The 134,701-nt window shown below is 33.0% G+C and overlaps 2 protein-coding genes and 1 long non-coding RNA gene across 10 annotated transcripts; 1 reads left to right on the top strand and 2 right to left on the bottom strand.

Moving 5' to 3' along the window:
• The first annotated feature begins 54,999 nt into the window (after positions 1 to 54,999).
• Positions 55,000 to 98,164, top strand: LOC126715608 (CBL-interacting serine/threonine-protein kinase 6-like). Of its 5 annotated transcripts, none has more exons than XM_050416303.1 (3): positions 55,004 to 55,222; positions 55,313 to 56,538; positions 97,824 to 98,164. In XM_050416303.1, exons 2-3 carry the CDS (start codon positions 55,354 to 55,356, stop codon positions 97,941 to 97,943), a joined length of 1,305 nt encoding a protein of 434 aa, XP_050272260.1. In that variant the 5' UTR covers positions 55,004 to 55,222; positions 55,313 to 55,353; the 3' UTR covers positions 97,944 to 98,164. The 5 variants fall into 5 exon arrangements, with proteins under 5 accessions (XP_050272263.1, XP_050272260.1, XP_050272262.1 ...); XM_050416305.1 differs by lacking the exon at positions 97,824 to 98,164 and adding an exon at positions 74,968 to 75,924 and having other exon boundaries at positions 55,313 to 55,914; XM_050416306.1 differs by lacking the exons at positions 55,313 to 56,538; positions 97,824 to 98,164 and adding an exon at positions 74,364 to 75,924 and having other exon boundaries at positions 55,000 to 55,222.
• Positions 56,670 to 75,989, bottom strand: LOC126715611 (uncharacterized). The gene is made up of 2 exons (XR_007651885.1): positions 75,914 to 75,989; positions 56,670 to 56,878 (listed from the first exon to the last, which is right to left on the bottom strand). It is a non-coding gene; the product is annotated as an uncharacterized LOC126715611 (long non-coding RNA).
• A 13,253-nt stretch (positions 98,165 to 111,417) lies between the features above and the next one.
• Positions 111,418 to 128,806, bottom strand: LOC126715607 (AP2/ERF and B3 domain-containing transcription factor At1g50680-like). Of its 4 annotated transcripts, none has more exons than XM_050416299.1 (5): positions 128,644 to 128,806; positions 127,044 to 128,532; positions 126,725 to 126,864; positions 126,491 to 126,554; positions 111,418 to 112,693 (listed from the first exon to the last, which is right to left on the bottom strand). In XM_050416299.1, the coding sequence occupies exon 5, from the start codon at positions 112,684 to 112,686 to the stop codon at positions 111,658 to 111,660; it is 1,029 nt and encodes a 342-aa protein (XP_050272256.1). In that variant the 5' UTR covers positions 112,687 to 112,693; positions 126,491 to 126,554; positions 126,725 to 126,864; positions 127,044 to 128,532; positions 128,644 to 128,806; the 3' UTR covers positions 111,418 to 111,657. The 4 variants fall into 4 exon arrangements, with proteins under 4 accessions (XP_050272256.1, XP_050272258.1, XP_050272255.1 ...); XM_050416301.1 differs by having other exon boundaries at positions 127,224 to 128,532; XM_050416298.1 differs by having other exon boundaries at positions 126,725 to 127,298; positions 127,521 to 128,532.
• Positions 128,807 to 134,701: the final 5,895 nt, after the last annotated feature.

Below are 134,701 nucleotides of genomic sequence, written 5' to 3'. Positions count from 1 at the left end.
ATGTTTAAGTAGAGACAAAACTAAAGGACAATACAGTAAAAATACAACTATAACTCCCACTAAAACATTACCTAAAAAATAAGGTCATTCTCCTGTTAATTTTCAAATTGTTTTATCTACTTATAAATTAGATTATCAAAATAAAAATATATATAAAAAATAAAAACACGTTTTTTTTTTTTTTTTTTGCTACAAAATAAACGTGTAATATTTCTTCATTTTTTGAAACTAGTCTCATGACACTCCTGATCGTATTAGTAGTTCTAAATACATAATATTAATGAGAAAAAGTGTAAAACTCAAATTGAAATGAATGAAAAATTATGACACTATCACTTGCGCAAAACGCACATGTGATGAGACTAATTTTATTTTTGCTAATTTATGCAATACTCTTCACCATACAAATAACTATAAATACTTCATTAATTCAATTAAAAACTGTAATTGGCATATCTTTTGGTGTATGTGTTGTCCAATCAACTTTAATGAGGCACTATCTATCATATTCTCTCTCAGAACAACTAGTTTTAGGGTTTATTTGGTTTGGCTGAAAAATGATAATGGAAAAATGTGTGTGAATTAATAGAATTTTCTTCTATTCGGTTCACATGGAGAAGAAAGAAAGTGACTGGTTGGTGTTTCCGTCCAAACCCGCAAAAATTGCTCCTCAAAATGGGGAGAAAAGTGAGAGAGTGGAAAAAATTGATATTTTAATTTCTACTGCTTCTCCAACTTTGTTTTAAACCACATAGCAGTGATAGCACCATTCCTCTACCATTTTGTGATCAACTTTTGGATATATAATTCGAACACTGCTCTAATCTAGAATGTGATCGAACATTAAACTTTGTCAATATTTGGCATCTCATAATCTATATGTTGCCTGCTCGCCCAATATTACTTCTCATTGTACCAGACTCAATCACTGAAACCTCAAACAATTCTTTTTAATTTACAACCATGAATAAATTCTGATACCAAAGCCTCGCATCGTTGTTGTTGAAAACTAAGATCAGAATGGCACAGCAGAATGCGTACAAGCAACCTTTACATGTCAAAATCCAATTGTCAATTATGTGGCATATGTAATACTAGAAATTGATTAATGTTTAGAGTCTTCTGGAGATCATAATTAATCTATTGAATAATGTTTATTACAGTTTTCTGGAGATCATAATATATTACTCTATTCAATAATTCCTAGGGCTTGTTAATTAATTCAGGGTCTGCATCTTCAACATCGATTGATGAGCTGGTTAGTGGATGTATTTATCATCTTGAACTTTCATTTTTCGTTACTGGTCATTATTTGTTGATAGTGTTGAATTTCAGTGGCTATTGTGAATCTGATAGCTTATCTTCAACAAGAAGATAAGGTACATACGGAATTTTCTGTCATATTTTTTCTTCATCCACTAGTCACTTGGACAATATTTGACCATGTAATTTTCAAAAAGTATTTTCCGTAAAAATGTCTCATTTTCCTATATATGTTTGATAGCAGCCTTAAATAAATTGAAAAATAACATCCTAACTTATCTTATTTAGCTTTCTGTGAAATAGAGTTGTTTTACAAAAACATTTAGTGTAAAATAATCTCTAAAAATAAGCTATATTTTTTATGTTGGTCAAAAATAGTTTTCTTTTGACTCATTTTTTCTAATGCTACTAAGTATTAAAAAATACAAAAAACCATCTCTATACAATGTTTTCAATCGAAACAATCAAACTGTAACGAGAATATAATACGTACGAAAGGTCAATCATGGAGTTTATAAAAATTTCTAAGTTGACTGTTGGATAGAAGTAGTAATCGTATTATTGAAGGCATGTGTGATGTTAATTATCAAATGATGACAAATCCAATAAATCTAGACTTGGGACACTTTTAAACTACTTTAGGTATACAGATGTACCAATTGAGCTTGAGATTAATTAGATGAGTAATAAATAATAAGACTAAGACTATAACATACTCCCTCCGTCCCACTTTATTTGTCCTCTATTTCATTTTGGGATGTCCCAAAATATTGTCCTGTTTCTAAAAATAAAAGTTATTAATTTACTAATATTCCTATTATACCCCTATTAATTTACTAATTCAATTTTTTGATAAATTTATTTAAGGGTACTTTTGAAAACTTATACATTTTTAAAAGATAGACAAGACAATAAATGATATTCCTTTAAAAATGTTAACTTTTCAAACAGGACAAACAAAGTGGGACGGAGGGAATAGTGTAAATCCAATAACAATCTGGAATAGTGGAGCAAGACCGTTGTCAAAGAAATGTATCATTCATTAAACAAAGAAATATTGCTTTGGATTTAATAGCAATCTGGTGGTATGGTGGGGCAAAATCGTTGTCAAAGAAATGTATCATTCATTGAACAAAAAAACATTGCAAGTCAGTGGCCAAAGAAATGTCTCATTCACCAAACAAGAAATATTTCAAGTCACTGGCCAAATCAAAGAAGCAACCAAAAACACGTATTAGTGATTAATATGTCATCAAATTGGATCGGCAAAAAAAATGTTTGCAACACTATGGCAAGACATGACTATAGTCACTAGTCATGTGCAAAAACTAGATTTGATTGTTAAACAAGACTCATGAAACACCTACTGTGACTACGGGTTTTTCATTACGGTTTTTTTTTTTTTGGCCAAAATACAAAACTTACTTTCTAAGTTTCACTACAAAAAATGCTTATTTATAGCCGCATTTTTTAGCCACGTTTACAAAAACACAGCTATTGCTAACCTATAGCTGCGTTTTTAAGAAATGTGGCTATAGGTTAAGTCTATAGCTGCATTCATAAACATGGATATAGGTCTAGCCAAATATATATATATATATATATATATATATTTTTTTTTTATAAAGGAGGACCTATAGCCGCGTTCATAAACGTGGCTATAGGTCCAGCCAAATATATATTTTTTTTTAAAAAAAGAGGGGCTATAGCCACGTATAAAAAACGCAGCTATATGCAAAGTTTATAAAATATTAAATATTACTATTTATAAAATATTTATGTATAAAATCATATTATATTATATATAATAAAAGTTGGACTTAGGCACCGTGGTTGCACCAAGTGGCGGCACCAAATTGCAAAAATTTTATTAGATATTTAAAATATATATATATATATATATATATTTATATATAAGTTTTTTTCAACTATAATTTCTAAGTAAATAAAAATTTTAATTTGATTAAAGTTGAATTACACTTGTTGTATTTCTAAGTGGATAAAAATACAACAATGTGGTGTTTAATTTGTTCTTTTCTTTAGTTTATCTTGTCTAAGGTTGCAACGTAGTGTTTAGAATTTTTGTTTAAAAAATTATATTCAATTAAAATTAGCATTAGACTTTTTGTTCATATAAAATTCTTCAATGTAGATATATAAGTATTTCTATATGGATAAAAATTCAGCAATGTAGTGTTTAATTTGTTCTTTTCTTTAGTTTATTTTGTCTAAGGTTGCAATGTGGAGTGTGTGTGTGTATATCTATTGAATAATTCATAATTAATACTCATCATACGGTTCTTTTGCGCTATTCTTCTCTTCTTTTACCTACAACATCTATTATTCTCTTCTTCTATCTACAACCTTACAAGTACGTATTTGCTTACTCTACTTTTTTTCCCATCAAATTGAATATATTTTGCGTATTTGTTTAAGTTGATTTCCTTAAATTTAATCCAATTTAGAGAATTGTTAAGGATTGTCAATTGATTTTTTCTTTTTCTTTTTTATAATGTTAGCTTGATTGTTTAGAAATTATATAAGATATATAATTTCTAACCTGAATTATAAAGTCTTAGATATAAATCATATCTTTATTGGATTTTTCATAAAAATGTAATAAAGATATGATTTATATCAAAAAATATAAATCATATTTCACGTGCATATGACCTCAAATATTAATATGATTTATTTATTAATTTGTAAAAATTAATATATACCAATAAAAATTACAATAGATAATGAACTATTTTTTATTAACGTTAATTTTTATATTAATAAGTATATATTATGATTTATTTATTGTATATTAATTATATTAATAAGTATATTAATATATATAATTATCGTACATGATTTTTAGTAAATTAATATGATTTATATTTTGATATGATTTATAAGTTGATAAATCTAATATTTCATGTGCATCGAACGTGAAATTTTTGATATAAATCACTTAGATTTTTAGATTAAATATATATATATATATATATATATATAAATTTTATTCTCCTATAATTTTTAAGTTGATGAAAATCTTAATTTGATTACAATCTAATTTCTTCATCTAATCTATCTAATCCTTATTTTTTAGTGTAGTGTGTTATAATCCAAATTCTTCATCTAATCCATCTTATCCTTATTTTTTAGTGTAGTGTGTTATAATCCAAATGATTCATCAAATCCATCTAATCCTTTTTTTTTATACGAATAGTGTATTATAAAAAAGTAGCAACTTTCTAATTTTTTTTAGTTACTGCAATGCACGTGAAAAGAAAACATTTATATAAAATAAAAATAAAAAATGACTTTTATTGGGAGGATATATACACCAGGAGGAATTGCTAATAAATTTGTTATCCACTTTTTTTTTCAAATATATATTTTTTAATTTATTTATTTTGGATAAATATCAAATTTTTGGATTAAAAAAAAAAAGCTAATAATAACATGATTTTCACGGTATAACAGAAAAAAAAAATTGTAATTAATGATAACAACTTGATTTTTATGGTCTTTGATTTTAAATAAATTCCTTCCTTTTTTGCTTATATCAACTTCATCACAACTTTCATTTGGAGAATATACACATGGGGAGGAATTGATAATACATTTTTTATCTACTTTTTTCCAAATATATATATTTTTAATTTAATTGTTTTGGATAAATATCAAATTTTTGGATTAAAAAAAGCTAATAACCTTAATTAACAACATGATTTTTATGGTATAACAGAAAATAAAAATTTGTAATTAACATTAACAACTTAATTTTTAAGGTATTGGATTTTAATTTTGAATTTTTCTTTTTTTGCTTATATCATCTTTTTCACAACTTAAAATTATTGTTTTAAATAGAAACAACTTCTTATCAACTTTTTTTTTTTTTTTTGGTTGAAGTTTAGCGTGGTTGAAATTTTGTTTAAAGTAAAATGTTACTTTGTTTTAAAAAAAATAGAGCAAAAGATTACTTTATTTTTATTATCAATTTTATTTTATTTAAAATTATTTAATTTTATTTTCATTAATTTACACATGATTCTTAATTAAACCGTGCATCGCACGGATATAATACTAGTATTTATGTACAATTACACTAGTTTAGTGGTAAGACACGCATGTAATAATATCTTGCCCAGGTTCAAACCATAGTAAAAGCTTTTTTATTACTATATCTACCTTAGATATTAAATATTAATTTGTACAAATTATATCAAGAAAGTTTCGGGTATCCTAGCGGCAAGGACACGCACATTCCCACCAATCAGCCTAGGTTCAGAGGGTATTTTAGTAATTTTTTAGGTTTTGGTCCTTATCTAGGTTTCGGGGGTATTTCGGTCATTTTTTGGGTTTAGAGGGTGTTGATTCCCATTTTCGCGACACATTTTTTTTTACAAGCCCGATTCATGTATTATGTTTTATTTTATTCTTTTAAAGCATGACCCAAGCCCATGTGATTTATTGGGAAATTGAGGAAGTGTGGTTTGGAGGGTATGGGTCGTTTCCTTTCGGACCTTTTGCATGAGCCTAGCCCATGCGTGCTACCAAGTGGGCAAGGGACACTGGTAGCACCTCAGGCTCATGGAGGAGGTCTTGTATCCAAAATTTTCACCTCAAAAGAGCTTTCATGCTCTGGGTGACTGTGCCCCTAATTTTCAGCCCATCTCCATTTTCCACACCAAAACACAGCTGATCCTAAGAAAAAGGCTGAACAGCCTAGCCCACTCAGCCACCCAAATGTAGCTATCAAAAGCCTACAATGACAAGGAAAGAATGGCTAATGGAGTCAATCACTTTATTTCCAAAATCATGTAAAAAGCAAGCCAACTCTCTTACCCAATTAAAGCAAATCTGACCATAACCTCTTTGATTGAGACCTTGGGGTTCAAAGCTTCTTCTATTGACCATAAACCAGTTACTTAGAGCACCCCAATTTCAATACAAAAGGCCCCAATCAGATTCAAAATGAGAGAGCCACGTTCTACCTATGACCTGAAACTTCAGAGCAAAAACCCATTCAGCCAGTCAATAATCTCACAATTTTAAACTTTAGGGGTGGAAATATGGGTATAGGGAAACATTTCCTCTCTTCCTCACAACCTCCCTCAATTTCCTCTTCTGTGTGACTGTGGGTCGAAGTTTCAGACCTGTTGAAACACGTTTTCCCCATAGAGCTGAAATTTGAGAGCCAAAACCCACTGAACTGGGAAACATTCTCACAATTCCGAAACTTGGGAGTGGAAGTATGGGTATAGGGGAACCTTCCCTCTCTTCCTCACGACCTCCCTCAATTTCCTCTGCTGTGTGACTGTGGGTCGAAATTTCAGACCTGTTATGTTTTTATGCTATTTCTGAACTTTTGTTGTTAGCATTTTGATTCTCTCTTGTCAAAGCACCATTAGCATTTATTTTTTATACATTGTGAATTTTGAGCTTGATTCTCCATAAACAAACACTTCTAAAGAACCCAAGGGGAGATTTGGGCCGTTTTCGCATTTTTAGCCCTTGTCACAAAACGTCCCCGTCAGAGGGCATCTTGGTCTTTTTTTAGGCTTAGGGAGTATTTTGGTCATTTTTTAGGTTTAGGGGGTATATTTTGGTCATTCTTTTTGCAGCCTTGCTTTTTTTTTTTTTTTTTTTTTAAATCACATTTTATGTGGTTGTGATTTGAAGGGTGTATCGGTCATTTTTTATTAATATATATTAATAACAGCATCATTTTAGGTTTTACTAAAATAATTTTAAAATAAATTAATCAAGAAAATATTAATATTACTATTAAATATTAAATATTACTATTTATAAAATATTTATGTAGAATTACACTAGTTTAGTGGTAAGACACACATGTGATAATATTTTGCTCAGGTTCGAACCCCACTAAAAACATTTTTAATTTTTAGTCTCCTTATAACACAAAACTATGTTGTTTTATAAAATATTAAATATTACTATTTATAAAAAACAATTATGTATAAAATATTTATGTAGAATTACACTAGTTTAGTGGTAAGACACGCATGTGATAATATTTTGCCTAGGTTCAAACCATAGTAAGAGCTGTTTTATTACTATCTCTACTTTAGATATTAAATATTAATTTGTACAAATTATGTCAAGAAAGTTCCTGGTATCCCCTAGGTTCGACCCATAGTAGGAGCTTTTTTGTTTTTTCTCTTCTTATTACCAAAACTACGTCATTTTGAGTTTGCTTTATAACCCTACTAAGCCTTGCACACCCTCTAAATCACTGCATTCTCCCTTCGCCTCTCTTCACTCTCACACCATGACCTCTTCTTTTTCTTCTTCCTTTATATTTCTTCTTCAATTTCTCTAACCTGCATTCACATTCTTTCAATTTGTTTGAGGAAGAAAACGATATGGGACTGATAGTGGAAGAGGAAAAGCGCGACGTGGTATTGGGGCCTCCATCGAATTTCTCAATGGTGGAGGATGGCATTTTCAAATCAGGCTTTCCTCAACCCAACAATTTTCCTTTCCTTAATACACTCAATCTTTGATCCATCATGTAGGTTTTTTTTTTTCTTCTCTATATCTTTGTATTTATGTATCCAATGTTGAGTTTTTAACGTTGTTTTTGAAGGGTTTGTTTGTATCATAAGAAAATTTTTAAAGACAATTTCTTTTTCTCTTTCTTTTATTTTCTTTTTTGCTTCATATTTAAGTTTTTTTTTTTTTTTTTTTTTTTTTTTTTTTTTTTTTTTTAATTCTGTTTAAAATTTTAGAATTTTCTGGAGTCTGATTGGTTGATAGGAAGTCTGACTTGTGTGATTGGAACATAGAGCAGATATTTGTGTCCAGAGCCTTACCCTGCAATTGTTTTTTTTTTTTTTTCTTCATTTAAATAGCTACTCGAGAATGATTAGGTAATTAAGCATCAAGAACAAATGCTAAAGACATAATTTTTCACAACTTTCTAAGGTGACTGAATTTTATTTGGGCTTTTCTTTGGATATTGGATGAGTTCTTGGGTTTTAAAGTACTCACTTCCTTTGTGAACTTGCTCGTAATTCTCTTTTGGAAATTACCACTGATAATAAAATTATGCCCCTTTTGAATTTTGATAGGCATCACCATAATGGGTGTTGGGAAGCAAGAATTGGAAGAGTTTTTGGTAATAAATATCTGTACCTGGGAACTTATAGTAAGTTCTAATACTCTCTCTTTTTGATAGTGAATTTGGTATGTTAATTCTTAAGTAGTAATTTTAGTCATTTCCTTACTTGTCTGTCACATCCTAACGAGCAACAACCAAAGTGTTTTTGCAACCAAAATTGTCCTCACAAAAATGGATCAAGTGTGTAATTTGTCAGCTTAAAAAAAATGGATTTCATGGCAGTTTAATATTTCATATTGAATTAAAAACTCTCCATCTCTCTCTGTCTCTCCCCTACAGTTTCTATCTTGTTTCGTTTAATCTTTCAAAAAATTTTAATGTCATGGAAACTAAAGAAATCAATTACAATTATATTTATGTTTAGACTGAACAAATGAGTTGGGCTGTTAAGTGTTAATGAGCTGGACTATCCATTTCTTGATCAAGAATGCTTCTCAACTTGTGAAGGAACTTGGTAGGCAGGTCAATCCCTGAAAGTGTATCTTCTTCCTTTTCTCGTCATATATTGACTATTAGGCTGTGTTTGGTTCATGTAAAATATTTTTCGGAAAATATTTATTTTCCGGAAATGCTATTTTCGGGAAAGGAAAATATTTTCAAGTGTTTGGTTGCATTTCAAAAAATATTTTGAAAAATATTTTTTGGTGTTTGGTTGTGTTCTTGAAAATACCATAGAAAACACATTTTCTACTTGTTGCTCACATTTTCTCAGCTGCCAAACAAATATATAATATCATTCCTCAATACAGAAACACAAAAGAAACAAAACCCAAGAAAAAAATTCATCAAATCCGGTCATATAGAAACACAAAAGAAACAAAACCCAGAAAAAAAAATTCATCAAATCCGGTCAAATTGAGAGAAGAAGGAAGAGAGAGAGGCGACTGGGTTCGATCTAGAGGCGAGATCGCGCGGCAGAGGCGAAGGCGAGATCGCGCGGCGGAGGCGAAGGCGAGATCGCGTGGCGGAGGCGAGATCGAGCGGCGTTGGAGTCGATCTTTGCTTGATCGGCGCGGTGCGATCGGCGTTGGAGTGGATCTTTGCTTGATCGGCGTTGGTGTGGCGCGGTGCGACGAGACCGATGGAGTGTGGTTTGTCGGATTGGAGCTCAGTCTATGGTCGTCGGAATAAAGCTCGTTCTGAGGAGTGATCTGGGCTCTCTCTCTCTCTCTCTCTCTCTCTCTCTCTCTCTCTGCGCGTGAGTCTGAAAATGGTTTGAAGTGAAAATTTGGACTGAAACCAATTTCCGAGTCAAACCAACTAAAACACACGGTCAACTAAAAATAACTTCTGGAAAATTTATTTTCCATGCGCAACCAAACACCTGCATTTTTTGGAAAAGCATTTCCGGAAGTGATTTGAAGCCAAAACAAACACAGCCTTAGTTGTTACTTGTTTTACTTACCTCGTTTATTTCTTTAGGCTGCAATTGATAGATGTATTATGGCATTACTCTTCCTTATTATTGCCGTTGGCATCATAGCCATCATTATTGTAAATACTTGCCATTAACAAAATTTAATTTTCTAAATACTTGATTTTGCCTTTGCCATCTGATTACAAATTGGAACCAAATCCTTGGCATCCCTTTATTATATAGATGTAGCTTCAAAATTATGGACACTAGGCCTTCTTCTTCTTCTTCTTTTGTCTTTTTTTTTTTTTTTTTTTCCAGTTTTGGCTGTGGAGTTTCTCAGGCCTCTTGTTTTTAAATGTATATAACTGTATATGGTATTGCATTACCTTGTTTTATGCTTCAAGTGGAACTTTTATAAATAAATTGATCTCAGATTGACGTTGTTTGTATAACCCTTACTTGCTTAAAAGTTGCAGAAAGATACTTTTATAATGCCAAATGTTGTAGTTAAATGTAGTGAATCTTAGTGATTTTTCGCTTACCCAAATAAAAAATAAAAGAATCTAATTTAGTATATCCTCTTAGGCTTTCTTTGGCACCAAAAGGACATGCCATATTTAATGCTTCTTTAGAGTCAGTGAAAGACGCACTGGCCTTTCTATCAATACTTTGTTAATTATGCTTTTGAAATGAAATTTTATGGTGGAATTCTTCCATGTACATGTTCATCTTCCAATATAGATACTTTGTGAGTAAATTGAATGACATACCTTTATGAAAACAAATGAAGTATTCACCTTGTTAACCAAAAAATGAGTTACTCTCTTGATGGAAAGAAAGTGATTATGTGAAACGTGTTGTGTGATTGGGTATCTGTATTTACACTCAGATTTTGTGTTTTTCACTGTTCCAGTAGTTTCTTTTTGGGTCCATACCTGGTTAGGTGTTATAACTTGACCCTGAATTTTCCCTATTATTGATAGGGTGATTTTACTTCAACACATAGGAACCATACACAACTAAGGATGATAGATTAGTTTGGTCACTTATGTAACATTTCTCTCCTGTCTTTTCATTATTGTACAATTGAAATAATAGGAAGTTCCATTTTTTTACAAATTCAGGGGAGTCAAACTAGATTAGTTTGGATTCCATGTTAATCTGTTTGACATTAATATGCTTTGTGAATTTTCCCTATTATTCTTGACTCACTAATGCATTTTCCATCTGGCTAGAAAAATTAAAAATTAAAAAAAAAAAAAAAAAAAACTATAGCCGCATTTAAAAAACGCGGCTATAGCCAAATTAAAAAAAATGGTTATAGCCGTGTTTTCAAGATGTGGTTGTAGCTGTCCCCTATAGCCGCATTTTATAAACACAGCTAAAATATGTCCTACAGCCGCATTTATAAAACATGGCTAAAGCATGTCCTATAGCCGCGTTTTTAGAAACGCGGCCATTGGTCCTAGCCTATAGCCGCATTTGTAATAATGCGACTATAAACCCCTCAGGCCTATAGTTACGGGTTTTAGGCTACGGCTAAAAAAAACACGGCTATAGACCGAATTGTCCTATAGCCACATTTTCAGGAGCTATAGCCGCGTTTTTAAAACGCGGCTATAGGTCGTTTTTTTTGTAGTGGATTTCATCATTTTTCATTTCAGTCCTCTAAGTTTGAGTTTTGTCATTTTATTAAAAACGCGACTATAGGTCATTTTTTTTGTAGTGGATTTCATCATTTTTCATTTCAGTCCTCTAAGTTTGAGTTTTGTCATTTCAGTCATCTAAGTTTCATTTATTTTTAATCAAGTCCTCCCTTAACAATCTGTTAAATGTTGCCGTTATCTACATTAAAAACGCCATTTTGTCATTTTTTAAAATTTTTAATTTATTATTTTAAGAAAAAGTTAATTTCAAAAAAAAAAAAAAAAACCCAAAAATTATACTAAGAAACAATGAACATCAATGAAGAACAAAACTGAATCCCTACCCAATACGCCAGCCCAATATTGAGAGATTGAGAAAGAGAATGGGAGATACCACAAAATCTCACCGGAATTCAATTCCAGATATCATAAACTTTCTCCCTTAAAAAACAAGGATGTTACATCTGTAAGCGACTAAATTTCTCGGTTCGAAATGAATCAAACAAGTGAAAATAGTTTCACAAATGCGAATTTGTATTGATGATTGTGTGGTACAATTCTCTGTGATTACAAAAGAGTTATCCTCTGATTCGATCTCCTTAAAAGATTTGTTGATTGGATTTGTGATGATGTGATTTTGTTCTGAACACAAGATATCCTTCAATTTGGTTGAGGGATGGATCGAAGATCTTTGGAACAGAATTACAATGAATCTCTGGCTATGAGCTTGTTAGAAATCCTTTGTTCTTCACGTTCTTTGTGTTCTTCGTGTGTTCTTCGTCTTCAAAGATTTGTGGTGGAAGTTCTCCGGGGCTTTAGAGGCTTGAATCCGTGAAGCTTCACTGATTTGTGGTTGTTTGAGGTTTCTGGAGACTTTTGAGCTTGATTCCAGTGAACTTTGAGATCTAGGCAGATAGTTTGGATGATTCTACTTCGAATGTTCTTTGTATTTGAAGATTTGTGGTGGAAGTTCTTCGAGGCTTTGGAGGCTTGAATCCGTAGAACTTCACTGATTTGTGATTTGATGATGTTTTCGGACCTTTGAGCTTGATTCCCGCAAACTTTTGGATCTAGGCAGATGGTTTGGATGATTCTGCTTCGAATGTTCTCCGATTTTGGGGTTGAAGTTCTTGAAGTTCCTGGAGGCTTCAGGGCTTGATTCCAGCAGAGCTTTTTCACTTCTGAATCCTGGTCCCCTGGATCTTGGTCCTCTGGATCTTGGTCCTCCTAAATGTCTCAGGAAGGCTTCTATTTATAGGAGTTTTGGGGTGGGTGAGCGACACGTGGCGGAGCTTGATTGGTGACACATGTCACAGCTTGATTGGTCCGCTTGAGTCATCGCTTACACATGCGAAGTTGCTTGAGTCATCGCTTACACGTGCGAGGCTGCTTGAGTCATCGCTTACACGTGCGAGGCTGCTTGAGTCATCGCTTACACGTGCGAGGCTGCTTGAGTCATCGCTTACACGTGCGCTGCTGCGTGATTGGCTCTTGCATGACACTTGGCAAATTTCTGTTGGCTTCTGAATAGTGATAGGAAAACCTAGCAGCAATACATGGTGTTCTGTAATTGGCTGTATTTTGTGGACTTGGTAATGTGATGTGTCAGCTTGTGATAGGTCGGGAATTTTCCCTCTCTACAAATGCCCCCTCGAGACTCGTTCACACACACGATCTCGGAGTGTGGTGTGGGAATGAGTTTCGAAAAATGGATTTTTGGTACTTGACTCTTTAAGTGAAGTAGTTGAAGGTAGTGGAGCTGTTGAAGGTGGTGGAGCTGTTGAAGGTGGTGGAGCTTTCAGAAGGATAAGATTAAGTTGAAGTACTTTCAGAAGAGTATTTTGGATCGTTGGCGGCGATCACAAGATGTTGAAGATGGGGAAGATGAGAGAATGGTGGCTGGATACAGCATGCAGGGTCATGGAACTAACCTCGTGTTCTTAAGAACTCCTGGTGAAGTTATTTCAGAAGATCACGCTTTGGATTACAACGAGGACAGGTGGGAAAGTGGTTGAATGCGCCTGCATAATTGTATCAGTCAAGTTAAGTTGAAGTAATTTCAGAAGCTTATGTATTCTGGGTATGCTGGTAGTGGCAACGAAGAAGATGGAGATGAAGCAAAGCAAATGAGCAAAGCATACACCACCATGGTGCTGGCCCTGTATGCTGGGACCCTTCTGGTGTAGATGTTTATGGGAAGTACAACTTTGAATATGGGACTGACTGTGTGTTGCATGGGGTCCGACAGCAAGTAATCGAATGCGCCTGTGTAATAGGACCATGCTGACGGACGTTATGTTGAAGTAATTTCAGAAGAGTATCTTCTGAAATCCTTCAAGCTTATTTTAAGTTGGAGTAATTTCAGAAAATGAGTTTTGAGGTACCAGCAACGATGACCTTTGGGTCCCATAGTAGTGGGGACATGGAATAAAGCTTTGATGACCATTTACCGGCACCAAAAGCTGAATTCTGATGAGCTGGCGCCTTGGAGGTTGTTTTAAGTGTTGGATGGACAACAATTTGTAGGATACCCCAACACTTTTTACCATCTTCATCTACTGCCTCTTGTTGGAAAAGCACAGAAAAATGAAAGATGGAACCAACTTGTGATTCTGGTCTTAGAAACCAGCCAAGTTGTTGTTTGTTCCGAACCACTGCTGCTGCTGGAAGACCAAGCAATTGGAAAGAGACTACAGGAGCCCTGAGGTTAGGAACAGGTGTGTCTGCCGGACTTGGATTTCCTGGCCAACCAAGTCCAAGGAAACATGGAACCGCAATGCAGACCTTGTTACGAGTAATTTATGGACAAAGGTGGTTGTTAAGTGGAGAAACAAAGTTTGTTTGGATCTCAAAACTGCAATGATGTTGTAAATAGGGTTTCGACCGACCCATGGGAGGGTTGATCTCAAACCGATTATGAAGCAAAATCGGTTGCTAGGTGTTGAGAATGATGAGGTCATAGTGAGAAATGGTTGTGAAAAGGAGGTTTTGAAAATCTGAAAGAGGCAAATCTTCATTTCATGATTCAGTGTTTTTTTTTTTTGGATGAGTTTTTGATGAACCCGGCCCTCCTATTTATAGTAGAGAGATGAAGAATGGTAGGTAGGTAGTTAAGAATGGTGGTTGAGAATTTTTGGTGAGAATGGTAGATGGGATCGGTAGGTGGGAACGGTAGGTGGAAATGGTAGGTGGAAATGGTAGGTGGGAATGGTAGGCACCGAACGGGAATGGTAAGTTGAAGACTGGTAGGCACCGAACGGGAATAGCAGATTGAACTAATGACCTAGTGTAATTTTAAGACACGCTTGTAAGAGTTCATTTGTACTTTGAAAGGTAAGCCTTGATGAAACCTGGAGAATAACCCTGCGGGGATCCCAATTAAATGAATGAATCTCAAATTTTGTTCTTGAGGACCTAAGTTTTGAACACTTGGAATTGAGTCATTTTTGCAATTTTGAAGTCTCAAATGATGGAACGGACTCCAAAATCGGAATGTACTCGAAAAATTGAGCAAGATAGGTCCACCTCAAAAATTTTGACATTTGGTCAACATTTGCATAAAAGTCAACCTTTTTTGGAAATTGGACGTTTGCACAATTTCTGAGCTTTAAATGAAGAAACGGGTCCCAAAATCGGAATGTACTCGAAAAATTGAGTGGGACAGGTCCGTTTTGAAAATTTTGACTTTTTGGTCAACATTTGCACAAAAGTCAACTTTTTTGGAAATTGGACGTTTGCACAATTTCTGAACTTCGAATGAAGAAACGGGTCCCAAAATCGGAATGTACTCGAAAAATTGAGTGAGACAAGTCCGTTTTGAAAATTTTGATTTTCTGGTCAAGGTCAAAAGTCTGCTTGGTCCAAGCATTTTCTCTTTCCCTTTTTTTTTTTTTTTTTTTTTAAGGCGGTTCGGATCCGGGTCAAACCGGGTCGGTCCGGGTCAAACCAGGTCAGACCGTAGTGGGTGGTGACGTCACGGATGACGTCACTGCTCTTGGACGCGTGTGGCACGTGTGGAGGATGACGTCATCCATGACGTCATCGGACTCGTGTGGCACGTGCGAACTCAGGCGGATCATTATCGGCGCGTGGGATTTGAAGGCCGCGCCGCCGAATCTTTTGGCGGCGCATGGCGGCGCGTGCTTGGACTTTTGGGCCTCAAATTTTTGGGTTTTGTTAATACAAGGCCGTTCAAGACCCCTGTATGGTCAGTTTTGTAAAATCACAGGCAGATTTTCACAGATTTGAAGGTTTAGGCCGCGGGTTGTCGCGAATCTGTGGCGGCGCATGGAGGCGGATTCGGCCGTTTCTGGGCTTGAATTTTTTTGGGTTTTGTAGATCGTGAGCCGATGGATCTAGTGGTGGTTTCTGTTTTCTGAATTGATGTCTCGATTTGCACAGATTTGAAGGATTAAACCGTGGGTCATCGCGAGTTCGTGGCCGTTCGTGGCGGTGCGTGGCGGCTCCGTTGCTGCAGATTTTTCTGGGTTTTGTACTCCAAAGTCTTTAGAAGATTCTTGTGGGTTGATTTCTTTGTGAAATCTTGTCAGAAACTTTAGAAAATCAGAATTGCTGCAGATTTTTTTCTGGGTTTTGTACACCAAAGTCCTCAGAAGATTTCTTGTGGGTTGATTTCTTTGTGAAATCTTGTCAGAAATTTTAGAAAATCAGAATTGCTGCAGATTTCTTTCTGGGTTTTGTACACCAAAGTCTTCAGAAGATTTCTGTGGGTTGATTTCTTTGTGAAATCTTGTCAGAAATTTTAGAAAATCAGAATTGCTGCAGATTTTTTTCTGGGTTTTGTACACCAAAGTCTTCAGAAGATTTCTGTGGGTTTGATTTCTTTGTGAAATCTTGTCAGAAATTTTAGAAAATCAGAATTGTGTCCTCAGCCATTGTTGGATTTGTTGCCATCTTGGTCTACATTGGCGGTGGCCGTTCTGACAACACTTGACAATCCAGGCAAAGAGTGGTTGCAGAGTAAATACTGAATGTCTCTGCTGTTCTTCAAGGAGCTGGTGAAACCGTAGAGCAAGAAGCCTCTGTGGATCCCTATATAAAGCCACTCAAGCATGCACTAACTTGTGCAAACACAATCTCCAAAAACAGAATACATAATACTCTGTATGGAGAAACCATGCACAATTTCCTTTTTATTTATTTATCTATTTATTTATTCCTTTTCTATTATTTGATGATAATGATAATAATACTAATATATTTTTTTTTTTTTATTTATTTATTTATTTATTTATTTTATTTTTTACACAGCTATCATGACGCTTTTTTTTAAAGATTCGAAGATTGGTGAAGAATCAACTTTGTTTATTTACAAGGAAAAAAATGGCAAGGATGCGAAGGCTACGACTTTGATTGTTCGTTCACCCATAATTGGAAGATTTTCAGAAAGATGGGGTCGTAACTCTTATCCTCTCAATTTACCGAAATGGTCACAGATCGTTCCTTCTGATGGCGGCTCTAACTTGGAAACAACTATCCTTCTTGCTTCACATCACAAAAATGTTGCTAGATCAAAGCCGTATAACACTTTAGGGCGAGAGATAATTGCAAAACGTGCGGATTGGGATTTTTCCTTTAGCGTGAATGGAGGGTTTTCCTACTTCCCCCTTTATTGGGATTGGCTAGAAGATGTGCTTAGTCGATGTAAACACCTCCTTGATGTAACCCACCTCTACAGTGCTGTCTTTGCTTCTTTGTTCACATATGATTATGATGAGAATCTTATGAAAGCATTTTGTGAGTGTTGGAGTCCGTCAACCAATACCCTCCATACCTCAGTTGGGGAAATTTCCATCACCCCATGGGATCTCTTCGTTCTTGGTGGACTTCCTTGCACCGGTGCATTTTATGACGAAGTGGTACCCAATGCGCAAGAGCTGGATGGAATCAATGACCAGGGACGACCTTATCTGCCGTACAGCTGTCGCTACCTATTCCTAGCGAATCATCATCTTCAAAACCGGTTGAAGAAACAAGGGAAAGTAAGTGTTCGTGACTGGATTACTTTTTGGTATAGAGGAAATAGCAAGTACCCAGCTCCTAGAAAACCAGCGAGACGGACAACCATTCCCAAGTATAGTCAGAATCCCTCAGGTGAAATAAAGGAGCATGGACCATGGCTTGATAAAGAACACGGGGTCTTTGCGGATCTTCAAGTTGAAGGTGATTTAAAGGAGGAGACCTACTTATCGGCGCTTCTTTCTTGTTGGCTGTGCATATTTGTCTTTCCAATCAAGGATCAGAACAGTATCCGTCCAGGCACTTTCAAGATTGCTAGTTCCATAGCTAATGGTCGTTCATTCGGCCTTGCTTCCCCAGTATTGGCTAGCATTTATCGTGGACTTAACACTATTTCTTCCTCTCCTACCCCGAGCAAGTCTGGAGCTAGTTTTGCCATCCACTATGTTTATGCCTGGGTAGGTCATTTCTTCCGAAGCAATCGCCTTACCCATGATAAACCATCTGACGCTTTAATGACTAAATATTCTGGTGTGGGCTATGCCTCTCTGTTCAACGAATTCTCTGCACGCAAGCACATACGAAACGCCACCAACTTTCTTTGGCACCGAACTGCTTTCAAGAAAAATTACGATCAGACTTTTATTGACAATGATCATTTATCCATTCAGAAGTTTGACTACTTTATGAGCCTTCGCTCGGGGTACTTGTCACTTCGATGTGAAGATCAACACATTGTAGAGCCATATAGTCCTCACAGATTCAGTCGGCGTTTTGGATTTCATCAAGACATTCCAGGTGATTTGAAGGAGGAGATTCATACAGGTTCTTTAAAAGACCTATGCCAATTCTACCAATCCTTCACTCGATGCAACACAGATTCTAAGATATTCATTTCAGCTTTTGCCACCGACTTTGGAAGTCGAGTCAGACATAGCTACAAACAATGGTGGGAAAGGGTTTGTGGAGATGATTTTACCAAAGGAACAGATCTTCTTGCTGACATTGCCTCCTTCCCTGTTAAGTTAGTAACATCTAACAAACCTCAGAAGGGGAAGAGGGAACTACAAGACCCATACATTCCACAGCCTTTGTCAAAGTTTGCACGACGTCGTCTTGAAGATGTTAATCATTCAAAGGACTCATCTCAACATAACAAAGTCACTTGCAGTCAAGGCACCAAAGGTCCATTTGTTGTACCAGTTAGGGATGCCAGTAAAATTTCTGAAGAGGAGGTGTGTAATGACCCAGGCTCCAATTGGAGACATTCGAAGAGTCCAATGGAGGGTGTTGACGCAGAGAATTCTATTAATCATGTGCATCTTCTTGCAAACAGTGAGTCTTCTATTTCCAAGCCATCTGCGAAGAGTTCAGATCTCAGGAGGTGTAAGTTCGCTGATGTTGGTACGTCGTCCAAACTTCCAATTGAGACAGAAAGGGCACCTCTCCCATCCCTGCAACCGACTATACCTCTGGAAGTCTCTGTGTTTCAAGCCAAGGCGCATATTTCTTCCGTGCGTAGGAAAGGGGCTTCTATGCTAGGAGATGTTCTTCTAAATAGGCTTTCGAATCTTTCTGTAGACACCATCCTCCCACAAGCTGAAATACATGAAATTTATAGTGAGGTTGAAAGTTTTGGAGTGGACCCTCAACACTTGCGTGAGAATGTTGACAAATATTGTGAGGGTATCGCAGACTATTTGAAGATGAAGGAATCTCTGAACGAACGACCAAGTCCTGTTATCTTAACTCAACGCCAGAATGAAGTTGAATTCCTCCTTTCTGAAGCATCGCAGAAGAAGGCATCTTTGAAGACCGAACTTGATGCTGTTAGATTGAGGATGGTTGACCTGAAAACCGAGCTCATCCAACTAGAGCAATCGCTTTCTCAAATTGAGACTCATCAAGTTGAACAAGACAATGTTGTGCAAGACTTAGAAGAACAACTTGAAGAAGTCAAATCTGCCCCCGTTCTTGAAGACCAGGATATGGAGGCTTTAGAGAAGATACGAGTCCTTCTGGAAGATAATCGTTCTAGCTTGAAAGATTTGAAATGGATGTCATAATTTCTTTCATTTTAATTTCCTTCATACATGTCATCATGCTTTCCTCTTGTACTATTTTCCTTTTGTCAATCAATAAAGGAGACTTTATTATCTGTTCCTTCATTTTTATTTTTTTATTTTTTTTTTAGTGCGTGACTGAACTCAGCAAAAGATACTAAGTTGCCTACGTACCCTAGAGAGGGATCAAGTCATCACGTAGTTCAAAAGATTTTTTTTTTTTTTGTTTTTTTTTTTCTTTTCAATAATTTTTTTTTAGTGCGTGACTGAACTCAGCAAAAGATACTAAGTTGCCTACGTACCCCGAAGAGGGATCAAGTCATCACGTAGTTCAAAAGATTTTTTTTTTTTGTTTATTTATTTATTTATTTTTTGTTTTTTTGTTTTTTTTTTTTTTTTTTTTTTTTGCAAAAAGGGGGCGCAGTGTGTAAAAGTGGGTATCACCACTGATCGAACCCGAGATGGCCTCAAGGGTGACACGGGCGTCCAACCGCTACGCCACACTCGCAATTGTTGACATGGAGTGAGATTAATTTCTCCTTATTGGTACGCTTTGAAGGGTAATGGGAAGACATCATGTACTCTTGCAGCGCTACAGTGGGTAGTTTAAGCTCTTACCGAGGAGCAATTCTTGATTTTCAAGTGTAGAAGTGTTTAAGGAACTTCCCATTGATGGGGCCGATCCTTATGCCATCATCATTGTCGATCAACTTGTGAGCTCCAATGGTGTTTGCCCCCTGCTTGAGAGTTGGAAGTACATTACAAGCAACGGTCACATGGTTTAACCCAACAACTTCATTGAAGTTTAGATCAATCTTGTTTTCTTTGGCAAGCTTCATGATTTGTTCTTTGAAGACGAAGCATTTTTGTATTGGGTGGCCAATGATGCGATGATATTTGCAGTAGTTAGGGTCATCAACTTTCCCCATGTCTTCTGGTCGCCTGCATTCTGGCAATTCAATTAGCTTCAATTGCAATAGTTGTTCTAAGATGTTTGGCACATCTTCATCGGGGAACGGATATACTTTTTGCTCACGTTCCTTAAAGGTCAGGCGACGCACTTCATTCTTTTGCCACCCTTCAAATTGTTCTTCATTTGCCTTTGCTCCTCTTCTTGGAACCTTGATTTCGGCAGTGCTAACAACCATTGGGTCTTTGAGGCTGACTTTTGCATTTCTATCATTCCTCCTTACTTCCCTTCTGTTTTCCTCAGGTATGGGAGGGTTTGTACTTCCGCGGCTAGCAATGCTCAACTCCATGTCATGGGCACGAGTTGCTAACTCTTCAAATGTTCGGGGCTTTATCCCTTGAAGGATGTAAAGAAGTCCCCAATGCATGCCTTGGATACACATCTCTATAGCAGATATTTCAGTAAGTCTATCTTTGCAATCTAGACTCAAAGAACGCCACCGATTGATATAATCAACAACGGGCTCATCCTTCCACTGTTTAGTATTGGTAAGCTCCATCATGCTTACCGTGCGTCGTGTGCTGTAGAATCGATTAAGAAACTCCCTTTCAAGTTGTTCCCAGCTATCGATTGACTCGGGCTCTATGTCTGTATACCAATCAAAGGCATTCCCCTTTAGTGAACGGACAAACTGCTTTACAAAGAGGCCTCCTTGAGTCCCTGCGTTCTCGCAAGTTTCTACAAAGTGAGCAATGTGTTGCTTAGGATTTCCTTTGCCATCGAACTGCAAGAACTTGGGAGGCTGATACCCATTTGGCATTCTCATGTTGTCGATGCGCTTTGTGTAAGGTTTTGAATATGTGAGAGAACTTGTAGAAGAACCTCCATATTGTGCTCGGATGGTATTTGTTATCATGTCTTGTAATTGTTGGACTGACAACGAAGCAACCGAAGTAGATTGTTCTCGTCGGGGAGTGTTTTCAATTTCTCTCCCTTCGTCATCTTTCGTAGATGTGAATTTATGACCATGGCTTGATTCACCAAGATCTTGCACTTCGAGCTTGTTCATCAAAGTTGCAATTTGGAGGTCCTTATCTTCAAGTGCTTTTGTGAGAAGGACAACTTTTTGTTCCATTTCAGCCATCTTTTCTTCCATGGTAGAGGTGTTAGTCATCATGACTGACACAACTTCCCAAGATGATGGAGAAGAAAGTGAATTGATGTGAGTCGGTGAAATCTCATTTTTTGGGTTCCCTTCGGTGGGAGAGAAATCATGCGACCAACTTCTTGTGAAGGAAGAAGGGGATTTGCTCCCATACTTGAGGTGTTCCAAGGTGGAGATGTCCTTGTTGATGACCTTGTTTCTTGTGAGAGGGTCTAAGGAGATGATTGTCTGGACCTTGGCTTCCTTGATTGTTTGAAGTTGATTGTTTGTTTTAGGTTGGCTACAATTGATTGCACCAATGCAGTTGTTGGTGGTAGCCATACCAAGTTTAGTTGAAGCAGCTATTGTTGAAGCTTGAATGTTCTTGCTAGAAGCCATTGAAGTAGGTAGCAAGATGATGTTGATTTCTTTCTTTGAAGGAGAATGAGATGAGAGGCAGAGATGTCCCACCGGGCGTGCCAGAATTTGTAAGCGACTAAATTTCTCGGTTCGAAATGAATCAAACAAGTGAAAATAGTTTCACAAATGCGAATTTGTATTGATGATTGTGTGGTACAATTCTCTGTGATTACAAAAGAGTTATCCTCTGATTCGATCTCCTTAAAAGATTTGTTGATTGGATTTGTGATGATGTGATTTTGTTCTGAACACAAGATATCCTTCAATTTGGTTGAGGGATGGATCGAAGATCTTTGGAACAGAATTACAATGAATCTCTGGCTATGAGCTTGTTAGAAATCCTTTGTTCTTCACGTTCTTTGTGTTCTTCGTGTGTTCTTCGTCTTCAAAGATTTGTGGTGGAAGTTCTCCGGGGCTTTAGAGGCTTGAATCCGTGGAGCTTCACTGATTTGTGGTTGTTTGAGGTTTCTGGAGACTTTTGAGCTTGATTCCAGTGAACTTTGAGATCTAGGCAGATAGTTTGGATGATTCTGCTTCGAATGTTCTTTGTATTTGAAGATTTGTGGTGGAAGTTCTTCGAGGCTTTGGAGGCTTGAATCCGTAGAACTTCACTGATTTGTGATTTGATGATGTTTTCGGACCTTTGCGCTTGATTCCCGCAAACTTTTGGATCTAGGCAGATGGTTTGGATGATTCTGCTTCGAATGTTCTCCGATTTTGGGGTTGAAGTTCTTGAAGTTCCTGAAGGCTTCAGGGCTTGATTCCAGCAGAGCTTTTTCACTTCTGAATCCTGGTCCCCTGGATCTTGGTCCTCTGGATCTTGGTCCTCCTAAATGTCTCAGGAAGGCTTCTATTTATAGGAGTTTTGGGGTGGGTGAGCGACACGTGGCGGAGCTTGATTGGTGACACATGTCACAGCTTGATTGGTCCACTTGAGTCATCGCTTACACATGCGAAGTTGCTTGAGTCATCGCTTACACGTGCGAGGCTGCTTGAGTCATCGCTTACACGTGCGAGGCTGCTTGAGTCATCGCTTACACGTGCGAGGCTGCTTGAGTCATCGCTTACACGTGCGCTGCTGCGTGATTGGCTCTTGCATGACACTTGGCAAATTTCTGTTGGCTTCTGAATAGTGATAGGAAAACCTAGCAGCAATACATGGTGTTCTGTAATTGGCTGTATTTTGTGGACTTGGTAATGTGATGTGTCAGCTTGTGATAGGTCGGGAATTTTCCCTCTCTACAACATCGTACTCTACTCGAAATGCAAAACCACTCTCGAAGATCTTCACCGATTCCTTGGAATTCATTGAAAGAGTTCCCGGCTGTCGGATCTTTGGTTTGTAAACCAATACTTTGGCTTGAGTCAGGCGGAGGTCAAGATCGGTTAGGTACAGTTTGTTTGGCTTGCGATATGCCTACGTTTTTGCGAGACTTTGGGTCGGGAATTCGAGCTCAGATCCCCGAGATTCCACATGTTCGTACAAGTCACTTCAACCTTAGAGACTTTGTCAGAGGCTAGAATTGGTGAACCGGCTGTAAGAAGCTCAAGCATCAGACTCAAAGTACTGCCACATAGGATGATCTCAATTGCCGCCTATTTGTACATATCGAGTTTTAGCGCTAATATGTTGGTACAGATCAAGTTTTGGCTCTCATTATATGTTGTAGTTGTGCAATCTCTCTTTCTCTCTCTTTCCCCCTCTCAATCTCTCAATATTGGGTGGGGATTCAATTTTGTTCTTCAACGTTGTTCATCGTTTCTTAATCTAATTTTTGGGTTTTCTAAAAAAAAATTATATTTAAATTTATTTAAATTAACGTTTTCTTAAAATAATAAACTAAAATTAAAAATTAAAAAAAATGACAAAATAGCGTGGCTTTATTGTAGATAATAGCAACAACTAACAGAATGTTAACGGAGGACTTGATTGAGAATAAATAAAACTTAAAGGACTGAAATGACAAACTTAAACTTAGAGAGCGAGTTTTGCATTTTGGCCTCTTTTTTTTTCTTTTCTTTTTTTTTCAATTTTTTCAATTCCCCCCCCCCCCCCCCCCAAAAAAAAAAAATAGCATATCAACATTGATGGCATAATATGTACAACATCTAAGAGTGATGTTAGGATATTATATATTTAACTACATAATTCTTACAAGCTCATATGTCATATTTTTATACACAATTTAAAAAATTTATTTATTATGTTGTTGATGTTTAAGTTAAAAAGATTTGATATTTTGAGCAAAATTCATAGAAGGGGACCCATAGACGGTTAGTTTCCATTTGGAATCCGTTTATTTTACTAAAATTGAAATATTTTTTTTGCTAAAAGTACTGTAGATAAATGTAAAAGTTAACTTAAATAGTACAGTGAGACCCATAAATAGTACTAAAAAGTGGAGTGTAACTCATAAATAATAGCAAAAATAAGCTAAATAGTAAAGTAAGTTGGTAAAAATAATCAATGTCAAACGCACACTAAATTAGAGCTAACTTACTAAAACTTTGCAATGGATCGAAACGCTAATTGCAAGATGAAATAAGATTGGATTTTTGTGGGACCTACGTAGGGCCCACAAACAATAAATAAGTTTCAGCAAAAACCAGATGTGGCTGTATTACCAATTACGTTCAAAAACTTATTTGCTATTAGCTTTTTCAAAAAAAAAAAAAAAAAAAGGGCTTATTCGATTATATATATATATATAATATTTTAAATTCTCACTTTTTTTTTTTTTTTTTTTAGTATAACTATACTTTAATATACTTTCAACAAAATCTCATATAAGTTGTTATCAATCGAACACTAATCACATTGGTTTGCAAGTCTTTTATAGTGAAGTAAGTAGTAATTTTATCATTTTCACTCAAGTATATACTATCGATTTTGTAGGAAGCAATGGTGGATGGGAGGTGGCAACTGAAAGTTCGTGCAATTGCTTCCTGCTGGTTTTTTTAATGTTTATGTTTCTGAAATGGTCCCTTTGGATATGAGTATAACTTTTTGTATGTAATATGGATACATTGAATCATTGATAGAGAGAGCCAAAAGTGATGGGATCCACTTTTGTATACAAATAATATCCATTAATTTCTATGTACATAATATGTTGTTTGCATTCTAAGCTGGAAATTTAAGTAATGTATTCTTTTTTTCATTATTCAACCTTTCTCTTTCTCCTTTCAATATTAGCCTTAAACTCGTATTTCAATTAAAAAGATTAATTTACTTTTTTTTCCTCCAACTCCCATGTTAAGTGTCTTAAATTTACTTTAATGTGCCCTAAGGACAAAAGTAATAAAAATTAAAACAAAACAATTGTATAACTAATATATAAAAAGATCAAGAGATTTTACAGAATTCTGAGCTTTTAAGAAAATACAAAATACAAACTTTTCAACTGGTAAGCACTAGCTCTTGTTCTTAATAATTCCTAGACAAAATCAATACCTTTTCTCTTTGCACTAATTTGTTCTTTTAGCTTCCTAATATCAAGTTACCCAATAGAAGCTTAGGTAATTAGCTCGACTCTTTAACCTCTATATGTTGGCTCAAGACGTTCTACATCCTTTGGTAATATACTACTATATATTTCCATTAAAAATCTATTATAAAATAATTTACATATAAGGTCAAACTTAGGTATGGCATCTTAGATACAATACATTAAGTTTTTTAATTAAATTCAAACACATAATTGTATAGAATCTAATTATTCTCGAAAAAGAAAACACAATATATAATTCTATATATATCGTTGTTACGTGTTATAAGTTGATATATCTAAGAAAATAAACTTAACAACACTCTCGGGAGTCATTATTAAAAGTTGTGTGGTCTTTTGTTAGTTATATATATGTGGTGAATAAAAATTTAAAAGTACGATACTTGATGCATTGGCACCATCAACTTGAAATTATGGTACCCTAAATTTTATTAGCTATGCCCACCTATTATCTAAATACTCCTTAGATGGAGACTACACCAAGTATCGCAATGTTAGGGATCATGGTCACGGGCTGATGCAATTAGAAACTGCACCAATAATGCAGGCAAATAGATAATGGAAACATGAAATATGAAACCATGCATATATAACAGGTTAAGGATCTTTTCACATGGTGGCTTATAATTATCATGCCCTAAAATGGCTTTATAGTTATGGCAATATGAATATGAATATATGAGTAATCTAGTCTACCTATGACTTGTAAATCTGTTGACTTTCCTCTCTCTTTTTTTTTTCTTAAAAAAAAAAAAAATCAATAATAAAAATAGAGAAAATTTGAATTTTGAATGTCTCTCTATTGGAAGCGCTAAGAGAAGGCAATTAATCTACAAGACTCTTGACATAGACCTAGTATCTTATGTAGCCATTGACATGTAAAACTTCTTGCATCGACCCTACCTTATCATGTAAGTCAGTTTATGACATGAACCTTCTTTTTAGAGTTCTTTATGAATTGTCTGCTATGGGAATCTTGTAAATGGAACATTTGGAATTTTGATTTTTTGAAAATGCCAATCTTAACCGCATTGCTAGCACAATATTTTGGAGATAATATATCAAAATATTCAGTGAATAAAAATATATGTAATCCATCTTGATTAGTTTATTGAGAATTTATAATTCACTCCAATATTTTGTTGAAAAATAAGATATAGCAGTTATTGTAGGGTAATAAATTTCTTGAAAATTTTCAACTCCTGCTAGAAGGACCCCATAGTACCATACCATTGAATTATTATCCATTATCTATAATAAAAATTATAAAATAGAAAACACATTCAGAAGTAAATGATTAATCTGATTGGAAGAACAAAATTCATTTCATTATCCAACATTGGTTCTTGCGTACGTTTTGCTACATGTCTGTTGGTGGAACCCTACCGATCCCATCACAGAAACGGTGCCACCAACCAATCTCCTTGAGTTTTTATTTTTAATTAAAATAATAGTAATCATTGTGATCTTTATTAATTTTTCCATCTTTCTACAATGGGTGTCACACTTTGTAACCATTGTGACCAACAAAAAATCAACACATACTTGTTTCTCAAAAAAAAAAAAAAAAATCAACACATACTTGCAATGATATATAGTCCAATAAAAAATAGTAGAGGTCCATATCGTGTTGGATCCCACATAGTTTCAGCCAATACTTTTTTAAGTCGAACACACCCACACACAACCATTCCTCACACCACCTTATGCTAATTTTTCTTTTCTCAAATATAATATATAGTTGTACACTTTTTCATTTTTGGACTGCATACACGTATTATTTCAAGTATAAAATTGTCTATCATTCATTAATTTTTCCTTGGGGATACATGTGAAAAGCACGTGCCACATGGCGTTCTACTTCACAAATCTAGACAAACAAAAGAAATAAACAAAACTACAAAAGCATCTGATCTAGCTATCGTCTCTCTATCCCTAATGTTTGTCGCAGAGCATGAAAACCTGTGAACTCTCTCGCTCCCATGATATGCATGATATATGACTGGATCAGAAAATTGTGAAGATGAATGATGCTGATTCAGAGAGGTTATTGTCACCCATGTAGAATTACTGCATCCATCTTTTGGCCTGTACAGAAGATTGGCCACATTGCATTTTTTTGTTAATTAAAGTGGTAATTTTTTCTTTAATTGTGTTCATTCCTACTCTAATTTCTAGTTCAACGATAAAAAATTTTACCAATTAAGTTAACTAAACCACTAGTTGTACACATATTTGAGTTTTCAGACAATACTTTCCTGCATAATTTTGCTAAAACCTTGTGTTTTTCTGTTGTTGAGAATGAAAACTTTTAGTCTCTTTTTTTCTCTTACAACAAATAGTGGATGAAGAATTTAAACTTAAATTATCTCTATAAATAAAAACTGGACAATACTACTAAATTATAAAGTTCCAAACCAATCCCATTTGTTGCGAAGGAAAAAGAAATTATAATCTCATGGAGGCAGTTTGTCCATTATCATCATTTCAATAAGAAACAAAAAAATTAGAAACTGTTTGCTGTTCCAATCAGTGTATTCTCATTACTGCCAATCCCTACTCCTAATTATGACAAGAAGGCAGCAAATGGATAAGGAATTTGCGAGCTTAAATGCTACGAACTGTAGGTTTTCAACTGGTATAAATATGGTGGTAGTTGCTTATTCATATGAAATAAGACTAATAGGAAGAAGGAAAAATAATATATAAAAGTTGGGGGCTGCAATAGTGAAGATTTGTGAGGCACTGCTGCAATTCGGTTCCTCTGACAACATGCATTCTAAATATCTGGGGTCGCTGGTTTCTATAAAGAATATATGCCTCCAAACTGCAAAGTCACGTGTTGGTGAAATGGATAGATCTGACAACAAATAAATTAGATATTAATTTGCATGGGAAAGAGAGTTGAAGATTTTTTTTTCCTGAATAAAAAAGAGGATCTTAACCTTTACGTGCAATGTGATGTAAAAGATATCGTATTGCTGTTAGTAACTTTATGATTCAGCAGCATGCATCCAAAGTAACGATGGTCTTTTTGATACGTTATGTTCACTTTGCGGCAATCAAATCCAAAGTAACATGGTCTTTCACTCTTTCATCGCATGCATTGCACCCTACATTCTGACTTTCTTGAGGTACTAAGGTGAGGTTTGTGGTGTTCCGGTCACAGTAGCTATGACTCAATCCAACATTTCCTAATAGGGGTGTTTTTATTAGGTCACACCCTAAGGGTAAGTCACATATGATCGCTCCCGCCCCCTTTCGTTCATTAAAAATAAAAAATAAAAAGTAATGTTTACGATGTTATCTAAAAGGGGGCTATATTTTTTGAATAATCGTACCCTCTAACTTTGATTTGTTTTTAATTTAGCCTTGATTAGCAAAAAAAAAAAAAAATTCTATCTTTTTAAATTTAATCTATTTCATTTTAAATATTTGACTTTAATTTGTTTCTAAAGTAATTCTTGCGTCTACTTTACACCATTAATTAAAGTACGTCAAAATGACGTTATTTTGAAAAGGGAAAAAAAAAATTAGTATTACCAGCTAGTAGTGGGATTGAACAAAACTAGTCTAAAGAATTAAATTAAAAATAAATAAATACTATTAGTGGGATTGAACAAAACTAGTCAAGAGAATTAAATTAAAAATAAATAAATAATGTAATTTATATGTTCACTTTGTTTTGAATCCTATAAGAGAAAACTTAAGGGGTGTCTTTAAGGACATTAGTTTATGAACTATTTTAAAACATTTTATAAAAATTAAAAAAAAAATTAACTTCTTTTACGGTTATGGTATTAAAATTTACCTAAAATAATCTATTAATAAATGTTTTAAAAATACTCTTTAACATATGACCCATGGTATAATAAGCATGTTTAGAGAACTTTGATCAATTATCACAACAAATTTAGTAATTGCGTTGCTTGCTTGTTTGTCACCCAAATAGATGATGCATATACTTAGGATATTGTGCATTGGTTGAGTGTTGGGCATGCAAGTGACTTGCATTGAGCTTGTTTGTTTGTTTGTTCAAGTGTTCATTCCAAGTGTGAATGAGCATTGTGGTCACTACCTTGTAGTGATTGCTTTGTTGATCAAGCCATGATTTGTTTCTTAATTCCATCTTTGCTTGATCACATATAGCCTGCTTCATATGCATTTCATTGTTTTTTTGCATACAATGATCATTGTGTATTGTTGTGTTTCAGGAGTTTCATGTTCATATGATTTAAGAGCTTCATAACTTCTAGAATTAGGTGTGAGTGAGTTTTGCTCAACTGTTCCCAACTCACATGTTAAGTCTAAAGTCTGTACTAGAGTTTTGTCACGGAATAGCCAAAGGGGGAGATTGTAAAGTTGAATTTAATCAACCATCTTGTTGGCTTTATTCCGTGCTAAATTTGCTTGTATTTCAGCATTTAGTAACCTTATATTTAGGTGGGATTGTTGTAAGGGTAGTGAGTGAGATAGAGTGTTTAAATGCTCAAGAATATGCAAGAAAACAGAGACTCGCGACTTGATCTCGCGGGTGACTCGCGACTTCAAGCCGCCAGATGCAGCACACATGCCAAGCATGCCAGAAGTTGAAGCGTCATGCTAGATGGAGCACTACATGACAAAATAAGACAACTGGCTGTTCTGTTATCTCGCGACTCAGTCAAGCTGCGAGGCCAAGCCGCGAGCCACCCCTATTTTGAAAAACCTGACTCTTCACATTCCAATCTCACCCCAGTATATATACCCCTTATAGCCACAAAAGAAGGAGAGCTTCCAGAGAGAATTTTGAGAGAGAAACTCTAGAGAAAAACAAGATTGATTCATTTACAATCTTTACATAAGAGTCTCTTCAAATTCCTCAACTCTCCATTGTTAAACCCTTGAGAGGTCTTTTACCAAAACATTTTCTCACCATATCCATTACTGTGAGAAGGTTGTTTGGTATTCTGGGAAGCAGTTAGGAATGAACCAATCTACATTGGTTGATGCTATGATCAAGTAGCGAAATCCAAGAAGCTAGAAAAGAAATAGGTTCAACACAACCTCGTTGGAGCAAGAAACTTGGAGGGCTTAGGTGCACTGGGTAGATTAGGCTTGGAGGGTCTATTGCTGTCCATGTATCGCAACTACATTTTCTAGTGAATTACTTATCGCTTGGAGGGCGACGGAGAGGTTTTACGCCGAGGGCTTCGGTTTCCTCTTCGATAACACATCGTGTGTTGTCTTTGTGGTTGCATCTTCCTTCCATTTTATCTTTGCCTTCTATTATCTGCCGTGGGTTGTGATTTTAATTGGCTTAGATTGTTTACCAATTCTGTTTTATAACTTTTGTTCATTTTCCGCACACTAGTTGTTTGGCATAAAGCTTGAATTCATTATTTTGTAATTGGGGGTCTAAACGTTCAAGAGTGTTTTACACGCTATTTGAACTTTCAATATATTTTTAATTTAATTGTTTTGGATAAATATCAAATTTTTGGATTAAAAAAAGCTAACCTTAATTAACAACATGATTTTTATGGTATAACATAAAATAAAAATTTGTAATTAACGTTAACAACTTAATTTTTAAGGTATTGGATTTTAATTTTGAATTTTTCTTTTTTTGCTTATATCATCTTTTTCACAACTTAAAATTATTGTTTTAAGTAGAAACAACTTCTTATCAACTTTTTTTTTTTTTTTGGTTGAAGTTTAGCGTGGTTGAAATTTTGTTTAAAGTAAAATGTTATGTTGTTTAAAAAAAATAGAGCAAAAGATTACTTTATTTTTATTATCAATTTTATTTTATTTAAAATTATTTTATTTTATTTTCATTAATTTACACATGATTCTTAATTAAGTCGTGCATCGTACAGACATAATACTAGTAGTTATGTACAATTACACTAGTTTAGTGGTAAGACATGCATGTAATAATATTTTGCCCAGGTTCAAACCATAGTAAGAGCTTTTTTATTACTATATCTACATTAGATATTAAATATTAATTTGTACACATTATATCAAGAAAGTTTCGAGTATCCTAGCGGCAAGGACACGTGCATTCCCACCAATCAGTCTAGGTTCGGAGGGTATTTTAGTAATTTTTTAGGTTTTGGTCCTTATCTAGGTTTCGGGGGTGTTTTGGTCATTTTTTAGGTTTAGAGGGCATCTTGGTCTTTTTTTAGGCTTAGGGTGTATTTTAGTCATTTTTTAGGTTTATGAGGTATATTTTGGTCATTCTTTTTGCAACCCTGCTTTTTTTTTTTTTTTTTTTAATCACGTTTTATGTGGTTGTAATTTGAAGGGTGTATCGGTCATTTTTTATTAATATATATTAATAACAGCATCATTTTAAGTTTTAATAAAATAATTTTAAAATAAATTAATCAAGAAAATATTGATATTACTATTAAATATTAAATATTACTATTTATAAAATATTTATGTAGAATTACACTAGTTTAGTGGTAAGACACACATGTGATAATATTTGCTCAGGTTCAAACCCCACTAAAAACATTTTTAATTTTTACTCTCCTTATAACACAAAACTATGTTGTTTTATAAAATATTAAATATTACTATTTATAAAAAAAAAAAATTATGTATAAAATATTTATGTAGAATTACACTAGTTTAGTGGTAAGACACGCATGCAATAATATTTTGCCCAGGTTCGAACCATAGTAAGAGCATTTTTATTACTATCTCTACATTAGATATTAAATATTAATTTATACAAATTATGTGAAGAAAGTTCCTGGTATTCTAGCGGCAAGGACACGTGTGTTCCCACTAGTCAGCCCAGGTTCAACCCATGGTAGGAACTTTTTTATTTTTTCTCTTCATTTTTTTGAGCAATATTTTTTCTCTTCTTATTACCAAAACTACATTGTTTTGGGTTTGCTTTATAACCCTACTAACCCAAGCACACCCTCTCCCTTCACCTCTCTTTACTCTCACACACAGAAGAAAAGAGAAATCCTAAAAAATCCCAACCATCACCTCTTCTTTTTCTTCTTCCTTTATATTTCTTCTTCAATTTCTCTAACCTGCATTCACATTAGTTAGAGTTTAGAAACCCATCAATATTTGTTTTTGGGTTCTCTGTTTCTTTCATTCTTTCGATTTGTTAGAGGAAGAAAACGATATGGGACTGATAGTGGAAGAGGAAGAGCGTGACGTGGTATTGGTGCCTCCATCGAATTTCTCAATGGTGGAGGATGGCATTTTCAGATTAGGCTTTCCTCAACCTGACAATTTTCCTTTACTTGATACACTCAATCTTCAATCCATCATGTAGGTTTTTTTTTTTCTTCTCTATATCTATGTATTTATGTATCCAATGTTGAGTTTTTAACGTTGTTTTTGAAGGGTTTGTTTGTATCATAAGAAAATTTTTAAAGACAATTTCTTGTTCTCTTTCTTTTATTTTCTTTTTTGCTTCGGATTTATGTTTTTTTTTTAAAAAAGTTCTATTTAAAATTTTTGAATTTTCTGGAGTCTGATTGGTTGATAGGAAGTCTGACTTGTGTGATTGGAACATAGAGCAGATATTTGTGTCCAAAGCCTTACCCTGCAATTGTTTTTTTTTTTTTTTCTTCATTTAAATAGCTACTCGAGAATGATTAGGTAATTAAGCATCAAGAACAAATGCTAAAGACATAATTTTTCACAACTTTCTAAGGTGATAGAATTTTATTTGGGCTTTTCTTTGGATATTGGATGATTTCTTGGGTTTTAAAGTACTCACTTCCTTTGTGAACTTGCACGTAATTCTCTTTTGGAAATTACCACTGATAATAAAATTTTGCCCCTTTTGAATTTTGGAAGGCATCACCATAATGGGTGTTGGGAAGCAAGAATTGGAAGAGTTTTTGGTAACAAATATCTGTACCTGGGAACTTACAGTAAGTTCTAATACTCTCTCTTTTTGATAATGAATTTGGTATGTTAATTCTTAAGTAGTAATTTTAGTCATTTCCTTACTTGTCTGTCACATCCTAATGAGTAACAACCAAAGTGTTTTTGCAACCAAAATTGCCCTCACAAAAATGGATCAAGTGTGTAATTTGTCAACTTAAAAAAAATGGATTTCATGGCAATTTAATATTTCATATTGAATTAAAAACTCTCCGTCTCTCTTTGTCTCTCCCCTACAGTTTCTATCTTGTTTCATTTAATCTTTCAAAAAATTTCAATGTCATGGAAACTTAAGAAATCAATTATATTTATGTTTAGACTGAACAAATGAGTTGGGCTGTTAAGTGTTAATGAGCTGGACTATCCATTTCTTGATCAAGAATGTTTCTCAACTTGTGAAGGATCTTGGTAGGCAGGTCAATCCCTGAAAGTGTATCTTCTTCCTGTTCTCGTCATATATTGACTATTAGTTGGTACTTGTTTTACTTACCTCGTTTATTTCTTTAGGTTGCAATTGATAGATGTATTATCGCATTACTCTTCCTTATTATTGTCATTGGAGTCATAACCATCATTATTGTAAATACTTGCCATTAACAAAATTTAATTTTCTAAATACTTGATTTTGCCTCTGCCATCTGATTACAAATTGGAACCAAATCCTTGGCATCCCTTTATTATATAGATGTAGCTTCAAAATTATGGACTCTAGGCCTTCTTCTTCTTCTTCTTTTGTCTTTTTTTTTTTTGTTTTTTTTTTTTTCAATTTTGGCTGTGGAGTTTCTCAGACCTCTTGTTTTTAAATGTATATAACTGTATAAGGTATTGCATTACCTTGTTTTATGCTTCAAGTGGACCTTTTATAAATAAATTGATCTCAAATTGACGTTGTTTGTATAACCCTTACTTGCTTAAAAGTTGCAGAAAGATACTTTTATAATGCCAAATGTTGTAGTTAAACGTAGTGAATCTTAGTGATTTTTCGCTTACCCAAATAAAAAATAAAAGAATCTAATTCAGTATATCCTCTTAGGCTTTCTTCAGCACCAAAAGGACATGCCATTTTTAATGCTTCTTTAGAGTCAGTGAAAGATGCACTAGCCTTTCTATTAATACTTTGTTAATTATGCTTTTGAAATGAAATTATATGGTGGAATTCTTCCATGTACATGTTCATCTTCCAATATAGATACTGTGTGAGTAAATTGAATGACATACCTTTACGAAAACAAATGAAGTATTCACCTTGTTAACCAAAAAATGAGTTACTCTCTTGATGGAAAGAAAGTGATTATGTGAAACGTGTTGTGTGATTGGGTATCTGTATTTACACTCAGATTTTGTGTTTTTCACTGTTCCAGTAGTTTCTTTTTGGGTCCATACCTGGTTAGGTGTTATAACTTGACCCTGAATTTTCCCTATTATTGATAGGGTGATTTTACTTCAACACATAGGAACCATACACAACTAAGGATGATAGATTAGTTTGGTCACTTATGTAACATTTCTCTCCTGTCTTTTCATTATTGTACAATTGAAATAATAGGAAGTTCCATTTTTTTACAAATTCAGGGGAGTCAAACTAGATTAGTTTGGATTCCATGTGAATCTGTTTGACATTAATATGCTTTGTGAATTGTACCTATTATTCTTGACTCACTAATGCATTTGCCATCTGGCCAGGAAAACTAAAAATTAAAAAAAAAAAAAAAAAAAAAAAAAACTATAGCCGCATTTAAAAAACGCGGCTATAGCCAAATTCAAAAAAAAAAAAAAAATGGTTATAGCCGCGTTTTCAAGATGTGGTTGTAGCTGTCCCCTATAGCTGCATTTTATAAACACGGCTAAAGTATGTCCTATAGTCGCATTTATAAAACATGGCTAAAGCATGTCCTATAGCTGCATTTGTAATAATGTGACTATAAACCCCTCAGGCCAATAGTTACGGGTTTTAGGCCACGGCTAAAAAAAACGCGACTATAGGCTGAATTGTCCTATAGCCACATTTTCAGGAGCTATAGCCGCGTTTTTAAAACATGGCTATAGGTCGTTTTTTTTGTAGTGGATTTCATCATTTTTTATTTCAGTCCTCTAAGTTTGAGTTTTGTCATTTTAGTCATCTAAGTTTCATTTATTTTTAATCAAGTCCTCCCTTAAAAATCTGTTAAATGTTGCCGTTATCTACATTAAAAACGCCATTTTGTCATTTTTAAAAATTTTTAATTTATTATTTTAAGAAAACGTTAATTTCAAAAAAAAAAAAAAAAAACCCAAAAATTATACTAAGAAACAATGAACATCATTGAAGAACAAAACTGAATCCCTACCCAATATGCCAGCCCAATACTGAGAGATTGAGAAAGAGAATGGGAGATACCACAAAATCTCACCGGAATTCAATTCCAGATATCATATACTTTCTCCCTTAAAAAACAAGGATATTACATCGTACTCTACTCAAAATGCAAAACCACTCTCGAAGATCGTCACCGATTCCTTGGAATTCATTGACAGAGTTCTCGGCTGCCGGATCTTTGGTTTGTAAACCGATACTTTGGCTTGAATCAGGCGAAGGTCGAGATCGGTTGGGTACAGTTTGTTTAGCTTGCGATATGCCTACGTTTTTGCGAAACTTTGGGTTGGGAATTCGAGCTCAGATCCTCGAGATTCCACATGTTCGTACAAGTCACTTCAACCTTAGAGACCTTGTCGGAGGCTGGAATTGGTGAATCGGCTGTAAGAAGCTCAGGCATCAGACGCAAAGTACCGCCACATAGGATGATCTCAATTGCCGCCTGTTTGTACAAATCGAGTTTTGGCTCTCATTACATGTTGTAGTTGTGCAATCTCTCTTTCTCTCTCTTTCCCCTTCTTTCTCCCTCTCAATCTCTCAATATTGGGTGGGGATTCAATTTTGTTCTTCAATGTTGTTCATCGTTTCTTAATCTAATTTTTGGGTTTTCTAAAAAAAATTATATTTAAATTAACGTTTTCTTAAAATAATAAACTAAAATTAAAAATTAAAAAAAAAATGACAAAATGGTGTGGCTTTATTGTAGATAATAGCAACAACTAACAGATTGTTAACGAAGGACTTGATTGAGAATAAATAAAACTTAGAGGACTGAAATGACAAACTTAAACTTAGATGACTGAAATGAAAAGTGATGAAACTTAGAGAGCGAGTTTTGCATTTTGGCCTCTTTTTTTTTTTTTCAATTCTCTCCCCCCCCCCCCCCCCCCAAAAAAAAAACAGCATATCAACATTGATGGTAGAATATGTACAACATCTAAGAGTGATGTTAGGATATTATATATTTAACTACATAATTCTTACAAGCTCATATGTCATATTTTTATACACAATAGTAAAGAAAATTAAAAAGTTTATTTATTATGTTGTTGATGTTTAAGTTAAAAAGATTTGATATTTTGAGCAAAATTCATAGAAGGGGACCCATAGACGATTAGTGTCCATTTGGAATCTATTTATTTTACTAAAATTGAATTTTTTTTTTTTTTTTTGCTGAAAGTACTATAAATAAATGTAAAAGTTAACTGAAATAGTATAGTAGGACCCATAAATAGTACCAAAAAGTGCAGTGTGACTCATAAATAAAAGCAAAAATAAACTAAATAGTAAAATAAGTTGGTAAAAATAATCCATGTCAAACGCACACTAAATTAGAGCTGACTTACTAAAACTTTGCAATGGATCACATGAATGATGAAACGCTAATTGCAAGATGAAGTAAGCTTGGATTTTTGTGGGACCTACGTAGGGCCCACAAACAATAAATTAGTTTCAGCAAAAACCAGATGTGGCTGTATTACCAAATACGCTCAAAAACTTATTTGCTGTTAGCTTTTTCAAAAAAAAAAAAAAAAGGCTTATTTGATTATATATATATATATATAATATTTTAAATTCTCACTTTTTTTTTTTTTAAGTATAACTATACTTTAATACACTTTCAACAAAAACTCATATAAATTGTTATCAATCGAACACTAATCACATTGGTTTGCAAGTCTTTTATAGTGAAGTAAGTAGTAATTTTATCATTTTCACTCAAGTATATATTATCCATTTTGTAGGAAGCAATGGTGGATGGGAGGTGGCAACTGAAAGTTCGTGCAATTGCTTCCTGCTGGTTTTTTTAATGTTTACGTTTCTGAAATGGTCCCTTTGGATATAGGAAAGTATATGAGTATAACTTTTTGTATGTAATATGGATACATTGAATCATTGATAGAGAGAGCCAAAAGTGATGGGATCCACTTTTGTATACAAATAATATCCATTAATTTCTATGTACATAATATGTTGTTTGCATTCTAAGCTGGAAATTTAAGTAATGTATTTTTTTTTTCATTATTCAACCTGTCTCTTTCTCCTTTCAATATTAGCCTTAAACTCGTATTTCAATTAAAAAGATTAATTTACTTTTTTTTCCTCCAACTCCCTTGTTAAGTGTCTTAAATTTACTTTAATGTGCCCTAAGGACAAAAGTAATAAAAATTAAAACAAAACAATTGTATAACTAATATATAAAAAGATCAAGAGATTTTACAGAATTCTGAGCTTTTAAGAAAATACAAAATACAAACTTTTCAACTTGTAAGCACTAGCTCTTGTTCTTAATAATTCCTAGACAAAATCAATACCTTTTCTCTTTGCACTAATTTGTTCTTTTAGCTTCCTAATATCAAGTTACCCAATAGAAGCTTAGGTAATTAGCTCGACTCTTTAACCTCTATATGTTGGCTCAAGACGTTCTACATCCTTTGGTAATATACTACTATATATTTCCATTAAAAATCTATTATAAAATAATTTACATATAAGATCAAACTTAGGTATAACATCTTAGATACAATACATTAAGTTTTTTAATTAAATTCAAACACATAATTGTATAGAATCTAATTATTCTCAAAAAAAAAAACACAATATATAATTCTATATATATCGTTGTTACGTGTTATAAGTTGATATATCTAAGAAAATAAACTTAACAACACTCTCGGGTGTCATTATTAAAAGTTGTGTGGTCTTTTGTTAGTTATATATATGTGGTGAACAAAAATTTAAAAGTACGATACTTGATGCATTGGCACCATCAACTTGAAATTATGGTACCCTAAATTTTATTAGCTATGCCCACCTATTATCTAAATACTCCTTAGATGTAGACTACACCAAGCACTGGCGGAGCCAGAGGGGGGCGAGGGGCACCTGCCCCACCTGACTTCTCTTAAAATTTTTTAGTAATAGTAATGTAGAGTAGTTACATTCTGACATGGAGGAAAAAAGATTGAAAAAAAAGGACTTCTACTTTGTTGAAAGTCACCAAACCATTGCTTTTGTCTTGTCCTACTGCAACTTGTACCTATTTCACTATTTTTTTATATTTTATTTTATATCATTATTTATACCATTTTTAATATTTATGATACTTTTTACAACATTTTATTTTTGAAGGATGCTAGAGATATTACAAATTTTACTACTTATATCTTACAAATTGGCATGTCACCAATCACAAAAAATAATTTCTAACATTTATTCATTATATTTTTTAAGTAACACTAATCACATTCTTACTCCATCAGTTTATAAATTTTTTAATAGTTATGAATTGGTTATTTTTGTTTATTTATTTTAATAATATGAAATATATTCATATTTGCTTACAACTGTTTATTTATTTTGTTATTATTGTTGGTTAATATTTTTTTGATTAATTTTACTTTTAATATCATCTTTTAATTTTGCCCCCTCTAGATTAAAATTCTGCCTCCGCCAATGACACCAAGTATTGCAATGTTAGGGATCATGGTCACGGGCTGATGCAATTAGAAACTGCACCAATAATGCAGGCAAATAGATAATGGAAACATGAAATATGAAACCATGCATATAACAGGTTAAGGATCTTTTCACATGGTGGCATATAATTATCATGCCCTAAAATGGCTTTATAGTCTATTATGGCAATATGAATATGAATATATGAGTAATCTAGTCTACCTATGACTTGTAAATCTGTCGACTTTCCTCTCTCTTTTTTTTTCTTTAAAAAAAAAAAATCAATAATAAAAATAGAGAAAAAATTTGAATTTTGAATGTCTCTCTATTAGTAGCACTAAGAGAAGGCAATTAATTTACAAGACTCTTGGCATAGGCCTAGTATCTTATGTAGCCATTGACATGTAAAACTTCTTGCATCGACTTATCATGTAAGTCAGTTTATGATATGAATGTTCTTTTTGGAGTTCTTTATGAATTGTCTGCTATGGGAATCTTGTAAATGGAACATTTGGAATTTTGATTTTTCGAAAATGCCAATCTTAACCGCATTGCTAGCACAATATTTTGGAGATAATATATCAAAATATTCAGTGAATAAAAATATATGTAATCCATCTTGATTAGTTTATTGAGAATTTATAATTCACTCCAATATTTTGTTGAAAAATAAGATATAGCAGTTATTGTAGTGTAATAAATTTCTTGAAAATTTTCAACTCCTGCTAGATGGACCCCGTCGTACCATACTGTTAATGTATATTATATTATATTATGGGTTTTAGGCCCAATTACCTTTCTTGTATAGCACACTTGTACTTGTACTACACTTTACTTGTACCGCACACTTACGCCTCCTATATAAGGCTCTGATGTATATTCTCTCATTAAGAAATACAATACAATCTTCCAGTATTTCTAACATGGTATCAGAGCAGTTTCTAACACATACCATTGAATTATTATCCATTATCTATAATAAAAATTATAAAATAGAAAACACATTCAGAAGTAAATGATTAATCTGATTGGAAGAACAAAATTCATTTCATTATCCAACATTGGTTCTTGCGTACGTTTTGCTACATGTCTGTTGGTGGAACCCTACCGATCCCATCACAGAAACGGTGCCACCAACCAATCTCCTTGAGTTTTTATTTTTAATTAAAATAATAGTAATCATTGTGATCTTTATTAATTTTTCCATCTTTCTACAATGGGTGTCACACTTTGTAACCATTGTGACCAACAAAAAATCAACACATACTTGTTTCTCAAAAAAAAAAAAAAAATCAACACATACTTGCAATGATATATAGTCCAATAAAAAATAGTAGAGGTCCATATCGTGTTGGATCCCACATAGTTTCAGCCAATACTTTTTTAAGTCGAACACACCCACACACAACCATTCCTCACACCACCTTATGCTAATTTTTCTTTTCTCAAATATAATATATAGTTGTATACTTTTTTCATTTTTGGACTGCATACACGTATTATTTCAAGTATAAAATTGTCTATCATTCATTAATTTTTCCTTGGGGATACATGTGAAAAGCACGTGCCACATGGCGTTCTACTTCACAAATCTAGACAAACAAAAGAAATAAACAAAACTACAAAAGCATCTGATCTAGCTATCGTCTCTCTATCCCTAATGTTTGTCGCAGAGCATGAAAACCTGTGAACTCTCTCGCTCCCATGATATGCATGATCAGGGGCGTAGCCAGGAATGAACACTTGGGGGGGCCGGGTTGTAACAGAAATATACTAAATATAATTCTTAAGTCTATTGGATACAAAATTATCAACTTTCATATATCATCATATACTTGAACATGTTGGGAATTCAACCAAAATTCCAAACATGTGAGAAACAAAAAAATAGAGAAAAGAAAACGCCAAAAGAAAAACAATCACACGCACAAGACAGCATTTACGTGGTTCGGTAATTTGCCTACGTCCACAGAGTTGCGAGGATTTCTCTATTATAAAAGAAAATTACAATGTGCGGTTACAGTGTTTTTCTTTCTCAAAAACAACAAGAAGACAAAACTCTAATCACACAAAAAAACGGCTTTTATATCCTTATGTGAATAAAACTATGAAGGTTGAAATCGATGACGATGAGTATCATCATTGTATGGATAATTTATATCTTTAGGTTGATATGGACCTTTTTCGATATAAGCTCGTTGGATTTCATCTTGTTTGTCGATAGGAAATTCACATATTTGTTTACGTGATCCTGGATCACGATCTATCTCTTCAAATTGAAGTTTTGGACATTTGGAGGGATGTTCATCAGGCATTGAAGTATTAACATTTGTTTCTACAGCCATAGGTGTCCTGATTTCTAAATTGCTAACGTCTTGTTTCTTAAAGAATGCATCAATTGTTTTTTGTTTGCTCATAATTCTTTTAGCTTTAAGAATATGACTCAAAAATTAACCTGAAAAAAATTTTAAAAAATAAAATTTTAATTAGAAATTTTTACTTAATTATATGAATGTTATTCATACTCAAGAAAAAAACAAAATTTCCACTATAATTTAAACAGTCAACCCATTTTTAATACAACTTTAATTAATAATAACCCCTCAAACAAAAACAAAAATAATTTAATTAATTTGTCTTTTATAATGTATTGGTTAATTTAATTATATAGCTTTAATTAATGTTGTTTAGCATAACAATAAACTATATTGCTTTAATTTATTTGTCATTAATTATACAATTAACTAATTATAGTATAATAGTGATACTGTAACTAATTAACTATCTATTGTATCCATTAGCTAATGGACCGCAACTAAAATAATATTAATCAATAAAAGTTGGATGGTGAAGTCCTTTAAAAAAAAACAAAAAAAAAACCGATATTATTTATATTATATGATTTTCAAAATTTTTTTAAATTGTTTTTTTCCAAGTTTCAATTCCAAAATTGAAACTTCCAAAATTGAAACTTTGGTAATATGTGAACACACAACACACAAACACACCCACCAACAAGCCCAACCCAACACACAAACACACCCACTGACCCACCAAAAACAAAAACACTTATAATACACAAACACACAACACACAACACACAACACACAACACAAACATGGTTGTGGTTGTACAACAGGACCCAAAAAAAAATATATATATTGTTATGAGTGCAGGCGTGTGAGCGTGTAAGATGCAAGGAGCACAGGACAGCCAAATTTAAAAAGACAAAAACAGGAAAAAAAAAAAAAAAAGTTAAAGTCAGCCAATCAGATTCTCACACACTCACAGTTCCACAGAAAAAAAAAAAAAAAAAAAAAAAAAAAAGATGCTGAGTTTCATACTTTCATTTATAAGTTCATTCCATTCTTTATAACTTATAAGTTTATTCAGTCATATACTCATTCAGTGAGATAAAGAGAAAGAGAGTTAGAGAGAAAAACCTTGAGGGAGGCCGGACTGCCGGAGGCGGAGGAAGCAACGAGGCTGACGAGCACCGCTCACGGCTCACCGGCGCAGAGGCAGATGCGCAGACGGCAGAGCGATGAGCCGAATGCCGATGACCGATCTACCGTCTACGATGTCGATGTCCAGGGGCGTAGCCAGGAATGAACACTTGGGGGGGCCGGGTTGTAACAGAAATATACTAAATATAATTCTTAAGTCTATTGGATACAAAATTATCAACTTTCATATATCATCATATACTTGAACATGTTGGGAATTCAACCAAAATTCCAAACATGTGAGAAACAAAAAAATAGAGAAAAGAAAACGCCAAAAGAAAAACAATCACACGCACAAGACAGCATTTACGTGGTTCGGTAATTTGCCTACGTCCACAGAGTTGCGAGGATTTCTCTATTATAAAAGAAAATTACAATGTGCGGTTACAGTGTTTTTCTTTCTCAAAAACAACAAGAAGACAAAACTCTAATCACACAAAAAAACGGCTTTTATATCCTTATGTGAATAAAACTATGAAGGTTGAAATCGATGACGATGAGTATCATCATTGTATGGATAATTTATATCTTTAGGTTGATATGGACCTTTTTCGATATAAGCTCGTTGGATTTCATCTTGTTTGTCGATAGGAAATTCACATATTTGTTTACGTGATCCTGGATCACGATCTATCTCTTCAAATTGAAGTTTTGGACATTTGGAGGGATGTTCATCAGGCATTGAAGTATTAACATTTGTTTCTACAGCCATAGGTGTCCTGATTTCTAAATTGCTAACGTCTTGTTTCTTAAAGAATGCATCAATTGTTTTTTGTTTGCTCATAATTCTTTTAGCTTTAAGAATATGACTCAAAAATTAACCTGAAAAAAATTTTAAAAAATAAAATTTTAATTAGAAATTTTTACTTAATTATATGAATGTTATTCATACTCAAGAAAAAAACAAAATTTCCACTATAATTTAAACAGTCAACCCATTTTTAATACAACTTTAATTAATAATAACCCCTCAAACAAAAACAAAAATAATTTAATTAATTTGTCTTTTATAATGTATTGGTTAATTTAATTATATAGCTTTAATTAATGTTGTTTAGCATAACAATAAACTATATTGCTTTAATTTATTTGTCATTAATTATACAATTAACTAATTATAGTATAATAGTGATACTGTAACTAATTAACTATCTATTGTATCCATTAGCTAATGGACCGCAACTAAAATAATATTAATCAATAAAAGTTGGATGGTGAAGTCCTTTAAAAAAAAACAAAAAAAAAAACCGATATTATTTATATTATATGATTTTCAAAATTTTTTTAAATTGTTTTTTTCCAAGTTTCAATTCCAAAATTGAAACTTCCAAAATTGAAACTTTGGTAATATGTGAACACACAACACACAAACACACCCACCAACAAGCCCAACCCAACACACAAACACACCCACTGACCCACCAAAAACAAAAACACTTATAATACACAAACACACAACACACAACACACAACACACAACACAAACATGGTTGTGGTTGTACAACAGGACCCAAAAAAAAATATATATATTGTTATGAGTGCAGGCGTGTGAGCGTGTAAGATGCAAGGAGCACAGGACAGCCAAATTTAAAAAGACAAAAACAGGAAAAAAAAAAAAAAAAGTTAAAGTCAGCCAATCAGATTCTCACACACTCACAGTTCCACAGAAAAAAAAAAAAAAAAAAAAAAAAAAAAAAGATGCTGAGTTTCATACTTTCATTTATAAGTTCATTCCATTCTTTATAACTTATAAGTTTATTCAGTCATATACTCATTCAGTGAGATAAAGAGAAAGAGAGTTAGAGAGAAAAACCTTGAGGGAGGCCGGACTGCCGGAGGCGGAGGAAGCAACGAGGCTGACGAGCACCGCTCACGGCTCACCGGCGCAGAGGCAGATGCGCAGACGGCAGAGCGATGAGCCGAATGCCGATGACCGATCTACCGTCTACGATGTCGATGTCGATCTGCGATGAGGGGCGACCGTTGCGACGACGACGACGACGAGCTCGCTGTGGCGACAACGACGGCGACGTGACCGTCCGTGGGTTACTGGGTTTGGTTTTGGTTTGTGTATTGGGGATTTTTTTTTTTTTTTTTTTGGATAAACACCTCTGTGCTCTATCCTCTGTGTTAGTGTGTTTGGTTTGCTAAGTTCTGATTTTGGTTTGCTTTTGTATTGGGTAATGGGGTTTGATCTCTACCAGCGACGACGCGACGTGATGGGATTTTTGCAGGCGCCAGCGACGTGATGGGTTCGATTTCTCATTCTCTGTATATATATATATATATATATATATATATATATTTTTTTTTTTTTTTTTTTTTTTGATTGAGAATCCGTGGGCTTGCCGTGAGCGAGCTACCTGTAATGGGCTCGCCGTGGGCTTCGCTTGCCGTGGGATACTGGGCTTGGTTTTGTTATATATATATATATATTTTTTTTCATATTTTAGTTCAAATTTTTTTTGGGTTTTTTTTTTTTTTTTGGCTTGAAAGTAGAACAGATTACAGATATATATATATATATATATATATTTATTTATTTTTTTTTAATTTGATGGTGTTACTAATTTTTGATTGAGGGCTGGGAGAATTTGTGAGAAATGGGTGGGGGGGCCGGCTGTGTAATGTTGGGGGGGCCTAATTATTTTTTCTTCATAGTCTAATGGGAAAAAAAAAAAATTTGCAGGGGCCACGGCCCCCCCAAGCCACTATGTGGCTCCGCCCCTGTCGATGTCGATCTGCGATGAGGGGCGACCGTTGCGACGACGACGACGACGAGCTCGCTGTGGCGACAACGACGGCGACGTGACCGTCCGTGGGTTACTGGGTTTGGTTTTGGTTTGTGTATTGGGGATTTTTTTTTTTTTTTTTTTGGATAAACACCTCTGTGCTCTATCCTCTGTGTTAGTGTGTTTGGTTTGCTAAGTTCTGATTTTGGTTTGCTTTTGTATTGGGTAATGGGGTTTGATCTCTACCAGCGACGACGCGACGTGATGGGATTTTTGCAGGCGCCAGCGACGTGATGGGTTCGATTTCTCATTCTCTGTATATATATATATATATATATATATATATATATATATTTTTTTTTTTTTTGATTGAGAATCCGTGGGCTTGCCGTGAGCGAGCTACCTGTAATGGGCTCGCCGTGGGCTTCGCTTGCCGTGGGATACTGGGCTTGGTTTTGTTATATATATATATATATTTTTTTTCATATTTTAGTTCAAATTTTTTTTGGGTTTTTTTTTTTTTTTTGGCTTGAAAGTAGAACAGATTACAGATATATATATATATATATATATATATTTATTTATTTTTTTTTAATTTGATGGTGTTACTAATTTTTGATTGAGGGCTGGGAGAATTTGTGAGAAATGGGTGGGGGGGCCGGCTGTGTAATGTTGGGGGGGCCTAATTATTTTTTCTTCATAGTCTAATGGGAAAAAAAAAAAATTTGCAGGGGCCACGGCCCCCCCAAGCCACTATGTGGCTCCGCCCCTGTGCATGATATATGACTGGATCAGAAAATTGTGAAGATGAATGATGCTGATTCAGAGAGGTTATTGTCACCCATGTAGAATTACTGCATCCATCTTTTGGCCTGTACAGAAGATTGGCCACATTGCATTTTTTTGTTAATTAAAGTGGTAATTTTTTCTTTAATTGTGTTCATTCCTACTCTAATTTCTAGTTCAACGATAAAAAATTTTACCAATTAAGTTAACTGAACCACTAGTTGTACACATATTTAAGTTTTCAGACAATACTTTCCTGCATAATTTTGCTAAAACCTTGTGTTTTTCTGTTGTTGAGAATGAAAACTTTTAGTCTCTTTTTTTCTCTTACAACAAATAGTGGATGAAGAATTTAAACTTAAATTATCTCTATAAATAAAAACTGGACAATACTACTAAATTATAAAGTTCCAAACTAGGTTGCACGGACACGCCATTTTTGGCGTCGTGTCGGTGTCGGACACGTGTCGGACACCGAAACGGGTACGACTCGCCAGATTCCGGTGTCCGGCGAGTGTCTCTTTTTTTTTTTTTTATTCGCTTCTCCGACACGGCTCCGACACGCCAGCGGTGAAAAAAAAAAAAGGAAATCACAGATTTTGACTTACCAATACCATTGATTTTGTGAAACAACAAGCCTGAGAAGTCCCGAAACCCACATCTCAAGTTCTCACTTCTCAACCCACCCACCCTCTGCTCTGCCCGCTGCTGCCGCTGCCCTCTGTTCCTCGCCGGAGCTAGATCGGGCCGATCGGCGAGCTCCATCGACGTCGACGCCGTGTTTGTCCCTTCCGATCTCTCTCTCTCTCGGCGTCAGGTCCTACCTCTTTAAGCTTCTCTCTGTTTTTTCTTTTTTTTCAGATATTCGGCCATTTGGTTTGGGTGAATGACTGAACGGGTTAGTGGGTTACTTATAACGCGTTTTTTTTTTTTAATCCCACTCTCACTGTCCCGTTACTGTGTTTCTTTACTCAGCCTTTCAGCCTTTTGTTTTGCCTCAAATTATAATGTTTATTATAAATGGGTCCTGTTAACAAATCTATTTTTGAAAAATTTTTATTAAGAATTAAAAAAGTTGTCAAAATTTTTTCAATTTCTGATAAACTTTTTTCAAAATTGGTTTAGTATTTTGTGCCTTTAGGATACACATTAGTAAAATCCATTATAAATTTAGTATTTTTTGTTTTTTATGTCCTGGTATAGTTTTATTTATTTATTTATTAAAGTTAAATATTATAGGTGATTTTACTAAAATGAATATTGAAAGTGAAAAATCAGCTCAGTCAGTTGCCTAATTTAAATTCTAGACATAAACGTATTTTATGTCTAAAAATATTTAAAAATATGCCTAAATATAAAATTTAATTAATTATTTAACCGCCGTGTCCCCGCCGTGTCGTGTCCTTATTTTTAAAAAATTGACGTATCCCTGTGTCCGTGTCCGTGTCCGTGTCCGTGTCCGTGCAACATAGGTTCCAAACCAATCCCATTTGTTGCGAAGGAAAAAGAAATTATAATCTCATGGAGGCAGTTTGTCCATTATCATCATTTCAATAAGAAACAAAAAAAATTAGAAACTGTTTGTTGTTCCAATCAGTGCATTCTCATTACTGCCAATCCCTACTCCTAATTATGACAAGAAGGCAGCAAATGGATAAGGAATTTGCGAGCTTAAATTCTACGAACTGTAGGTTTTCAACTGGTATAAATATGGTGGTAGTTGCTTATTCATATGAAATAAGACTAATAGGAAGAAGGAAAAATAATATATAAAAGTTGGGGGCTGCAATAGTGAAGATTTGTGAGGCACTGCTGCAATTCGGTTGCTCTGACAACATGCATTCTAAATATCTGGGGTCGCTAGTTTCTATAAAGAACATATGCCTGCAAACTGCAAAGTAACGTGTTGGTGAAATTGAGGATAGATTTGACAACAAATAAATTAGATATTAATTTGCATGGGAAAGAGAGTTGAAGATTTTTTTTTCCTGAATAAAAAAGAGGATCTTAACCTTTACGTGCAATGTGATGTAAAAGATATCGTATTGCTGTTAGTAACTTTATGATTCAGCAGCATGCATCCAAAGTAACGATGGTCTTTTTGATACGTTATGTTCACTTTGCGGCATTCAAATCCAAAGTAACATGGTCTTTCACTCTTTCATTGTATGCATTGCGCCCCATATTCTGGCTCTCTTGAGGTGTTAAGGTAAAGTCTGTGGTGCCTTAGTCATAGTAGATATGATTCAATCCAACATTTCCTAACAGGGGTATCCTTATTAGGTCACATCCTGAGGGTAAGTCACATATAGTCGCTCCCGTCCCCTTTTGCTCTTAAAAAAAAAAAAAAAAAAAGTAATGTTTACGTTGTTATCTAAAATGAGGGGCTATATTTTTTGAATAATCGTACCCTCTAACTTTGATTTGTTTTTAATTTAGCCTTGATTAGCAAAAAAAGTTTTCTTTTTAAATTTAATCTATTTCATTTTAAATATTTGACTTTAATTTGTTTCTAATGTAATTCTTGCGTCTACTTTACACCATTAAAGTACGTCAAAATGACGTTATTTTGAAAAGGGAAAAAAAAAAAATAGTATTACTAGCTAGTAGTGGGATTGAACAAAACTAGTCTAAAGAATTAAATTAAAAATAAATAAATACTATTAGTGGGATTGAACAAAACTAGTCAAGAGAATTAAATTAAAAATAAATAAATAATGTAATTTATATGTTCACTTTGTTTTGAATCCTATAAGAGAAAACTTAAAGGGTGTCTTTAAGGACATTAGTTTATGAACTATTTTAAAACATTTTATAAAAAAAAAAAATTAACTTCTTTTACGGTTATGGTATTAAAATTTACCTAAAATAATCTATTAATAAATGTCTTAAAAGTACTCTTTAACATATGACCCATGGTATAATAAGCATGTTTAGAGAACTTTGATCAATTATGACAACAAATTTAGTAATTGCGTTGCTTGCTTGTTTGTCACCCAAATAGATGATGTAGTAAGTTAGTGTATCAACTGACAAGTCGACAACCACATAGAGACATAGTGACATCGCCTCTAAATCAACAGCTGTGATGCATTTTTATTGTTACTACTGAGACCCAATTAATGTTATAAAATTCACTACCATGGAAATATATACCTAGCTTGTATTGAATATATGTTTTTTCTCTCTCATTGCAGGCTGTGAGAGGGAATAAGAAACTCATACCTTTTCCACTACCATTTATCAATCTTTATCAATCTAATAATGAATTACCCGCGCGCGGCGTTGATACTTGATGGTGTAGTGCCCAGTCAAAATTTGATTGTCCCACGCGGCTTTAGTCTTGCTTCTCATATATAAGTTTTAAAATCCTCCCATAAGTTTCACGAGCCAAAATTGCTTGGGATGATTTGGACTTCAATATTTGTACGCGGTCCTTCCGTAAGTTTCACGGGTTCTAGACTTCTAGTTATATTTGGCTTTGAAAAATGCCTCTCTCTTTAATTTTTGGATTCTGGTAAGAGAAATATCCTCCTCTCATTCAATTAATCCAATTTGAATCTTGAATAAAAAGCTGTTGCCCTTTTAGAACAATGACATATCTATGTTCGGCGTGACTTGGAATAATAATAAAAAATTGTTTAAGTTTGTTTAGAGTTTGACTCTAAGAATTAGATACTATAAGTATGAATAACTTGTATAAACTATAGAGTTTTCAACTTTTACAAGACAATGAGAAAAAAATGAAAAATAGCCAAATGTTCCACTAAGCGATAAGATGAGACTTTGAATGTTATTTTCTTTTCTTTTCTTTTTTAGCTCTAATAAAATCCTTAATAATTAGAATGATCTACCTTAGTGTTTAATTATTTTTAATTTCTCCTCTCCTTTGTTAATTAATTTCTCAAGTCAAAATATCTCACTCTAAGCAAAGAATTGTAAGTTGTAATTTAATTGACATATATTCATTCTAAAAAAAAAATATTGACATTTCTTGATATTTTTAATGAAAATTTTCAAAACTCAAATCTTCCTATTGTATGTAATTATCGGTCCAATGATTTTGCTACAATTTGACCAACACGAAGCCCACCCACCATGAGTTATTTTCAAGTTGTCATGCAAGGTAAACCAATCCCTCGAAACAATTTGAACTTGGTTTTCTTAGTTACTTATTGCCCTAGATAGAACAGCAATTATTATTATTTTGTTTTTTTTATATATAGTTTGCACACAAGAAAATGAACTGTACAACTAGCTAGCTAGACATGCCTGGGGCTGGGGGTGTTTGTGGGGTCAGCCTAACAAATGGACAGGGAGATGAACAAGTTGAACTATGGCCAAAGTGGGACCTGGAGGCTGGAACCAATCAACTATACCTTTGCAGAAAGGAAGGGGACCCCATATCAACATCACAGGAAACAGTTCTGTACCCAAACCTCCCCCAGAAACAACCGGTTCAGCTAGCTAGCATATACTTTTCTTTCTTTTCTGATGTTAATTTATTTCTCTTTAATTAATCTCTCTGTTTGTTGGTCCAACAGCAAATTTTCCTTTCTTTTTTTCCCCAAGTTTTTTAATTTAATTTTTATATTCTTGAAGAATATAGTTTCTACTAGTATTGACCACATGAGGGCATGACTTATACATTAGTAAAAAATATTTGTGAATCTATAATCTATTACACTTACAAGTTTAGAAGATGTGGGCTTAAGTACCGATAAGTCTTACTATTGCTTAACTAATTCTATACCATACACAAAATCTACATGCACAAAGTCTCATTTTTTAGGAAAAATTTTGATCACTCTAAACTTTGAAGCATGGGGACTCCAACCATTGATATGGAATTTTTAGAAAGAAAAAAAAAAGTTTGGCTTCAAACTTTAAAGCTTTGGGCTCCAATCACTTATATGAATATGATATGTATCTTGTCATTTTTAACATATATGACTCATTTAATTAGTTGGATTAACTAAATCATGTGCATTATACATGAAGAAAATAACTATTATCTTTTTATTAGTGGTTAGAATCAAACTTTTTCTCGATTTTATTGGTAAAAAATATAGTATATACTGGTACCATATTACTATTTAGACTGTGAATAAATTAAAAAGCATAATTATCCCGATAGTAATCCAATATTTTAAATCCAATCATGAAGCATAATTATCAATTAGTGCTGCAAATAATGAAATTAAGTAAAAAGACTAGTTAGTAAAACAATGGGTGGCAAATTTGTCTGGACGTAGCCGCCAAAAACGAGGTCGGCCTGCATTGTTAAAAGTTAAAACAAGCAACTTGAGTGACATCATGTTCCTCCCCACTTGCCGCTTCTTCTTCAACAGTGTGCAGCTGAGCTGACTGCAAAGTCTCCAACTAATAGCCCACTTTTTGCAGTTCCAAGCAATTTCTTAGCTGAGCGAGCTCTCTGACCAAGCAAAGAAGCAAAAAATATATCTCATCTACTTTTCTTTTCTTTTTTTTTTTTTTTTTTTCTAATCACATGCGACAAATATGATTGAGTAAGTCTATGCATGATTGAATTTTTTTGATGTAATTAAAGAAGTGATTGGACTATTTTACTTCTAATCCATGAAACACTCCGAAAACTCTATGAATTGATAATGGAGCGGATGGATCTAGAAGACCTTCTGGGATTTAAGTTGTATATATGCTTGGCCGATTGTTAACAGAACCAAAATAATAATAATAATAATAATATCCCTAATTGAATTGAAAAAGATTAGTGGAAATTAATAACAGAAAAATACTAGTATTAATTTACTCGTGTATAAATATTGGTAAAGTAATAGTATCATAACGATATTATGGAGAGGTAGAAACTAGAATGGGAAATGATTTTCACATTAGTTTTGTATTCTCCCGCACTATCATAGTGTATAAGTTATACCAAGATATTATTTAAAGAAATTTATAATATTTTATATAATGGGGTACGTAAAAAAAAAATCAAATTAGTGTTGAATTAATGCTGCCCAACTAAAAATATTATATACAAGTCATTGTATTGTACCACATTCATCTGAGACAAAAACAACAGTGTGAGGAGGTCTATTGGTTGGTCCCATTTGTGGCCATCCACTTAAGTAGTAATTATTGTTATTAATGTATCATAGCAGACTTAGCTTTATACTGCCACTGTCTTAATGGTAATTATCAATTATGTTGATTAATATTGTTCAATAATTTTTTTCTAGAATAAATAAAATAGTGGCACTATGATGCAATATATTATTTTTTTTAATTCAATACAATCTCTATTTTATAGATAATTCGATAATTGTTTCAATATTTTTAAACACTGCGATAAAAAATCAACTCCTAGTCAGAATCCCATTAGTACTGCAGTTAACATATCTTTTTGGCATTTTTCCCATTGATGAATTTTTTTTTTCTTTTTTCTTTTTTATGGGATCTACTTGATGACTTTAATCACAAGGCCCATTATTTATGCGGCTGTGCTAATCATATTCATGTTGTTATCACAAGTGAGACAGTCTGACTTTGCATGTGTTATTTCTATATTCTATAAAGTAAAAACTATATATATATATATATATATATTTGAAACTAAAGTAAAAACTATATTAGGTAAGCGTATCTAAAAGAATAATATGTCAAACTCATACTGTAATTCATATTTCAGGTTTTTTTTTTTTTTTTTTTTTTTTTTTTTTTTTTCTTTTCTGAAATGACTCAATGGGGGCCATGAGAGGTACTAAAATCCTCAACTTTACGAAGCAAACTTATCACTTACCTCATCAATTGTGTGAACACGGAAAGAATGAATGTGCACCACTGCTGACGAGGACGCGTGACTTGGTTTCAGGTCGGTATTCCTGACCTTTATATATTAACAAAATTTTTCACTAAACTAGTTTGGGGAGTAACCTATAAATTTTTCAGTAATAAATAGACCCAGTGCCGGCTCAACATACTAAGCAAGTGAGGCAATCACCTAAGGCCCCAAGCAAAAAAAAAGGCCCCAAATTTTAACCAATCAAAATTTTTTTGGCCCGTTTGGTACATAAATTTAAACACATATTTTCAATTTTTAGACAACATTATACTTATTTTCACACATTTTTTCACCCGCACATATTTTCGAAAAAACTAAAAAGTGTTGTTTAAACACATATACCAAACGGACTCTTTAAATCCCAAAATGTTAGATGATAAAATAATGTTAACGGTGACTCAAATAAAAATCAAAATTTGCTAACTCAATTGTTGTGAAAAATGTAATATATATTGTAACATTACTTCTACCCAATAGGATCTATTTCTTGAAAGTATTAATTAAGCCCAAAATTCAAACCAATAAATTAAAAAATAATTTTTTTATCAAAGAAAAAACAAGAACAAATAAATTTTTCATTTGATGTGTAACCTTTCACCTTCTCCATGAATGTTTTTCAGTGTAGAATTCATTAACTGCCACACAAAAAAGAAAAACACACTCTCTCTCAACCAAACAACTAAAATTTTTAAGACAAAAATTATATACATATTCAATCTCAGACCTCAATTTTTCTTGTACGAATTGCTGGAAAAAGAAATTGTTTTGAAGCTATAGCTGCTGTGCTTCAGACCTTCTTCTCCTCATTTGAGTCTGATCCTCAGGTTTGTTACTTCTCTAGAACCTTTGCTTCTTTCTTGAACTTTCTCATAATTCAAGCTTATCTTGTTTTACTTTCTCTTTATTTTATTCTTGGTAATTACTTTAAATTCTGACTAAACACATAGGTAAACTCATTTTCATTCGTTCCTTCATTTAACATGTTGGTTGGGACGTGGAGTAGCATAGGACCATAAATTTATTTTATTTTATTATTTTAGTAATCATGGAACAACGTCTATACTTATCTCTTAGGATTTTAATTTTTTAAATAAATTTCACCTTCAATTTTTTGTTGAGAATTTCGTTGATTCGTTATAAAAAAAATTTACTTGTATACTCTTGTATGGGTCCACATTGACACTACTAGTTGTTATTTTGTTAACAAATAAAACTGTTTTGTGAAGAAAAAAAATTAACCAATAAAAAATTTTAATATTTAAATTAACAAAATGCCCCACCCAAAATTGTTGTTTTAGGCTTCAAAATACCTTAAGCCGGCTCTGAATATATAGACCAATTCCAAACTAAGTTAATTGGGTCGAGTGGCTGTTTGACTCCAATCTGGACTGAGCCAATATGTGGATACCCCTAACTAGAACCGACCTATACAAAAATATTATTTACTACTTCTAATAGAAAAACCAAAACAAACACACAAAATGGAACATTGATTGAAATGATTGAGTGCCCTGCATAGTTTATTTTTATCTCTTAATTAGGATATTCTTTTGATTCTACACTGTAGTTGCCCATAGAATCACAATTCCAAAATTGTTTCCCTCAGGGATTGGTGCACCCACAGAATTATTAAAGAAAGAAAGCTTTTTTTTTTTTTTTGATGGGAATTAAAGAAAGAAAGCAATACCTACCTAATAGCAAATGGGCAATCGTCAATCGAGGACAAAATCGTAATCACCAGGGCCTGTAACAAGCGATTCTAGGCTTTAATCATCACTGCCCACACAAACCTTCACACGTGCCATAACCTTTCACTCTCTCACAATCCCATACTTATCACTAACCCCCCGTTCGATTCTGACACGTTGCATTACAGACACGAGGCCCTTAACAGTAACCGTTTGATGAGATGAGAACAGACCCTTCTAGGAAATCCAATCCTAAAGGGTGTAAACGTAATTTCTGCATACAAAAATCTCTATATATGGGTAAGCAAATGCTATGGGTCAGAGAAAAAAAAAAAGAAGTCTAAACACTACGGCTGATAAAATCTTTGAAACTCTTACTAGTCCTCTTAGCTAAAGATTTTCAGAGTTTGGGTCTCATTAGGGAATGCAGAGAGATGGTTGGAGCTTCGCTGACAAGGCCTGAGCTCAGTTTGCGAGCCAAGAGGTGTATGGGCGGCCGGAATTGCCACCGGAAACACGTCGAAGACGGGTGACCGTCTAATCCTTCTAAATTCATCAATTGATGTTCTTTCTTTCTTAGTAAAAATACTAAAGTTGTTGTTTTTTTCCTTTTCAAAAGCTTAATTTTGTAGCAGAGGGTGAAAATTCAAGAGAAATTAAATGGGTGACAACAAGTGTAAAGATGGTAATTCAACGTTGCTACATGGGAAATACGAGCTTGGTCGGCTTCTGGGTCACGGTACTTTCGCCAAGGTGTACCATGCCAGAAACTTACAGTCCGGGAAGAGCGTGGCGATGAAGGTTGTGAGCAAAGAGAAAGTGATCCAAGTGGGTATGATGGAGCAGATCAAGAGAGAAATCTCGGTGATGAAGATGGTACAGCATCCAAACATAGTCGAGCTCCATGAAGTTATGGCGAGCAAATCAAAGATCTACTTCGCTATGGAACTCGTCCGTGGAGGCGAGCTGTTCTCGAAAATCGCTAAGGGTCGGCTTAAAGAAGATGTGGCGAGAGTCTATTTCCAACAACTCATCTCCGCCATCGATTTCTGTCACAGCCACGGTGTCTACCACCGAGATCTCAAGCCTGAGAACTTGCTCTTAGACGAAGAAGGTAATTTGAAAGTCACTGATTTCGGTCTCAGCGCTTTCACTGAGCATTTGAAGCAAGATGGGTTGCTACACACAACGTGTGGCACACCGGCTTATGTGGCGCCTGAGGTGATTGGTAAGAAAGGCTACGATGGTGCCAAAGCTGATCTTTGGTCTTGTGGAGTTATCCTGTATGTTCTTCTAGCTGGGTTTTTGCCATTTCAGGAAGATAATATTGTGGCCATGTATAGGAAGATTTACAGAGGTGACTTCAAGTGTCCACCATGGTTTTCTTCAGAAGCTCGGAGACTGATTACAAAGCTTCTCGATCCGAATCCGATGACAAGAATCACAATCGCGAAAATCATGGATTCTTCTTGGTTCAAAAAGTCAGCACCCAAGTCAATCCTAACTAAAGAGGAGCAAGAATATCAGGAGTTCGAGAAATCGCCATTCAAACAGTCCGAGACTTTGAACGCGTTCCACATAATATCGTTGTCCCAAGGGTTAAATTTGTCGCCGCTGTTCGAGGAGAAGAAGAGGGAGGAGAAGGAGGAGCTGAGGTTCGCGACGACGAGGCCGGCGAGCAGTGTGATATCGACGCTGGAGGAGGTGGCGGCGAAGAGTGGGAATTTCAGTGTGAAGAAGAGCGAATCGAGGGTGAGACTTCAAGGGAACGAGTGTGGACGTAAAGGGAAGCTGGCTATTGCGGCGGAGATTTTCGCCGTGACGCCGTCGTTTCTGGTGGTGGAGGTGAAGAAAATCAATGGCGATGCCTTGGAATACAACCAGTTCTGCAGTAAGGAACTACGGCCGGCTCTTAAAGACATCGTTTGGACCTCGCCGGCCGATAATTCCACACTACTTGCTTAATCCAATGTATGTTGTGTGTGTGTGTGTGTGTGTGTGTGTGTGGTCATTGTTGTTTAGACAATTGTTATTGTTGTCGTTGAGTGTTATTAGTTTGCCAGTTCTTTTTATTGACATCTGTCAGTAGCCTTGATTTTGTTACAGAATTTTGGAGGGAAGATCCGTATAGTTTGGATAGTTACGCTCATGTACGTAAAAATATAATGAAAATACTAACGGATACCTTTCCCTTTGAAAAGTGATTAACCATCTATTTAAATAAATAAATAAAGAAATAAAATTTTGACATTTTTTTTTTTAAATTTTTCCTAAAATAGGTTATTATTTGGAGAAGGAAATGGAATGAGAGGAATGAAAAAAATAATTTTATAATATTCTTTTCTTCTCTTATTTGGTAGTTTTAATAGAGAGGATAGAAAGTGAGAGGAAATGAAATGATTAAAAGGGATCATTCTTTTTTTTTTTTTTTCTTAAAATTTTAAATATTTATTCCTAAAAATTGGAGGAAATAAAATTAGATTTAATAATTATTTTACTAAAACTCTCAAAATACCTTTATATATTTATTCTTTTATTTTAAAATAGGAGTTTAATAATAATATTATTATAAAATAATTTAATTTCATTCTCTCTATATTACTCCCAAACAAAATTACTTACTTTTTTTTTCATTCTTTAGTTTTAAAACATCCAATTAAAGTTATTTAATTTCATTTTATTCTTTTCCATTACTTTCTCTTATTTAAATACATTTCATTGTTTTCTATGCCTTTATGATCATTTTATTTTATTCTATTCATTTTCCTTATGAACCTTATGAACTTCCAAACGAAGCCTAAGACTCTTGTTAGTCTATCTCAAAATATAGATACTCTTGTACATGTTTACAGTCAATTAATGCAATTTACATTTTCATAACATTCATCAGCAGAGTCTTTAGTTGAGTAGCCAAATTTGTCATTTAAAAAATATGGTCATGTAAATCTTGCGAAAAGTTTCTCATCGGATAGGTTAACAGGTTTGGCATTGCTAATGAAGGCTGGACAAAGCTATAGTTTTTATGTTTAATAAGACATATATGGTTAAAATTAATAAAGTCAGTCCCATAATTTTGTAGTTTGCCATGTTGGTTTGGACCGTTTGGTGTAAAATGTTTTCCCTAGTTTATTTTATTTGCTAAATAAATTAGAAAAAAAGTAAATTCTTACCTTGAAAAAAGAAAGAAAAAAAAAAAAAAAAGAGCTTTTGAAAAATTGTACATAAGTAATTAAATATGTCCAAAAAAAAAAAAAAAATCTCATGCAAATCCATACTTACGCTAATAAGACTATATTTCATACAAGTGAAGGAAAAGAAGATTTGAATCTAAATTCTCTTTTATATAAAAATTGGTGAATTTTCATTGCAATTCAAATTATTTAAATGGTTAAAACATATATTATATTATAGATTACTGAATGAAAATGGGAAAAAAAAAATCAATACTTAATTTTACTGGAAAATACTTATTTTATTTTATTTTTACTGATTTATGAAATACTCTTCACCATACAAATAATAATAGATACTTCATTGATTCAATTAAAAATGGTAAATTGCATATCTTCTGGTGTATGTGTTGTCCAGTCAACTTTAGTGAGGCACTATCTATCATATTTTCTCTTATAACAACTAGCTTAAGGATTTATCTGGCTTCACTGAAAAATGATGATGAAAAAAATGTGTGAATAAATAGAATTTTCTTCTGTTCGGTTCACATGGAGAGGAAAGAGAGTGAGTACTGCTTGGTGTTTTCCATCACAACCCCGTAAAAGTTGCTCCTCAAAATGGTGGAGAAAAGGGAGTGAATTGAAAAAAAAAATGATATTTTAATTTTCACCCCTTTTCCAACTTTGTTTTGAACCACATAGCACCCTTCCTCTACCTTTCTGATCAACTTTTGGATATACAATTCCGACAATGCTCTAATCCAGAATGTGAACATTAAAGTTTATCGATCTTTTGACATTTCATAATTTATATTAACTCTTTTATTTTATTTTTTTTGAAATGGTCAGAAATATTTACATAATCTATATGTTGCGACTTTGATAGCTCAAAGCCTCAAATCCACTATTCTGGCTCTTCCAAATACTTATGACTTAAGGAGGTACCAACTCGCCCAATATTACTTCTCAATGTGCCCTGACTCAATCATTGAAATCTTAAACAATTCTATTATACAACCATGAATAAATTCTGATACCAAAGCCTCGCAACATGGTTGTTGAAAACTAAGATCAGAATGTCATGTAATTCTAGAAATGCGTACAAGCAACCTTTACATGTTAAAATCCAATTGTCAAGTATGTGGGATTTGTAATTCTAGAAATTAAGTAATGTTTAGAGTCTTCTGGAGATCATAATTACTCTATTCAATAATGTTTATTAGAGTCTTATGGAGATCATAATATATTACTCTCTTTTTTTGCTGAAGATCATAATATATTACTCTATTCAATAAGGCCTAGGGCTTGTTAATTAATTCAGGGTCTGCATCTTCAACATCGATTGATGAGCTGGTAAGTCAATGTATTTATCATCTTGAACTTTCATTTTTCGTTACTGGTCATTACTAGTTGATAGTGTTGAATTTCAGTGGCTTTTGTGATAGCTTATCCTCAACAAGAAGATAAGGTATGTATTATAAAATAGTTTTTTCCTTTGATCCACCAGTCACTTGGACAATATTGACCAAGTAATTTTCAGAACCATTCCAAAATTTACCTATAATAATGTCAACTTAATGGTCATAATCACATAATGACACTTTTGTTTTATTAGCCCACCTCATAAAGTAACCAACTTGAGGTACTATGAGTCTATGAGTAGTACTTAACCAACGAAATATAATATCTAAAGCATTCATTTCAAAGGAAAAAGCAGTAATAATTTTCCTGGAAAGTATGAGTGAGAAAATTTCCCAATCTCAATCTCATGAGAGTATAATACGAGGAGTTTATAAATTTCTAGGTTGACTGTTGGATAGAAGTAGTAATCGTATTATTGAAGGCATATGTGCAGTAATTATCAAATGATGACAAATCCAATAAATATATACTTGGGACATGCACTTTTAAACTACTTTAGGTACAGATGTACCAATTGAGCTTGAGAGTAATTAGATGAGTAATAACTAGTAAGACTACCTTATTTGTTTATTTCTTCCCAATGACGTAGTGTAAATCCAGTAACAATCTGGTATAGTGGAGCAAAATCGTTGTCAAAGAAATGTATCATTCATTAAACAAAGAAATATTGCTTTAAATTTAATAACAATCTGCTGGTATAGTGGAGTAAAATCGTTGTCATAGAAATGTCTCATTCACCAAACAAGAAATATTTCAAGTCATTGGCCAAATCAAAGAAGCAACCAAAAACACGTATTAGTGATTAATATGCCATCAAATTGGATCGACAAAAAAGATGTGTTTGCGACATTACATTACGATAATTAATCGCTAGCCATGTGCAAAAACTGGATTTGATTGATAAACAGGACACATGGAGCACCTACTGTAACCATGGATTTTTCATTAGGGATTTTTTCCCCCATTTTTATCCCCCCAAAAATAAGCATATCATCATTGATGGTAGAACATGTACAACATCTAAGAGCATTCACATCAGCTCGTTTAAAAGATTCCATCTATTTTACATCAAAAATCTACTTTTTCTATTTTATACTATCACTTTTACAAAACACCCATATCAGTTTATCTATTCTATCACCCCTCTTATTTAAATAATCAATTTACTTAATTATTTTATTATTTCTCTCACCTCTCACCCGTTTTAATACGCGCTCTCTCTCCCTCTCCCTCATATTTTCTGACTTCTCCCTCATATTCTCTGATTTCTCTCTCTCTCCCTCTCACTCATATTTTCTGATTTCTCTCTCTCTCTTCTATCTCTCCATACCCGGTCTCTCCCTCTCGGTCTATCTCTCTGTCTCATCTCTCTCCCTCTCGGTCACAAACAAATCCACATCATCACAGCTCCGATCACAGCTCCGATTACAAGCATCGATCCACAGCTTCAATCACCGATCCACAACTTCGATCAGAAGCATCGATCCACAGCAGCACCGATCCATAGCTCCGAGCTCCGATCAAGACCCATACCCACGAGCTCCGACCAAGCGAGACCCACGAGCTCCGACCAAGCGTGACCCACGAGCTCCGACCAAGCGTGACCCACGAGCTCCAATCGTTCCGATAAGCACCGATCTGTCTCTTTTTTGTTTTTCCATTTGGGTTTGTTTGTTTTTACGTTTGGGTTTTTTTTTTTTTTTTTTTTTTTTTTAGCAAGTATATCTCTGTGTTGGTTTTTAAGCATCGATCTATCTCTTTTTTGTTTTTCCGTTTGGGTTTTTTTTTTTTTTTTAGCACCGATCTGCCTTTTTTTTTTTTTTTTTTCCGTTTGGGTTTGTTTGTTTTTCCGTTGAGGTCGTTGTGCACAGAGAAGAGAGAGAAAAATGGGTGCGAACGGAAATTAATAAAAAACTAAATACACATGCTACAGTGCCCGTGTAAATTTACACGGGTACTGTAACTCGTTCAAAATTTTAGATGATTATGCATGATTTTAGCTGGACTGATGTAGTATGTTTTTTGCTTCAAAATGTGTAAAAACGGTCAAAATGTGTATTTTACACATTTATACACAATTATGCAAGAGCTGATGTGAATGCTCTAAGAGTGATGTTAAAATGTTATAAATTTTACAACATAATTCTTACAAACTCATATGTCATCTTTTTATACATAATATAAAGATAATTAAAAATGTTATTTATTATATTATTGATGTTAATGTGTTTGTTTAGGAACAATTTATCTAATTTTTTTATGAAATCTTTTTGCTAAAAGTACTATAGATAAAAACTAAATAAAATAAGTTAATCAATTTTCTTTTGCTTAAAGTTCTTTAGCAAAAAAGTAGAGTAGGCAGTGGTGGGCCTACAAAAAAATATTAAATGGAGTTGTAGTCTTAGTCTACAACCAAGCTTATTGCCAAATTTTATCTAAAGTTTAATTATGTTGGGCCTAAAAAAAAATTTAAGGTAGTCACAAAGTTTTTTTTAAGGATAAAAGAATCATAAATTTTTAAAAATCATACATAAAAAAAAAATAATAATAAAATTCAGGTCAGGGTGATCCTATGACCACCCTAAACTCTATGTTGAGTCACCTCTAAGAGTAGGACCTGAAATAAGTTTAAAAGATTTACTATTTTGAGCAAAATTCATAGAAGGGGACCCATAAACAGTTAATTAGAGTCGATTTTTTGAATAAAATTTTGCAATGGATAACATAAAATGCTAAACACAAAATGAAATAAGCATGAATTTTTGCGAGACCTGCATAGGCCCACAAACAATAAATAAGTTTCAACAAAAACTAGATGCAGCCCTAATACCAATCACATTCTAAAGCTTATTTGCTAGTAACTCCCCCGCCCCCCCAAAAAAAACCTTATTTGCTTTAGAGCATTCTCATCAACTCTTTTATAAAAATTGTCATTTTAACACACCAAAAACCTACTTTATTATTTTAACACATCATTTTACAATTCATCATTTATCACATCTTCTATTCTTCAATTCTATACATTAAAATAATATATCCAACATATTAAATAATATATTAACTCAAAACCGCAATAAACTAACCACCAACGGCAACGGCAACGGCAAATCACCACCAACAGCAAATCAACCGCCACAAACTACAATCACAATCACTGGATCTCCAACAAATTCCAAATCCAAAAGCCTCAACAAAAGAGAAAAGAAAAAGAAGAAAAAACTCAAAATCTTCAACAAACACCACCGGCCCACTACAGCCACAAACATCGCCAACCCAAAACTCAATCAACCACCGCCATAACCACGACACCACCACCAGCCCAAAATCCCAACCTAACTGATTAATCAATGACCCAAAACCCACACATTGAAACCCATCCCAAATCTCACACCCACGACCCAATTAAGACATCTGAAGGTCGGCAGTGAGGGCTATGGAGGTCGACAGTGAGGGCTGTAGATGTTGGCGGCGAGGTGAGGTGGTGAGAGATCTTGAGCAATGATGAGAGAGATCTCTAGCAGGGAGGATTGAGAGGGAAGAGATAGAGAGTGACGGAGAGAGAAGAGAAGAGAATAAAGTGATGAGAGAGGAGAGAGGAGAGAGAAAAGATAATAAAAAAAAATATTAAACCCTTATAGCATTTCTATCCTACATTCTCATATTTGAAGGTGTACTGTAGCATGCCTCAAAATTTTGACACATTTAACACACCTCATAATGCTCTGTTTTTGGTGTTTGATGTGCCAAATGCCAAATATTTGGCACACCTGATAAGAATGCTCTTACATGCATATATTTTATATTTTAAATTCTCATCTTTTTAAGTATAATTATACTTTAATAAACTTTCAACAAAAAGTCATATAAGTTGTTACCAATTGAGCACTAATCACATCGGTCTACAAGTCTTTTGTCGTGAAATAATATCCATTTTGTAGGAAGCAATGGTGGATGGGAGGTGGCAACTGAAAGTTCGTGCAATTGCTTCTGCTGGTTTTTTAATGTTTATGCCTCTGCAATGGTCCCCTTGGATATAGAAAAGTATATAACTTCCTTTTTTTTTTCTTTTTTTTTTTAATGTAATATGGATACATTGAATCATTGATAGAGAGAGCCAAAAACTGATGGGATCCACTTTTGTATACGAATAATATCCATTAATTTCTATGCACATAATATGTTGCTTGTATTCTAAGATTCACAATTTAAGTAATGTATTTTTTATTTTATTTTTTTGCATTATTGAACAATTAATGCTACTACAGTTTTTATAAACTATTTTTGTAGCCAACTTTTTGTTGGTTTTCATCTAGGCCAGGCACTAACATTATTTTCTCATTTACCAATAGCCACTTTCCACATCAGCAATTTCTAAACTTTTATGTAAAAAAATTTGTATCTCTAGTATTTTCCTTTTTTAACAAATCTTTTTCTCTTTTCATAATCTTTAAAGTCGTATTTGGAAAATGCTGCTTACGCTATTTGTTTGTTTTGTTTTGTTTTAATTTTTATTACTTTTGTCCTTAATGCACATTAAACTAAATTTAAGACACTTAATAAGGGAGTTGGAGGAAAAAAAAGTAAATTAATCAAAGGAAAACAAGAAAAAATTGTATAACTAATATATATAAAAATCAAGAGATATCACAGAAGTCTGAGCTTTCAAGAAAATACAAAATACAAACTTTTCAACTTGTAAGCACTAGCTTGTTCTTAATATTCCTAGACAAAATCAATACCTTTTCTCTTTGCACTAATTTTTTCTTTTAGCTTCCTAATAACAAGTTACCCTATAGAAGTTTTGGTATTTAGCTCGATTCTTTCACCTCTATACGTATGTTGGCTCAAGATGCTGTATACATTGTTATTTTGTAATCTGGTATACTCGTAAACTGTAGACTTTCCTCTTATTAAAAAAAAAAAAAAAAATTCAATGATAAGAGTAGAGAATATTGAAATCTTGAATGTTCCTATTGGAACTTAAAAGTACTAAGAGAAGTTAATTGATCTACAAGGTTTTTAGCATAGACCTAATGACTTATGTAGCCATTGATATGTAGAACTTTTTGCATCGACCTCACCGTATCATGTAAGTCGGTTTATGACATGTACACTCTTTTTGGAGTTCTTTGTGGATTGACCACCATAGGAATCCTGTAAATTGAACAGATTGGATTGCAATTTGCTAAAAATGCCAATCTTGGACCGAGTTGCTAGCACAATATTTTGGAGATAATATATCAAAATGTTGAGTAAAGAAGAATACATGTAACCGATCATTATTATTTTATTAAAATTTATAATCCACATCCAACATTTTGGAAATAAGATGCAGCAGTTGTTATAGTGTATATATTAATAAATTTTAAAAATTTTCGAAAAGTCTTTCTCCTGCTAAAAGTTCCCCCATAGTACCATACCATTGAATTATTATCCATTATCTATAAAAATAGAAAACACATTCAGAAGTAAATGATTAATGATTAATCTGATTGGAAGAATAAAATTCATTTCATCCAACATTGGTTCTTGCGTACTTTTTAGTTTTTGCTACATGCATATGTCTGTTGGTGGAACCCTACCAATCCCATCACAGACACCAACCTATCTCTTTGAGTTTTGATTTTTAATTAAAATAATAGTAATCATTGTAATCTTTATTAATTTTCTTATCTTTCTACAATAATGTCACACTTTGTAACCACTGTGACCAACAAAAAATCAACACATACTTCCAAAGAAATTGAGATTTTGTGTAATACCTTCTCAATAGTTTCGATTAAAAGTTAAAAAATTAATTTTTAATACCAATCTTTGGATCAAAGAAACAAAAAAAAAAAAAAAAAAAAATTTGAAAATTTTTAAAAAATTAAAAATTTGGAAAAAGTAAAAATAACGTGAGAGGTATTGCAATAGTATCTCAATCCCTTACAATGATATATGGTCCAATAAAAAAATAGTAGATGTCCATATCAAGTTGGATCCGACATAACTTCATCCAATACTTTTTTAAATTGAACACACCCACATAAAACCATCCATGCACAGCACCTTATTCTAAATTTTCTTTTCTCCAATATAATATATAGTTGTATATCTTTTTCATTTTTGGACTGCAAGTATTATTTCAAGTATAAAATTGTCTATCATTCATTAATTTTGCCTTGGAGATACATGTGAGAAGCACGTGCCACATGGTGCTCTACTTCACAGATCTAGACAAACAAAACAAAGCAAATAAACAAAACTACAAAAGCATCTGATCTAGCTAGCTATCATCTCTCTATCCCTAATGTTTGTCGCAGAGCATGAGAACCTCCTGTGAACGCTCTCACTCCCCACGATGCATGTTATACATATGTGACTGGATCAGAAAATTGTGAAGATGAATGATGTTGATTCAGAGAGGCTATTGTCACCCACGTGGAATCACTAGATCCATCGCCACATTGCATTTTTAATTAATTAAAGTGGTAATTTTTTTTCTTTTATAGTGTCTGCTCTTTAATTATCGTTCTTTATCATTATCAGATTAAGATATTAATTGATTTTTTATGTTGAAAATATTTGAATCCTTTTTTATTCGATGATAAGAGACTTTACCAATTTAACTAACTATAACCCTAAGTTATACACATTATTGACTTTCCAAATAATCACTTATAAGGTTATACTCCTAATTATGACAAGAAGGCAGCAAATGGATAAAGAATATGCGTACTTAAATGCTCGAACTGTAGGTTTTCAACTGGTCTAAATATGGTGGTAGTTGCTTGTTCATATGAAATAAGGTTAAGTATGGTCTCTGAAATAGGAACAAGGGAAAATATATAAAAGATTGAGGGCTACAATAGTGAAGATTTGTGAGGCACTGTTGCAATTCGGTTGCTCTGACAACCTGCATTCTAAATATCTGGGGTCGCTAATTTCCATAAAGAATATTTGCCTGCAAACTGCAAAGTAACGTGTTGGTGAAATTGAGGGTAGATATGACAACAAATAAATTAGGTATTAATTCACATGGGAAAGAGAGTTGTAGAAATTAAATTTTTTGACCGATTTTTTTTTGTTATGAATTCTTCGTTACGACACTAAATAATACCACATATATTATTCATAAATAAACTTTATCATTACAATGAAATTATAATAAATAAATGAAAACTCCAACCAGTTATAATGATCTGTTCCTAACCTTTATGTGCTATGCGAACAAGATGCAGTACAAAAGATATCGTATTGCTGTTAGTAGCTTTATGATCCAGCAGCATGCATCCAAAGTAACATGGTCTCTTTGATAAGTAATGTTTCACTTTGCAGCATTCATATCCAAAGTAATATAGTCTTTGTGATAAGTAATGTTCACGTTGTTATCTAAAAGGGGGTATATTTTTTAATAATCCTACCCTCTATCTTTGATTTGTTTTTAATTTAGTCTTGATGGAAAAAATTAGCCTTTTTAAATTTCATCTATTTCATTTCAATAATAGTATTAGTAGTAGTCGGATTGAACAAAACTAGTCAAAAGAATTAATTATAAATAAATAAATAAATGATGTAATTTATATATAATTTAAATCCCAAAAAATAATGTTCATTTTGTTTTGAATCCTATAAGAGAAAACTTAAGGGATGTACATTGGTTTATGAAATATTTTTAAAATATTTATGGAAAAAGAAAAATAATAATTAACTTTTTTTTTACAATTATGATATTAAAATTTTCATAAAATAATCTATTAACAAATGTTTTAAGGGCACTCGTTAACATGAAAACCCATGATATAATAAGCATGTTTAGACTTTAGAGAACTTTAATAATTCATGACAATGAAATTGGTAATTACTTTGCCTGCTCATTTGTCACGGAAATAGATAATGTAGTAAGTTAGTGCATTAACTGTCAAGTCGACAACCACAGAGTGACATCGTTTCTAAATCAACAGCTACGCTACAATTTTAATTTTATGAGTTAATTATAATTACTACTGAGACCCAGTACTATTTATGATATGGTTCCATATTTGATTCCAAAATTAAGAAATAAAACCCTCTCTAAAAATAAATAATTTAGGACACATAACGCAAAATTGGACTTTAATTGTAGAATCTAATTGGATTTTTTCTAAACTTTATCTATTAATATATATATATATATATATAACTTATAAATTTGAATTGTTTTAAGTTATATAAAAAAATGCTCATAAATATAAAATCATTCAAACTCTCTCTTCCTCTAATTTTATATATAGTGTTAGATATGTGATTATGTTTTTTATGATTTATTTATATTGGACTTCTCGTTTTTTACATTAAACTAACTCATTTGGCATAAAATTTTAAAAACTTAGATTAAAATTTGAACTTCGTTATCTTGGTTACTACTTGCCCTTGCTAAAAGAGCAATTATTGTTTTGTTTTTTAATCTAGTTTGGACACACGATAATGAAGTGTACAATTAGCTAGTTGCATGAGGATGTTTGTGGGGTAGGTCAGCCTAGCTACCAAATGAACAGGGAGATGAACAAGTTGAACTATATGGCCAAAGTGGGACCTGGAGCCTGGAGCCAACCAACTATACGTTTGCACAATGCGGGGGGGGGGGGACCCCAGATCAACATCACAGGAAACAGTTCTGGACCCAACCTCCCCCAGAAACAACTGCCTCAGCTAGCATATGTTTCTCTCTCTGTTTGTTTGTTCAACAGCGACTGTAGAGCTAGAGTGGGATCTTAGAATCACAATTAAGTTATTAAAATCACTATTTTTTTAAAGCGTAAGTTTTTTAGGCAATAATAATGGTGTTAATACTAAGTTTGATTCTTATTTTTATAATTTAATAAGTCTTTTGTTTTTTGTTTTTTTCCAATCTTTTAATTTAATCTTGTACTATTTAGACCGTGTGAATGAATTAAAAAGCATAAGTATCCCGTAATAATCTAATATTTTAAATCCAATCATGAATCATAATGATTAATTAGTCCGTACGTGGCCGCCAAAAACGAGGTGGGCTTGTTTTGTTAAAACTTAAAACAAGCAATTTGGGTTTGAGTGACGTCATGTTCCTTCCCACTTGCCGCTTTTTTAACCGTCTTCGGCCGACTGTTTGGAAGGTTTGTTGGAGAATAGTTTATCTAGATGAAATTTTTTTTTGGAAAGTAATGATAGATAAAAGTAAAAATAAGTTAAATAGTAGGGTAGAATTTATAAATAGTATCAAAAAGTACAATAAAATCTATAAATAGTAATAAAAATAAGTTAAAATTATAAAGAAATATGTTAAAAAACAAAAAATATTTGTCACAAAAAGTAAAAAATATCCTAAAATAGTATATAGAATATGCAATTTTTTTCAGAAAAATGTGTGCTTAACACAACCCAATTATAAATAAACTAAAATTTTCGATTGTCACCAATGTACATTAAGTCGGATCCAACTCTAGCCGCCCATTGTTTTGCAGTTCGAAGCAATTTTTTTAGCTGTGAGCTCTCTGTCTTCTGACCAAGCAATGAAGCTAAAAAAATATCTCAGCCACTTTTTTATTTTATTTTTTATGCTTCTTTTTTAATCACGTGCGACAAAGATGATTGAGTTAGTCTGCATGTATACAATAAGTTAAAGGCATGAATTTTAGTGAATATAAATTCAAAAAAAAAAAAAAGGAAAAAGGTGAATATATTGAATAAGTTACAATAATATCAACGTTAGCAAACCATTTTAAGATAATTTTTAAAAGTAAAAATAAAAATAAAAAGCTGTTTTTTATTTATAAAAGTGATATCAATTTAAAAAAAAAATAAATTATTAATAAATATCCTAAGGACAACTATTAAGCAAATCCATAATGACATAAAGACACCAATTTTTTTATATAGTTTTTAAAAAATATTTATATAGAATTTGTTTTTTTCTATTTTTTATTATTTAAAAAAATTATATATTTTTTCGTTTTTTTTTTTATAATTATGGACTTGATTTGTTGATTTTAGTGGGATGACAATGATGTTTAATCTGTCATGTCAAATAATTATAAACAAAAATATGAGAAATATTGGGTCTTCATTATTACTTATAATAAATAGGCTTTTTAGTACTAACATCCGACTAAAAATTTCTCATTGATAAATGTATTTTTTGTATCACTTATAATTGAATATATATTGTGATTCAGCAAATATATATATATATATATATATATATTGTGGGTTCTTAGTAAGATCTTTTGTCTTCGGATAAGAAATTTAAAGTTCAATCTCCACTTCTATCAAAAAAACCAATTAGTGTTTTAGTTTGATAATAAAGAACAACTATTAGAAAACGAGCGGTCATATGTCAAGACTATCTTTCAAACAAACAAACAAAAAATTGAATATTGAAAATTAATTAACTTTTTTTTAATGTAAAGAACTAGTGTCTCAATCTTTGACCATATTATTTTACTTTCAAACCATTAAACACCCTTAACACTCTATGAATTGATAGTATGGTAGATGGATCTTAAAACTTTTCAGGCAATTGTATTCTTGGACAATTGTTAACAAGACTAAAATAATAATAATAATGTCCCTAATTGAATTGAAAAATATTAGTGAAAATAGCTAAAAATAATATTAATTTACTCAATATGAGTATAGTAAGTACCATAACGACATTATAGAGAGATAGAGACTAGAAAGGTAAACGATTTTCACATTAGTTTTGTATATTCTCCCGCACTATCATAGTGTATAAGTTAATTATACCAAGATATGAATTAAAAGAAATTTTATAGTATTTTATATAATGGGGTGGGAAAAAAGTAAATTAATGTTGATTAATGCTGCCCAATTAAAAATATTATATACAAGTCATTGTATTGTACCACATTCATCTAAGACAAAAACAAGAGTGTGAGGAGGTCTATTGTTTGGTCCCATTTTTGGCCATCCACTTAAGTAGTAATTATTGTTATTAATGTATCTTAGCAGACTTAGCTTTATACGGTCATTGTCTTAATGGTAATTATTAAATTTGTTAATTAATATTTTTTTTTAATACAAGATAGAAACTCTACTTTACCCTAATCTAAGTGTGTATGACTTGAATCCCGATCCTTCCCCTCACACCCCACAAGCATTTATACTTATAGAGTGACCATTACATCAAGAGTGTGCGATGGTGTTAATTAATATCGTTGAATAAAATAGTTGCACTGTGATGCAATACAATATATTTTAATTCAAAACAATCTCTATTTTATAGATAATTTGATAATTGTTTGAATCTTTTTAAACATTGCGATCAAAAATCAACTCCTAGTCAGAGTCCCATTACCGCAGTTAACATTTATTTATGGCATTTTTTCTTAATCTTCTTATCTACTTGATGACTTCTTCTTTTTTCTTTTTTTATGGGATCTACTTTTGATGACTTGAATTACAATACCCATTATATATGTGGCTGTGATGATCATATTCACGTTCTTATCATAAAAGTGAAAGAGTCTGACTTTGCATGTGTTTTATTTCTATACTCTATAACGTAAAACCTACATTAGATAAGCGTATCTAAAAGAATGATATGTCATACTCATACTATAATTCATATTTCAGGTTTTTATTCATTCTCTCTTTAACTAGAAAGGGATATCATGAACACGAGAAATCCTATGCTTCTTTTAAGCTTAAATGGATAAGATATATTGTACTTTTGGGTGGTATAACTGGTAAATGTTGGGCGCCCTTGATTTTGACAAACTTTCTTATTTGGAATAATCAACAAAGCAAATTTCTTGAAGTTCAATTACATACATATGCCTTCCAACAATGATGGAAGTCATTCAAAAAATACAACTAAATGTAACCAAATGCTTGTAAATAACATTTAAATTTTCTACACATGCATTGTGGACATAAATACCTGTTAAGAAATTAAATAATAATGACTTTACTTTGATTGCTATTTTTGCTAAAGGGTTTTCGAAAATCTCTTTTTTATAATTTGAAAATATCTATGTTTAATGTTATATGAGTGAAATATGTATTTTGGGGATAAATACTTTTATTCTGAAATGAAAAACCTGTTATTTGATTTCATTAGGTATTGTCCCATCTGATGACTCATTGCCAATGAGTCATTGGGGACCATGAGGGTACTAAAATCCTCAGCCTTTCAAAGCAAACTTATCACTTACCATACCAACTGCTGACGAGGATGTCGTGGTTTGGTCACGGCCGGTAGGCCCTGATTGGATCTCTACAGTCTACACACGCAAAAAAAAAAAAAACACCTAAATGCATGGATTGAGATGGTGTCACACTTAGAGTATTGCATTTAATGCAATTTTTACGAATGATTGAGATTGATAGTTGCAAAAAACAATTTTCAATCTCAATAATTGATTAAAAAAGTAAGGAGAAGTAAAAAGTAAATATGCAAGTTTCAATTGTGTGCTCCAATAAAATTTAACATGTATCTTCTTTGAGTTTGTGCCTTAAAAAAATTCATAACTTTTGCCACAACTAGCATATTATAACCATTTCTTTTCTTGTTTTCACCTCCCTTTTAAACACTATGGAATGGGCCACATTGTTATATTGAGTGACTTTATTTTTATTTTTATTTTTTATTTGGATAGATGTGTATAATATTTCGAACTAACTGAACCTATACGTATCCAAAATTGATAATGTGTCCGAATCCTATTATGTCTAGTATGCATTGGACACAAGCCGTATCCAAATTTAAATATAGTTCTTCCTTTTCACTTGAACTAACAAGAACCCACTTTGTAATAAAGAGAGTGGGAGATTAGTTTGAAGACAAAATTGAAAATTTAAATAAATTTCTTTAGTTGGGCTTCATTACTATATTAATTAAATTCAATCATTCTAAATGTTTGAATTTAATTGCAAAACATAATGTACTATATCTAAATAATTTTTATTTAAGTTTTACCCTTGGAATTATAAGTGCTTAAACTACCATTAAAAGTATATAATTTTTTAAATCACATTTTTTTTAAAGATATATTTTTTTCTTGCCTAACTGTTGGGGGGGGGGGGGGGGTGATGAACTTGGACATAGCCTGAGGATTTGGACTAAATAAGAAGATACACCCATAAAATGGGTCCGGCCCAAATTACAGGTAACCATCGAATGATCTTCCTTAGGTTAAGAGTAAACCGTACTCACCATCAAGGAGAGCCGAGGTGACCTCTTCTTCCACATTCTTAACCAAGGTGAGTGGCGTGACTAGTACCCCGAGGTAATGGAGGAATCTCAGGAAGCACTTTTTCTCCTTGGTTATGAATTCCCATTTCCTAAACTAACTCCAAGGGACACAAAGAAGAAAATGCAAGGCCCAATGAAACAGTTATCTCCACATTAATGAGGCTATTCACCTAATGTCAACCACATTAAATACTGAATGACTGGTCTGAACAATGGAAGCATCCCTAAAAAGTCCCCCTTTATGATAAAAAAAGGGCAAAGTGGGAGTTTGATTTATACCCACTGTTTTTCTTTTGATAATTAGTACAATGGGTAGCGGGATTAAATTCAAATTCTTCGTATAAGGAAGAATATGAAAAATTAAATAATGTAATTGAGTCTGAGTTATAAGGCTCTTGTTGTTTTATATAGTTGATACTTTTTTTTTTTTTTTTGAGAATGTATATAGTTGATAGTTGCTATCACTTACTTTAGTAAATTTTTCTAATAATTTATGATGTTCAATATTGTTAGCTAATAAAGTCTTTAATGGTCTAATAAAATATCTAAGGTTCAATCTCTGTCTACACAAAAAACCGATTGATATCTTAATTAGTTTGATGATAAAGAGATATTATCAAGAGCAGACACCATATGTTAAAACTATCTAAAAAATGTTTAAATTTTCCTTCTAATTTAAAAAAAAAAAAATACATGCCTTTTTTAACAATATACATCATGTTATCTATTATTCAAATTTAGGTATTAAAAAAAATTATTGAATTCTACTAATTCACTTTAAAAATTAGAAAATTGAATTCATATCAATGAAAACTATCATTAATCAATCCAACAGCCAGACTTGTTATAAGGTGACGATCGAAGACCCATACTTAGCGACGAGTGGTGCAATTCCAAACTGAGTTGATCAGATTGAGTGGCTGTTCGATACCAAATCAAACCCCAACCAACACGTAAAATCGATACCAAAATATTATGTACTACTTCTAATAGAAAAACCAAAGCAAATATCCAAAATGGAATTCACAACATTGATTGAAATGATAGAGGGCCCTCGCAGTTTCTTTTTATCTCTTAATTAGGATATTCTTTTGATTCTTTGCTGTAGTTGCCCATAGGATCACAATTCCAAACTTGTTTTTACTATCTATTGCGCATTACACGCGTAATAAGTTATCAACAACATCACTGTTGTTTTGCCACGGGGTTGGTGGACCCACAGAATTATTAAAGAAGAAAGCATTTACCTACCTATATAGCAAATGGGCAATTGAGGACAAAATCGTAATCACAAGGGCCTGTAACATGGGCAGTTCTAGGCTTTAGTAAACCATCACTGCCCTGCCCACACGAACCCTCACACGTGTCCTAACCTTTCACCCTCAATCCCACACTTATCACTAAGCCCCCGGTTCGATTCTGACACGTCGCATTACAGATACGAGGCCCTTAACAGTGACCGTTCGATGAGAGCAGACCCTTCTTCGAAACCCAATCCTGATGGGTGGAAACGTAATTTTGACATACAGAAACCCCTATATATGGGTAAGCAAAGGCTATGGGTGAGAAAAAAAAAGAAGCCGGAACTTTACGGCTGATAAAATCTTTGAAACTCTTATTAGTCTTCTTATCTAAAGATTTTCAGAGTTTGGGTCTCATTAGGGAATGCAGAGAGATGGTTGGAGCTTCGCTGACAAGGTCTGAACTCAGTTGGCGAGCCAAGAGCTGTATGGGCGGTCGGACTTGCCACCGCAAACACGTCGAAGACGGGTGACCGTCTGATCCTTCTAAATTCATCAATTGATGTTCTTTCTTTCTTAGTCAGAATATTAAAGTTGTTGTTATTTTTTCCTTTTCAAAAGCTTAATTTTGTAGCAGAGGGTGAAAATTTTTAAGAGAAATTAAATGGGTGACAACAAGTGTAAAGATGGTAATTCAACGTTGCTACATGGGAAATACGAGCTTGGTCGGCTTCTGGGTCATGGTACTTTCGCCAAGGTGTACCATGCCAGGAACTTGAAGTCTGGGAAGAGCGTGGCGATGAAGGTCGTGGGCAAAGAGAAAGTGATCAAAGTGGGTATGATGGAGCAGATCAAGAGGGAAATCTCGGTGATGAAGATGGTACAGCATCCAAACATAGTCGAGCTCCACGAAGTTATGGCGAGCAAATCCAAGATCTACTTCGCCATGGAGCTCGTACGTGGAGGCGAGCTGTTCTCGAAAATCGCTAAGGGTCGGCTTAAAGAAGATGTGGCGAGAGTCTATTTCCAACAACTCATCTCCGCCATCGATTTCTGTCACAGCCACGGTGTCTACCACCGAGATCTCAAGCCTGAGAACTTGCTCTTAGACGAAGAAGGTAATTTGAAAGTCACTGATTTCGGTCTCAGCGCTTTCACTGAGCATTTGAAGCAAGATGGGTTGCTACACACAACGTGTGGCACACCGGCTTATGTGGCCCCTGAGGTGATTGGTAAGAAAGGCTACGATGGTGCCAAAGCTGATCTTTGGTCCTGTGGAGTTATCCTGTTTGTTCTTCTAGCTGGCTTTTTGCCATTTCAGGAAGATAATATTGTGGCCATGTATAGGAAGATTTACAGAGGTGACTTCAAGTGTCCACCATGGTTTTCTTCAGAAGCTCGGAGACTGATTACAAAGCTTCTCGATCCGAATCCGATGACAAGAATCACAATCGCGAAAATCATGGATTCTTCTTGGTTCAAAAAGTCAACACCCAAGTCAATCCTAACTAAAGAGGAGCAAGAGTATCAGGAATACGAGAAATCGCCATTCAAACAGTCCGAGACTTTGAACGCGTTCCACATAATATCGTTGTCGGAAGGGTTAAATTTGTCGCCGCTGTTCGAGGAGAAGAAGAGGGAGGAGAAGGAGGAGCTGAGGTTCGCGACGACGAGGCCGGCGAGCAGTGTGATATCGACGCTGGAGGAGGTGGCGGCGAAGAGTGGGAATTTCAGTGTGAAGAAGAGCGAGTCGAGGGTGAGACTTCAAGGGAACGAGTGTGGACGTAAAGGGAAGCTGGCTATTGCGGCGGAGATATTCGCCGTGACGCCGTCGTTTCTGGTGGTGGAGGTGAAGAAAATCAATGGCGATACCTTGGAATACAACCAGTTCTGCAGTATGGAACTACGGCCGGCTCTTAAAGACATCGTTTGGACCTCGCCGGCCGATAATTCCACACTACTTGCTTAATCCAGTGTATGTTGTGTGTGTGTGGTTATTGTTGTTTAGACAATTGTTATTGTTGTCGTCGAGAGTTATTAGTTTGCTAGTTCTTTTTATTGACATCTGTCAGTAGCCTTGATTTTGTTACAGAATTTTGGAGGGAAGATCCGTATAGTTTGGATAGTTACGCTCATGTACGTAAAAATATAATGAAAATACCAACGGATACCTTTACCTGAATAGCGATTAACAATCTATTTAAAGCTAGTTTTTATAAATAAAATAAATTATATAAATAAAATTTTGACAGGTTTTTTTAAAATTTTTTCTAAAATAGTTTATTACTTGTTACCTAAGGCCTCACGGAGGAGGAAATGGAACGAAAAGAATAATTTAAATTATTCTTTTCTTCTCTTATTTGGTAATTTTATTGAAAATTTTAATGAAGGGAATAGAAAGTCTATTATCTTGTTTGGGAATTTAAGTGAGGAAATAGAATGATTAGAAGGAACATTATTTTTTTTTATTTCCTTAAAATTTTAAATTTTTATTCTTGGGAGAAATGGGAGGGAATAAAATTATATTTAATAATTATTTTACTAAAACTTTCAAAATACCTTTATATATTTAATATTTTATTTTAAAATAAGGGTTTAATAATAATATTATTATAAAATGATTTAATTTCATTCACTCTATATTATTTCCAAATAAGATTATTTACTTTCTTTTTTATTTCTTAATTTTAAAACATCCAATTAAGATTATTTAATTTCATTCTAATCTTTTCCATTACTCTCTCTTATTTAAATACATCTCATTCTTTTTCATGCCCTTATGATCATTTTATTTAATTTCATTCTTTTCCCTTGTGAACTCCCAAACGAAGCTAAGCCCTTGTTAGCCTGTTTCAAAATATAAATACTCTTGTACATGTTTACAGTCAATTAATGCAATTTAAATTTTCATAACATTCATCACCAGTCTTTAGTTGAGTAGCCAAATTTGTCATTTCCAAAAATATGGTCATGTAAATCTTGCGAAAAGTTTCTCATCAGATAGGTTAACAGGTTTGGCATTGCTAATGAAGGCTGGACAAAGCTATAGTTTTTATGTTTAATAAGACATATATGGTTAGAATTAATAAAGTCAGTCCCATAATTTTGTAGTTTGCCATGTTGGTTTGGACCGTTTGGTGTAAAATGTTTTCCCTAGTTTATTTTATTTGCTAAATAAATTAGAAAAAAGTAAATTCTTACCTTGAAAAAAGAAAGAAAAAAAAAACTTTTGAAAAATTGTACATAAGTAATTAAATATGTCAAAAAAAAAATTATCATGCAAATCCATACTTACGCTAATAAGACTATATTTCATACAAGTGAAGGATAAGAAGATTTGAATCTAAATTCTCTTTTATATAAAAATTGGTGAATTTTCATTGCAATTCAAATTATTTAAATGGTTAAAACATATATTATATTATAGATTACTGAATGAAAATGAAAAAAAAAAAAAAAAATCAATACTTAATTTTACCGGAAAATACTTATTTTATTTTATTTTTACTGATTTATGAAATACTCTTCACCATAAAAATAATTATAGATACTTCATTGATTCAATTAAAAATGGTAAATTGCATATCTTCTGGTGTATGTGTTGTCCAATTGTCCAATCAACTTTAGTGAGGCACTATCTATCATATTTTCTCTTATAACAACTAGCGGATTTATCTGGCTTCACTGAAAAATGATGATGAAAAAAATGTGTGAATAAATAGAATTTTCTTCTCTTCGGTTCACGTGGAGAGGAAAGAGAGTGAGTACTGCTTGGTGTTTTCCATCCAACCCTGTAAAAGTTGCTCCTCAAAATGGGGGAGAAAAGTGAGTGAATGGAAAAAAAAGAAGATATTTTAATTTTCACCCCTTTTCCAACTTTGTTTTGAACCACATAGCACCCTTCCTCTACCTTTCTGATCAACTTTTGGATATACAATTCCGACAATGCTCTTAATCCAGAATGTGAACATTAAACTTTATCAATCTTTTGACATTTCATAATTTATATTAATTCTTTTATTTTTTTTGAAATGGTCAGAAATAATTACATAATCTATATGTTGCGACTTTGATAGCTCAAATCAACTATTCTCGCTCTTCCAAATACTTATGACTTAGGGAGGTACCAACTCGCCAAATATTACTTCTCAATGTGCCCGGACTCAATCACTGAAATCTTAAACAATTCAATTTTACAACCATGAATAAATTCTGATACCAAAGCCTCGCAACATTGTTGTTGAAAACTAAGATCAGAATGGCATGTAATTCTAGAAATGCGTACAAGCAACCTTTACATGTTAAAATCCAATTGTCAAGTATGTGGCATATGTAATTCTAGAAATTAAGTAATGTTTAGAGTCTTCTGGAGATCATAATTACTCTATTCAATAATGTTTATTAGAGTCTTATGGAGATCATAATATATTACTCTATTCAATAAGGCCTAGGGCTTGTTAATTAATTCAGGGTCTGCTTCTTCAACATCGATTGATGAGCTGGTAAGTCAATGTATTTATCATCTTGAACTTTCATTTTTCGTTACTGGTCATTACTAGTTGATAGTGTTGAATTTCAGTGGCTATTGTGATAGCTTATCCTCAACAAGAAGATAAGGTATGTATTATAACATAGTTTTTTCCTTTGATCCACCAGTCACTTGGACAATATTGACCAAGTAATTTTCAGAACCATTCCAAAATTTACCTATAATAATGTCAACTTAATGGTCATAATCACATAATGACACTCTTGTTTTATTGGCCTACCTCCTCATAAAGTAACCAACTTGAGGTACTATGAGTCTATGAATAGTCCTTAACCAACGAAATATAATATCTAAAGCATTCATTTCAAAGGAAAAAGCAGTAATAATTTTCCTGGAAAGTATGAGTGAGAAAATTTTCCAATCTCAATCTCATGAGAATATAATACGAGGAGTTTATAAATTTCTAGGTTGACTGTTGGATAGAAGTAGTAATCGTATTATTGAAGGCATATGTGCAGCTAATTATCAAATGATGACAAATCCAATAAATCTATACTTGGGACATGCACTTTTAAACTACTTTAGGTACAGATGTACCAATTGAGCTTGAGATTAATTAGATGAGTAATAACTAAGAAGACTATAAGAGGCCCTTATTTGTTTATTTCTTCCCAATGACGTAGTGTAAATCCAATAACAATCTGGTATAGTGGAGCAAAATCGTTGTCAAAGAAATGTGTATCATTCATTAAACAAAGAAATATTGCTTTAAATTTAATAACAATCTGCTGGTATAGTGGAGCAAAATCGTTGTCAAAGAAATGTCTCATTTACCAAACAAGAAATATTTCAAGTCATTGGCCAAATCAAAGAAGCAACCAAAAACACGTATTAATGGTTAATATGTCATCAAATTGGATCGACCAAAAAAAAAAAAAAGTGTTTGCGACATTACATTACGATAATTAATCGCTAGTCATGTGCAAAAACTGGATTTGATTGATAAACAAGACACATGGAGCACCTACTGTAACCATGGATTTTTCATTAGGGATTTTTTCCCCCATTTTTATCCCCCCAAAAATAAGCATATCATCATTGAGGGTATAACATGTACAACATCTAAGAGTGATGTTAAGATGTTATAAATTTTACTACATAATTCTTACAAATTCATATGTCATCTTTTTATACACAATATAAAGATAATTAAAAATTTTATTTATAATACTGTGTTAACGTGTTTGTTTAGGAACAATTTATCTAATTTTTTTATAAAATCTTTTTACTAAAAGTATTATAGATAAAAACTAAACAAAATAAGTTAACCGAATTTCTTTTGCTTAAAGTTCTTTAGCAAAAAAGTAGAGTAGGCAGGGCCTACAAAAAAATATTAAATAGAGTTGTAGTCTTAGTCTACAACCAAGCTTATTGCCAAATTTTATCTAAAGTTTAATCATGTTGAGCCTAAAAAAAAATTAGGGTAGTCACAAAGTTTTTTTTAAGGATAAAAGAATCATAAATTTTTAAAATTCATACATAATAATAAAAAAAAAATTCAAGTTAATTAGGGTGATCCTGTGACCACCCTGAACTCTATGTTGAGTCGCCTCTAAGAGTAGGACCTGTAATAAGTTTAAAATATTTAATATTTTGAGCAAAATTCATAGAAGGGGACCCAAAAACAGTTAATTAGAGTCGATTTTTTGAATAAAATTTTGCAATGGATTACATAAAATGCTAAACGCAAAATGAAATAAGTGTGAATTTTTGCGAGACCTACATAGGGCCCACAAACAATAAATAAGTTTAAGTAAAAACCAGATGTAGCCCTAATACCAATCACATTCGAAAGCTTATTTGCTAGTAACTTCCCCCCCCCCCCCCCCCCCAAAAAAAAACCTTATTTGCTTAGAGCATTCTCATCAGCTCTCTTATAAAAAAATGTCATTTTAACACACCAAAAACCTACTTTATTATTTTAACACACCATTTTACAATTCACCATTTATCACATCTTCTATTCTTCAATTTTATACATTAAAATAATATATCCAACACATTAAATAAGATATTAACTCAAAACCGCAATAAACTAACCACCAATGGCAATAGCAACGGCAAATCACCACCAACGGCAAATCAACCGCCACAAACTACAATCACAATCACTGGATCTCCAATAAATTCCAAATCCAAAAACCTCAACAAAAGAGAAAAGAAAAAGAAGAAAAAACTCAAAATCTTCAACAAACACCGCCGGCCCACTACAGCCACAAACATCGCCAGCCCAAAACTCAACCAACCACCGCCACAACCACGACACCACCACCAGCCCAAAATCCCAACCTAACCGATCAATCAATGACCCAAAACCCACACACTGAAACCCATCCCAAATCTCACACCCACGACCCAATTAAGAGATCTAAAGGTCGGCGGCAAGGGCTGTAGAGGTCGGCGGCGAGGGCTGTAGAGGTTGGCGGCAAGGTGAGGTGGCGAGAGATCTTGAGCAAAGATAAGAGAGATCTCTAGCAGGGAGGATTGAGAGGGAAGAGAGAGAGTGACGGAGAGAGAAGAAATGAGAGAGAAGAGAAGAGAATAAAGTGATGAGAGAGGAGAGAGAAAAGAGAATAAAATAAATATTAAACCCTTATAGCATTTCTGTCCGTACGATCTCATATTTGAAAGTGTACTGTAGCATGTCTCAAAATTTTAACACATTTAACATATCTCATGATACTCTGTTTTTGGTGTTTGGTGTGCCAAATGGCAAATATTTGACATTTGCCAAACCTGATGAGAATGCTCTTATGTACATATATTTTATATTTTAAATTCTCACCTTTTTAAGTATAATTATACTTTAATAAACTTTCAACAAAAAGTCATATAAGTTGTTACCAATTGAGCACTAATCACATCGGTCTACAAGTCTTTTGTCGTTAAATAATATCCATTTTGTAGGAAGCAATGGTGGATGGGAGGTGGCAACTGAAAGTTCGTGCAATTGCTTCTGCTGGCTTTTTTAATGTTTATGCCTCTGCAATGGTCCCCTTGGATATAGAAAAGTATATGAGTATAACTTTTTTTTAATGTAAGATGGATACATTGAATCATTGATAGAGAGAGCCAAAAACTGATGGGATCCACTTTTGTATACGAATAATATCCATTAATTTCTATGCACATAAAATGTTGCTTGTATTCTAAGCTTCACAATTTAAGTAATGTATATATATATATATATATATATATATATTTGGCATTATTCAACTAGTAATGCTACATTGCTACTACAATTTTTATAAACTATTTTTATGGCCAACTTCTTACTGATTTTCATCTAAACTTACCATTAACATTATTTTTTCATTTACTAATAACCACTCATCACATCAACTGTTTTTAAATTTTTATGTAAAAAAATTTGTATCTCTAGGATTTTCCTTCTTCAATTGATCTTTTTTTCTTTTCATAATCCTTAAAGTCGTATTTGAAAAATGCTGCTTACGCTATTTGTTTGTTTTGTTTTAATTTTTATTACTTTTGTCCTTAGTGCACATTTAACTGAATTTAAGACACTTAACAAGGGAGTTGGAGGAAAAAAAGTAAATTAATCAAAGGGAAACAAGAAAAAATTGTATAACTAATATATGTAAAGATCAAGAGATATTACAGAAGTCTGAGCTTTCAAGAGAATACAAAATACAAACTTTTCAACTTGTAAGCACTAGCTTGTTCTTAATATTCCTAGACAAAATCAATACCTTTTCTCTTTGGACTAATTTCTTCTTTTAGCTTCCTAATAACAAGTTACACCCTATAGAAGTTTTGGTAATTAGCTCGACTCTTTCACCTCTATATATATGTTGGCTCAAGACGCTGTATACATTGTTATTTTGTAATCTGGTCTACTCGTAAATTGTAAATTTGCCGACTTTCCTCTTTTATTTTTTAATTTAAAAAAAAAAAATTCAATGATAAGAGTAGAGAATATTGAAATCTTGAATGTCTCTATTGGAACTTGGAACTACTAGGAGAAGCTAATTGATCTACAAGGTTCTTGGCATAGACCTAGTGACTTATGTAGCCATTGACATGTAGAACTTCTTGCATCGACCCCACCTTATCATGTAAGTCAGTTTATGACATGTACACTCTTTTTGGAGTTCTTTGTGGATTGACTGCCATAGGAATCCTGTAAATGGAACAGTTTGGATTGCAATTTTCTGAAAATGCCAATCTTGGACCGAGTTGCTAGCACAATATTTTGGAGATAATATATCAAAATGTTGAGTAAAGAAGAATACATGTAACCGATCATTATTATTTTATTAAAATTTATAATCCACCTCCAACATTTTGGAAATAAGATGCAGCAGTTGTTATAGTGTATATATTTATAAATTTCTTTAAAAATTTTCGAAGTCTTTCTCGTGCTAAAAGTTTCCCCATAGTAACCTACCATTGAATTATTATCCATTATCTATAAAAATAGAAAGGAATTTGCTAATGTGTGTCCTTAGAGTATATATTAGTAATCCATTTTAAGAAACTTTTTATGAAAAACGAAAAAATAATTCATTATTTTGACAACTTTTTTAATTTTTCATGAAAACTTTCTCAAAATAAATAATTAGTGTGTGTCCTAAAGGCACACATTAACTAGACCCTTTTTGTTGGTCACAATGGTTATAAAATGTGACATTATTGTAGTAAGATTAGAAAATTAATAAAGATTACAATGATTACTATTATTTTAATTAAAAATCAAAACTCAAAGAGATTGGTTGGTGTCTATGATGGGATTGGTATATGTCTGTTGGTGGAACCCTACCAATCCCATGCATGTAGCAAAAAGTACGCAAGAACCAATGTTGGATGAAATGAATTTTATCCTTCCAATCAGATTAATCATTAATCATTTACTTCTGAATGTGTTTTCTATTTGGATCCGGTTAATATGTGCTCTTAGGGGCTAGGATTTCACCAACAGACATATACCAATCCCATCAGAGACACCAATCAATCTCTTTGAGTTTTGATTTTTAATTAAAATAATAGTAATCTTTGTAATCTTTATTAATTTTCTTATCTTTCTACAATAATGTCACACTTTGTAACCATTGTGACCAACAAAAAATAAACACATACTTACAATGAAATTGAGATTTGGTGCAATACATTCCCAATGGTTTTAGATTAAAAGTTAAAAAAACTAATTTTTAATACCAACCATTGGATCAAAGAAAAAAAAAATTTAATTGAGAATTTTAAAAAAAAATTAAAAATTTTGAAAAGTAAGAATAACGTGAGATGTATTGCAATAACCCTAACTATTGCACTGTATCCCAATCCCTTACAATGATATATGGTCCAATAAAAAAATAGTAGATGTCCATTTCACGTTGGATCCCACATACTTCAGCCAATACTTTTTTTAATAGAACACGCCCACACACAACCATTCCTGCACAACACCTTATGCTAATTTTTCCTTTCTCAAATATAATATATAGTTGTATATCTTTTTCATTTTTGGACTGCACGTATTATTTCAAGTATATTATTGTCTATCATTCATTAATTTTGCCTTGGAGATACATGTGAGAAGCACGTGCCACATGGTGCTCTATTTCACAGATCTAGACAAACAAAACAAAGCAAATAAACAAAACTACAAAAGCATCTGATCTAGCTATCATCTCTCTATCCCTAATGTTTGTCGCAGAGCATGAGAACCTGTGAACGCTCTCACTCCACGATGCATGTTACATATATGTGACTGGATCAGAAAATTGTGAAGATGAATGATGTTGATCTCAGAGAGGCTATTGTCACCCATGTGGAATTACTGGATCCATCTTTCGGCTTGTATAGAAGATTGGCCACATTGCATTTTTAATTAATTAAGGCAGTAATTTTTTTCTTTAATAGTGTTCGCTTTTTAATTATTGTTCTTTATCATTATCAGATTAAGACACTAATCGATTTTTTGTATTGAAAATGTTTGAATCCTAATTTCTTGTTCGACGATAAGAGACTTTACTAATTGAATTAACTATAACTCACAAGTTGTACACATACTTAAGTTTCCAAATAATCACTTATATAGTTATACTCCTAATTATGACAAGATGGCAGCAAATGGATAAAGAATTTGCGTACTTAAATGCTACGAACTGTAGGTTTTCAACTGGTATAAATATGGTGGTAGTTGCTTGTTCATATGAAATAAGGCTAAGTATGGTCTCTGAAATAGGAAGAAGGGAAAATAATATATAAAAGATTGAGGGCTGCGATAGTGAAGATTTGTGACGCACTGCTGCAATTCGGTTGCTCTGTCAACCTGCATTCTAAACATCTGGGGTCGCTAATTTCTATAAAAATTATATGCCTGCAAACTGCACAGTAACGTACGTGTTGTTGAAATTGAGGATAGATCTGACAACAAATAAATTAGATATTAAACTTTATCTCTACGATGAAATTATAATAAATAAATAAAAACTCCAATTAGTTATATTGATTGGTTCGCTTGGCGTCCAGTGTGAGTGTGTAATATAACCATAAACCTTCCTATTTTTATTTAAAAAAAAAAAAAAAAAATGATGCAGTACAAAAGATATCGTATTGCTGTTAGTAGCTTTATGATCCAGCAGCATGCATCCAAAGTAACATGGTCTCTTTGATAGGTAATGTTTCACTTTGCGGCATTCATACCCAAAGTAACATGGTCTTTGTGATAAGTAATGTTCACGTTGTTATCTAAAAGGGGGTATATTTTTTAATAATTTTAACCTCTATCTTTGATTTGTTTTTAATTTAGCCTTGATTGAAAAAAATTAGCCTTTTTAAATTTCATCTATTTCATTTCAAAAATAGTATTACTAGTAGTGCGATTGAACAAAACTAGTCAAAAGAATTAATTATAAATAAATAAATAAATGACGTAATTTATATATAATTTAAACCCCAAAAAAAAAATGTTCACTTTGTTTTGAATCCTATAAGAGAAAACTTAAGGGATGTACATTGGTTTATGAAATATTTTAAAAATATTTATGGAAAAAGAAAAATAATAATTAACTTTTTTTTTACAACTATGATATTAAAATTTTCATAAAATAATCTATTAACAAATGTTTTAAAGGCACCCGTTAACATGAAAACCCATGATATAATAAGCATGTCTAGACTTTAGAGAACTTTAATAATTCATGACATGCAATGAAATTGGTAATTACATTGCCTGCTTATTTGTCACGGTAGATAATGTAGTAAGTTAGTGCATTAACTGTCAAGTCGACAACCACATAGTGACATCGTTTCTAAATCAACAGCTACGCTGCAATTTTAATTTTATGAGTTAATTATAATTACTACTGAGACCCAGTACTACGAAAGTTACTGCGAAAAATATACCTCGTATTGAATATATGTTTATTCTCTCTCATAATAAGCTGTAAGAGAGAAAAAACATATACCCAATACATGTTACACATTTTTCACATCCACATATAATCCTCTCAGTCTAATAATGAATTAGACGCTCGCATCACACAATTTTGTGCATATGCATTGATAGTGTAGTGTGAGTGCCCAGTCAGAATTTAACTGTCCCACCTGGCTTTAAAGTGTATTTGAATACCGTTTATTTTGTTGAAATTGAAAATTTATTGCTGAAAGTACTGTAAATAAAGTCTAAAGGTAAAAGTTAGTTGAAATAGTACAATAGGACTCATGAATAGTACCAAAAAATACAGTAGGACCTATAAATTATAGCAAAAATAAACTGAATAGTAAAATAATTTTAATTTTCCATTTCAATCCAAACACACTCTTAGTCTTGCTTCTTGTAAGTTTCAAAATCCTCCCAGAAGTTTCACGAGCCAAAATTGCCTGAGATGATTAGGACTTCAAATTGTACAGCTCAGGTGTAAATGTATTATCTTTCGTAAGTTTCACGGTTTCTAGTCATTGGCTTTGAATATGCACCTCTCTTTAATTTTTGGATAAGTTCGAGTAAGAGAAATATCCTCATTTCATTCCATCCAATTTGAATCTTGAATAAAAGCTGATGCCCTTTTAGTACAATGACACATTTATGTTCGCTGTGACTTGGAATAATAATAAATTGTTTTAAGTTTGTTTTAGACTTTGGTTAAAGGGAATATTACTTGAATAATTAGATACTACTATACTCCAAACAAACTTAAACAAACAATAATAGCCAACTGTTTCGCTTAGCTATAATTTTTTTTTTTTTTTTTTTTGAGAGTTTCGACCTATGGTATCTGCTCCTGATGATAGCTCTTTATCATCAAACCAAGACACTAATCAGTTTTTTGGTGTAGGCGAGGATTAAACCCCAGATCTCTTATACAACCATCAGAGACTTTACTAGTTGAGCTAACTGGAACCCACCGCTTAGCTATAATTAAGATGAGACTATTCATATTATTTTCTTTTCTTTTTTAGCTCTAATACAATCATTAATAATTAGAATTTTACCTTAGTATTTCATTATTTTTAACTAGCATGTAACCCATGCAAATGCATGAATGCATTTAAAATTAAACATAATTTTATCATAAAAATATAAATAATTAGTCAATTTTTTTTTTTAAATAGTATGTAAAACATGCATACATATGTAAACATTAAAAATTAAACACATTTTTTATCATAAAAATATAAATAATTAGTCAAATTATTTTTTTTTTAAAGTAAACGTAATCAGTCACATATTAAAATTCTTAAAATTTAATATTTTTTATGATAATTTTTTTTATAATTTTTAATAAAATAAAATGTGTGATGATTTTTGTTATGTGATTGGTTTTTTTTTTTTTTTTTTTTTTTTTTTATTTCATTAATATTAGATTTTAGTATTTTGCACTCATTAATTTACTTGGCACAAAAATTAAAAAATTTAAGTGGACATATGGCAAAAACTTAAGTAGATAATTATGGTGTAGTCTCTACCTAAATTTAGACACATGACGCAAAATTGGATTTTAATTTCAAATTCTAATTGAACTTTTTCTAAGTTTTGCCTATTAATATATACTAGCTTGTAACCCCATGCATATGCATGAATATACTTAAAAGATACATATTAAAATGCATAGTATAATTCTTACATATATAATTTAAGTATCATTGATAGTCATTATTATATATATTTTTTTAACTCTTTAAAAAGTCTTGTAAGAATGTTAGTAGGTAGAAAATGTAAATTGTTAATTTTTTAAATATTTTTATGTTCATTAATTCTCCACTCTTAGGTTTTTGTATACAATAACTCACTTAAATGAATATTTATGATATGGTCCCACATTTGATTCCAAAATTAAGAAATAAAACCCTCTCTAAAAATAAATAATTTAGAACACATGACGCAAAATTGGACTTCAATTGTAGAATCTAATTAGATTTTCTCTAAACTTTACCTATATATAACTGATAAATTTGAATTGTTTTAAGTTATATATAAAAAAAAAAAAAAGGCTCATAAATATAAAATCATTCAAACTCTCTTTTCCTCTAATCTCATATATAGTGTTAGATATATGATTATATTTTTTATAATTTACTTATATTGGATTTCTCGTTTTTTACACTAAACTAACTCATTTGGCACAAAAATTTAAAAACTTAGATTAAATGGGGCACATGTCGCAAAATCAAACTTTAATTTAAATCCAATTTTTACATTAAATTAACTCACTTGGTACAAAATTTTAAAAACTTAAATTAGATGAGACACGTGGCGCAAAATTAGACTCTAATTGAATTTCAATTTGAAATCTAATTGGATTTTCTCTCAGCTTTACCTATTATTATATATATAGACTAGCTTGTAACCCCATACATATGCATGGATACACTTAAAGATATACAATAAGATGCATAATATAATTTCGAGAAATTATTGTGTACTCTCAGAATACCATAAATGCGTACTCCCTTCTTTCACATGAATGGTGGGTCCCACTAATTAAATTCATAGTGGGACCCACCATTCATGTGAGAGGAGGGAGTACGCATTTATGGTACTCCGGGAGTATCTAATAATTTTTCTATAATTTCTATATATATAATTTAAATACTATTAATAGTTGTGGGGCCAGAGAACTTATGATCCAGCCCACGCTCTACTAGGGCCTGTGCCGAGGAAGGTATTTGCCGAGAACGAATAGGAAAAGGCCGAAATGCTGGGGGCACAGCCGAGGATGACCCTGTCCTCGGCATTCCAAGACTTCAAAGGGAAGAGCAACATCTCGTTGAAGGCTGCCCCAAAAAGCCCCCTGAAGAAGAGGCGAGTAGAATGGGACCCACGTGGGGGTACGGTGCGGAACTAATTCAAGGTAAATATGTCCCCTCTGCCTTAAATGCGCCCGCAAACGTCCTAACCATATTAATGAGAAAAGACGCCTGAACAAGGTGACTTCGGTCATCGCAACTAACAAAAAGCAAGAGGAGGCAGCTGATGGGACGGGTACTTAAGTAGGCACCTGCCTGATCAACAAGTGGAGGGCTAGGATCAATCAAGAAGGGCTATATAATGTGAAGGTTGATGCGCCAAGAAAGGGGGTTGGGAAAAATGGCCAAGAACTAGAGCCTCCCAGACCGCCTCCAAGAGAAAGACTCCTCAAGCGAACACGGTTTAATACTGTATGAATACCTCGACTAACCACCGTCCGGTAACCAAGGCCTAGCCTTTCAAACCCACGCTCTACAAATGATATTGTTTGGGTCTTTTTTACGTGCGAACCCAGTATCATTTTGGGTCGTCATAAATCGTGTCCTTACAATAGTCATTTTTATATTTTGTTACTTCTTTAAAAAAATTTGTAAGGATCTTATTAGGTATAAAATGTAAATTGTCCATGTTATTTTTTTTAATTATTGTGAAGCACTTTTTTTTTTGTTTTTTTTTACGATTCATTTATTCTATACTCTTTGATTTTTGTACTTAATAACTCACATGGATGAATATTTATGATGTGATCCCACATTTGATTCTAAAATTAAGAAATAAAACTCTTTAAGAATAAATAATTTAGGATACATAGCGCAAAATTGGAACTCTAATTTGGAATTCTAATTTAAGTTTCTCTCAGCTTCACCTATTATTATTATTATTATTATTGCTCCTCTAACTGATATTTAATTATTTATTGATATTTCTAACAAAAATATTCAAAACTCAAATCCTCTGTTGTAACTATCGGAATTTATCTTTTATACATATATATATATATATATATATATATATATATATATATACGGTCCAATAAACATGGAAAAAACATACGGTCCAATAATTAAGCTTAATTGACCAACATGAAGCCCACCAACCATGAGTTAATTTCAAGCTGTCATGCAAGGTAAACCAATCCCTCGAAACAATTTGAACTTCGTTATCTTGGTTACTACTTGCCCTTGCTAAAACAGCAATTATTGTTTTGTTTTGTTTTTATCTAGTTTGGACACAAGAAAATGAAGTGTACAATTAGCTAGTTGCCTGAGGGTGTTTGTGGGGTCAGCCTAGCTAACAAATGAACAGGGAGATGAACTATATGGCCAAAGTGGGACCTGGAGCCTGCAACCAACCAACTATACGTTTGCAGAATGGGGGGGGGGGGGACCCCACATCAACGTCACAGTAAACAGTTCTGGACCCAACCTCCCCCAGAAACAACCGGCTCAGCTAGCTAGCATATGTTTCTCTCTCTGTTTGTTTATTCAATAGCAAATTTTGTTTGTTCAACAGCGACTATAGAGCTAGAGTGGGATCTTAGACTCAGAATTAAGTTATTAAAATCACTATTTTTTAAAAGCTTAAGTTTTTTAGGCAATAATAATGGTGTTGATACTAAGTTTGATTCTTATTTTTATAATTTAACAGGTCTTTTGTTTTTTTCCAATATTTTAATTTAATCTTGTACTATTTAGACCGTGTGAATGAATTAAAAAGCATAAGTATCCCGTAATAATCCAATATTTTAAATCCAATCATGAATCATAATGATTAATTAGTGCTACAAAAAATGAAATTAAATAAAAAAAGACTTAGTAAAACAACGGGCGGCAAATTTGTCCGGACGTGGCCGCCAAAAACGAGGTGGGCTTGTTTTGTTAAAACTTAAAACAAGCAATTTGGGTTTGAGTGACGTCATGTTCCTTCCCACTTGCCGCTTTTTTAACCGTCTTTGGCCGACTGTTGGAAGGTTTGTTGGAGAATAGTTTATCCAGATGAAAATTTTTTTTGGGAAGTAATGATAGATAAAAATAAAAATAAGTTAAATAGTATGGTAGAATTTATGAACAGTATCAAAAAGTACAATAAAATCTATAAATAATAGTAAAAATAAGTTAAAATTATAAAGGAGAATATTAAAAAACAAAAAATATTTGTCAAAAAAAGTAAAAAATATCCTAAAATAGTACCTGTAAACTGAAAAAAGTAACATAAATTGATAAAGAAGACACAATTTTTTTCAGAAAAAATGTGTACTTCACACAACCCAATTATAAATAAACTGAAATTTTCGATTGTCACCAATGTACATTAAGTCGGATCCAACTCTAACCGCCCATTGTTTTGCAGTTCGAAGCAATTTTTTAGCTGTGAGCTCTCTGTCTTCTGACCAAGCAATGAAGCTAAAAAAATATCTCAGCCACTTTATTTTTTATTTTTTATGCTTCTTTTTTAATCACGTGCGACAAAGATGATTGAGTTAGTCTGCATGTATACAATAAGTTAAAGGCATGAATTTTAGTGAATATAAATTCAACAAAAAAAAAAAAAGGAAAAAGGTGAATATATTGAATAAGTTACAATAATATCAACGTTAGCAAACCATTTTAAGATAATTTTTAAAAGTAAAAATAAAAAGCTGTTTTATATTTATAAAAGTGATATCAATTTAAAAATAAATAAATTATTAATAAATATCCTAAGGACAACTATTAAGCAAATCCATAATGACATAAAGACACCATTTTTTTTATATAGTTTTTAAAAAATATTTATATAGAATTTGTATTTTTCCATTTTTTATTATGTAAAAAAAAATTATATATTTTTTCGTTTTTTTTATAATTATGGACTTGATTTGTTGATTTTAGTGGGATGACAATGATGTTTAATCTGTCATGTCAAATAATTATAAACAAAAATATGAGAAATATTGGGTCTTCATTATTACTCATAATAAATAGGCTTTTTAGTACTAACATCCGACTAAAAATTTCTCATTGATAAATGTATTTTTTGTATCACTTATAATTGAATATATATTGTGATTCAGCAAAAAAAAATATATATATATATATATATATATTGTGGGTTCTTAGTAAGATCTTTTGTGTTCGGATAAGAAATTTAAGGTTCAATTTCCACTTCTACCAAAAACACCAATTGGTGTTTTAGTTTGATAATAAAAAACAATTATTAGAAAACGAGCGTCATATGTCAAGACTATCTTTCAAACAAACAAACAAAAAATTGAATATTGAAAATTAATTAACTTTTTTTTAATGTAAAGAACTAGTGTCTCAATCTTTGACCATATTATTTTACTTCCAAACCATTAAAAACCCTTAACACTCTATGAATTGATAGTATGGTAGATGGATCTTAAAACTTTTCAGGCAATTGTATTCTTGGACAATTGTTAACAAGACTAAAATAATAATAATATTATCCCTAATTGAATTGAAAAATATTAATGAAAATAGCTAAAAATAATATTAATTTACTCAATATGAGTATAGTAAGTACCATAACGACATTATAGAGAGCTAGAGACTAGAAAGGGAAACGATTATCACATTAGTTTTGTATATTCTCCCGCACTATCATAGAGTATAAGTTAATTATACCAAGATATGAATTAAAAGAAATTTTTATAGTATTTTATATAATGGGGTGGGAAAAAAAGTAAATTAACGTTGAATTAATGCTGCCCAATTAAAAATATTATATACAAGTCATTGTATTGTACCACATTCATCTAAGACAAAAACAAGAGTGTGAGGAGGTCTATTGTTTGGTCCCATTTTTGGCCATCCACTTAAGTAGTAATTATTGTTATTAATGTATCTTAGTAGACTTAGCTTTATACGGTCATTGTCTTAATAGTAATTATTAAATTTGTTAATTAATATATTTTTAATACAAGATAGAAACTCTACTTTACCCTAATATAGGTTTATATGACTTGAACCCCGGTCCTTCCCCCCACACCTCACAAACACTTATACTTATGGAGTGATCATTACATTAAGAGTGTGCGATGGTGTTAATTAATATTGTTGAATAAAATAGTTGCACTATGATGCAATACAATATATTTTAATTCAAAACAATCTCTATTTTATAGATAATTCGATAATTGTTTCAATCTTTTTAAACATTGCGATCAAAAATCAACTCCTAGTCAGAGTCCCATTACCGCAGTTAACATTTATTTATGGCATTTTTCTTAATCTTCTTATATACTTGATGACTTCTTCTTTTTTCTTTTTTAATGGGATCTACTTTTGATGACTTGAATTACAATACCCATTATTTATGTGGCTGATGATCATATTCACGTTCTTATCATAAAAGTGAAAGAGTCTGACTTTGCATGTGCTTTATTTCTATACTCTATTACGTAAAACCTACATTAGATAAGCGTATCTAAAAGAATGATATGTCATACTCAAACTGTAATTCATATTTCAGGTTTTTATTCATTCTCTGTTTAACTAGAAAGGGATACCGTGAACACGAGAAATCCCATGCTTCTTTTAAGCTTAAATGGATAAGATATATTGTACTTTTGGGTGGTATAACTGGTAAATGTTGGGCGCCCTTGATTTTGACAAACTTTCTTATTTGGAATAATCAACAAAGCAAATTTCTTGAAGTTCAATTACATACATATGCCTTCCAACAATGATGGAAGTCATTCAAAAAATACAACTAAATGCAACCAAATGCTTGTAAATAACATTTAAAATTTCTACACATGCATTGTGGACATATTTACCTGTTAAGAAATTAAATAATAATTTTACTTCGATTGCTATTTTTGCTAAAGGGTTTTCGAAAATCTCTTTTTTATAATTTGAAAATATCTATGTTTAATGTTATATGAGTTAAATATGTATTTTGGGGATAAATACTTTTATTCTGAAATGAAAAACCTGTTATTTGATTTCATTTGGTATTGTCCCATCTGATGACTCATTGCCAATGAATCATTGGGGACCATGAGAGGTACTAAAATCATCAGCCTTTCAAAGCAAACTTATCATTTACCATACCAACTGCTGACGAGGATGTCGTGGTTTGGTCTCGGCCGGTAGGCCCCGATTTGATCTCTACACTCTACACACGCTAAAAAAAACACCTAAATGCATGGATTGAGATCAGGTGTCACACTTAGGGTATTGCATTTAATAAAATTTTTATGAATGATTGAAATTAATAGTTACAAAAAGCAACTTTCAATCTTAACAATTGATTAAAAAAGTGAGGAGAAGTAAAAAGTTTTTTTTTTTTTTTTAATTTATTTATTTATTTATTTTTTTTATGTGTGTGTGTGTGTGAAAGATGGTAGGGTGAATTGCACCTGGTGCAATACCCACTAAATCCTAATCCCTAAATGCATACATGTATGCATTGCAGGTTAATGCAAGTTTCAAGTGTGTGCTCCATTAAAATTTAACATGTATCTTCTTTGAGTTTGTGCCTTAAAAAAATTCATAACTTTTGCCACAACTAGCATATTTTAACTATTTTTTTTCTTGTTTTCAGCTCCCTTTTAAACACTATGGAATGGGCCACATTGTTATATTGAGTGAGTTTATTTTTATTTTTATTTTTTATTTGGATAGATGTGTATAATATTTCGAACTAACTGAACCTATACGTATCCAAAATTGATCATGTGTCCGAATCCTATTATGTCTAGTATGCATTGGACACAAGCCGTATCCAAATTTAAATATAGTTCTTCCTTTTCACTTGAACTAACAAGAACCCACTTTGTAATAAAGAGAGTGGGACATTAGTTTGAAGACAAAATTGAAAATTTAAATAAAGTTCTTTAGTTGGGCTTCATTACTATATTAATTAAATTCAATCATTCTAAATGTTTGAATTTAATTGCAAAACATAATGTACTATATCTAAATAATTTTTATTTAAGTTTTACCCTTTGAATTATAAGTGCTTAAACTACCATTAAAAGTATATAATTTTTTAAATCACATTTAAAAAAAAAAAAAATTTCTTGCCTAACTGTTGGGGGGGGGGGGGGTGTGGGTGATGAACTTGGACAAGGCCCGAGGATTTGGGCTAAATAAGAAGATACACCCGTAAAATAGGTCCAGCCCAATTACAGGTAACCATCGAATGATCTTCCTTGGGTTAAGAGTAAACCATACTCACCATCAAGGAGAGCCGAGGTGACCTCTTCCTCCACATTCTTAACCAAGGTGAGGGGCGTGACTGGTACCTTGAGGTAATAGAGGAATCTCGGGAAGCACTTTTTCTCCTTGGTTATGAATTCCCATTTCCTAAACTAACTCCGAGGGACACGAAGAAGAAAACACAAGTTCCAATGAAACAATCACCTCTGCATTAATGAGGCTTCTCACCTAATGTCAACCGCATTAAATACTGAATGACTGGTCTAAACAATGGAAGCACCCCTAAAAAGTCCCCCTTTATGATCAAAAAAGGGCAAAGTGGGAGTTTGATTTATACCCACTATTTTTCTTTTGATAATTAGTACAATCGGTAGCAGGATTAAATTCAAATTCTTCGTATAAGGAAGAATATGAAAAATTAAATAATGTAATTGAGTTTGAGTTTGAGTTATAAGGCTCTTGTTGTTTTATAGAGTTGATACTTTTTTCTTTTTTTTTGAGAATGTATATAGTTGATACTTGATATCACTTACTTTAGTAAATTTTTCTAATAATTTATGATGTTCAAAATTATCAGCTAATAAAGTCTTTAATGGTCTAATAAAATATCTAAGGTTCAATTTTCGTTTACATAAAAAATCGAGAGGTATCTTAATTAGTTTGATGATAAAGTGATATTATTAAGAGCAGACACCATATGTTAAATCTATCTAAAAAAAATATTTAAATTTTCCTTCTAATTTAAAAAAAAAAAAAAAAAATACATGCCTTATTTATCAATATACATCATGTTATCTATTATTCAAGTTTAGGTATTAAAAAATATTATTGAATTCTTCTAATTCAATTTAAAAATTAGAAAATTGAATTCATATCAATGAAAACTATCATTAATCAATCCAACAGCCAGACTTGTTATAACGTGACGATCGAAGACCCATACTTAGCGACGAGTGGTGCAATTACAAACTGAGTTGATCAGATTGAGTGGCTGTTCGATACCAAATCAAACCCCAACCAGCACGTAAAATCGATACCAAAATATTATGTACTACTTCTAATGGAAAAACCAAAAACACCCAAAATGGAATTCACAACATTGATTGAAATGATAGAGGGCCCTCGCAGTTTCTTTTTATTATCTCTTAATTAGGATATTCTTTTGATTCTTTGCTGTAGGATCACAATTCCAAACTTGTTTTTACTCTCTGATGCGCATTACACGCGTAATAACTTATCAACAACATCACTGTTGTTTTGCCACGGGGGTTGGCGGACCCACAGAATTATTAAAGAAGAAAGCATTTACCTACCTATATAGCAAATGGGCAATTGAGGACAAAATCGTAATCACAAGGGCCTGTAACATGGGCAGTTCTAGGCTTTAGTAAACCATCACTGCCCTGCCCACACAAACCCTCACACGTGTCCTAACCTTTCACCCTCACAATCCCACACTTATCACTAACCCCCCGTTCGATTCTGACACGTCGCATTACAGACACGAGGCCCTTAACAGTAACCGTTCAATGAGAGCAGACCCTTCTTCGAAACCCAATCCTGATGGGTGGAAACGTAATTTTGACATACAAAAACCCCTATATATGGGTAAGCAAATGCTATGGGTGAGAAAAAAAAAGAAGCCAGAACATTACGGCTGATAAAATCTTTGAAACTCTTATTAGTCTTCTTATCTAAAGATTTTCAGAGTTTGGGTCTCATTAGGGAATGCAGAGAGATGGTTGGAGCTTCGCTGACAAGGTCTGAACTCAGTTGGCGAGCCAAGAGCTGTATGGGCGGTCGGACTTGCCACCGCAAACACGTCGAAGACGGGTGACCGTCTGATCCTTCTAAATTCATCAATTGATGTTCTTTCTTTCTTAGTCAGAATATTAAAGTTGTTGTTTTTTTTCCTTTTCAAAAGCTTAATTTTGTAGCAGAGGGTGAAAATTTTTAAGAGAAATTAAATGGGTGACAACAAGTGTAAAGATGGTAATTCAACGTTGCTACATGGGAAATACGAGCTTGGTCGGCTTCTGGGTCATGGTACTTTCGCCAAGGTGTACCATGCCAGGAACTTGAAGTCTGGGAAGAGCGTGGCGATGAAGGTTGTGGGCAAAGAGAAAGTGATCAAAGTGGGTATGATGGAGCAGATCAAGAGGGAAATCTCGGTGATGAAGATGGTACAGCATCCAAACATAGTCGAGCTCCACGAAGTTATGGCGAGCAAATCCAAGATCTACTTCGCCATGGAGCTCGTACGTGGAGGCGAGCTGTTTTCGAAAATCGCTAAGGGTCGGCTAAGAGAAGACGTGGCGAGAGTGTATTTCCAACAACTCATCTCCGCCATCGATTTCTGCCACAGCCGTGGAGTCTACCACCGAGATCTCAAGCCCGAGAACTTGCTCTTAGACGAAGAAGGCAATTTGAAAGTCACCGATTTCGGTCTCAGCGCTTTCACTGAGCATTTGAGGCAAGATGGGTTGCTACACACAACGTGTGGCACACCGGCTTATGTGGCGCCTGAGGTGATTGGAAAGAAGGGCTACGATGGTGCTAAAGCTGATCTTTGGTCCTGTGGAGTTATCCTGTATGTTCTTCTGGCTGGGTTCTTGCCATTTCAGGACGATAATATTGTGGCCATGTATAGGAAGATTTACAGAGGTGACTTCAAGTGTCCACCATGGTTTTCTTCAGAAGCTAGGAGGCTGATTACAAAGCTTCTCGATCCGAATCCGATGACAAGAATCACAATCGCGAAAATCATGGATTCTTCTTGGTTCAAAAAGTCAGCACCCAAGTCAATCCTAACTAAAGAGGAGCAAGAGTTTCAGGAGTACGAGAAGTCACCATTCAAACAGTCCGAGACTCTGAATGCGTTCCACATAATATCGTTGTCTGAAGGGTTCGACTTGTCGCCGCTGTTCGAGGAGAAGAAGAGGGAGGAGAAGGAGGAGCTGAGGTTCGCGACGACGAGGCCGGCGAGCAGTGTGATATCGACGCTGGAGGAGGTGGCGGCGAAGAGTGGGAATTTCAGTGTGAAGAAGAGCGAGTCGAGGGTGAGACTTCAAGGAAACGAGAGTGGACGTAAAGGGAAGCTGGCTATTGCGGCGGAGATTTTTGCCGTGACGCCGTCGTTTCTGGTGGTGGAGGTGAAGAAAGACAATGGCGATACCTTGGAATACAAACAGTTCTGCAGTAAGGAGCTCCGGCCGGCTCTTAAAGACATCGTTTGGACCTCGCCCGCCGACGATTCCACACTACTTGCTTAAATCCAATATTTTGTGTGTGACTATTGTTGTTATTGTCGATGTTATTATTATTATTATTATTATTATTTGTTGTCAATTATGGTGGAAGAATTGAAACATTGGGGACTAGAAGACTATGGTCTCAATCAATCTTAAAATTTAAATCTATGAGTCTGTGTGGATGGTTTTGTGTCACCAAAGGGTGATCCTCTGTGAAAAAATAACATTCGTTTGTTTGGTTCTTTCTGTGCTTGATGTTTTCATTTTTGTTTTGAGTATATGCAAGTGGATTGGTGTGGCTTTTTCTCACACGGCCTTCTGACCTTCTTCTTTTTTACTTTTCCTTTTCTTTATTTGCTCGTACGTAATTACAATTTTACTGATATCTGATAAGTTGAAATAATGTGGTCTAACTTTCTAAAGCTTATCATATGGTATCATTCTTTCTTCATCCATTAAGCTATACTTGGCTATGGTTATAAAGTCTCTTATTGTGTAATAAGAGATTTTCAGTTCGATTCTCATTGCAACAAAAATTAAATTAGTCTTAATTTTATAAATGTTATAGATTGAAATTCTTTTAGAACTTAAAACTCCTTCGTTATCACTAAAATATTTTTATTAGAGATGTTTAAATATCAAATTTTTTTCAATCATTATAACCATTGAATATCCATAAGAACAAAACTTAGATACATGCATCAGATTTTTGAATTAAATTCAACATGGACCAATAATTTTTAAATAATATTTGTCATTTTCATAGAAAATTTAATGGGGGAGTGCTCATGTATTACACACCTGAATATTGGATCTAAATTTTAACTTAAAAAAAAAAGTTATAATTCATGCTTTACACACATAATGCACTAAAATCCTCTCACCAATAAACTAATCAAATTCTCGAAAAAATAAGCTAATCAAAGTTTTTTGTTTTTGTTTTCGAGAAGAAACTAATCAAAGTTATCTGTTTTCTTTTTTACTATCATAGATATGCTAGATATTTAGTGGGGCACCAAAATAATAAATCCTCCTCTCAATAATTCTCAAACTTTTTATTATTGTTGGAGGAAAAAAAAGAAAAAAGTAATGTGCAAATTAATGATTTTCAGGCTGCTACATGTAAATGTAATACGTCTAGCGCGTGCAACCTTTGCGATTAGGAAAGGTAAAAGAGTGAAAAGTGCTAAATGACAGCTCTTTTTTTTTCTTGGTGGGGTCGAACTAAACTGATAAAGCTTTGCACGGTCTATCACGGTAAAAAAAAAGTCGAGGTGTCTTTCATGATTGGGCCAACTTTCTTTGAATAAGGCATAGGTTTTCTCGTTAGTCATGACTTCCTCCTCAATTATTGTCCTTGCCCTTCCAATCAAAGCCTTCTATCCTTTGCCTATATCTTTTTTTTCTTTTGGATAAAATATCTTTATATCATTTTATAGCGGGAAAATTTGTATTATTTGTATAATTCAACAAATTTTCTTGAATTCCGTAAATAAAAAATAAAAATAAAAAATGTGCTGAATAAGAGGTCACATGGAAGGTATAAGATAAGATTATAGTGATTCAGCAAAAAAAAGAAGAAGATAAGATTAAGTGGATTAAGGCAGCCACCCCTTCAATCTTCATAGGTTCAGTATCGTTTAATGTTATAATTCCACGTGCATGGAAGGAATTTACATTTTTGGCGGTTGTGTAAGCTTACCCCCAGTAGACTAAACACCTCCATACATGAAATTTTGATGTTTTTGATTATTGAATTTTTTTTTAATGTTTGTATAAACGCCAATTGGAATTACAATTACTTTTAGTAGTGGGTCCTGTTAATAAACCATTTAAGAACAATTTTGATACTACTTTCTTGATAAATATTAAAAGCTGTCAAAAACGTTATTAAGCATTTTTATTTTTTAATTTTTTGGCTGAATTTATAGTACTATAAGTTAAAAGTTTTAGTATACTTTTCCTGTTTCCCATCCCTGGCATAGATTTTGGGAAAGAGAGGGAGAAAAAAAATAACAGTTTCCATTTGGAGGTTTTGAATTTAACGAAAAATATTAAGAGGATGAGGAAATTTGCTTATTTCCAATAAATTAAAGAAAATATTGCTGGATTTTGTACTACAGCCTACAGTAGACATGTATTGCAACTGGCCCTATCATAAGTATCAAAATAATTGCATAGGCTATAACATTATGATCGAAGTTAGAACAATAATTTCTAGATTGTGCCTTTGGCTCTTTCCTTCCGAAGCCCTTGCGGGGCCAGCAAGAGTGTGTAGGATTAGGGAGTATGATGTCCATGGTTTCCACAGTAAACAATGGCCCTTGAACAATTGGAATGTCCTGAGGAATTAAGACAATGAATATCTAAGTCCGATTATGATCCTGTCCAATTACTACGATCGAGGTGAAACAGGTTCATTTGATTGGCATTTATTATGGACCAACCAAGTATTTTTACATATACATTCTAGTATCAACCAGTCTAGGATTAGGAGTTAGAGAGAGAACCAAAAAAAAAACAGTGTCAGGGTTAGGATGGTAGCAAAAATGAGCCCTGGAATTAATTAATGGCACCCCTCGTAAGGGAAAGGAAATTATTAAAAAAAAAAAAAAAAACCTCTTTTTTTTTTGTCACGATTCACGATAGGATGTTCAAACTCTTAGGTTTTACATCTTACGGAAAATTAAAAAGCAAAGTATAAAATCCATTTTTGTCAATTTAGTTTTTCTTTTTTTGGCTAAATAATATTAAAAAAAAAAAAAAAAAACTCAAAATCTAACATTTGCTACTGTAGGGACTGGGCTCGAGCACTTCTGTTGGATGAATGGTCTCAAGCCCAACTAACCCAATACAATAAATTTGTAAAGAATGGGTTTAAGAACTAGGTCCTAGTTTGGATTATAACAACTAGACATGGTTACATATGAGCTGGAATAACAAAGATATGGATTGAAGTATGAAATTTTGTACTCGGGCGTTTCGTCCGAGGAACTTAGTATCCTTCTTCTTCCTTCAGTACTAGGTTACAGAGGTTTCCAAGACCATGCAGACTACTATTGTCTTCTCCTTTTTCTCTCATCCTCTCTTTTTTTGTGATCCCTCATTCTTGGAGGGTCTCTCACATTATATACTTCTTTTCAGTCAATCTTGACCCTCCACCTGTTGATCATGCAAGTCATTACTCGAGTGCTCGTCCCATCAGCCACCTTCCCAAACCCTCTGTGAGTTGTGGCAACCAAAGCCGCACTGTTCAGGGGTCATTTCCTTATTAATGCGGCCAGAACGTTAGTTGGGTGCATTCAATGCGGATGTGACAATTTCTCCTTAGATTGCTCCTGCACCATACGCCCATGGGTATCCTACTGTACTTGTCCTTCTCCTGGGGGCGCTCTGGGAGGCTGCCTTTGCCGGCGTGTTGTTCTTTCCTCCTAGGATTTGGGATGTTGAGAGCAGGATTGTCCTTGGCAACGTTTCTAGGCTATTTGGGCTTTCTTTGTTCGTCCTTGGCCATTTCTCCCTCCTCGGCATGGGTCTTGGGCCCAGTATAAAGTGAGTCGGGGTTGTCAAATTCTTTGGCCCCACAGCTACTTAGTGCTGTTTTGGCTGAAAATATTAGTAGTTTAATATGAAAAACTTTGTAGCCCAAAATTAATTTAGTCTCAAAATATAAATAGTTTGTTAGAAAAATTCAAGGTGGGAGACATATGATTGAGCAATATAATGATACAAACACTAATTTTTTCACAACTTGCTATTCAATGGGGTAAGTTGTGACAAGAGTAATAATTTTTCACGTATGCGTATTATTGATAAATCACTACAAATCGACTACTACAACAATTATGAAATAAGTTGTGAAAATTTTTATATTCCAGAATTTCTATATATAAGAAGTTTCAAGCTTTAATCATGTCATGATTTTAACTTTTATAGTATCAAAAGCTGCTTGATATACTAGTGATTAAAAAGAGAGGGTTTAAATAACATTTCCTCCCATCAAATCCTCAATTTTTTCCTAATTTTTACTTAAATGTAAAACATTTACTTAAAATTAAAATAAACATCCCATTAACTAAAAAGGAGGAAATTGGAAAATTCAATTGAGGTGGATCATTTCATTATAAAGAAAGAACAAAAGATAAATACCCCCCCCCCCCCCAACACACACACACACACACATATATATATATATATATATATTGCAATTACAATTTTTTTATTCCAAATTTATGTCAAGCCCTTAAGAAAAGGCAACCTTAAAAAAAAAGGCAGTGATTTTAATACCCTTTTTTTTTTTTTTTTTTTGGAGATCGACTTCAATACATTTTGTTATGAACCTTAAACTTACTTCAAAAAATTTCAGGGTGTGTAAAAGGGTACCGCAGCTAGCTGCATCATTTCTACGTTAGTGTGTATGCATGCACAACAAAATTTTGTAATTTGTGTACCGCAGCTAGCTCTTGTAATTTGTTGCCTTGACTCTGTCAAAATGCCTTTTTCAGCAGTTTACGAAAAAGCCCATGATATAATTGAACCGCAATTTTTGATAATTCAGGCGATTTGGTTTAGCTGTCTTTCATTGGGAGGTGAACAAGCTTTTTATTCAATTTTTAGGGAACGCAACAAAGCAGAAAAGACAGAATATTAATGATGAAATTAAGACGTTACTTATTTTTCTAGGAAACATATATGTTAGTTTAGTTGTCATTAATTAGCTTGCTAGCTATAGGACAATTTCAAACGCAATATGCATTCATTTTTCTTTTGGCTTATACAACTAACCAAAGGGTTCTTGGAGTTTAAAGGGTATCTTTTTGCATGAGACGTATGCATATATGAAAAATTATTTATTCATTTATTGGCATATATACACGAAATACTTCTCAACCTAACTAGGAAGAAAAAAATTTGCCAATGTCTTGTTTAGTTTAGCAATGCTATTACTTTTATTTCGGTTTTTTTTTTTTTTTTTTTTTGGGCGGGGGGGGGGGGGGGGATATTAGTGACTTAGAAATGTGAAGAATGTGGATTTTAGACTTCTAGTTAGTTTAAGTGGTAAAAATTTTCACAATCATCATAAAATTAATGTCATAGAATGAAATTTTATAATGTTTAAAAAAAAATTATATCAATAATCCGTTCTTTTATTTTATATATAAAAGAAGGATGCGTATCTTTAAAATTATAGTGCACAATCTATCCCAAAAAAAAAAAAATTATGGTGCACAAACCATCATAAGACTATGGAACGGCATTGACATGTGTCTTCAGCAATTATGGTGAACTCTTTGATGCTTTATTTGTGCAGCATCAATAATGCAGAACAAAAAAAACAATGGGTAATTGTTCCACATTGCTTAAGAAAGTGTGTTGTGTATAGTATAACTTGTTCTACCCTCCCTTAAAAATTACCATGGCTTTTGAGTGGAATTGTGATGTGCTTTTGTGTTAGAACCTTTTTCTATCTCCCTTGTGTGTGTGTGTGTTTGTTTCTCCAAAAAAAAAAAAAAGGATAATTGTCCCACATTGCTTAAGAGAGTGTTGTGTGTAGTATAACTTGCCCTACCCTCTCTTAAAAGTTATCATGACTTTTGAGTGGAGTTGTGGTGTGCCTTTGTGTTAGAACTTCTTTCCCTCTCCCTTGTGTGTGTGTGTTTGTTTCTCAAAAAGAAAATAATAATAATGCAGAACAAATACTGATAAAATGTAATTTTAATTAAAAATTTTATAGCTTAATCTATTGACACTTTTTTATGTTTTAAAAAGAGATATATGGAGTTGAATTATACCTCCCTCAACCATGAAATTATTCCCAAAAATAAATAAATAAATAAATAAATCACACAATCAGCAAACATCCTCAGATAAACGATCAGACAATAATTTAAAATTAATGGGAAGTGACTATCAAATGAGATCACATAATGAACCAATATTATATATGAGAGTCCAAGCTATCTAATGTGACCTGGTAAGAATAGATCCAAAATATATCATTTGTATATATATAGTAAGCCGCACAAAGTGTACTAGTCATGGGATTAATATCAAAAACAAGCTTTTCATTGGACTAATTAATTTTAAACAAATATTTATAGATCCCACAAAATAATGCTTCCATTGTATTTCTTGAACCTATTTAGGGAAGTTACGTACTGAGAGTGTGAGATTCAAATGGTGACTCCTACATATACTAGATGATCTCTTTCAACAACCGTGACGTATAGGTTATGCTTGTGCATCGTTAATAATAATGAATTTGTTAACTACTACTTTCATTGTTATCCTATTGTTGCTTATTTTTATTTGGGAAAAAAAAATGGTATTCAATACGCAAGACTCTAGTGTTATGGGATTTGGAAAATTTGGTAAGCAATTTTATCCCCAATTTGAGAGAGCCTTGTTTTTATATGAAAAATATATTTTTCTAATTAAATAGGTATTATTACAAAGAGTTTGGTGACTTTTGGCCAAGAGTCCTCCCACCATGGAGAGTGGAGAAGGCTCTTAGACGGAAATGAAGTAAGTTTCTTCAAATAGTAGTTTGATAGATTTTAGGATTTAAAGATACTTGTGTTTATGTGCTGAGGGTTTGTTGCTTTGTGATTGTGAGGTTTGTGAGTTAGTTTGCATAATTGTGAGAATTTCTATTTATATTTGTGAGATTTGTGATTGTGAATGTTGTTTCCGTGTGTTGTGAGTATTATAAGGTTTGGTAAGTGTAGTTATAATCCATATCGTTAATAGTAGATTTTGTTTGGCGTTGCCTTTAGATGTTGGCATGGAGTCGACTGAGCCACAATAAATATTATTGTCTTCCATGGATGTTTTATTTTGTTGTTCATATGAATAAACTTCCACTAGTCCCAAATCACAATAATTGATACTTTTTTGGATCTGTTTGGAAATAACTTATTTAGCTTTTTGCTGAAAACGTTTTGTTGAAAGTATGTTAAAAGATACTTGTACTTTGAAATTTTTTGAAAAAGTGATAAAAGGGGGGGGGGGGGGGGGGGTGAAGTGGGGTTTCATAAATTTGTACATAAAAACTTAAAAAGTTTATGCCAAACTCACCATTTAGGTGGCATGGAAAAGGCAAAGATTGTACTCAAGATTTCTAACTCTGATATCATACTAACTTACCGATTCTCTCAAAAGTTTAAGCTATTAAGAGATTGAAAATTTAATCATTTAACCACATAATAAAAAAATAAAAAATAAAAGGCTTTTCATGATATGGCTTATTATTATTCTTATTAATATTGAAAGGCAAATGGTCATTGATGTGCGTGTATCTCATGCATGTATTCTAACTTCACCTATTTTTGGTTGGGTGTTCCCAAAATAGGGCTAGATAGAATACACAGTTTAATTTATAAAAACATGGAGAATGATAATTAAATTAATACACAGTACATCAAAACTGCATAAATGGCGCTATATATTCAATTAGATAAGGTGCAAATTCTATGTTTGTATTTTGAAATAATTTGAGGCTGGCTAACTAATGCCCTGTATGGCCAATTAGCCTTGTCACCAAATTGCATGATGTCTTACCTATCGATCGGTGCATAAAGGGGGGATATGATGAATGATGATTTTCCAAACAATTTGGATTATGTGGTGGCTGACTTCAATTCACGTGAAAATTATCGATTTGTCAATTCAATATTCAAGGCTGTTTTCCCACTTGCTTTTTGGGCACATGGGTTTCGCATTCCTTTAGTTGAGTCTGCCGGATTGCAGTTCCTTTCTGACGCTTCCCCCATTTAGTTACTACTATTTGAAAGTTCAAAAACAGAAATGAAAAGTGAAAAATACGAAGGTATTTGTACAAGAAAGGAAGGAAGGAGAAAGTTCGCTTCAATGTTCGAAGTTGTATAGGTGTATTTTAGGCTCCATTTGTTTCGACATTAACATTTTTAGAAAAGTTTTTTGTTTTTTAATTATCTTATTTTTTATTTATTTTTGACAATAACCTTAAAATGAATTGAAAAATCAATTATTAACTTCCATTCTTTAGCTTGACATGAGAATTTGAGATAGAGTCGTTTCAACTTTATCTCACACTTAGTTAAATATTAATTTTTCTTTTTTTGGTTAAAAAGAAATGAAAAATGATACTCCGTATTATTTAGTTGATATTAAAATATAAGAAAAATTCCTATTTAAAATTGTTAGTTCTTAACAGTATTCATGTCCCATGCATTATATATACAATCATTTCAATTTTTTTTTTAACACTTTACTGATTGTTAATTCTTAACAATATTCATCTATTTTTGCAATGTTTGTCCTTTCATGCCAATAATGATTGTGAAATATGAAAACGATTAAGGATTAATACTTATCTAATAAGTATATAATTATTGCATTATTTTCTTTTGAACATTTTTAAAATTTAACATGACTTTTTGTATCTTATTAAAATTATATCATTAACAAAGACAAATTTTTTTTTTTGGGGGGGGTAAACCTAAGGAAACAAAACTAGGCATATAAATAGAACTAACAAAACCTACCTTATTTTCCATGAGGTTTCTTTGGTGATCATTTTTTTTTTTTTAGGAACTTTAGTCGGGTCTTTAACAATTAGAGAAACCATAAAATTTGAAGATAATTAAGCAAAAATCTTATGGAATGATGTCCATAATTTTTATCAAGTTGTAGTTATAGAAAATGTTTTTTTTTATAATAAAAATATTGCAAGTTTATTAAACCGTAAATAAACTAATAAAATATTTGAGGTTCAATCTTTGTTTACATCAAAAACCGATTGATATCTTAAATCTTGATTTGATAATAAAAAGGATAATCATCACAAGCGAATACTATAAATTAAAACTCTATAAATAAAATAAATAATAAATAATAAATAATAAATCATAGACAGCAATGAAGCTTTAAAAAGTAACGGTTCCATCACCGCAAACCCTTGGTGCGATGGTCACTTCACAGGTATAAGTGCTTATGAGGTGTGGAGGGCAAGGGCCAGGGTTCAAATCTCCAGGAGGGAGTTTCACACACATATACACTTAGATTAGGCTAGAGTAGAATCCTATCTTGTATCATAAAAAGTAACGGTTCCCATACAAATCTATCCTTCTGATGGGATTGTACAAATCTATGGTTAACATTGCATAACATAGTATATTAATCGCATAAGTCTTACCAAACAAATAAGACACTGTTTATTCATCTCTTGCACTTATGTGGGGGAGGTATTAGATTCGAGGATTTGACCTCTTTATTTTTTAATCAATTATAAAGTTTATAAACCACATTATTTACTACATAATATTATATAGTTGGGACTTGGGAGGGTCTTGGCAAGGACTCTGCATTTGTTCAGAACTTCAAATAGGAATTCCAATAGGGATACTATAATATATATATATATATATATATTTTTTTTTTTTTTGATACTTATTAGAATGGTAATAATTTAAGGATCTGATTAACAGGTTTCTTTAAAGTATTTATTAATAGATTATTATTTTGAAATAATTTTGATACTACTTTCATAAGAAATATAAAAAGTTGTTTATTCTATCGTTTAGTTCCGAAAAAAAAGTTGTTCAAAAAATCAGTTTTTTTTTTCTATTTTTATAAAAATATTTCTTAGATCAATATCTCTATCAACATTTTTTCATAATTTAAACCATGTTATAATGATTGATGAGTCTCTTCTACCTACCGAAAATTATGAACTATGCATGTTAGGCTCATAATCATGTTTCTTATTAATTTGTAATACCGCAGATGAGAAAGGGATCCTAGCTAAATAGTCAGTACTATAATCATTCATTCCTAGAAGGAACAAGATTTGTGGCTAGGAGTCAAGCTTGATGAACCAGTGGGGGCCAATGTTTAACCAGTCTTAAATGATGTTAATTGGCCCTTGTAATGTGATGGTTTTGGGAGTTTACTTCGTGGAACACCATTCGAGAGACATTGTGGGCCCACGATATGCTTTGTGATCCTTCTTAATATGGGGCCAAAAGCCGAGGTGCTTTGAATTTACAGCTGTGATTGGACCTTGTCAATGCCTAAAACATTCACTAGGTGTCAAGTGGATGACCCTAAAGCCATGTCTACTTCAGCCCATTCAATGGAAAATGACAAAAATTAGAATTAAAAAATAAATAATAAAAATGACGTAATTTTATCTTAGACTAACGTTACGCCCATACAAATACAACGCAAGTCTAATATCTATATATATAATAATAAGTAACGTTTAGAGAAATTTAAATTTAAATTTTAAATTAGAATTTTAATTTTGTAATATGTATCTTAAATTATTTATTTTTAAAGAGTTTTATTTCTTAATTTTATAATCAAATGTGAGACCATATCATAAATATTCATTTAAATGAGTTATTAAATACAAAAATCAAAAAATCTATAATAAATAAATCTTTAAAAAAAATGTTTCACAATAATAAATAAATATGAAAAATTTACATTTTATACCTAATAATATCCTTATAAATTTTTTTAAAAAGTTAATAAAATATAAAAATAACTATCAATAGTATTTAAATTATATATATAGGAATTATATTATGCATTTTATTGTATATCTTTAAGTGTATTTATGCATATATATGGAGTTACAAGTTAGTGTTACTAAAAGATCAAAGGGTAAATTACAAAGTTAGTCCCTATTATTTACACAATATCTCAATTTGGTTCTTAACATTTTAATTGTGTTAATTTGGTATCTAACCTTTTTAGTGTTGTGCCAATTTATTCTCTATCATTATCTCTTGAATGAAAAAAGATGATGTGTCAAATGAAATAATAAAAAAAAGTATTTTTCATGTCACGTCATCTACAAAATGTATTGTCACGTTAGTTTAAAAAACCCAAATTAAAACTAAGATGCATGACCACCAAGGTCATCTCGTTCTCTCTCTTTCTATGGTTAATCACCATTGTTGCAATCAGGGGCGGAGTCAGGGGGGGTCAAGAGGGGGCACTTGCCCCCCCTGACCCTGCCCAAAATTTTCCTTTTTCATGTATCAAAATTTTATATTCATATCTTTTTTTACTTTATTAATATTTTTTAAAGTTCAAAATTTATAAAAAAAAATGATAAAAAATAAACTTTAATAAAGAAGAAAAAGTCTTAATTGAAGAGATGAAAATACCATCCCAAAAAAGAAAGTTTCCTTTCAAAAGTATTAAGCAATAAAATTTGGAAACAATTACATGAAAAATTCCATAAAATATATAAGGGGATTATTTTATTGGCTATATATTAAAAAAAAACTAATAAAATATACAAAATATAATGATATGCAATGATTTTAGGGGATCTTTCAATATTGAATGATCACTTACTATTCATATTACTGGCATTTAATTGTCAAGTTTGGTTAATATTTTGTATATATGATGCATATGTTGTATGCTACATACACAATATGTATTTGTTTATGGAAACACATGCATATTAGTTATAAATTTTGCCCCCCCTAAGGTCAAATCTTGGCTCCGCCATTGGTTGCAACAAAAGTGGGAAAGTGGTTGATATTAGTCGAGCATCCTTTATTACAATACTTAATTAATGTTATATCAAACTCAAAATTTTCCATTGACTTGGCACCTATATATAGTTTAGATTTATCGGCTCAAGGTTTCCACGAGCTTGTGTGTTATCATGGAATTTGCTGGAAAGCCTAATATTGCAAACTATTTCCCAATACTTTGTTTAATTGACCCACAAGGTGCACGATGAAGGATGACGATTTATTATGGCAAATTGATCAAGATTTTTGAAGGTATCACCAATGAACAAGTACTAAGAACTTCATTAGAGGTTTCTAAGGCAAGAAACAATTTACTTGATTCCTTCCTAAATCTCGTTGAAGAAGATAATTTGGAATTGAGCTGCCACGATTTCTAACATATGCTTTTCGTAATTGAGAATTGACCGATTTTTTTTTTCTTTCTCTTCTTTTTTCAATAAATGAGGTGGCAGTATTCTCGGCAAATGATGTGGCATGAAAAATAATTTTTTATTATTTTGTTTGACACATCAACTTTTTCCATCTAAATGGTAACGGCATGGGCTAAATTGACAAAGCAGTAAAAAGGTTGGAGACCAAATTGACACAATTGAAATGTTAGAAACCAAATTAAGATATGATGTAAAGGATAGAGACCAACTTTGTAATTTACCCGAGATCAAAATTAAACAAAATGAAATACATTGATAATATAATTCAAATTGAATAAAAATAAAACAAAAATTATTTGAGTGATTTAATGAAAATACGTTGTGTGAGTGAGTGAGTATTAATCAAAACCAGCAATTATAATAGTTTATATTGATGAATTTACATTTTAATTTTTTTTTTTTTAAATTTGTAATTGAGTTTTAATTGAAGTAGTATTTTAAATTTCTTAAAATTTTGTATAGACACCCTCTTTTGCAACCATTAAAAATATTATTTTGAGAAATTTAATTAATATCCAATGTTAAATGATCATTTTACATAAAGATAAAACTTCTGCAATTTACTCAAGGTTAAAGTCAATTTCATAATAGGTCATCATGAATTTAATGGCATAGTCCTTCATGGAAGGACTTAATTAGACAATTTTCATTAATTTTGTAGGCAAACTTTTAGGTATTTCTAAGTGAAAAATGGTAATGCATCATAAAATTTAAAAAATAAAAAATAAAAAAAATCAAGCAGTAAGATAAATCTCTCATTTTCACTATCCGGGACTGATAATGCTTTAAATCTTACAAATTTTTTAAAGGAATGAAAAATATCACTAGAATGATTTTATAAGTGTGTGAAATGCACTAGCATGATTTTTTGTTTTTTAAGTTGTACAGGCAATGCCACTGAACTACCAAAAAGTTCTTACACACTAACATGATCATGATGTTGAATAGTTGAGAACTTATGATTCCAAATACACGTGAATATTAGACCATTCTTTTCATGAAAAAAAAAATGTAACTGAAGCATGGTAAGTAAACTTGGCCAATCAAAAAATAAAGAGAGATCTTGAAATACCAATTCTACTTTGTGGATCACGCTACAGTAATATTCTTTCACCACTTGTACAAAAAACAATAAGTAGGAACTAAAATACATATGGCTGTAGACACTACAAACATTTTTATGGAAACAGGCTAAAGCAAGGAAACATTAATCATGGTCCCAATTAAAAATACAAAAATGCAGATATAATTTGGCAACCTAGTTGCACAAAGAACTGCCCACTCATTAGCACATTGATTCCAGAAAATCTGATCTAAGCTGTTATCTTTAATATCTAATACATCATTCAGTGAATTACAAACTGCTAACTTCATAAGTGCTACAAGAGCCAATGTTATTGCACAATATATTGTAGATAACAATGACCAATTGTATATCCTGAATTATCTTGATTTTACATACAAAATGGCATATGGCCGCATATATTGCTATATATCTCTCATTTAACATTCACAAGACATAAATCAGCAAGAAACTTGTTAAAATAGTTACTTTTTATCTGTATATAATGTCAATGACAACTTTCAGCAGAGATTTAAACTATGACATTCTTCTCAAGAATGGTTACTTCACCATAAAACCTAAATTTCCCCCTAACACAAAGCTCAGGCAAAAACTTTGAGGCATTGCAGGGTCTAATGAGAAATCAGAGATAACCTAAAAAAGAATAAAATAAGAAAAAGAGCTAAGATATCATATCAGCTTCAGATGATTTGTACACCAAAGAGCCTAAAACACGGCTTTTCAGTTTCATGTGTTGGTTTGGGTCCCTTAAGTTCTTTTTCCTCTCCAAGTTTATGGTCAATTTGAGGGCTTACTCCAAGTTTCAGGTCCATTTGAATACCAACATATTGGTTAGCCTGTTCAACCAAGCCGCCGCAGTTGTCGCTACTACAAACATCAATCATGTTGAATGAACGAGCGTCATTTGCTGCTTCTTGGCACTCACACAAGTAGAAACTAATAGTGTCGTTAGCCTTCAATTTCTTTTCCTTCACAAACCTATTCCAACCCCTTGTAAAGACAAAACTCTGGCTGCTCTTCCAATAGCAGTAGCGGAATTTCCATGACCTCATCATCCTATCATAGAAAATTAGCTGCACAGCTTCCTTGTTGCCTCCTCCTTCGTTGTCTTCTGCAGATTCAGAAATACATGGGAAGTACTTGACAGCAAATTTCTTAGGGATGACAAGTCTATTTAGACTACCAACATCACTTGGCGTAAGCTCCTTTTGAAAAAGTTGTTTACATGATAGTCCTCCTTTGCTTTGCACCCTACCCAAGTTCAAATCAATTGCTTCCACAATATGTGAATGTGTCCTAAGGAAATCTTCAAATTTGGATTGATAGGAACCCTCCTTTATCATGTTGAGCACAGCTTCAGTACTATATAGATTTTGAAAGCTTGGCTCTTCAACAGTGATATCTGTCCAAGGGAAATTTCTTTGGGAATCTCCACTCCTAAGCTTGATAGCAGCACTATCATAAGCCCTGGCTGCTTCTTTTTCAGTCTTGAAAGTCCCCAGCCAAATGCGCTGGTGATTGGCATATATTTGTGCACCCCAGTGCCCATTTTGCTGTGGTACAACACCTTTGAATTTAGAAGATGCATTGCTACCATGCCTTGCACGTTTGCTTTCAGGAAAAGGGTAAGTGGTGCTGCTTGAATCAGAATCCTCTGCAGTTGCATTGACTCCACCATTTGAAATCATGCTTAACATGTCATCTTCCATTGTAATCCTGCATGCATAAAATGTCACGATGTAGACTTATACTTTCATTACAACTAAAAGAGATATGTGCTAACAAATGAAACTCATCTTTATCAGTACCAATTATCACATGAAACATATTTTCTTTTCCTTAAAAAATAAGTGGTAATAATTGAAACAATTCATAGCTTCAGTAGAATTACATGAAACAAACTTTAACATCTCAGGTAGCAAAACAAGACAAGAACACGGAGCGCCACCACTTCCCATTCTCTTTCCCCCACTCATCTCCACTGGTGTCAATTTTAGCCTTGACAGTGCCTTCCGTTCTCTCAACTTCAACCAACTCACTATTTCTCATTGGTGCATCACTCTCCTTTGAACATGACCAAAACATCTCAAATGAGACCCCCTCATCATTTCATCAATAAGGACCACCCCCATCTTTAAAAGGATTTCCTCATTTTGAACTTATCTTTCCTTGTATTTCCACATATCCATTTACACATTTTCATTTCAACCACACACATTTTATGAATATGTTTTCTTAACAGTCTAATATTCAGTACCATAGAGCATAGTCCGTCTTTTTCTTTGATAAGTAATAAAATTTTATTAATAGAATAGGTTACTTCATGCTTAAGATGAGGAGCACTTCGTAATCTAAAAGAATTACAAAAGAGAATTTAAGTGATTCTATGAAATCCATAAAGGTGTTGCTATTTGTAAAACCCCATGCATGAGACCTATCAAACAAAGTTCAAATCAACAATGATTCCAAGTGATTCTTTGATGTGTATGCATCTTACAAAATCTCCTTCCACAATAGCCAAATCAAACATAACAGGACAAAGCTCCAAATATCAGATAAGTCCTCACAAACCATCTCCTCCACTGGAACAAAAGGCCAGCAATCCTTGCTAACACTCATTGGATCCCAAAAGTTCTAAATACCAGGCTCCACAAGTCTTATAGGCTATATCACAATGAACCAAAAAATGATCTACTGTCTCTCGACTATAACGGCACATGCAACACCATCCAACTAAGATAAATCCTAGCTTGAAAATATTATCACAAGTAAGAATCTTCTCCCATGTTGTTGTCCAAACAAAGAATGAGACCTTCTTAGGGGCCTACTTTTCTAGGGGAAAGAGTTAGCCAATGCATCTCTAATAGCCTCATAATAGGAGAAATGTTAAAGCAACCGCTCCCTCTCAATTCCATATCAACCTGTCACACAACCCACACCCCCCAGTCCTAGGGACATTGGAGCATAGAATATCTACAAAAGAACAGATTGAGTTCAATCCTCAATCTTGAAAGTGTCTGTAAAATCAAACGGTTCGGATTTGACCTTCCCCACATACAGGTGAGGGTACAACTCTTTTAGAGAATGACTCCTACACCACACATCATGACAAAACCTTAAATGAGTGTCAACCCTCACTTCGAAATACACATAATGCTGAAAAGTGTCCAATCTTATAAATTTTTCCTTTTAAATATGTATTCTACGGTCACACAATGCTCACAATGCACTTCTCCACTTCATCCCCCATGCACTTAATTATTCTATGGTTCACATCCTCTTCTATCTTTCCATCTTTATGAATTATCGATCTCACTCTTTGATATCTCTTGCCATCTTATAGCTTTTTCCTCTTTGTTTCAACTTTACTAAACTTTCATTCCATCATTTCCATGTAATTTGGTTTAGTCCTATTGAAACAAGTTCTAAGCATCTCACCAAATTTCTAACTTGACATCAGCTCCAAGTCTTGTTTCATCCACAAAAACTAATATTTGCAAAAGGCAGACATCAAATGACTTCCTCTTGAATCTACGTCCAATTTCATCCACTAAACTATCGTTTGCAAAAAGCATACATCAGGACTTCCCATTGAATCAATTTAGTGAGCCCATCCATCACTAGTGCATAAAGAAGACAAAAGTGAAGTTTCCTCTATGGATTTAAGGGGAGTGAAGAAACACATAATTTTTCTTATGTTTTTCCAGTATAATATCTTTTTTTTGGTAAGCTATAAAAAATCATAGTGCAATTTAAAAAAAAAAAATTATGACAGCCATGGAGCAATAATTTTGTTACTTTGTCTTTGCTCCAAACTGGTGCAATAATTATTGTCGTAAAAAAAAAATAGAACTAGAGAGCCGTACCTACACATTGTACAATGTCCTACAAATCCAAGTCTAAACAATCCTCACAAGCAAACACAAGCTCCCTCAAATCCCTAACATCAATGTCAAGGAAACATGCATTGTGTTGCAATGTCCTATTAGGTTGACTCTACTACTATCTGTCATGATTTATGAAAAATTAAACACATCAATGTGATGACTTAAAAGGAATAATCTCCTTCTTATATAGCCTAGATTGTTCAAGTGCATATCCGATGAAAGACTTAGTAGACATCTACTTCTCACCATCCAAATCTTTGGGATCCTTTATCAAAAATGGTATCATAGCTTCAAACAATTATGTATTCAGACATTAATTTTCATAAAGCTTAAAGATCATTTTCACATATGAAGTAATTCGGAAATCTGCTGCAATTCATTACATACTTAAGATGCAAATTCTGGATCCTCTAATAAAAATTCTTTGATTTTTTTTTAATTGTTTAAAAAATTATGGATATAAAGGAGGCAGGGAAATTCTACAGTATAGAAGAAACTAGCTTCAGTGCTATAAGACATACAAAAGACAGTTACACCAACTGCGTGGGGTTAGGTGACTTAGTCTGCACAAAATATGAAAAGACATCAGATTCTATAAAGCTGTACCTCAAATATTAGTAACGCATTTCTAGGAAGGTTACTATCATCCAGATAACCTTAAAAAGATCAATAATTGACATTAACTACTGAATCAACATTCCACTTCAGGCAGGACAGTTGATTGTGTTGCCAAATTAGTATGTTGACTTTTGAATCAACTTTCACGCTTTCCCATGAAATATTGCATCATATATTCAGCCTACAAGTGAATAGTACCACGGTCATACTAATAAAGACAGCAACTGGGGTACATTCATAGTTAGAATTGTGAACTGGCCAGATGGAGTAAATCAAAGTTTTGGCATATCTAAAAACAAGAAATAAAAACATCACATATTCTTAGTACAATGGTCACCCTACAAGTATAAATATCTGTAGAGTGTGGAAGCAAGGATTCGGGTTCAAGTCTTCAGAAGGAAGACTCACATAGATAAACACTTAGATTAGACTAGAGTAAAATTTCTATCTTGTATATTAAAAAAATAAAAATAAAAAAGGAAAAAGGAAAACATTGGACAACTTTGCATAGAGAGAACTTGAACATTAAAGAACTGATGTAGGAGAGGACCAACCCACCCCCACCCCCACCCCCAAAAAAAGTATTTCTACAACTAATTTTTATCACTTGTAATATGTTAAAGATGAGAAAAAAATAATATAGAGAAGTGGAAGAGAAGAACATACGGATTACGCGGTTCGGCTTGATAGCTTACGTCCACAAGGAAGATTTTACCAACTACATCTTACTATGATAAACTCATCTATTATAGTGAACCCTTAGTAGGGTATATATACGAGATAAGGTTAGTCATAAATGGGATTACAATATATTGGGCCTCAGGGTACGTTACATTAACATAAACTCGATCATATAAGTCTAGCTTTGGAACATATACACACTATGAAAAGTTATGAGCAAGAGAAGGCTGAAATGTGCCTAAAACAATCGAAATAGAATATGAACTGATTGAAGTTGAAGTTGAACCGACCGAAACTTGGCCAAACCGACCAAAATAGAAGCTAAACCAACCAAAATTGAAGCTAAATCAATCAAAAAGAGAGATGAACTGGTCGTAACTAATCAAAACCAAACATAGGCTTTATCCGGGTTAGGTTATCCTTATCATGGATAAGGGACAACCAACTACCTATACCTATACAGCCAAATATCTACCAAACAACCTTTATCCCTATCCATAATTAAGTTATCCTTATTCATATAGGGATTAACCCACACCATCAACCATAAAGGGGTTTTCCATGTGTACTTCAACCAACAACTACACAGGCGAACTCAAAACTCACTAGCAAGCACTACTCGGCTGACCACAACGACAAAAGAAGCACCATAGAGAACAATTTAGATCAAGGAAAAACCATGGAAGGGTACTAGATCTGACAAGACACACTGGAACTACAACTAAGGAGTATTGGATTTGCAAAGAGAAGTCAAAATACATTGAAAATAACAACCCACAAAAACCACCAAGAATGATCAAGATCAAGATCAAGGAAAAACCTCCATCACCAAAAAACCACTAGGATACACCGAAGTATGCCAAGAACTACAACAACCGACATCTACCCACCCTCCATCGAGACAAATTCAGATATTCCAACCAACCACCAAGAACTAAGAACATCAAAAACACATACTTAGTTAACCATCGAGAACAAAAACTCCCAAGAACAACGACTTGGATCTATGTTTCTACCTACACAAGTTAAGCAACTAGTGACAATTACTGTGGGGGAGGTGCGTGAAGATACCTAAAATTCCAATAGTCTTCATGCACCTTCCAACAACATTTAATTGATGGTGATTAGAGATGGCTCTGATACCATGCTAAGAACAATAATAAAATAATGTAGAGAAGTGAAAGCTTACGTGATTTAACCTAATAGCTTATGTCCAAAGATCAGTCCTTAGCAACCACATCTTTACTATGATAAACTCATTTGTTACAATGAACCCTTAGCACCCTTAGCAAGATATATATAGGAGTTAGAGTTAGCCCTACAAGGGCTTACAATATATTGGACCTCCTAAGCCATTACATTAACATGAACCCAATATCTTTAACATAATCAACATGTATGCATAATGTCATATGTTAGAAATAATAAACTATCATTTGTCCCCAAACCTTAAACTGTTAGGAAAGAGCGAATTAAGCATTTAACCATTATTCTAACATTCTCCCTTGTGTGGACCTAGACTCCCTCTTAATAAGTGGAGTTTAACACATGAGATTACATTTTAAATAGAAGGTGGAGTGGAGATAGCTTTGAACTAAAGAAACTCTAACACTGATAACATGATAAACTACCACTAGTCCTAAAAGTGTAAATCATTAGAAAATAGTAAATTTAATCATTTAACCATGATTATAACAAGAAACATCTTAAAAACATAGCTATAAATAGAATCAGCTCCTAAAAAAAATAAAATTGACTGGCCCAGCCTAACTACTACAATATAAAACTTGAAAAGCTTCTTGTTTAAAACTGGATCTTGAAGGAAGTATTACAGTCTCACTATGCTATTCCAATTGTTCAATGAAGATGACAAAAAAAGTGTCTAAAGACATATATCAAAATGAACCATGCAATACCAATCATTTTTAAAATCTTGATTCATCTTAGGCATGACCCAAAAAGGCACAAAATACCAAAATGATCTTTTTACCTTAATTTTTATTGATAATGCCAATGAGCTCTAACTTTAATGACATCTCCCCTTGTAGGAGAAAATGGACAGTGAGATCAGGGATCTAAGACACGACGGGAATGTGTATAACTTACCAATAAAAAGATTTTTTTTTTTAAAAAATAAATACTTACATTAAAAATCACCTTAGTAATAGAAGAATAAAAAATTAGAAAACAATCATGCAATTGAGCCTCAAAATGGAGAGCCTTTCCCTAATATTACAACGAGCATACTCAAAAAAGATGATATTTCAGGCTGGAAAGAATACAAAGTGGCAAGGAAAACCATAAATATCCTGATTTATGAACCATAAAAGTAAGACACCCAACCTGTTGTCTTGTTATGTTACTTCAGATTAGTTCATTAAGCCTTTCTCTATGCATGGATAAAATTGTAAAAGGAAATTGTTTGCATCTGAAGAAATAATTCATAAAAACGAAAAAATTCTAGGAACATTTGGGTCAATATCAGACACTTCTCCTCATCTAGGATTCACAAGTCTCAAACTCGTTTACACCAATCAAAACCTTGTTTATGATCAAACATGAAACCTGTCTAAAAATAGGGCTAAAGCTAAAATACCAAAATTTGCATGTACATTCTCTGCAATCATAGGAACAAGAGAACTCTGAAGCAAATTATTATTATTTTTTTACTAAATGAAGATCCAAGTTAGATAAACTGGCCCCCACTTAAGTGTTATAAATTTCAAGTTGAATAGTTGACCCAAAATCATTGCAATATAGTTGAGTCAATTAGAAATTCAAAATTATTACAACAATGAAGGCCATATTCTTAAACGAAAACTTAGACCACATGAGGGGCTATCACTGAAACAATGATCTAGCCAGTTGGATAGCAAAGAAAGATAACATAAGAATGTCAAACGCTGTGTGTGTGCGCGTGCACGCGTGAGAGAGAGAGAGAGAGAGAGAGAGAGAGAGAGAGAGAATGTTTTGTGAAGATCTCCAAGGCTTAAGGCTAAGGGTATACTTATCCATGCAACATATCATCTTGTTCATAAAAGCTACTTTTTGGAAACAATGTTGGCTCTGCCTCATTGAATTAATCAAGGCCATGAAAGATTTACACAAAACAAGTTAGCATTTAACTGGGAAAAAAACCACAAGAATAAGGCAAGGCACTATTACCTAAATTTTAACTTTTTGCCCACATTCTATAAGACAATTCTAGCTGAATCACAACAGTTCTACATCATATATATTGCTGCTCATATGTAGCAATAGACATCGTTCAAATACAGAAATAGCATACCAAACTACTCTGAAATAATTACAAAATCAAACAATCTATGAATTCAAAAAAAAAAAAGAGAGAGAGCGCGAATGGATAATGCCAAAGGCAGTCAACCAGTCATACGAACATCTCAACATTGACTGTTTAATAATATGATTAGGATGTTCTACAACATCTACATTTTGCTATGACACCCACTAGCTTATCCACATAACACATCAAGGAACTACATTCAAATCTTAGCACTCCTATGTTGATGTTATCTCCCTTGATAACATTTAAGCATTTTAGTCTCCTTTTTTTTTTTCCTTTTGATGAATATTTTACTAGAAAGAGATGAAAGTCATACATACAAGCAGTATTCATAGAGCTCTAGTAAAGAATCACACACTAAGATTCAAATAATCAAAAAAGTCATAAAAAGCAAAGGACATGGACTCTTACAAAACCAGTAAACACTTGTATAATGACTACAAAAATAAAGATTTTAGCTCAAGAAGAGAAAACACAATGCTAGTAAATGAGCAGGAGCCTAGCTACCAACCTGAGGCACCAATCAAGAAAGTCATATAGAGAGGTTAGACTTAGTTAAAAAAAAAAAAATCTTTTAGCTCTATAAACTAGGCTCTTGTGATTTTGAATTTGAGAAGCCTATATTATAATAAGCTGATTGAACGAGGAAAAAAACCCCTTATTTCCATTCTTAGATACATGGTGATCTCTAATCATTGAACCGCATCCAAGCTTTGTGGCTAGTTTGGCCTCTATTGAGCTTCCATGCTATTGGCTTTATCCACAACTTGACTTTGCTATCACTCATGACTATGACTGGTAGAGAGTTTGTGAAATTGTCTCACTAGAAAAGAAAGGTTGATTAGTTAGGTTCAGGAAAATATTCGTTAGGAAGAAAAGTATAGAGTTTGTGAAGCTGTTCCACCAGAAGAGACAGGCTGATTAGTTAGGTTAAGGAAAATATTGATTAAGAATAAAGAATTAGGATTATTGTCAAGAGTCTTGTACCTCAATTGGCACCTCTTGATGTTTTGATGGATACATTTAGGGTTTAAATCCTCTCACCCCTCAATTAACAAAATAAATAATTAATTTGAGGAGACTCCAACTGACTAGTTAATATAACACATAGGGATACTACTAAACTCACAAGTTAAGTCTTTGGGGATTTTTTTCCGCTAGCGCATCATCCATGGGCCACTTGTTTGTCATTCATGGGAACCACATGTCAACCATGCACTCATCCATGGGAACCTTGTATGCACCATTCTTTTTTACATAGCACCATTGGTAATACTACTTTGTTGGGCATTTTTTCCAAAATCATCTTTGTGTGGGCCTTATGGGCTTATATATTGTGCGGGCTCCAAGTACACACATTCCCGCCCGAATTGCAAAAGGAACCCTAAAAACCTTCCCACCTCACCACACACCACTTTGGACTCTAATACCACTTGCATTGTTAAGAAAAAAGGCTTCCTTTTAATGGAAGACTAACCAAAGTGCCACAAGTGACTTGGTTGAGAGCTCATACGTGAAGGGGGAGATTTGCTTATATTCATGTGTGAGTGGTGTGGCTAGTTACGACATAAAGTCTCGTATTGGATAATAAAAACAATAGCGAGTAGTTAACATAACATAATTGGAGCTAAACCCATTGGCTTAAACTTTTGGGTCAAGTGGCGTCCCTATATGGTATATTTACTACACCATTGACCTCTCCCTAAAGTGTTATTTCCACAACATTAGGTTTTCCTCTATATGCAATAAATGTGTGACTACTCTCTTTCTCTCTCCATATTTTCCACATAAACGTGTGATTCTTTGTGTGGAAAATATGGAGAGAGCACATCAAAGAAACATTAAGAGACCTACAGTGAAGATTGAAGTAAAATTCAACAAGAATAAGAAAATGATGCCAATTTTGTAAGGCTAATATAGATGGCAAATCTATATTTTTATTGAAGTTAGTGGGGGTATGAGTTGGCTACCCTATTCTCAAACTAATATAACTCATAATTTCCTTATGCTACATGTTCTTCTTTTCCTGCATCTATTAAATATATTATTATAAACTAGGGTAGCCAGTTCAGAATGAGGTATATATAGTTGGAAGTGGTGAAGCAAAATGAGCCACATCCTAGCAAAAGGTTATTCCCTTGACAGACAATTCAGACTTATGTCTGAGCATTGACCATGTAAAGGAGGAATGACTGAATCATGTGTGTGTGTGTGTGTATCAAAGCCCATGTATATAGCATACACCCACATAAATCTAAAAAATTCAACCTAAGCTGACTGACAAAACTATCGACTTTCTTAAGAATCAAAACAAGGATTTATCCTACCCAGCCCTTTGTCCCCCCTAACTACAGCTTAGTAATGGCCTAACCCAATAATGTAGTAGGGTGGAATTAATATGCAGGCACGTTTTCAATCCTAGGGGTTAGATTGCTCTTGCTACCAACAAATCAATCTGCCACTTGCATGCCTAACTTTAAATAAACATAGGGCTCCCTTAAAATTAGTGTCCTGAATGTTTGCTTTCTCACTTATCACACTGTGTGCTCCAATAAGCAAATTAAGTTCTGCACAAACTGACCAATTTTGTTCTCATGTGGCACTTGCTTATAAAAATCATATATGATGTTTTTATATTGAATATACAAAGCAGATGACATGCAAAATTCAGATTGAAGTGTTGAACCCAATTTGTATGTGTTGTCTAAGTTCAACTTGAAGACTAATATCTATGGAGATTAGTTTGCCAGTTTTATGACTTTCGCTTAGAAACATTACAATTCAACCAGATCATCTATAGATGATTTACTGCATCCCTAAACCTCTATTCAAGTATCAAATCATGATAGCAATTGTACATGAAGAAGTGGGACGAAAAACTTCCTAGTTCCAGCTCACAATCTTTAAAAAATATATCTACAAATTTATTTCTTACAGTTCTAAGTAGTGCTTTAAAAAAAATAAAAAAGCCCACGTGTCATAATAGTTTGGAAATTTCTAAGGCCTAAGTTTAACTTGAAGACTAATTGTACAATTCAGGTTGAAGTGTTGAACCCAGTTTGTCTATGTTGTCTAAGTTTAACTTGGAGACCAATATCTATGGAGATTATTTTGTCAGTTTTATGACTTATGCTTAGAAACATTAGAATTTAATCATATCATCTACAGATGATTTATTGCATACCTAAACCTCTACACAAGTGGGTGGGGTCAGTTGTCCGTAGGAGTTTGATTAACAGTGAGGATTTTTGTACATTATGTTTTGCGAGGTGCAACAAATCTGAGTGAAGTCCTCCTATGTCATCAAAAAAAAAAAAAAACACCTCTACACAAGTATCAAATAATGATAACAATTCTACATGCAAAAGTGGGACATGAAACTTCCTAGGTGTTGTTAAAAGCGCGCTTAGGCTCGATTAAAGCTCAAAGCCCCGAGGTATAAGCACTTTGCTTGCCCAAAGTGAAGCTCATTTCAAGAAGCGCGTCTTAGGCACGCTTTTTTGGTGCTTTTTGAAGAAGCTAAGCCCTTTTTTTGGCGGCTTTTGAAGAAGGACCAAAGTATGCCCAGGCAATCTTCTTTATTTTATTACAAAAGATATAATTAACATGGACCATTGATTTATTATACAAGCACTATTCTTAAGGTGGTATATTTTACATATAAATATATATATATATTTACATGTTAAAAGATACGAACAAGGCTAATTACCATTCTTTCTTATTATTTTTGGTATTTGCCTTTTAGATGTATTTGATTGATGGTTACATATATTTATAAAGTACTAGAGAATTATATAAAATGTTATGTTTATCATATAGTCCATTGATGGTTGTTTTCAATTTACTATATAAAAATTTTAAGAAATTGAAATAACTTAAGTAAAATTAGAACTTACAAACATCATAAAATTACACTAATCTAATAGGTAAAATATTTTTTTTTTAAATTGAGTTTTTATTTTATTTTTATTATATGTCATGAATATTTCTACAAGAGGGTATAAGATATTATATTTGAAAAATGTGCACTTTACTTCAATCTAGCTCAAATTATTTTTAAAAATATATCTACAAAATACAATAGATTTTTTTTTTTTTTTATAATAGATTTAAGTAGTGCTTTTAAAAAGTTTTAAAACTAAAAAGATATGATAATAGTTCAAAAAAATTCTAAGTCCTAGCCACATAGTAATTGATCTCTTATGTAGCCAAAAATACGAAGGTAATAGATTTGCATACAAGGGATAAATGAGATAAATGACTACAAACGATACTCATAAGAAGAAATTGTAGGTCTTTAAGTAACATCTTGGGAGGAAAAAATTGAATACTTTTTATGCTAGGTTGATCTAACATAGAAGCTATTTTCGTACCCAAACACCTAACGGAAAAATATGGAGACACCCATAAAAATATGGAGAGACCCATAAAGATCTTTATACGGTTTTCATTGACCTAGAGAAAGCATCTGATAGGGCCTTTAAATAGGAAATGTGGTGGATTTTGAAATATAAAAGACTTCCTCTAAGATAAATAAGTGACAATATTCGAAATGAGAAATTTGTTTGAAGATAGAAGTGTCCCATAACATTGAAAAGATGATGAGAGAGTCACTTAAGATGGTTTGATCATATTCAGATGAGAGCAATTAATGCCTCAATATGAAAGAGTGAGTAGATTCAATTTCAACGAAAAAAGGTAATACGAAGCCCAAAAATAACATTAACATGTCAATTAAGAAAACAATAGAGAGGATGAATTTAGATAAAATAAAGAGAAAAAAAAAATAGTGATCCAGCTTATCTCGTCTGTTGAAGATCCATAGTCGACCCCAAAATTTTGGGATTAAGGCTTGATTGTTGTTGTTTTTGTACATGTGTCACCAAAGATTCATTACTTGGGTGACTCGTTTACTTGATTTATATAATTTTATTACTTATATAAAAAAAAATTAAAAAAAAATGGCACCATGGTATAGGCAGAAGTGGGACTTGGAACTTCCTAGCTCTAGCTAAAACTGATTAAAACATATATTATATTTTTCTGTCATAAACTACAAAAATACAGTTCAGATTTATTTCTTGTTCCTGTAGTTCTTTTAGAAAATTGAAAACCACAAAGGTGTGATAATAGTTCAGCAATGTCTAAGGCCTACCAACATAGATATTGACCTTTTATATAGCCAACAATACCAAGGTAATAGTCATGTGTGCAAGAAACTGTGGACAAAGACCACAAATGATACTAACAAGAAGAAATTGTAGGTCTTCAAACAACAACATTTTGGAAGGATAAAAATAATTAAAAGGGAAACTAATCATTTAGATCTCTATGTTCAGCCTCAATGTACAGAAAACACTTGAGGGTACACTTGGAAGATGTCGATCAATCATCAGGCCACTGGACATGAATTGAAACATCTTGAAATCTTAAATTCATCACTGATAATTTGGCCAAATATTACATCTAAACGAAACTATTGCAATAGACCGGGAATAAGCTGGTTGAAACAAATGAAGGCTATATAGCCTGAGGAGAAAGTAAACTAGGTTTTTGCCAATGATCTAAGGCAAGAAAAATCATGTGTGCATCAATCCATCCTTGGGTCAAGTTAAGTATGAATAAGCAGCTCACTTCCTCAATGCAGTATAGGCAGCATCAGAAGGTGTCAATGACTTCAAGATATGTTGCTTAAAAAATTATTACCTCCAGTTTTAATGACTTGTTTTAAAGAACATTGAATTAATATTACAAATTGTTTTTTGCCAATGCTATATCATTGGTGATGTACTTCGCATTAAATTTAGCAAAAATCCCTATGATGTGTATCTAATTGAACCATAAGCTATATGATTCAGTGCCAAAACTTAGCACAAGGTGGAAATATCAGACATTCAAAGCAAGACAACTTAGTATTTACGAAGTGAAAAAGACACCAGATACATAAACTATGATCACTTAAATGGCTTACCACAAGAGTTCTTTAAAAAAAAAAAGGTTAAATATGGCTGTAAAAGACATACACACAACATCGTAAAGATTGCCCTAAAACAAATATTCATCAATCCAATTCAATTATTAAGAAGATGAAATTGATTTTCCTCTCGTGTCAGATTAGGAAGACGAAAGTGATTAATGATATCTTACAATCTATTTCCACAAAATAAGTTAGGCAACGGATTCTGTGAACTACAAACTAATCCCTAATATAATTTCCACAAACAATTAGAAGAAGGACAAAGTTTAGCTACAAAATTAGTTGTAGCCTTAGGCTACAAACTTACTTAATATCTTTTTATCGGATGTGAATTTTGACAAATCCACCATTGGATTACATCTTCTTCTTATATCTTCCATACTTGCAAAATTTCAAGAAAATTAAAAATCAATAGTTATGTCATCAATAAATTTTTTAAATTGCAAGTTTTTGTAATTTAAAATTATGTACAAAATATAAGCTTATAGATCATATAGTAAATAATATCTGATTGACATAAAATTTAACATGTGTATTAAGGGCGTAAAGAACATGCAATTTAACGGTTAGATTTTCAAAATATGTTGTAGTATTTATTTTATTGAATGAGTTTGTAGCCTTAAACTACAACTAATTTTGTAACTAAACTTTGTCCTTAGAGGAATACTTCTAAGAAAAATGAAACTATGTTAAAGCACTAAATAAATGTAGAGGAAACGAAATCAGAATCTAGGACCAAAATTAAATTTCTTTATCACAAGTTCAAAAAAGGGCATCTCATGTTGAACTAATCTTAATGCAAAACCAGTTACTTAATCCTACTTTGATGCTAAACTGCTTCAAATCAACTAATATGCCATTCTAGGTATGAATTCCTCATAATCATATGGTCCATAAATATGAATCTCAGCACACAGAGAAACAGTTAATAACAAAAAATAAAGAACACCCATAGAAATAAACACATAAAATTAAAACGATAAGTGAAAGAAATAAATTAGCAAACTAAAACTAATTAACAAGATTGGAATTAAAACGGTTACCTGAGTGATTAACCTTCTACAGAGAGGCTGCAGTTTGACCCCCAATACGAAGCAATAATAAGAACTATAAAATAAAAACAAACAATTAAAGACCTATGTATTTTGTACTCAAAACAAATAATCAAAACCACTCTCCTTGGTGAAGAAGAAAGTATCTTCATAATAAAGGTAATAAAATAAAATCAAGGAAAATCTGCAAATTGCATTAATTACTGAGCCAAATAAGGAATATACCTCTCTAAAACCTTGACTCATGGCACTGTAGTAGTACATATCTGTTGAGAAGCCGAAACAGTAATTCTTTGCCATATTTAGCAGTGTTTGCACCAACCCACCATCAAAAAGACTCCTCCTTTGCAAGTCAACTCGAAATTCTACTAGACCAAGGACAATAGATGGTCGAAATCAACCAAAAAATTTCTACAAAACCATAAAATCATTGGGGGGTTTTCTTTGTTTTTCTGAGAAGTACTTATTCAGGGTTGAGAATTAGAAATTGTAAGAATCCAAAATAACCCAAAATCAGAGCCAGATTAAAAGAAAAGAGTGGTACCACATCCAAACATGCCGTTTGCCTTGCATGGTCTACCAGTGAGAGAAGAAGAAGATGGTGATGATGCAAAAAGAGGTTTTGATAAAACAAAGCAAATAACGTGAAGCAATATTTATTTATGGAAAAAAAAAAAAATTATTGGTTTCCGTTAAAACTAGAACAGTAACCAGGTAGGCGTACCTTCCGGAACCCACCACGGTACCACCATCTTCACCTCTCTCACAAAAGAGTACCATCAAAAGTCACGCGTTGAAGCTGAAGCACAATTAATAAGGCTAAAATAATTAGTAGTACAGGTAGGGATAAAATCTTTGAAGAAAGAGCCTGAGATTTGTTTTTTTTTTTTTTTTTAACTATTTTTTTAAGAAACAAAAAAGACATCAAAACTTTTTTTTTTTTTTTGGATAGGAAAAGACATCAAAACTAGCTATAGCATAAAGAGGAAATATTTTGAGTGCATGCTCATTCATATCTTACCTCTTATGAACTCTACATGTACATTCTTAACCCAGTCAATCATTTATTAAAATAAGAGAGGATAAGTATCAGAAAAAGAGAGATAAAGAGAGAAGAGAGGATAAGAATCATGCTTGTCAGGGTTGTGAAGATGTGTCATATTTCTGGCTGGGGACGCCTTTTCTCTCTTTTGCTTTTTGTGTATACTATTTTTTTTTTTCTCTTGAACAGATACAGGGAGAGAAGTAACTTATATAACACAAAAAGAATGAGAAACATTATCTAAATGTATTATATGTTCAGAAAAGAGAGTTCTAGCTAGCTAGCAGCTGGATGAGTAGAAGAGGAAGAGAGACTACTCGCAAAGAAGAAGAAGAAGAAGAGACACGGCAAAAATGGGAGTATATGACAGAAAGAGAAGTGAGCACGCACTCGCAAAAGTATGCTCTCATACAATTGCCTGCAGCGTGTGCTCACTCTCTTCTGTCAGTCTCTTCCGTGTCCTTCTTTGTCTTTGATGAATAGTCTCTGCGTGTGTGTGTCTGTGGATTAATTCATACACAAAAACAAAACAAAGAAGAAGTAGTAGTAGAAATCTAATCCCTCATCCACATAACAGACACAATTAATTAATACCCATCATTCTCCCCTATCCGTCAGATCTAAAACAAAGCTGAAATACACCCATTTTGAAGAGAAGAGTAGAAGTAGTTTCCTCAGCGCTCAAATCCACACATAGACTACATAGTCACATACCCATTTTCCCTTTTAAACTCATGAACATGAATTAGGGTTTTCTAAACCCCTTTCACTTTTTCCTTTTTCTTTTTCTTTTTCCTTCTCTCTCTCTCTCTTCTAAACCCTTGACTCTTCCCTCTACTCCTGAGTTGAGCAAATGATAAATAGACACACATATACGCAGAGAGAGAGAAAGATAGAGAAAGAGAGAGAGAGAGTGAAATGATGAGGTATTGAAGGTGCAAGCTGATGTAACTTTGCTTCGACACGATCTCTTGAGTTGTGCTAGTGACACCTAAAACAGCACAATTTGTACTCTAATTTAATTACGTAGTAAGTTATAAGCGGTATTCAGCAAAAAAAAAAGTTATAAGCGGTAAAAAGATAATTCTAGATTTATTATCACCTCTTTACCACTTAAAATACACCAGTTGTAGCATAAACTGTGCCGCTGTATGTCGCAGAAGCATTATTCCGATCTCTTTGGCTTAGAGAGACGCTGGGAAAAGGACAAAGTAAATTCTAAACACTCTACACAGACATTTCCACCCAACTCAAACAGAGAGTGTAATGTCGAGGATTGATTGGTTTGGGAAAGTGGGTGGGAACTGAGAAGTATAGGTGGAGGAGGGACATTTGACTTTGAGATTAAATGGATTTTACGGCTTTCGATTTGACTGCATTTCGAGCTCTTTGGGCCGTCAGATTGTCAATATGGAGGTCCCTCATGTCTGTACTCACTACTCTTTCTTGAGAGAGAGAGAGAGAAAGATGGGACCGCGTCAGACAAGGCAGACAGGATAAACATAATCACCGTCCCATTCAAAATATCTTCTCCTTAATTTATTTATACTAATACCATTTCGCCTCAAAAAAAAAAAATACTAATATCATTTCTATATTAATAATAATTCAACCTTCAATTAGGATTTAGGAGTAATAAAATGAAAATGATTATTAGATTACATTTCAAATGTTTTTTTATATTGCCAAAAGTCTTGTAGCTGAATTGGTACCTCCCCATGTACAAAGTATTTATGGGTCTAGGGGGAAAGAATTCAAGTTGTGGGGTTAGCAGCATGTTGTAATTATTTCTCAAAAAAAATGTTTTTTTTTTTATATTGGGAAAATTATTATATACTCTTGAAGTATTATAAATACGTATTTTCACCTTTCACATGAATGGTGAGTCCTACTAATTAAATTCATAATGGGACTCACTATTTATGTGAGATGAGGGAGTACACATTTATAGTATTCCGGGAGTATCTAATGATTGCCCTTAGGTCATTGGTTAACAATCTATTTTTGGAAAATTTTGACACAACTTTTATGGGAAATGAAAAAAATTGTTGAAACATTTATTGTTTTTTTTCTTATAAAAACTTTCTTTAAATTCATTATTAACTAATGCCCTAAGGTATTCGTTAATATTTCTCTTTTTATATAAGTTTTGTTTCTAACTCAAATGGTGGGCAAAGGAATATTTCAACTTATGCATCCTCGAAAGGGTTCAAGCAATAACTAAGTAATGATTATAGTAATTGTTGTGGTGTGTTATGTGGTTTAAACTCCATCTTCCGTTATCTTGTAAAAATTTGTCTGCCTTAAAGTTTAGGTCATAAGCAATTTTAGTTGGTGAAATTTAAAATAATTATTTTTAGTCTCTTTGACAATGTAATAAAACTAAAAACTACCACATTGTCATTTTATAAGGACTAAAATTGATCACTTAAATTTTTTTCAAGAACTAAAAGAAATTACTTAAAATTTTAGATACTAAAATTATTCATAGACTAAAACTTCAGAGTCCAATAATGTATTTTGGTTTTTTTTGAATCACAATCTCCCATTGATTGTACTAGTTGTTGGGTTGTCATTTCAAAATATTGACCCTACTTTTAAGTTATTGAATTAGACCATTGATGTTTTATGTAACTAGATATACATTAGGAACAATTATTTTGGAATACTTTTTGCCACAATTTATTGATATGATTGATTTTGAATAGTAAACAATCAGATGAACCTATTACTTTTTTCCAATAAAATTTAAGAACACAGCATTTGCTTTAACTTACTAAAGTAGTTGATTGTGAGTGGTAGTTAATTATTTTTCCATGGATCCACCACATTTTTTCTACCACTCATGGTTAACTACTTCAAGAAGTTGTGGCAAAAGTATTGTCCCTAAGAGCATCCACAGCAGTGGAGCTAAATTTTTAGCAATTTAGCTCCACCAAAAGTTACTTTATCTATTTTACCTACACACATGTTACAGCAGTGGATCTATTTTAGCTTTCAACACAATAAAATAATATATTCATCACAATAAAATAATATTTCTACTACAATAAAATAATAATATTTCTACTCTAATAAAATAATATATCACCACCACCACATAGCACAAACATCCTTCACCACCACCACACAGCACAAACATCCTCCACCACCACCACCACCACCAGCAAGAGTCCACAGCAGATAAAAAAAAAAAAAAAAAAACCCAAATCAAGGCTCAAGCAAACGACGGTAGTTCGCTCCTCCGTTGTTCCCAATTCGAGTTCAAAGACCTCTTCCAATCCCTAGTTTCTCGGTTCCCTTCCGTCAATTCCTTGGAATTCATCACTCCAGCACTTGGTTTCGCTGGCAGTTTTGCTCTCCACCGCCACTCCAAGGATCGGCTGAGACATCGAGGTGATTCCGATGTCGGGGAGTGGATTCTCTTCACCAGTCCGATGCCGTTTAGCCAGTTTGTGTTCCTGCGGTGCCCTTCGGTGTTCGCCGGAGGCGAGGACGTGAACGAGAGGCTGGTGAAGGAGGATAGGCATTTCGTGAGGTTGAACAAAGGAAGAATGGTGGTAAGGAGCGATGGCGACGGCGTGGGCTGGGACGGCGACGGCGTGGGCTCGATTGAGACGGCGACGGCGACGACGTGCAGTTGGCTGGGAGATGAGAGAGAGATGAGAGCTTGAGAGAACAGAGTGCACAGAGAGAGAATAAAAGAAGGAAAAAAATAGAGTGAGTTTTTATTATTTTAATAGGGTGTTGGATTAAAATTTTTTTTTTTTTTTTTTTATAGATGAGTGCTACAGTGCACATCTATAGATAGATGTGCACTGTAGCAAATCAGCTAAATTTTATGGGTTTGGCTCCACTGCTGCAAGCCTCTTTTGCTATATTGGTGGAACTAAAATAGCATTATAGTTTTTTAGCTCCACTGCTGCAAATGCTCTAAACTCATTGCCCTTTCTCCACTCCATACAGTCTACCACGTCAGAGTTATGACAAATGTTATGGCACAAAAGTTGTGTTCCTAAAATTTACCTTCTAAATTTGGAGCCCCAAAATCTGTATTTACAAAATGAATGTTTTTCTTACATAATTTTTATGGTTAATTATCATTTTGGCCCCTAACATTTTTCCTATGTGTCAAAATAGCTCATAATGTTTCAAATGAGTCAGTTTAGTCCCAAACCTTTTGGTATTGCATTAAAATAATCCTTGTCGTTAAGTGATTGATGAAAAAGGCTAGCGTGACTAACAGACATATTTTTAAAAAATTGCTAATTGGACAACCACGAAGTGCGTGTCAAATAATTTTAAATAAATAAATAATTCAGCCAACTAAATCACATGTATGCATGCGATATTGATGCTTTGCTTGGTTACAAATGAGGGAAGAGAAAAGAAATGAATAATATCAAGGAAATGAGAAAGGAAAGAAAAGAAATCAATTCTCATGTGTATGTTTGGAAATAGGGAGAGAAGGGGAAAAGAAAAGAGAAGAATGTATTTTTTTTTCTTTATTTGGTTTGCAATAAGAAATGAAATCAAATGAAAAGAAAAAAAAAAAAAATATATATATATATATATATATCTTTTTTTACTTTTATGCCCATATAAATGTAAAAGATGCATAAATGTTATGGGCAAATATGTAACTTTATGTCATATTATATTATTTATGTGGGCCCTATGTTTTAAAAACCATTGTCTCCATTCAAGTCCACCTAATTTGTAATGTCTGTGTTGTGTATCTAAGAGTTAGACCATTTTGGATATACACCATTGTAAGTTTCTTTAAAAAACTTTCTCCCCTCTCTCCCTGTGTGTGTGTTAAATACTTAGTATTCTCCAAAAAAAAAAAAAAAAAAGTCCACCCAATTTGTGCGGATTGCAAATATATAGGCTCATGGGAAATGGTTTCTTCCCTTTTATTTCTTCCATGGTAACCAAACAGAGGAAAGGACTACATTTTTTCTCATTTCTCTTCTTTTCCTCTCTCCTCTAGCCTTTCCAAACACATTGTGAGAGAATTGGGAAAAGCATCCCTTGATCTCACCATGAAAGGAAATGAAGAGGAGGGAGAATTGAAGAACTTGAGATGATCACGTGACAGTGACCTACTAATCCGACGGCAACAGCAAAGCTGATACACCCACCAGTAAATGATTAGTTTTGGGTTTTGTTGATTTTTTAAAAGTTTTATTTATTTATTTTTATTTGACCCTCCTTCTTTGATTCCATTGCTTGATAAGAAGAAATTGCATATAAAAGAAATTTTATTTTTTAATTGTATGTGTTACTGTAGTTTTGAAGCCAATTTTGGGGCTGATGTTTAATTTTTTATTATTTTTTGTTGTATATGTTAAAAATAATTCCTTTCAAACAAAGGGCTTGAATTGGGATCACAAGAACGTACAAAATGGAACAGTATCCAGGTTAAAGATCCTACTCTTCAATGTCCCATCTACGATTTGGTTTCTTAGATTTTGTCAAATAGCTTGTTGGGGAGAGGAACACCTTGTAGAGACTCTTTTAGTAGTTAATATAATATATAAAGACACCATTTAAACCAAAATACTTAAGCCCAATAGATATGAGCTTAACCATGTTATATTAATCATTCATTATTCTCATTAATATCCAATGTTGGACTTCATTACTTAACCAATCACACTACTCATACATAAATATCATAACAAATCTCCCCCTTCACATCTAAGCCTTCTACCAAGTCACTTGTGGCACTTTAATTAGTCTCCCCCTCAAAGAGAACCCTTTTTCTTGACAATCCAAGTGCTATGCATCTCTAGCACCAATAATGTGCCATTTACTTAACCATGTTTAGGGTGGACATGGGAGTCTTCTCTACATAACTACGGGAGTCGCCAATACCCAATCACCTACTTAGTAGAACTTTTACTCAACCATGAGTGAGAGAACATAGGAGTCTTCCTTGTTCTACCTAGTGAAATCCACTAACGAACACTTGTCTTCAAACCATCGACTCTAATACCACTAAAACATTGGGGAGACTCCTTGAATAGTTGATATAACATATAGTGACATCATTTAACCCAAAAGTCTTAAACCCTATGGATATGAGCTCAATTATATTATATTAATCACTCATTCTTTTAATTAATATCTAGTGTGTGTTTGGATACCAATGAAAAATTAAAATTATTTTACTATTTAACTTATTTTTGCTATTATTCATGACCCCACTACACTTTTTGGTACTATTCAGGGGCTCAATGTACTATTTTAACTAACTTTTACCTTTATCTACAGTACTTTCAGCAATAAGTTTTCAGTTTCAGTAAAATAAACGGCATCCAAATAGACCCCTAATGTGGGACTTCATTACTTAATCAACCACATCACTTACACATGAATATCACAACATAGTCTATAACAATGAATATAAATATAGAATAAAATTTAAAGAGAAAGAAAGAAAGAGATTTTGATACATGTTTATACATTCCCACCTAGAGGAGTTTACAGTGAAGCTGACTTTGAAAGAAGAAATCAACAAAGTCGAAGCCGAGTTGGAAATTTAGAAAGCAAAGGCTTGCATTCAAACTTTATTTTCGATACAAAATACATAGATTCACAAAATTGAAAAGTAGTATCGACTTCAATGATCATTGTCAACTAAGCACTCTCAACCTCTTTGATCTCCCTTTAATTGGCAGATTTAAAAAATAAATAAATAAATAAAAATTGAAGGACATGTGGTAACCATGTGGCAATCCAATTGGAAAAATTATAATATTTTAATATGTCTGTTAGCTACGACAGCTTTTTCTATCCATCACTTACAACAATGATTATTTTGACACAATACCAAAAGGTTAAGGACTAATGTCTAAACTCACACAATTGAAATGTTAGGAACCAATATGGTAATTAACTCTAATTTTTATATGACTCTTCATGAATTGTTAAGCAAGGTTTTCCCAAGCAAGACAATCATTATTTTCATGGCAAAACTCACACATGCATATATCGACCAATTGCAAAACGTTACTAGGATGAACCTTGGGCTCTAGTACCACTTGTTGTGTGATAGTGGAAACTATGCTACCACTTGTCATTCAATTAATGGTACCCAAGGATTTGAACAAATATTAAGGTAAATATATCAACAAGAATATACATAGAAAACA

This window comes from Quercus robur, chromosome 2, assembly GCF_932294415.1.
Source record: "Quercus robur chromosome 2, dhQueRobu3.1, whole genome shotgun sequence".
Taxonomy (NCBI): domain Eukaryota; kingdom Viridiplantae; phylum Streptophyta; class Magnoliopsida; order Fagales; family Fagaceae; genus Quercus; species Quercus robur.
The sequence above is the reverse complement of the archived record's forward strand: the minus strand, read 5'-3'. Positions and strand labels throughout refer to the sequence as shown.

Coding starts and splice junctions, on each gene's coding strand:
- LOC126715608 (XM_050416303.1), top strand. CDS start 55,354: ATGGGTGACAACAAGTGTAAAGATGGTAATTCAACGTTGCTACATGGG. Junction 56,539..97,823: donor CGTCGTTTCTGGTGGTGGAG/GTGAAGAAAATC, acceptor CTGGTGGTGGAG/GTGAAGAAAGACAATGGCGA.
- LOC126715607 (XM_050416297.1), bottom strand. CDS start 112,686: ATGGAAGATGACATGTTAAGCATGATTTCAAATGGTGGAGTCAATGCA.